This window comes from Cryptomeria japonica, unplaced genomic scaffold (genome assembly GCF_030272615.1).
Source record: "Cryptomeria japonica unplaced genomic scaffold, Sugi_1.0 HiC_scaffold_193, whole genome shotgun sequence".
NCBI classification, from domain to species: Eukaryota; Viridiplantae; Streptophyta; class Pinopsida; order Cupressales; family Cupressaceae; genus Cryptomeria; species Cryptomeria japonica.
This window is the reverse complement of record NW_026729015.1, coordinates 32,148-170,890: the sequence shown is the minus strand read 5'-3', so window position 1 is coordinate 170,890 and position 138,743 is coordinate 32,148. Positions and strand designations below refer to the sequence as shown.

At 36.9% G+C, this 138,743-nt stretch overlaps 12 protein-coding genes across 12 annotated transcripts; all 12 read left to right on the top strand.

Moving 5' to 3' along the window:
* The first annotated feature begins 8,823 nt into the window (after positions 1-8,823).
* LOC131868026 (aspartic proteinase nepenthesin-1-like) lies at positions 8,824-10,149 on the top strand. The gene has a single exon (XM_059215576.1). The coding sequence runs from the start codon at positions 8,824-8,826 to the stop codon at positions 10,147-10,149; it is 1,326 nt and encodes a 441-aa protein (XP_059071559.1).
* Positions 10,150-20,213: 10,064 nt separating this feature from the next.
* LOC131868025 (aspartic proteinase nepenthesin-1-like) lies at positions 20,214-21,539 on the top strand. Its single transcript, XM_059215575.1, has one exon. It carries the CDS (start codon positions 20,214-20,216, stop codon positions 21,537-21,539), a length of 1,326 nt encoding a protein of 441 aa, XP_059071558.1.
* Positions 21,540-31,602: 10,063 nt separating this feature from the next.
* On the top strand, positions 31,603-32,928 carry LOC131868024 (aspartic proteinase nepenthesin-1-like). Its single transcript, XM_059215574.1, has one exon. The coding sequence runs from the start codon at positions 31,603-31,605 to the stop codon at positions 32,926-32,928; it is 1,326 nt and encodes a 441-aa protein (XP_059071557.1).
* Positions 32,929-43,038: 10,110 nt separating this feature from the next.
* Positions 43,039-44,364, top strand: LOC131868023 (aspartic proteinase nepenthesin-1-like). The gene has a single exon (XM_059215573.1). It carries the CDS (start codon positions 43,039-43,041, stop codon positions 44,362-44,364), a length of 1,326 nt encoding a protein of 441 aa, XP_059071556.1.
* Positions 44,365-54,463: 10,099 nt separating this feature from the next.
* Positions 54,464-55,789, top strand: LOC131868022 (aspartic proteinase nepenthesin-1-like). The gene has a single exon (XM_059215572.1). The coding sequence runs from the start codon at positions 54,464-54,466 to the stop codon at positions 55,787-55,789; it is 1,326 nt and encodes a 441-aa protein (XP_059071555.1).
* Positions 55,790-65,888: 10,099 nt separating this feature from the next.
* On the top strand, positions 65,889-67,214 carry LOC131868021 (aspartic proteinase nepenthesin-1-like). The gene has a single exon (XM_059215571.1). It carries the CDS (start codon positions 65,889-65,891, stop codon positions 67,212-67,214), a length of 1,326 nt encoding a protein of 441 aa, XP_059071554.1.
* A 10,103-nt stretch (positions 67,215-77,317) lies between these two features.
* Positions 77,318-78,643, top strand: LOC131868020 (aspartic proteinase nepenthesin-1-like). Its single transcript, XM_059215570.1, has one exon. The coding sequence runs from the start codon at positions 77,318-77,320 to the stop codon at positions 78,641-78,643; it is 1,326 nt and encodes a 441-aa protein (XP_059071553.1).
* Positions 78,644-88,759: 10,116 nt separating this feature from the next.
* On the top strand, positions 88,760-90,085 carry LOC131868019 (aspartic proteinase nepenthesin-1-like). Its single transcript, XM_059215569.1, has one exon. It carries the CDS (start codon positions 88,760-88,762, stop codon positions 90,083-90,085), a length of 1,326 nt encoding a protein of 441 aa, XP_059071552.1.
* Positions 90,086-90,878: 793 nt separating this feature from the next.
* LOC131868018 (aspartic proteinase nepenthesin-1-like) lies at positions 90,879-92,204 on the top strand. The gene has a single exon (XM_059215568.1). The coding sequence runs from the start codon at positions 90,879-90,881 to the stop codon at positions 92,202-92,204; it is 1,326 nt and encodes a 441-aa protein (XP_059071551.1).
* Positions 92,205-102,817: 10,613 nt separating this feature from the next.
* On the top strand, positions 102,818-103,631 carry LOC131868017 (aspartic proteinase nepenthesin-1-like). Its single transcript, XM_059215567.1, has 2 exons — positions 102,818-103,091; positions 103,177-103,631. The coding sequence occupies exons 1-2, from the start codon at positions 102,818-102,820 to the stop codon at positions 103,629-103,631; spliced, it is 729 nt and encodes a 242-aa protein (XP_059071550.1).
* Positions 103,632-119,687: 16,056 nt separating this feature from the next.
* Positions 119,688-121,014, top strand: LOC131868016 (aspartic proteinase nepenthesin-1-like). Its single transcript, XM_059215566.1, has 2 exons — positions 119,688-120,474; positions 120,560-121,014. The coding sequence occupies exons 1-2, from the start codon at positions 119,688-119,690 to the stop codon at positions 121,012-121,014; spliced, it is 1,242 nt and encodes a 413-aa protein (XP_059071549.1).
* Positions 121,015-130,949: 9,935 nt separating this feature from the next.
* Positions 130,950-132,275, top strand: LOC131868015 (aspartic proteinase nepenthesin-1-like). Its single transcript, XM_059215565.1, has 2 exons — positions 130,950-131,544; positions 131,821-132,275. Exons 1-2 carry the CDS (start codon positions 130,950-130,952, stop codon positions 132,273-132,275), a joined length of 1,050 nt encoding a protein of 349 aa, XP_059071548.1.
* Positions 132,276-138,743: the final 6,468 nt, after the last annotated feature.

The following is a 138,743-nucleotide window of genomic DNA, read 5'->3' as shown; positions in this document are numbered from 1 at the left end:
TACCTATCAGCGCTTTATAGTGCATTCGATGACATCTTACACAAATCTTATATAGAAAACTTATTGATGGTGAATCGGGGCCTCTCATTTGAAAGGTTGCTACTACACTACAACGCACCTTAGATAATAAAATTAAATTATGTAATGTATTTGTGCTTCAGAGTATGGATGTTAGACCACACATCAATTTTCAGCCATTGATAATGTGACATGATTACTTGTTTTCAACATTTTAATAGGATTGCATTAGGTTTTGGAACTTTTTTTCTTGACCTAAAAAATTAAAATATTAGTGGACTACAACATAATAACACAATTATTGAGAAAAGTTTTGATTGCCTACAAAAAATCATAGTATCTTCACTCTTTCACCTTGTAAATCCTAACATGTTAATTTCAATTTCACATGATCTATGTTGCAGTGTCTACTTACGTATTATTATAGTCCAATGAACACAAAGGATACTAAAATCAATTATTTGAGAGAGTTGACACTTATTAGATTTTTAGATAGCCAAAAAACTTCTCAGATGAATAAAATATTGGTTGAGATAATTCTTAAATAGATATTATTATATTTATTTAAATAAACAATAATTTCTTAAAAAATATCCTTAATATAGAGGGAGAGAGAACTAATTATATATTCCAAGGAAAAAGTATTCGTAGTATTACATAGTTTACAATTGATAAAGCATTAACAAGTAAGAAACACACAATGAATAATAAATAAAACATATAAATTTAAAATAATTATTAAATCAACCTCATACTTATTTCACCTTGACAATGCAAGGAGGGTAAGAGGAGGGATGGCGGCCCAATATGCTATTCATATAGTTTCTAAGGGCATTGGACAACATCTAAACTAACATCTTAGCTTATATTTTCTTAGTTTATCCAATTGGGCGATGAAGGTGAAGAGTGGAGTGCATTTACATTTGATTAAATTCTTGTTCTAATTTCATTCTTATTATTTATTTATTATCTTGTAAAACTATTGTGCTAACTAGATAATGTGCAACCTTTGTTAAGGATTTTTCCATCTCCCTCGACCCTATCAACCACCTAAAGTGAGATGCATTTAGAGCTACAAGCGATATAAAAAATTCTATGTTTCTCAATGCTCGACAATGTATGTCACACGAGGATAATATTAGGAAGTTTTAGATTGAACCAGTTTAAACAGAGCCTCCTCTTTTCTTTTTTTATTTTATTTTGGTAATTACTCCTTCAGCAAGGCATTTAACTAGCTACAATTGCTTTGTATCCATTAATTTACTATTTTGGGTCATGAAAATAATGTATTCTAGTATAATGCCATTTCATTTTTCTTTACTTATTATTATTATTATTATTTTTCTATCGAAGATTCTTGTTGCAACGGATATAGATGCTGGAAAATATTTATTTATTATTCAATGTATAGCTAGAAAGGAAGAAGGATCATTCAATTGGGAAAGGGATAATTTTACACTCTTAACTTAAATACAATAGAGCACTACAATTATTCGGTTGGTTTACTTTTTTATGGAAGCACTCCTTATAAATCATGTATCATAGTAGAGATGTCGACATTTGAATAATTGGCCGGCACAGGCCAAACCTAATCCCAACTAACTCTTCCATCATATTGCACACGTAGACTACTTTCATATACCGTCCTAAAGAATCCCATCTCAAAGCACATAGAGGTACCATGTTTCGAGAAGTCCAATGGGAAAGTTGATCTTAGCACTCACTTGACAACATTTACTACTTTATCTATTGGCTTGATTCTTGAGGATTCTCTTCCTGCAAAAATCTTTTTCATTTCATTGAAACAAATGACATTGGATTGATTTTTCCCTTTATCTATTAATTCAATAAACTCTTTCTCATATCTTGTTAATCAATTTTTATAACGTTTAAAAAAAAATATTGGACCTAAAGTAACATTAATTGATGGTGCAGCGAAGGGGAATCCCGGACCTGCTGGATATGGGGGAGTGGTGCGTGATAATAATGGCAGGATGGTCTCGATGGTGGCCCTCTCTTTGGGTACCTAGACAAACCACTTTAGTGAGGCCTTCACAACGTATACCAATATCAAATTGGCCAAAGAGAAAGGTTTGAGAAGGGTCTTCTTGGAGTGTGACTCCCTAAACATCATTAATTGTTTAACAACTTCCTCCTCCCCTAGTTGGTCGATTAAACATATTATTGAAGATAGCCTAATGCTTCTCAGGGGATTCTACGAATTTACCATTTCACATGTCTATCGTGAAGGTAATAAGGTTGCCGATATTTAGGCCAACATTGGGGCCGACTTGCCAAGTAGGAAAGTTTGGAACATTTATGATCGGATCCCAGAGGATCTTCTTAACCTACTCCGTAATGATCATGATGCGTGCGAAGCTCAAGGGGCTTTCGGAAATGATGGAGAATGACGTCTTCCAAAGTGTCCTGGGCAAGACTTCTTCTATGAGGGGAAAGTCAAACTTTCTGGTGGCGTTTTTGATTGTTTTTGTTTAGCTCAACTCTGTTTGTGTTGCAGGTTGTTGAGAATCGGTATTTTCCAAGATTGGGGGAGATAGGAACCGTTTGGTGAAAAATGATGAAATAAGGAAGCAGTATGCAAAGAACTTTCGATAAGTGTTTTTACTAGTTATATCGAGACGCTTCATGGTGCGGATGCCCTTGTTACCGAGGCCTTTGTTCATGGGTGGAAGTATGGTGTGCTCTGTGTCTATGGTATGGAGCTGGAGGTTGATGAGGAGATGGTGGATAAGGTGTCCAACATGCTATTCATATAGTTTCTAAGGGCATTGGACAACATCTAAACTAGTAGCTTAGCTTATATTTTCTTAGTTTATTCAATTGGGCGACAAAGGTGATGAGTGGAGTGCATTTACATTTGATTAAATTCTTGTTCTAATTTCATTCTTATTATTTATTTATTATCTTTTAAAACTATTGTGCTTACTAGAGAATGTGCAGCCTTTGTAAAGGATTTTTCCATCTCCATTGACCCGATTAACCACCTAAGGTGAGATGCATTTAGATCTACAATGATATAAAAAATTCTTTCTTAGTGCTTGGCAATGTATGCCACATGAGGATACTATTAGGAAGTTTTAAATTGAACCAGTTTAAACATAGTCTCCTCTTTTCTCTTTTTTCTTTTATTTTGGTAATTACTCCTTCAGCAAGGCATTTAACTAGCTCCAATCGCTTAGTATCCATTAATTTACTATTTTGGGTCATGAAAATAATGTATTCTAGTATAATGCCATTTCATTTTTCTTTACTTATTATTATTATTTTTCTATCGAAGATTCTTGTCGCAATGGATATAGATGCTGGAAAATATTTATTTATTATTCAATGTATAGCTAGAAAGGAAGAAGGATCATTCAATTGGGAAAGGGATAATTTTACACTCTTAACTTAAATACAATAGAGCACTACAATTATTCAGTTGGTTTATTTTTTTATGGAAATAATCCTCATAAATTATGTATCGTAGTAGAGATTTGGACATCTAAATAATTGGCTAGCACAAGCCAAACCTAATCCCAACTAACTCTTCCACCATATTGCGCACGTGGACTACTTTCATATACCGTCCTAAAGAATCCCATCTCAAAGAAAATAGAGGTACCATGTTTTGAGAAGTCCAATGGGAAAGTTGATCTTAGCACTCACTTGACAACATTTACTACTTTATCTATTGTCTGGATTCTTGATGATGCTCTTCCTGCAAAAATATTTTCCATTTCATTGAAAGAAATGACATTGGATTGATTTTTCTCTCTATCTATTAATTCAATAAACTCTTTCTCATATCTTGTTAATCAATTTTTATAACATTTAGAAAAAATATTGGACCTAAAGTAACATTAATTGATGGTGTGGCAAATGGGAATCCCAGACCTCCTAGATGTGGGGAAGTGGTGCGTGATAACAATGGCAGGATGGTCTCGACAATGGCCCTCTCTTTGGGTACCCAGACAAATCACTTTAATGAGGCCTTCACAATTTATACCAATATCAAATTGGCCAAAGAGAAAGGTTTGAGAAGGGTCTGGTTGGAGTGTGACTCCCTAAACATCATTCTTTAATGACTTCCTCCTCTCCTATTTGGTCGATTAAACATATTATTCAAGATAGCCTAATTCCTCTCAGGGGCTTCTATGAATTTAACATTTCACATGTCTACCATGAAGGTAATAAGGTTGCGGATATTTAGGCCAACATTGGGGCCGACTTGCCAAGTAGGAAACTTTGGAACATTTATGATAAGTTCCCAGTGGATCTTCTTAACCTACTCCGTAATGATTATGATGCGTGCGAAGCTCAAGGGGTTTTTGGAAATGATGGAGAATGACATCTTCCAAAGTGTCCTAGGCAAGACTTCTTTTATGAGGGGAAAGATGAACTTTCTGGTGGCTTTTTTAATTGTTTTTATATGGTTTAGGTCAACTCTGTTTGTGTTGTAGGTTGTTGAGAATTAGTATTTTTTAATATTAGGGGAGATAGGAACCGTTTGGATCCCATAGTCTGCGAAAAATGACGAAATAAGGAAGCAGTATGGAAAGAACTTTCGGTAGGAGTTTTGACTAGTTATATCGAGATGCTTCATGGTGTGGATGCCCTTGTTACTGAGGCCTTTCTTAATGGGTGGAAGGATGGTTTTATCTGTGTCTATGGTATGGAGCTGGAGGTTAATGAGGAGATGGTGGCTAAGGTGTCCAAAATTCTGAACAAGGGCACCAAATTCTACAAGCATAAGAAATGTGCGATGGTGGCGATGAAAACCTTTTTCCTGCCGAAGGAAAGGGAGAAGGTGAGAAAGAATAATAATGTTGGGTGGGAGAAAAAATCACTTTCAAAGCCATGGTAGGAGGTCTCAGAGGTTATCGTGCGCCGCCTCACCGTTGATGGTAAATTCTGTAGCTTACTTAGCTATCACTTTGTCATTATTAATCATTTTCGGCATCACAAGTGCATTTCCTTGGCCTTTTATTTGGTCTCATCATTGAATAATAGAATTAGGGCTCACGAGAAATGTGCATCCTCCCTTGTTCTCCATGAGGGCTTATTCCCGTTGATTATGAAGTATGCCAAGACTATCCATGTCGAGAGGAATACGAGTGCTAAAACTGGTATAGAATACAAGAAGAATGTCCATATTCATTATGGGGAAATCTCTTCTGATGAAGAGGTGGACTTCGATGGGAATGAAGTCTTTCACATTTATAACAAACAAGGACCCTCATCGTCTAAAATCCCTAACCGTACTAGCAGAAAATAAATTATTTTATCTAACGAGGAGGATGACCCTGAACATGTCCCTAATTCGGTGGACGGTAGTTCTGATGTGAAGGTTAAAAGAGTGGCCAGCGTTTCTATGTCAAGAGCTATTGAAAAAACCAAAGTATTTAACAATGTCAACGAGAATTATTCTAAGCGACCGAATGCCTCTCAGATTGATTTGGACGGGCCTGCGGAGGATTAGGGTGTCAATGTTTCTATACCTACTCTTGGTGGTGGGTTTACTCCTAAGGAGATGGTTTGTCGGTCCCTGAGAATACGATTACGAATATTAACTTGAGGAATTTAAAGGATAACCAAAATGCCCAATTCACCTAGATTTTTCAAGAGATTAATAATCTCAAAGAGAAGGCCAATCCACTAATGGGGACCTCGACAGTACTAGGTCTCGAATACGCATACCCTGGCTAATGGTATTAAAGACCTTAAGGAGGAACATGAAGAGCACATTAAGGCTTTGGAAAATGACTTATAAACATCAGCATAGTTTGAGTGTGGTGGTGGAGGTGAGTATGTCTGCCATGAACAATACTAGCATTGGTCTACGTAGACTCAATGAATAGGCTGAAGTTCTTCATTATATTTCTCAGGGCAAGTGCCCCACTGGTAGCATTGAGATGGTGAAGAAAGCTAAGGTTGTGAATGCTGGTACCTGTAAGAAACTTAGGGCTCCCTCAGAGGATGTGGATGCGGATCTGGATACGAAAGAGAAGCCCCTACTTGGTCCAGCGACGAGGCTCCATAGAAAAGATAAGGGTGTGACCCGTGTTGACAACATCATTAAGAAAGTTCAGAAAATCAATGAGGATGTCATTTAGAAGAATGACAAATTGGTCAAAGTGTTGTAGTTTTGTTATGTAGAAATTCTGTATTGTTCTTGTCTGTTGTTCTATGGGGCTGCTTTTCCCTGGTTTTTATGGGTTGGTTCGCATCTGTTTTTTTGTTGGGTCCTTGAAGGTTGAGTTTTTATGATAATATTACAATAATACTAATACAATTTACATGATTTGTATAGTTTATTTCTATTTGAAAATAAAAAATTATTCTATTCTATTTACATTTTCACCATAAATTACTTGAACTATTTAAACAAATATGTTTCTATTCAATAATATTATTATTATATATAATACATTAACAGAATAATAAGTAAATAACTTAAAACCCACTAACATAGTCATTTTAACACATACAAACATAGCAAATTTTGAATTGTCTATAAAACCCATACAACTTTTTTAGGGTTTCGGAATTACTAGATGGTTTGATTTAGACAAATGGAAACATAAAGGTTGAGTGTACTTAGTAATTAAAAAAGGTCCCACCATTCACTTATCATGGAAAACCGTGCAACAACTAAATTGTATAGAAATAAAAAATAAGAAAATAATGACATTTATGAATTATTAAAGAGGCACACGGAACAAGTGGTAGGAACCCTAAAATTTAGATTGTGAGAGCTCAAATATTTGAGAGTACTATGTTTGCATTAATGGAGGAGTAGAATTTTCGAAAAAATCTCATCTGATCGTGACTGCAAGAGGAGAGATAGTGGTAAAATGAGAAGATCGAGAGATGATGGGCAGTGCACACATTCTGACAAAAAATGAAGAATAAAACTAATGGACAGCGGACAGCTCCAATATTCCCAATCGTCTTGCAATGCTGTCTCCTTTACTCACAATCGTTGATGCCCAAAAACAACTCATCCAATTCATATAAGAGACGCCTTCGGCATAATAAATTCATGTACTATTTTCCCTCTTCTATAATTTCTCTCATATGAAGCATGCAATCACCATTTCTAAATAAAGCTTTTATATGATAGGATGTGGTAGTATCAATATACCATAGGGCACTACGTCACAGAACCTTTTGCACATGTAGATACCCCTAAACTTACTACTCATTTTCATATTTCTTAATCTTCTAGATTGTTAAATAGGTTCACGTATTTTATTGATGTCTATTTAATTCTTGAGATATAAGCTACTCACTATACATAATTTCTCTATTTTTTAGGCTCTCATGAAGGATTCAAATGTAAAGAATGAGTATCACATGCTAGTATGTGCCAAGGTCCATTACTCTATCTATATTAACTATTATTTGACGTCCAAGCATCTAATTTAAACGATATATTCCACATTCCATATGCTTTGAGATGTATTACTATTTTAGGATTCACATGCACGTCAATGTATGGTCAAAACATAATGGTAAAATATTTTAATCTAGTCAAACTATGCTTAGTTTTGGGTATATTATTAGAGGATGGATTAATTCAAACATATATCAAGAAATGATGCAATCTTGTCGAAATCTTGGCCCATTCTCTAATTAGCCACCCTTATTAATTTACATACACCCCCTTATATTCTATCTTATCCCGTGGATTCATGCACACATTCGTATGTATCACATTTATTATTAGATTATTCTCCATCCACACCTCAATGTCTAGGCATTTATTCTCTACATAAGTATTAGCCTTTTTTCTGTTACTGGTCAATAATGGGGTGTCCAATCAATATTGCACCATACAATACTGACCCTTGAGATTTAGCATTTTAAATTCGAATTTTTTAACTCCAAACCTTTTATTCTATCATAATTACATTTAGTACCTGTTTTATGTGATTTATTGAACATTTTGGTTTTTGAAAGAATTCAATGTGCATTTATTTAACATGCAGTCGCTTTGAGAATTCATTGAATACGAATTTGCATAAATGAAACATTTATCATAGAAACGCTTTTGGTTGGAGCACCAAGATGAATCTATCTCCATCAAAGTTTTCATCTTGGGAAATTTGCATGCTTCTTTTCCATTTACCTAAATTGGCCAGGCTCGTGAAGCCGACCATTCCGAAGGATAACCTAGGAGAACTTGACCCTAGTGATCTACCAAGCTCCCTAATGTGATTTTAACTATTGCGAATACTTGACAATCAGTGAAGAGTTAACTTCAAGGTAAATTGACGAAAAGTGAGATTTATTAGATCAAATGTTAGGGAAGAATTTATATTCACACATATAGAACTTACGCATATCTATGGATTTGACATAAAACAATCGTGGACATGGGGAGTGATCCCTAGTTGACATGACTTTCATGCTTAGAAAACTAACCCTCCGGTTACAACACGTTTTGGAATTTCGATTTGAATGGGTCCACAAAATTCAATGGGAAGAAGGAATTGGATTACGAGTTAAGTGTACGGAAATACTTAGTGAAGGTATGGACAGAAAAAAATACGATTCACTTCGAATTGCAGCAGTCTATTCTACTTCTAGAACAATTCCAGACGGGCAGAGATAGAGAAGGGGAAATTAAATAAATTCGTCTATCCTTCTAAGAGGATCGATATTGTTATGTGGACACGTCGGGGAATCTGTTGATTTTGATTTAAGGCTCCTTCTCACTCTCTCTGTGTATATATATTGCATGGAGTGGAGTAGATGAGAGCAGAAAAAGGTTTCGAGGTTTAGAAAAGAAAAAGAGAAATGGGGCGTTCAAAGCTGTTGGGTTTTGTGGTCTTGATGTGCTTTACTATTCCAACGATATCATGTTCTTCGGACAGACTGTTTAGTGGTTGGCCGAAGTCTAGCAGCGATGAAAATGTAAAAATAAGGGTGAATATGACGCGCAGATCAGAGAGAGAGTTGGGTTTTTCTGAGAGATTGGGTTTGGCTGTGGATCGAAGTAAGAAGCGAATGAAGAAGATAGAGGCATTGATAAGAGGGCAATTAGACGCTGAAACGCCCGTTGAAGTAGGGGATGGAGAATTTGTGATGAGCGTTGCACTGGGAACGCCCTCTGTGAGCTTCGAAGCGATTGTGGACACGGGGAGCGATCTGATTTGGACTCAGTGCAAGCCTTGCAAGGACTGCTTCTCTCAGCCTACGCCAATCTTCGACCCCTCCAAGTCCCCCACATTTTCCACAATTCCCTGCGGTGATTCTCTTTGTGACGCCTTGGGGAGTACACAAACCGGATGCAATCCAGATTGTACCTTTATGTATCAGTATGGCGATGGTTCCTTCACCAGCGGCGACCTGGCTTACGAGACATTGTCAATTGGGAGCAGCAAGGTTAAAGGCATTGCATTTGGATGCGGGTATGACAACGAAGGACAAGGATTCTCTCAGGGTGGTGGCCTTGTGGGACTGGGAAGAGGTGGTCTCTCCCTTATCTCACAGCTGGGTTCCAAAGCAGAGAACATGTTCTCTTACTGTCTTTTGCCCATCACCGACTCTTCTTCACAAACCAGCCCCCTCTTTTTCGGCGAGGGTGCTTCCTTGAGCGGAGGAGCCAAGACTCTCCCACTCATCAAGAGCAGTATCATTCCCACTTTCTGGTACATTCCTATTACAGGAATCACCCTCAATGGTAAGGCACTAGATATTCCTCCTGGAACTTTCGATCTGCAATCCGACGGCAGCGGAGGTATGATCATCGACTCCGGAACCACTGTTACCATTCTGGACCAGGCTGCCTACTCTGCTCTTAAGGAAGCAATTCAGTCCGCCATTGATCTCACTCCTGTAGACGGGTCTTCTACAGGTTTGGATCTTTGTTACCACACATCATCCGCTCACCTCACCTTGCCAACCCTCGTCTTCAACTTCAAAGGCGGCGTGGATTACGAGCTTCCGGCAGACAACTTTTTCATTCAGGCATCTGAAAATCTCTTGTGCCTGGCAATTTTGGGTGAACCATCGGGGAATCCTTCCATCTTCGGAAACATACAGCAGCAAAACTTCCATATCCTTTACAACAATGCTCAGAACACGCTCTCTTTCAAGCCCACTAAGTGTGATTCTCTTTAAATCATCATCTCCCTCTTCTAATTCTTCTTCTTCTCTTTTTCTGTCTCTCTCATTTCCTCTTCCTCTGTCCTTCGAATGCAATATGTGATCTCGTCTCCTGCGTCTGCCTATTGCACTGTCCGATATGCGAATCATGTAAATTTTCATCTTCGTAGCTGCTTATTTTCAGTAAAATTGTTTGGCCCCTGTTGTTCTCGGGGACCTTCATTTATGGTTCCTTATGATATGCTACACTATGTGTGTTATTTTGGCATGGAAATGAAGGTGCGATAATTGATTATCAAAATATAAATTGCGTGTTAAAACAACGACAAGAGAATTTATATAATTATAAAGCATTTGTAATGGTCTTATCTTTTCTTCAAGTCTTAAGTGTAAAATAAATTATTGTATGCCTATGAATATTTTTAATGGTATTTAACTTTAAGATCCGTGTCTGTGATTTATACATTCAAATAATACTTATTTTCAATCATGTCCGCATTTCACATTACTAAGATCAAACACAATTTAATGTAGCCTATATATAAGGTAAGGTTGTTGCTAAGAAGGTCTCTCTAATTTTCTCACAATTACTATTGTATAATTTTCTACTAGAGAAGACGAGTTCTTGAGAATTAAGAATATCATTTTGGAGCCTTTGCAATTTATTTAAAAGTGCTAATATTTAAGGCTATGCCTATATCACGATTCACGATTACCTATCAATGCTTTATAGTGCATTCGATGACATCTTACACAAATCTTATATAGAAAACTTATTGATGGTGAATCGGGGCCTCTCATTTGAAAGGTTGCTACTACACTACAACGCACCTTAGATAATAAAATTAAATTATGTAATGTATTTGTGCTTCAGAGTATGGATGTTAGACCACACATCAATTTTCAGCCATTGATAATGTGACATGATTACTTGTTTTCAACATTTTAATAGGATTGCATTAGGTTTTGGAACTTTTTTTCGTGACCTAAAAAATTAAAATATTAGTGGACTACAACATAATAACACAATTATTGAGAAAAGTTTTGATTGCCTACAAAAAATCATAGTATCTTCACTCTTTCACTTTGTAAATCCTAACATGTTAATTTCAATTTCACATGATCTATGTTGCAGTGTCTACTTACGTATTATTATAGTCCAATGAACACAAAGGATACTAAAATCAATTATTTGAGAGAGTTGACACTTATTAGATTTTTAGATAGCCAAAAAACTTCTCAGATGAATAAAATATTGGTTGAGATAATTCTTAAATAGATATTATTATATTTATTTAAATAAACAATAATTTCTTAAAAAATATCCTTAATATAGAGGGAGAGAGAACTAATTATATATTCCAAGGAAAAAGTATTCGTAGTATTACATAGTTTACAATTGATAAAGCATTAACAAGTAAGAAACACACAATGAATAATAAATAAAACATATAAATTTAAAATAATTATTAAATCAACCTCATACTTATTTCACCTTGACAATGCAAGGAGGGTAAGAGGAGGGATGGCGGCCCAATATGCTATTCATATAGTTTCTAAGGGCATTGGACAACATCTAAACTAACATCTTAGCTTATATTTTCTTAGTTTATTCAATTGGGCGATGAAGGTGAAGAGTGGAGTGCATTTACATTTGATTAAATTCTTGTTCTAATTTCATTCTTATTATTTATTTATTATCTTGTAAAACTATTGTGCTAACTAGATAATGTGCATCCTTTGTTAAGGATTTTTCCATCTCCCTCGACCCGATCAACCACCTAAGGTGAGATGCATTTAGAGCTACAAGCGATATAAAAAATTCTATGTTTCTCAATGCTCGACAATGTATGTCACACGAGTATAATATTAGGAAGTTTTAGATTGAACCAGTTTAAACAGAGCCTCCTCTTTTCTTTTTTTATTTTATTTTGGTAATTACTCCTTCAGCAAGGCATTTAACTAGCTACAATTGCTTTGTATCCATTAATTTACTATTTTGGGTCATGAAAATAATGTATTCTAGTATAATGCCATTTCATTTTTCTTTACTTATTATTATTATTATTTTTCTATCGAAGATTCTTGTTGCAACGGATATAGATGCTGGAAAATATTTATTTATTATTCAATGTATAGCTAGAAAGGAAGAAGGATCATTCAATTGGGAAAGGGATAATTTTACACTCTTAACTTAAATACAATAGAGCACTACAATTATTCGGTTGGTTTACTTTTTTATGGAAGCACTCCTTATAAATCATGTATCATAGTAGAGATGTCGACATTTGAATAATTGGCCGGCACAGGCCAAACCTAATCCCAACTAACTCTTCCATCATATTGCACACGTAGACTACTTTCATATACCGTTCTAAAGAATCCCATCTCAAAGCACATAGAGGTACCATGTTTCGAGAAGTCCAATGGGAAAGTTGATCTTAGCACTCACTTGACAACATTTACTACTTTATCTATTGGCTTGATTCTTGAGGATTCTCTTCCTGCAAAAATCTTTTTCATTTCATTGAAACAAATGACATTGGATTGATTTTTCCCTTTATCTATTAATTCAATAAACTCTTTCTCATATCTTGTTAATCAATTTTTATAACGTTTAAAAAAAAATATTGGACCTAAAGTAACATTAATTGATGGTGCAGCGAAGGGGAATCCCGGACCTGCTGGATATGGGGGAGTGGTGCGTGATAATAATGGCAGGATGGTCTCGATGGTGGCCCTCTCTTTGGGTACCTAGACAAACCACTTTAGTGAGGCCTTCACAACGTATACCAATATCAAATTGGCCAAAGAGAAAGGTTTGAGAAGGGTCTTCTTGGAGTGTGACTCCCTAAACATCATTAATTGTTTAACAACTTCCTCCTCCCCTAGTTGGTCGATTAAACATATTATTGAAGATAGCCTAATGCTTCTCAGGGGATTCTACGAATTTAATATTTCACATGTCTATCGTGAAGGTAATAAGGTTGCCGATATTTAGGCCAACATTGGGGCCGACTTGCCAAGTAGGAAAGTTTGGAACATTTATGATCGGATCCCAGAGGATCTTCTTAACCTACTCCGTAATGATCATGATGCCTGTGAAGCTCAAGGGGCTTTCGAAAATGATGGAGAATGACGTCTTCCAAAGTGTCCTGGGCAAGACTTCTTCTATGAGGGGAAAGTCAAACTTTCTGGTGGCGTTTTTTATTGTTTTTGTTTAGCTCAACTCTGTTTGTGTTGCAGGTTGTTGAGAATCGGTATTTTCCAAGATTGGGGGAGATAGGAACCGTTTGGAGCCCATAGTCTATGAAAAATGATGAAATAAGGAAGCAGTATGCAAAGAACTTTCGATAAGTGTTTTTACTAGTTATATCGAGACGCTTCATGGTGCGGATGCCCTTGTTACCGAGGCCTTTGTTCATGGGTGGAAGTATGGTGTGCTCTGTGTCTATGGTATGGAGCTGGAGGTTGATGAGGAGATGGTGGATAAGGTGTCCAACATGCTATTCATATAGTTTCTAAGGGCATTGGACAACATCTAAACTAGTAGCTTAGCTTATATTTTCTTAGTTTATTCAATTGGGCGACGAAGGTGATGAGTGGAGTGCATTTACACTTGATTAAATTCTTGTTCTAATTTCATTCTTATTATTTATTTATTATCTTTTAAAACTATTGTGCTTACTAGATAATGTGCAGCCTTTGTAAAGGATTTTTCCATCTCCATTGACCCGATTAACCACCTAAGGTGAGATGCATTTAGATCTACAATGATATAAAAAATTCTTTCTTAGTGCTTGGCAATGTATGCCACATGAGGATACTATTAGGAAGTTTTAAATTGAACCAGTTTAAACATAGTCTCCTCTTTTCTCTTTTTTCTTTTATTTTGGTAGTTACTCCTTCAGCAAGGCATTTAACTAGCTCCAATCGCTTAGTATCCATTAATTTACTATTTTGGGTCATGAAAATAATGTTTTCTAGTATAATGCCATTTCATTTTTCTTTACTTATTATTATTATTTTTCTATCGAAGATTCTTGTCGCAACGGATATAGATGCTGGAAAATATTTATTTATTATTCAATGTATAGCTAGAAAGGAAGAAGGATCATTCAATTGGGAAAGGGATAATTTTACACTCTTAACTTAAATACAATAGAGCACTACAATTATTCAGTTGGTTTATTTTTTTATGGAAATAATCCTTATAAATTATGTATCGTAGCAGAGATTTGGACATCTGAATAATTGCCCAGCACAAGCCAAACCTAATCCCAACTAACTCTTCCACCATATTGCACACGTGGACTACTTTCATATACCGTCCTAAAGAATCCCATCTCAAAGAAAACAGAGGTACCATGTTTTGAGAAGTCCAATAAGAAAGTTGATCTTAGCACTCACTTGACAACATTTACTACTTTATCTATTGTCTTGATTCTTGATGATGCTCTTCCTGCAAAAATATTTTCCATTTCATTGAAAGAAATGACATTGGATTGATTTCTCTCTCTATCTATTAATTCAATAAACTCTTTCTCATATCTTGTTAATCAAATTTTATAACATTTAAAAAAAATATTGGACCTAAAGTAACATTAATTGATGGTGTGGCGAATGGGAATCCCAGACCTGCTGGATGTGGGGAAGTGGTGCGTGATAACAATGGCAGGATGGTCTCGACAATGGCCCTCTCTTTGGGTACCCAGACAAATCACTTTAATGAGGCCTTCACAATTTATACCAATATCAAATTGGCCAAAGAGAAAGGTTTGAGAAGGGTCTGGTTGGAGTGTGACTCCCTAAACATCATTGTTTAACGACTTCCTCCTCTCCTATTTGGTTGATTAAACATATTATTCAAGATAGCCTAATTCCTCTCAGGGGCTTCTGTGAATTTAACATTTCACATGTCTACCATGAAGGTAATAAGGTTGCGGATATTTAGGCCAACATTGGGGCCAACTTGGCAAGTAGGAAACTTTGGAACATTTATGATAAGATCCCAGTGGATCTTCTTAACCTACTCCGTAATGATTATGATGCTTGCGAAGCTCAAGGGGTTTTTGGAAATGATGGAGAATGACATCTTCCAAAGTGTCGTGGGCAAGACTTCTTTTATGAGGTGAAAGATGAACTTTCTGGTGGCTTTTTTAATTGTTTTTATATGGTTTATGTCAACTCTGTTTGTGTTGCAGGTTGTTGAGAATTAGTATTTTCTAATATTAGGGGAGATAGGAACCGTTTGGATCCCATAGTCTGCGAAAAATGACGAAATAAGGAAGCAGTATGGAAAGAACTTTCGGTAGGAGTTTTGACTAGTTATATCGAGATGCTTCATGGTGTGGATGCCCTTGTTACTGAGGCCTTTCTTAATGGGTGGAAGGATGGTTTTATCTGTGTCTATGGTATGGAGCTGGAGGTTAATGAGGAGATGGTGGCTAAGGTGTCCAAAATTCTGAACAAGGGCACCAAATTCTACAAGCATAAGGAATGTGCGATGGTGGCGATGAAAACCTTTTTCCCGCCGAAGGAAAGGGAGAAGGTGAGAAAGAATAATAATGTTGGGTGGGAGAAAAAATCACTTTCAAAGCCATGGTACGAGGTCTCAGAGGTTATCGTGCGCCGCCTCACCGTTGATGGTAAATCCTGTAGCTTACTTAGCTATCACTTTGTCATTATTAATCATTTTCGGCATCACAAGTGCATTTCCTTGGCCTTTTATTTGGTCTCATCATTGAATAATAGCATTAGGGCTCACGAGAAATGTGCATCCTCCCTTGTTCTCCATGAGGGCTTATTCCCGTTGATTATGAAGTATGCCAAGACTATCCATGTCGAGAGGAATACGAGTGCTAAAACTGGTATAGAATACAAGAAGAATGTCCATATTCATTATGGGGAAATCTCTTCTGATGAAGAGGTGGACTTCGATGGGAACGAAGTCTTTCACATTTATAACAAACAAGGACCCTCATCGTCTAAAATCCCTAACCGTACTAGCAGAAAATAAATTATTTTATCTAACGAGGAGGATGACCCTGAACATGTCCCTAATTCGGTGGACGGTAGTTCTGATGTGAAGGTTAAAAGAGTGGCCAACGTTTCTATGTCAAGAGCTATTGAAAAAACCAAAGTATTTAACAATGTCAACGAGAATTATTCTATGCGAGCGAATGCCTCTTAGATTGATTTGGACGGGCCTGCGGAGGATTAGGGTGTCAATGTTTCTATACCTACTCTTGGTGGTGGGTTTACTCCTAAGGAGATGGTTTGTCGGTCCCTGAGAATACGATTACGAATATTAACTTGAGGAATTTAAAGGATAACCAAAATGCCCAATTCACCTAGATTTTTCAAGAGATTAATAATCTCAAAGAGAAGGCCAATCCACCTAATGGGGACCTCGACAGTACTAGGTCTCGAATACGCATACCCTGGCTAATGGTATTAAAGACCTTAAGGAGGAACATGAAGAGCACATTAAGGCTTTGGAAAATGACTTATAAACATCAGCATAGTTTGAGTGTGGTGGTGGAGGTGAGTATGTCTGCCATGAACAATACTAGCATTGGTCTACGTAGACTCAATGAATAGGCTGAAGTTCTTCATTATATTTCTCAGGGCAAGTGCCCCACTGGTAGCATTGAGATGGTGAAGAAAGCTAAGGTTGTGAATGCTGGTACCTGTAAGAAACTTAGGGCTCCCTCAGAGGATGTGGATGCGGATCTGGATACGAAAGAGAAGCCCCTACTTGGTCCAGCGACGAGGCTCCATAGGATAGATAAGGGTGTGACCCATGTTGACAACATCATTAAGAAAGTTCAGAAAATCAATGAGGATGTCATTCAGAAGAATGACAAATTGGTCAAAGTGTTGTAGTTTTGTTATGTAGAAATTCTGTATTGTTCTTGTCTGTTGTTCTATGGGGCTGCTTTTCTCTGGTTTTTATGGGTTGGTTCGCATCTATTTTTTTGTTGGGTCCTTGAAGGTTGAGTTTTTATGATAATATTACAATAATACTAATACAATTTACATGATTTGTATAGTTTATTTCTATTTGAAAATAAAAAATTATTCTATTCTATTTACATTTTCACCATAAATTACTTGAACTATTTAAACAAATATGTTTCTATTCAATAATATTATTATTATATATAATACATTAACAGAATAATAAGTAAATAACTTAAAACCCACTAACATAGTCATTTTAACACATACAAACATAGTAAATTTTGAAGTGTCTATAAAACCCATACAACTTTTTTAGGGTTTCGGAATTACTAGATGGTTTGATTTAGACAAATGGAAACATAAAGGTTGAGTGTACTTAGTAATTAAAAAAGGTCCCACCATTCACTTATCATGGGAAACCGTGCAACAACTAAATTGTATAGAAATAAAAAATAAGAAAATAATGACATTTATGAATTATTAAAGAGGCACAAAGAACAAGTGGCAGGAACGCTCAAATATTTGAGAGTACTATGTTTGCATTAATGGAGGAGTAGAATTTTCGAAAAAATCTCATCTGATCGTGACTGCAAGAGGAGAGATAGTGGTAAAATGAGAAGATCGAGAGATGATGGGCAGTGCACACATTCTGACAAAAAATGAAGAATAAAACTAATGGACAGCGGACAGCTCCAATATTCCCAATCGTCTTGCAATGCTGTCTCCTTTACTCACAATCGTTGATGCCCAAAAACAGCTCATCCAATTCATATAAGAGACGCCTTCGGCATAATAAATTCATGTACTATTTTCCCTCTTCTATAATTTCTCTCATATGAAGCATGCAATCACCATTTCTAAATAAAGCTTTTATATGATAGGATGTGGTAGTATCAATATACCATAGGGCACTACGCCACAGAACCTTTTGCACATGAAGATACCCCTAAACTTACTACTCATTTTCATATTTCTTAATCTTCTAGATTGTTAAATAGGTTCACGTATTTTATTGATGTCTATTTAATTCTTGAGATATAAGCTACTCACTATACATAATTTCTCTATTTTTTAGGCTCTCATGAAGGATTCAAATGTAAAGAATGAGTATCACATGCTAGTATGTGCCAAGGTCCATTACTCTATCTATATTAACTATTATTTGACGTCCAAGCATCTAATTTAAACGATATATTCCACATTCCATATGCTTTGAGATGTATTACTATTTTAGGATTCACATGCACGTCAATGTATGGTCAAAACATAATGGTAAAATATTTTAATCTAGTCAAACTATCCTTAGTTTTGGGTATATTATTAGAGGATGGATTAATTCAACCATATATCAAGAAATGATGCAATCTTGTCGAAATCTTGGCCCATTCTCTAATTAGCCACCCTTATTAATTTACATACACCCCCTTATATTCTATCTTATCCCGTGGATTCATGCACACATTCGTATGTATCACATTTATTATTAGATTATTCTCCATCCACACCTCAATGTCTAGGCATTTATTCTCTACATAAGTATTAGCCTTTTTTCTGTTATTGGTCAATAATGGGGCGTCCAATCAATATTGCACCATACAATACTGACCCTTGAGATTTAGCAATTTAAATTCGAATTTTTTAACTCCAAACCTTTTATTCTATCATAATTACATTTAGTACCTGTTTTATGTGATTTATTGAACATTTTGGTTTTTGAAAGAATTCAATGTGCATTTATTTAACATGCAGTCGCTTTGAGAATTCATTGAATACGAATTTGCATAAATGAAACATTTATCATAGAAACGCTTGTGGTTGGAGCACCAAGATGAATCTATCTCCATCAAAGTTTTCATCTTGGGAAATTTGCATGCTTCTTTTCCATTTACCTAAATTGGCCAGGCTCGTGAAGCCGACCATTCCGAAGGATAACCTAGGAGAACTTGACCCTAGTGATCTACCAGGCTCCCTAATGTGATTTTAACTATTGCGAATGCTTGACAATTAGTGAAGAGTTAACTTCAAGGTAAATTGACGAAAAGTGAGATTTATTAGATCAAATGTTAGGGAAGAATTTATATTCACACATATAGAACTTACGCATATCTATGGATTTGACATAAAACAATCGTGGACATGGGGAGTGATCCCTAGTTGACATGACTTTCATGCTTATCACTGATACAACTACATACCCAATTCTTAAAAGATGGATTCTTAAATTCAATTTAGATGATTTATATACTTGCATGTTCAACCACATAGATTACGCTAACTTTTATCTACTTTTTCCTTCTGGTATAAATCCTTGAGCAAAACGTTATGATAGGATATGGCAATGTGAATATATAATAGAACATTGCATATAACACTTCTGCACAAGTAAAATTGAGAAATAAGATAAATAAGAACCAGAATAAAAATAAAATTCAATTTAGATGATTTATATATGTGGATGTTCAACCACATAGATTACATTAACTTTCATGTACTTTTTCTTTCTGGTATAAATCCTTGAATAGAACTTTATGATAGGATGCGGTAATGTGAATACATAATAGAGCATTGAATATAACACTTTTGTACAAGTAAAATCTCTAAATCTTAAAAATGAATAAACTAATTAGAGCAAAATTTAAGAATGAGATAAACAAGAATGAGAATAAGTTGGAAAGCCGGATAAACCGACTAAGAATAATTATGTGTAAACTAATTTTAAATATTTTTAGAAAACTAACCCTCCGGTTACAACACGTTTTGGAATTTCGATCTGAATGGGTCCACAAAATTCAATGGGAAGAAGGAATTGGATTACGAGTTAAGTGTACGGAAATACTTAGTGAAGGTATGGACAGAAAAAAATACGATTCACTTCGAATTGCAGCAGTCTATTCTACTTCTAGAACAATTCCAGACGGGCAGAGATAGAGAAGGGGAAATTAAATAAATTCGTCTATCCTTCTAAGAGGATCGATATTGTTATGTGGACACGTCGGGGAATCTGTTGATTTTGATTTAAGGCTCCTTCTCACTCTCTCTGTGTATATATATTGCATGGAGTGGAGTAGATGAGAGCAGAAAAAGGTTTCGAGGTTTAGAAAAGAAAAAGAGAAATGGAGCGTTCAAAGCTGTTGGGTTTTGTGGTCTTGATATGCTTTACTATTCCAACGATATCATGTTCTTCGGACAGACTGTTTAGTGGTTGGCCGAAGTCTAGCAGCGATGAAAATGTAAAAATAAGGGTGAATATGACGCGCAGATCAGAGAGAGAGTTGGGTTTTTCTGAGAGATTGGGTTTGGCTGTGGATCGAAGTAAGAAGCGAATGAAGAAGATAGAGGCATTGATAAGAGGGCAATTAGACGCTGAAACGCCCGTTGAAGTAGGGGATGGAGAATTTGTGATGAGCGTTGCACTGGGAACGCCCTCTGTGAGCTTCGAAGCGATTGTGGACACGGGGAGCGATCTGATTTGGACTCAGTGCAAGCCTTGCAAGGACTGCTTCTCTCAGCCTACGCCAATCTTCGACCCCTCCAAGTCCCCCACATTTTCCACAATTCCCTGCGGTGATTCTCTTTGTGACGCCTTGGGGAGTACACAAACCGGATGCAATCCAGATTGTACCTTTATGTATCAGTATGGCGATGGTTCCTTCACCAGCGGCGACCTGGCTTACGAGACATTGTCAATTGGGAGCAGCAAGGTTAAAGGCATTGCATTTGGATGCGGGCATGACAACGAAGGACAAGGATTCTCTCAGGGTGGTGGCCTTGTGGGACTGGGAAGAGGTGGTCTCTCCCTTATCTCACAGCTGGGTTCCAAAGCAGAGAACATGTTCTCTTACTGTCTTTTGCCCATCACCGACTCTTCTTCACAAACCAGCCCCCTCTTTTTCGGCGAGGGTGCTTCCTTGAGCGGAGGAGCCAAGACTCTCCCACTCATCAAGAGCCGTATCATTCCCACTTTCTGGTACATTCCTATTACAGGAATCACCCTCAATGGTAAGGCACTAGATATTCCTCCTGGAACTTTCGATCTGCAATCGGACGGCAGCGGAGGTATGATCATCGACTCCGGAACCACTGTTACCATCCTGGACCAGGCTGCCTACTCTCCTCTTAAGGAAGCAATTCAGTCCGCCATTGATCTCACTCCTGTAGACGGGTCTTCTACAGGTTTGGATCTTTGTTACCACACATCATCCGCTCACCTCACCTTGCCAACCCTCGTCTTCAACTTCAAAGGCGGCGTGGATTACGAGCTTCCGGCAGACAACTTTTTCATTCAGGCATCTGAAAATCTCTTGTGCCTGGCAATGTTGGGTGAACCATCGGGGAATCCTTCGATCTTCGGAAACATACAGCAGCAAAACTTCCATATCCTTTACAACAATGCTCAGAACACGCTCTCTTTCAAGCCCACTAAGTGTGATTCTCTTTAAATCATCATCTCCCTCTTCTAATTCTTCTTCTTCTCTTTTTCTGTCTCTCTCATTTCCTCTTCCTCTATCCTTCGAATGCAATATGTGATCTCGTCTCCTGCGTCTGCCTATTGCACTGTCCGATATGCGAATCATGTAAATTTTCATCTTCGTAGCTGCTTATTTTCAGTAAAATTGTTTGGCCCCTGTTGTTCTCGGGGACCTTCATTTATGGTTCCTTATGATATGCTACACTATGTGTGTTATTTTGGCATGGAAATGAAGGTGCGATAATTGATTATCAAAATATAAATTGCGTGTTAAAACAACGACAAGAGAATTTATATAATTATAAAGCATTTGTAATGGTCTTATCTTTTCTTCAAGTCTTAAGTGTAAAATAAATTATTGTATGCCTATGAATATTTTTAATGGTATTTAACTTTAAGATCCGTGTCTGTGATTTATACATTCAAATAATACTTATTTTCAATCATGTCCGCATTTCACATTACTAAGATCAAACACAATTTAATGTAGCCTATATATAAGGTAAGGTTGTTGCTAAGAAGGTCTCTCTAATTTTCTCACAATTACTATTGTATAATTTTCTACTAGAGAAGACGAGTTCTCGAGAATTAAGAATATCATTTTGGAGCCTTTGCAATTTATTTAAAAGTGCTAATATTTAAGGCTATGCCTATATCACGATTCACGATTACCTATCAACGCTTTATAGTGCATTCGATGACATCTTACACAAATCTTATATAGAAAACTTATTGATGGTGAATCGGGGCCTCTCATTTGAAAGGTTGCTACTACACTACAACGCACCTTAGATAATAAAATTAAATTATGTAATGTATTTGTGCTTCAGAGTATGGATGTTAGACCACACATCAATTTTCAGCCACTGATAATGTGACATGATTACTTGTTTTCAACATTTTAATAGGATTGCATTAGGTTTTGGAACTTTTTTTCGTGACCTAAAAAATTAAAATATTAGTGGACTACAACATAATAACACAATTATTGAGAAAAGTTTTGATTGCCTACAAAAAATCATAGTATCTTCACTCTTTCACCTTGTAAATCCTAACATGTTAATTTCAATTTCACATGATCTATGTTGCAGTGTCTACTTACGTATTATTATAGTCCAATGAACACAAAGGATACTAAAATCAATTATTTGAGAGAGTTGACACTTATTAGATTTTTAGATAGCCAAAAAACTTCTCAGATGAATAAAATATTGGTTGAGATAATTCTTAAATAGATATTATTATATTTATTTAAATAAACAATAATTTCTTAAAAAATATCCTTAATATAGAGGGAGAGAGAACTAATTATATATTCCAAGGAAAAAGTATTCGTAGTATTACATAGTTTACAATTGATAAAGCATTAACAAGTAAGAAACACACAATGAATAATAAATAAAACATATAAATTTAAAATAATTATTAAATCAACCTCATACTTATTTCACCTTGACAATGCAAGGAGGGTAAGAGGAGGGATGGCGGCCCAATATGCTATTCATATAGTTTCTAAGGGCATTGGACAACATCTAAACTAACATCTTAGCTTATATTTTCTTAGTTTATTCAATTGGGCGATGAAGGTGAAGAGTGGAGTGCATTTACATTTGATTAAATTCTTGTTCTAATTTCATTCTTATTACTTATTTATTATCTTGTAAAACTATTGTGCTAACTAGATAATGTGCAACCTTTGTTAAGGATTTTTCCATCTCCCTCGACCCGATCAACCACCTAAGGTGAGATGCATTTAGAGCTACAAGCGATATAAAAAATTCTATGTTTCTCAATGCTCGACAATGTATGTCACACGAGGATAATATTAGGAAGTTTTAGATTGAACCAGTTTAAACAGAGCCTCCTCTTTTCTTTTTTTATTTTATTTTTGTAATTACTCCTTCAGCAAGGCATTTAACTAGCTACAATTGCTTTGTATCCATTAATTTACTATTTTGGGTCATCAAAATAATGTATTCTAGTATAATGCCATTTCATTTTTCTTTACTTATTATTATTATTATTATTATTATTATTTTTCTATCGAAGATTCTTGTTGCAACGGATATAGATGCTGGAAAATATTTATTTACTATTAAATGTATAGCTAGAAAGGAAGAAGGATCATTCAATTGGGAAAGGGATAATTTTACACTCTTAACTTAAATACAATAGAGCACTACAATTATTCGGTTGGTTTACTTTTTTATGGAAGAACTCCTTATAAATCATGTATCATAGTAGAGATGTCGACATTTGAATAATTGGCCGGCACAGGCCAAACCTAATCCCAACTAACTCTTCCATCATATTGCACACGTAGACTACTTTCATATACCGTCCTAAAGAATCCCATCTCAAAGCACATAGAGGTACCATGTTTCGAGAAGTCCAATGGGAAAGTTGATCTTAGCACTCACTTGACAACATTTACTACTTTATCTATTGGCTTGATTCTTGAGGATTCTCTTCTTGCAAAAATCTTTTTCATTTCATTGAAACAAATGACATTGGATTGATTTTTCCCTTTATCTATTAATTCAATAAACTCTTTCTCATATCTTGTTAATCAATTTTTATAACGTTTAAAAAAAAAAATATTGGACCTAAAGTAACATTAATTGATGGTGCAGCGAAGGGGAATCCCGGACCTGCTGGATATGGGGAAGTGGTGCGTGATAATAATGGCAGGATGGTCTCGATGGTGGCCCTCTCTTTGGGTACCTAGACAAACCACTTTAGTGAGGCCTTCACAACGTATACCAATATCAAATTGGCCAAAGAGAAAGGTTTGAGAAGGGTCTTCTTGGAGTGTGACTCCCTAAACATCATTAATTGTTTAACAACTTCCTCCTCCCCTAGTTGGTCGATTAAACATATTATTGAAGATAGCCTAATGCTTCTCAGGGGATTCTACGAATTTAACATTTCACATGTCTATCGTGAAGGTAATAAGGTTGCCGATATTTAGGCCAACATTGGGGCCGACTTGCCAAGTAGGAAAGTTTGGAACATTTATGATCGGATCCCAGAGGATCTTCTTAACCTACTCCGTAATGATCATGATGCGTGCGAAGCTCAAGGGGCTTTCGGAAATGATGGAGAATGACGTCTTCCAAAGTGTCCTGGGCAAGACTTCTTCTATGAGGGGAAAGTCAAACTTTCTGGTGGCGTTTTTTATTGTTTTTGTTTAGCTCAACTCTGTTTGTGTTGCAGGTTGTTGAGAATCGGTATTTTCCAAGATTGGGGGAGATAGGAACCGTTTGGAGCCCATAGTCTATGAAAAATGATGAAATAAGGAAGCAGTATGCAAAGAACTTTCGATAAGTGTTTTTACTAGTTATATCGAGACGCTTCATGGTGCGGATGCCCTTGTTACCGAGGCCTTTGTTCATGGGTGGAAGTATGGTGTGCTCTGTGTCTATGGTATGGAGCTGGAGGTTGATGAGGAGATGGTGGATAAGGTGTCCAACATGCTATTCATATAGTTTCTAAGGGCATTGGACAACATCTAAACTAGTAGCTTAGCTTATATTTTCTTAGTTTATTCAATTGGGCGACGAAGGTGATGAGTGGAGTGCATTTACACTTGATTAAATTCTTGCTCTAATTTCATTCTTATTATTTATTTATTATCTTTTAAAACTATTGTGCTTACTAGATAATGTGCAGCCTTTGTAAAGGATTTTTCCATCTCCATTGACCCAATTAACCACCTAAGGTGAGATGCATTTAGATCTACAATGATATAAAAAATTCTTTCTTAGTGCTTGGCAATGTATGCCAGATGAGGATACTATTAGGAAGTTTTAAATTGAACCAGTTTAAACATAGTCTCCTCTTTTCTCTTTTTTCTTTTATTTTGGTAATTACTCCTTCAGCAAGGCATTTAACTAGCTCCAATCGCTTAGTATCCATTAATTTACTATTTTGGGTCATGAAAATAATGTATTCTAGTATAATGCCATTTCATTTTTCTTTACTTATTATTATTATTTTTCTATCGAAGATTCTTGTCGCAACGGATATAGATGCTGGAAAATATTTATTTATTATTCAATGTATAGCTAGAAAGGAAGAAGGATCATTCAATTGGGAAAGGGATAATTTTACACTCTTAACTTAAATACAATAGAGCACTACAATTATTCAGTTGGTTTATTTTTTTATGGAAATAATCCTTATAAATTATGTATCGTAGTAGAGATTTGGACATCTGAATAATTGCCCAGCACAAGCCAAACCTAATCCCAACTAACTCTTCCACCATATTGCACACGTGGACTACTTTCATATACCGTCCTAAAGAATCCCATCTCAAAGAAAACAGAGGTACCATGTTTTGAGAAGTCCAATGGGAAAGTTGATCTTAGCACTCACTTGACAACATTTACTACTTTATCTATTGTCTTGATTCTTGATGATGCTCTTCCTGCAAAAATATTTTCCATTTCATTGAAAGAAATGACATTGGATTGATTTCTCTCTCTATCTATTAATTCAATAAACTCTTTCTCATATCTTGTTAATCAATTTTTATAACATTTAAAAAAAATATTGGACCTAAAGTAATATTAATTGATGGTGTGGCGAATGGGAATCCCAGACCTGCTGGATGTGGGGAAGTGGTGCGTGATAACAATGGCAGGATGGTCTCGACAATGGCCCTCTCTTTGGGTACCCAGACAAATCACTTTAATGAGGCCTTCACAATTTATACCAATATCAAATTGGCCAAAGAGAAAGGTTTGAGAAGGGTCTGGTTGGAGTGTGATTCCCTAAACATCATTGTTTAACGACTTCCTCCTCTCCTATTTGGTTGATTAAACATATTATTCAAGATAGCCTAATTCCTCTCAGGGGCTTCTGTGAATTTAACATTTCACATGTCTACCATGAAGGTAATAAGGTTGCGGATATTTAGGCCAACATTGGGGCCGACTTGGCAAGTAGGAAACTTTGGAACATTTATGATAAGATCCCAGTGGATCTTCTTAACCTACTCCGTAATGATTATGATGCTTGCGAAGCTCAAGGGGTTTTTGGAAATGATGGAGAATGACATCTTCCAAAGTGTCGTGGGCAAGACTTCTTTTATGAGGGGAAAGAGGAACTTTCTGGTTGCTTTTTTAATTGTTTTTATATGGGTTTGTGTTGCAGGTTGTTGAGAATTAGTATTTTTTAATATTAGGGGAGATAGGAACCGTTTGGATCCCATAGTCTGCGAAAAATGACGAAATAAGGAAGCAGTATGGAAAGAACTTTCGGTAGGAGTTTTGACTAGTTATATCGAGATGCTTCATGGTGTGGATGCCCTTGTTACTGAGGCCTTTCTTAATGGGTGGAAGGATGGTTTTATCTGTGTCTATGGTATGGAGCTGGAGGTTAATGAGGAGATGGTGGCTAAGGTGTCCAAAATTCTGAACAAGGGCACCAAATTCTACAAGCATAAGAAATGTGCGATGGTGGCGATGAAAACCTTTTTCCCGCCGAAGGAAAGGGAGAAGGTGAGAAAGAATAATAATGTTGGGTGGGAGAAAAAATCACTTTCAAAGCCATGGTACGAGGTCTCAGAGGTTATCGTGCGCCGCCTCACCGTTGATGGTAAATTCTGTAGCTTACTTAGCTATCACTTTGTCATTATTAATCATTTTCGGCATCACAAGTGCATTTCCTTGGCCTTTTATTTGGTCTCATCATTGAATAATAGCTTTAGGGCTCACGAGAAATGTGCATCCTCCCTTGTTCTCCATGAGGGCTTATGACCGTTGATTATGAAGTATGCCAAGACTATCCATGTCGAGAGGAATACGAGTGCTAAAACTGGTATAGAATACAAGAAGAATGTCCATATTCATTATGGGGAAATCTCTTCTGATGAAGAGGTGGACTTCGATGGGAACGAAGTCTTTCACATTTATAATAAACAAGGACCCTCATCGTCTAAAATCCCTAACCGTACTAGCAGAAAATAAATTATTTTATCTAACGAGGAGGATGACCCTGAACATGTCCCTAATTCGGTGGACGGTAGTTCTGATGTGAAGGTTAAAAGAGTGGCCAGCGTTTCTATGTCAAGAGCTATTGACAAAACCAAAGTATTTAACAATGTCAACGAGAATTATTCTAAGCGACCGAATGCCTCTCAGATTGATTTGGACGGGCCTGCGGAGGATTAGGGTGTCAATGTTTCTATACCTACTCTTGGTGGTGGGTTTACTCCTAAGGAGATGGTTTGTCAGTCCCTGAGAATACGATTACGAATATTAACTTGAGGAATTTAAAGGATAACCAAAATGCCCAATTCACCTAAATTTTTCAAGAGATTAATAATCTCAAAGAGAAGGCCAATCCACCTAATGGGGACCTCGACAGTACTAGGTCTCGAATACGCATACCCTGGCTAATGGTATTAAAGACCTTAAGGAGGAACATGAAGAGCACATTAAGGCTTTGGAAAATGACTTATAAACATCAGCATAGTTTGAGTGTGGTGGTGGAGGTGAGTATGTCTGCCATGAACAATACTAGCATTGGTCTACGTAGACTCAATGAATAGGCTGAAGTTCTTCATTATATTTCTCAGGGAAAGTGCCCCACTGGTAGCATTGAGATGGTGAAGAAAGCTAAGGTTGTGAATGCTGGTACCTGTAAGAAACTTAGGGCTCCCTCAGAGGATGTGGATGCGGATCTGGATACGAAAGAGAAGCCCCTACTTGGTCCAGCGACGAGGCTCCATGGAAAAGATAAGGGTGTGACCCGTGTTGACAACATCATTAAGAAAGTTCAGAAAATCAATGAGGATGTCATTCAGAAGAATGACAAATTGGTCAAAGTGTTGTAGTTTTGTTATGTAGAAATTCTGTATTGTTCTTGTCTGTTGTTCTATGGGGCTGCTTTTCCCTGGTTTTTATGGGTTGGTTCGCATCTGTTTTTTTGTTGGGTCCTTGAAGGTTGAGTTTTTATGATAATATTACAATAATACTAATACAATTTACATGATTTGTATAGTTTATTTCTATTTGAAAATAAAAAATTATTCTACTCTATTTACATTTTCACCATAAATTACTTGAACTATTTAAAAAAATATGTTTCTATTCAATAATATTATTAATATATATAATACATTAACAGAATAATAAGTAAATAACTTAAAACCCACTAACATAGTCATTTTAACACATACAAACATAGTAAATTTTGAAGTGTCTATAAAACCCATACAACTTTTTTAGGGTTTCGGAATTACTAGATGGTTTGATTTAGACAAATGGAAACATAAAGGTTGAGTGTACTTAGTAATTAAAAAAGGTCCCACCATTCACTTATCATGGGAAACCGTGCAACAACTAAATTGTATAGAAATAAAAAATAAGAAAATAATGACATTTATGAATTATTAAAGAGGCACACGGAACAAGTGGCAGGAACGCTCAAATATTTCAGAGTACTATGTTTGCATTAATGGAGGAGTAGAATTTTCGAAAAAATCTCATCTGATCGTGACTGCAAGAGGAGAGATAGTGGTAAAATGAGAAGATCGAGAGATGATGGGCAGTGCACACATTCTGACAAAAAATGAAGAATAAAACTAATGGACAGCGGACAGCTCCAATATTCCCAATCGTCTTGCAATGCTGTCTCCTTTACTCACAATCGTTGATGCCCAAAAACAGCTCATCCAATTCATATAAGAGACGCCTTCGGCATAATAAATTCATGTACTATTTTCCCTCTTCTATAATTTCTCTCATATGAAGCATGCAATCACCATTTCTAAATAAAGCTTTTATATGATAGGATGTGGTAGTATCAATATACCATAGGGCACTACGTCACAGAACCTTTTGCACATGAAGATACCCCTAAACTTACTACTCATTTTCATATTTCTTAATCTTCTAGATTGTTAAATAGGTTCACGTATTTTATTGATGTCTATTTAATTCTTGAGATATAAGCTACTCACTATACATAATTTCTCTATTTTTTAGGCTCTCATGAAGGATTCAAATGTAAAGAATGAGTATCACATGCTAGTATGTGCCAAGGTCCATTACTCTATCTATATTAACTATTATTTGACGTCCAAGCATCTAATTTAAACGATATATTCCACATTCCATATGCTTTGAGATGTATTACTATTTTAGGATTCACATGCACGTCAATGTATGGTCAAAACATAATGGTAAAATATTTTAATCTAGTCAAACTATGCTTAGTTTTGGGTATATTATTAGAGGATGGATTAATTCAAACATATATCAAGAAATGATGCAATCTTGTCGAAATCTTGGCCCATTCTCTAATTAGCCACCCTTATTAATTTACATACACCCCCTTATATTCTATCTTATCCCGTGGATTCATGCACACATTCGTATGTATCACATTTATTATTAGATTATTCCCATCCACACCTCAATGTCTAGGCATTTATTCTCTACATAAGTATTAGCCTTTTTTCTGTTATTGGTCAATAATGGGGCGTCCAATCAATATTGCACCATACAATACTGACCCTTGAGATTTAGCAATTTAAATTCAAATTTTTTAACTCCAAACCTTTTATTCTATCATAATTACATTTAGTACCTGTTTTATGTGATTTATTGAACATTTTGGTTTTTGAAAGAATTCAATGTGCATTTATTTAACATGCAGTCGCTTTGAGAATTCATTGAATACGAATTTGCATAAATGAAACATTTATCATAGAAACACTTTTGGTTGGAGCACCAAGATGAATCTATCTCCATCAAAGTTTTCATCTTGGGAAATTTGCATGCTTCTTTTCCATTTACCTAAATTGGCCAGGCTCGTGAAGCCGACCATTCCGAAGGATAACCTAGGAGAACTTGACCCTAGTGATCTACCAAGCTCCCTAATGTGATTTTAACTATTGCGAATACTTGACAATCAGTGAAGAGTTAACTTCAAGGTAAATTGACGAAAAGTGAGATTTATTAGATCAAATGTTAGGGAAGAATTTATATTCACACATATAGAACTTACGCATATCTATGGATTTGACATAAAACAATCGTGGACATGGGGAGTGATCCCTAGTTGACATGACTTTCATGCTTATCACTGATACAACTACATACCCAATTCTTAAAAGATGGATTCTTAAATTCAATTTAGATGATTTATATACTTGCATGTTCAACCACATAGATTACGCTAACTTTTATCTACTTTTTCCTTCTGGTATAAATCCTTGAGCAAAACCTTATGATAGGATATGGCAATGTGAATATATAATAGAACATTGCATATAACACTTCTGCACAAGTAAAATTGAGAAATAAGATAAATAAGAACGAGAATAAAAATAAAATTCAATTTAGATGATTTATATATGTGGATGTTCAACCACATAGATTACATTAACTTTCATGTACTTTTTCTTTCTGGTATAAATCCTTGAATAGAACTTTATGACAGGTTACGGTAATGTGAATACATAATAGAGCATTGAATATAACACTTTTGTACAAGTAAAATCTCTAAATCTTAAAAATGAATAAACTAATTAGAGCAAAATTTAAGAATGAGATAAACAAGAATGAGAATAAGTTGGAAAGCCGGATAAACCGACTAAGAATAATTATGTGTAAACTAATTTTAAATATTTTTAGAAAACTAACCCTCCGGTTACAACACGTGTTGGAATTTCGATCTGAATGGGTCCACAAAATTCAATGGGAAGAAGGAATTGGATTACGAGTTAAGTGTACGGAAATACTTAGTGAAGGTATGGACAGAAAAAAATACGATTCACTTCGAATTGCAGCAGTCTATTCTACTTCTAGAACAATTCCAGACGGGCAGAGATAGAGAAGGGGAAATTAAATAAATTCGTCTATCCTTCTAAGAGGATCGATATTGTTATGTGGACACGTCGGGGAATCTGTTGATTTTGATTTAAGGCTCCTTCTCACTCTCTCTGTGTATATATATTGCATGGAGTGGAGTAGATGAGAGCAGAAAAAGGTTTCGAGGTTTAGAAAAGAAAAAGAGAAATGGGGCGTTCAAAGCTGTTGGGTTTTGTGGTCTTGATGTGCTTTACTATTCCAACGATATCATGTTCTTCGGACAGACTGTTTAGTGGTTGGCCGAAGTCTAGCAGCGATGAAAATGTAAAAATAAGGGTGAATATGACGCGCAGATCAGAGAGAGAGTTGGGTTTTTCTGAGAGATTGGGTTTGGCTGTGGATCGAAGTAAGAAGCGAATGAAGAAGATAGAGGCATTGATAAGAGGGCAATTAGACGCTGAAACGCCCGTTGAAGTAGGGGATGGAGAATTTCTGATGAGCGTTGCACTGGGAACGCCCTCTGTGAGCTTCGAAGCGATTGTGGACACGGGGAGCGATCTGATTTGGACTCAGTGCAAGCCTTGCAAGGACTGCTTCTCTCAGCCTACGCCAATCTTCGACCCCTCCAAGTCCAGCACATTTTCCACAATTCCCTGCGGTGATTCTCTTTGTGACGCCTTGGGGAGTACACAAACCGGATGCAATCCAGATTGTACCTTTATGTATCAGTATGGCGATGGTTCCTTCACCAGCGGCGACCTGGCTTACGAGACATTGTCAATTGGGAGCAGCAAGGTTAAAGGCATTGCATTTGGATGCGGGCATGACAACGAAGGACAAGGATTCTCTCAGGGTGGTGGCCTTGTGGGACTGGGAAGAGGTGGTCTCTCCCTTATCTCACAGCTGGGTTCCAAAGCAGAGAACATGTTCTCTTACTGTCTTTTGCCCATCACCGACTCTTCTTCACAAACCAGCCCCCTCTTTTTCGGCGAGGGTGCTTCCTTGAGCGGAGGAGCCAAGACTCTCCCACTCATCAAGAGCAGTATCATTCCCACTTTCTGGTACATTCCTATTACAGGAATCACCCTCAATGGTAAGGCACTAGATATTCCTCCTGGAACTTTCGATCTGCAATCCGACGGCAGCGGAGGTATGATCATCGACTCCGGAACCACTGTTACCATTCTGGACCAGGCTGCCTACTCTCCTCTTAAGGAAGCAATTCAGTCCGCCATTGATCTCACTCCTGTAGACGGGTCTTCTACAGGTTTGGATCTTTGTTACCACACATCATCCGCTCACCTCACCTTGCCAACCCTCGTCTTCAACTTCAAAGGCGGCGTGGATTACGAGCTTCCGGCAGACAACTTTTTCATTCAGGCATCTGAAAATCTCTTGTGCCTGGCAATGTTGGGTGAACCATCGGGGAATCCTTCCATCTTCGGAAACATACAGCAGCAAAACTTCCATATCCTTTACAACAATGCTCAGAACACGCTCTCTTTCAAGCCCACTAAGTGTGATTCTCTTTAAATCATCATCTCCCTCTTCTAATTCTTCTTCTTCTCTTTTTCTGTCTCTCTCATTTCCTCTTCCTCTGTCCTTCGAATGCAATATGTGATCTCGTCTCCTGCGTCTGCCTATTGCACTGTCCGATATGCGAATCATGTAAATTTTCATCTTCGTAGCTGCTTATTTTCAGTAAAATTGTTTGGCCCCTGTTGTTCTCGGGGACCTTCATTTATGGTTCCTTATGATATGCTACACTATGTGTGTTATTTTGGCATGGAAATGAAGGTGCGATAATTGATTATCAAAATATAAATTGCGTGTTAAAACAACGACAAGAGAATTTATATAATTATAAAGCATTTGTAATGGTCTTATCTTTTCTTCAAGTCTTAAGTGTAAAATAAATTATTGTATGCCTATGAATATTTTTAATGGTATTTAACTTTAAGATCCGTGTCTGTGATTTATACATTCAAATAATACTTATTTTCAATCATGTCCGCATTTCACATTACTAAGATCAAACACAATTTAATGTAGCCTATATATAGGGTAAGGTTGTTGCTAAGAAGGTCTCTCTAATTTTCTCACAATTACTATTGTATAATTTTCTACTAGAGAAGACGAGTTCTCGAGAATTAAGAATATCATTTTGGAGCCTTTGCAATTTATTTAAAAGTGCTAATATTGAAGGCTATGCCTATATCACGATTCACGATTACCTATCAACGCTTTATAGTGCATTCGATGACATCTTACACAAATCTTATATAGAAAACTTATTGATGGTGAATCGGGGCCTCTCATTTGAAAGGTTGCTACTACACTATCACGCACCTTAGATAATAAAATTAAATTATGTAATGTATTTGTGCTTCAGAGTATGGATGTTAGACCACACATCAATTTTCAGCCATTGATAATGTGACATGATTACTTGTTTTCAACATTTTAATACGATTGCATTAGGTTTTGGAACTTTTTTTCGTGACCTAAAAAATTAAAATATTAGTGGACTACAACATAATAAAACAATTATTGAGAAAAGTTTTGATTGCCTATAAAAAATCATAGTATCTTCACTCTTTCACCTTGTAAATCCTAACATGTTAATTTCAATTTCACATGATCTATGTTGCAGTGTCTACTTACGTATTATTATAGTCCAATGAACACAAAGGATGCTAAAATCAATTATTTGAGAGAGTTGACACTTATTAGATTTTTAGATAGCCAAAAAACTTCTCAGATGAATAAAATATTGGTTGAGATAATTCTTAAATAGATATTATTATATTTATTTAAATAAACAATAATTTTTTTAAAAATATCTTTAATATAGAGGGAGAGAGAACTAATTATATATTCCAAGGAAAAAGTATTCGTAGTATTACATAGTTTACAATTGATAAAGCATTAACAAGTAAGAAACACACAATGAATTATAAATAAAACATATAAATTTAAAATAATTATTAAATCAACCTCATACTTATTTCACCTTGACAATGCAAGGAGGGTATGAGGAGGGATAGCGGCCCAATATGCTATTCATATAGTTTCTAAGGGCATTGGACAACATCTAAACTAACATCTTAGCTTATATTTTCTTAGTTTATTCAATTGGGCGATGAAGGTGAAGAGTGGAGTGCATTTACATTTGATTAAATTCTTGTTCTAATTTCATTCTTATTATTTATTTATTATCTTGTAAAACTATTGTGCTAACTAGATAATGTGCAACCTTTGTTAAGGATTTTTCCATCTCCCTCGACCCGATCAACCACCTAATGTGAGATGCATTTAGAGCTACAAGCGATATAAAAAATTCTATGTTTCTCAATGCTCGACAATGTATGTCACACGAGGATAATATTAGGAAGTTTTAGATTGAACCAGTTTAAACAGAGCCTCCTCTTTTCTTTTTTTATTTTATTTTGGTAATTACTCCTTCAGCAAGGCATTTAACTAGCTACAATTGCTTTGTATCCATTAATTTACTATTTTGGGTCATGAAAATAATGTATTCTAGTATAATGCCATTTCATTTTTCTTTACTTATTATTATTATTATTATTATTATTATTATTATCATTATTTTTCTATCGAAGATTCTTGTTGCAATGGATATAGATGCTAGAAAATATTTATTTATTATTCAATGTATAGCTAGAAAGGAAGAAGGATCATTCAATTGGGAAAGGGATAATTTTATACTCTTAACTTAAATACAATAGAGCACTACAATTATTCGGTTGGTTTACTTTTTTATGGAAGCACTCCTTATAAATCATGTATCATAGTAGAGATGTGGACATCTCAATAATTGGCCGGCACAGGCCAAACCTAATCCCAACTAACTCTTCCATCATATTGCACACGTAGACTACTTTCATATACCGTCCTAAAGAATCCCATCTCAAAGCACATAGAGGTACCATGTTTCGAGAAGTCCAATGGGAAAGTTGATCTTAGCACTCACTTGACAACATTTACTACTTTATCTATTGGCTTGATTCTTGAGGATTCTCTTCCTGCAAAAATCTTTTTCATTTCATTGAAACAAATGACATTGGATTGATTTTTCCCTTTATCTATTAATTCAATAAACTCTTTCTCATATCTTGTTAATCAATTTTTATAACGTTTAAAAAAAATTATTGGAGCTAAAGTAACATTAATTGATGGTGCAGCGAAGGGGAATCCCGGACCTGCTGGATATGGGGGAGTGGTGCGTGATAATAATGGCAGGATGGTCTCGATGGTGGCCCTCTCTTTGGGTACCTAGACAAACCACTTTAGTGAGGCCTTCACAACGTATACCAATATCAAATTGGCCAAAGAGAAAGGTTTGAGAAGGGTCTTCTTGGAGTGTGACTCCCTAAACATCATTAATTGTTTAACAACTTCCTCCTCCCCTAGTTGGTCGATTAAACATATTATTGAAGATAGCCTAATGCTTCTCAGGGGATTCTACGAATTTAACATTTCACATGTCTATCGTGAAGGTAATAAGGTTGCCGATATTTAGGCCAACATTGGGGCCGACTTGCCAAGTAGGAAAGTTTGGAACATTTATGATCGGATCCCAGAGGATCTTCTTAACCTACTCCGTAATGATCATGATGCGTGAGAAGCTTAAGGGGCTTTCAGAAATGATGGAGAATGACGTCTTCCAAAGTGTCCTGGGCAAGACTTCTTCTATGAGGGGAAAGTCAAACTTTCTGGTGGCGTTTTTGATTGTTTTTGTTTAGCTCAACTCTGTTTGTGTTGCAGGTTGTTGAGAATCGGTATTTTCCAAGATTGGGGGAGATAGGAACCGTTTGGAGCCCATAGTCTATGAAAAATGATGAAATAAGGATGTAGTATGTAAAGAACTTTCGATAAGTGTTTTTACTAGTTATATCGAGACGCTTCATGGTGCGGATGCCCTTGTTACCGAGGCCTTTGTTCATGGGTGGAAGTATGGTGTGCTCTGTGTCTATGGTATGGAGCTGGAGGTTGATGAGGAGATGGTGGATAAGGTGTCCAACAGGCTATTCATATAGTTTCTAAGGGCATTGGACAACATCTAAACTAGTAGCTTAGCTTATATTTTCTTAGTTTATTCAATTGGGCGAGGAAGGTGATGAGTGGAGTGCATTTACATTTGATTAAATTCTTGTTCTAATTTCATTCTTATTATTTATTTATTATCTTTTAAAACTATTGTGCTTACTAGATAATGTGCAGCCTTTGTAAAGGATTTTTCCATCTCCATTGACCCGATTAACCACCTAAGGTGAGATGCATTTAGATCTACAATGATATAAAAAATTCTTTCTTAGTGCTTGTCAATGTATGCCACATGAGGATACTATTAGGAAGTTTTAAATTGAACCAGTTTAAACATAGTCTCCTCTTTTCTCTTTTTTCTTTTATTTTGGTAATTACTCCTTCAGCAAGGCATTTAACTAGCTCCAATCGCTTAGTATCCATTAATTTACTATTTTGGGTCATGAAAATAATGTATTCTAGTATAATGCCATTTCATTTTTCTTTACTTATTATTATTATTTTTCTATCGAAGATTCTTGTCGCAACGGATATAGATGCTGGAAAATATTTATTTATTATTCAGTGTATAGCTAGAAAGGAAGAAGGATCATTCAATTGGGAAAGGGATAATTTTACACTCTTAACTTAAATACAATAGAGCACTACAATTATTCAGTTGCTTTATTTTTTTATGGAAATAATCCTTATAAATTATGTATCATAGTAGAGATTTTGACATCTGAATAATTGGCCAGCACAAGCCAAACCTAATCCCAACTAACTCTTCCACCATATTGCACACGTGGACTACTTTCATATACCGTCCTAAAGAATCCCATCTCAAAGCAAACAGAGGTACCATGTTTTGAGAAGTCCAATGGGAAAGTTGATCTTAGCACTCACTTGACAACATTTACTACTTTATCTATTGTCTTGATTCTTGACGATGCTCTTCCTGCAAAAATATTTTCCATTTCATTGAAAGAAATGACATTGGATTGATTTCTCTCTCTATCTATTAATTCAATAAACTCTTTCCCATATCTTGTTAATCAATTTTTATAACATTTAAAAAAAATATTGGACCTAAAGTAACATTAATTGATGGTGTGGCGAATGGGAATCCCAGACCTGCTGGATGTGGGGAAGTGGTGCGTGATAACAATGGCAGGATGGTCTCGACAATGGCCCTCTCTTTGGGTACCCAGACAAAATCACTTTAATGAGGCCTTCACAATTTATACCAATATCAAATTGGCCAAAGAGAAAGGTTTGAGAAGGGTCTGGTTGGAGTGTGACTCCCTAAACATCATTGTTTAACGACTTCCTCCTCTCCTATTTGGTCGATTAAACATATTATTCAAGATAGCCTAATTCCTCTCAGGGGCTTCTATGAATTTAACATTTCACATGTCTACCATGAAGGTAATAAGGTTGCGGATATTAAGGCCAACATTGAGGCCGACTTGGCAAGTAGGAAACTTTGGAACATTTATGATAAGATCCCAGTGGATCTTCTTAACCTACTCCGTAATGATTATGATGCATGCGAAGCTCAAGGGGTTTTTGGAAATGATGGAGAATGACATCTTCTAAAGTGTCCTGGGCAAGACTTCTTTTATGAGGGGAAAGACGAACTTTCTGGTGGCTTTTTTAATTGTTTTTATATGGTTTAGGTCAACTATGTTTGTGTTGGAGGTTGTTGAGAATTAGTATTTTTTAATATTAGGGGAGATAGGAACCGTTTGGATCCCATAGTCTACGAAAAATGACAAAATAAGGAAGCAGTATGGAAAGAACTTTTGGTAGGAGTTTTGACTAGTTATATCGAGATGCTTCATGGTGTGGATGCCCTTGTTACTGAGGCCTTTCTTAATGGGTGGAAGGATGGTTTTATCTGTGTCTATGGTATGGAGCTGGAGGTTAATGAGGAGATGGTGGCTAAGGTGTCCAAAATTCTGAACAAGGGCACCAAATTCTACAAGCATAAGAAATGTGCGATGGTGGCGATGAAAACCTTTTTCCCGCCGAAGGAAAGGGAGAAGGTGAGAAAGAATAATAATGTTGGGTGGGAGAAAAAATCACTTTCAAAGCCATGGTAGGAGGTCTCAGAGGTTATCGTGCACCGCCTCACCATTGATGGTAAATTCTGTAGCTTACTAAGCTATCACTTTGTCATTATTAATCATTTTCGGCATCACAAGTGGATTTCCTTGGCCTTTTATTTGGTCTCATCATTGAATAATAGCATTAGGGCTCATGAGAAATGTGCATCCTCCCTTGTTCTCCATGAGGGCTTATTCCCGTTGATTATGAAGTATGCCAAGACTATCCATGTCGAGAGGAATACGAGTGCTAAAACTGGTATAGAATACAAGAAGAATGTCCATATTCATTATCGGGAAATCTCTTCTGATGAAGAGGTGGACTTCGATGGGAATGAAGTCTTTCACATTTATAACAAACAAGGACCCTCATCGTCTAAAATCCCTAACCGTACTAGCAGAAAATAAATTATTTTATCTAACGAGGAGGATGACCCTGAACAGGTCCCTAATTCGGTGGACGGCAGTTCTGATGTGAAGGTTAAAAGAATGGCCAGCGTTTCTATGTCAAGAGCTATTGACAAAACCAAAGTATTTAACAATGTCAACGAGAATTATTCTAAGTGACCGAATGCCTCTCAGATTGATTTGGATGGGCCTGGGGAGGATTAGGGTGTCAGTGTTTCTATACCTACTCTTGGTGGTGGGTTTACTCCTAAGGAGATGGTTTGTCAGTCCCTGAGAATACGATTAGGAATATTAACTTGAGGAATTTAAAGGATAACCAAAATGCCCAATTCACCTAGATTTTTCAAGAGATTAATAATCTCAAAGAGAAGGCCAATCCACCTAATGGGGACCTCGACAGTACTAGGTCTCGAATACGCATACCCAGGCTAATGGTATTAAAGACCTTAAGGAGGAACATGAAGAGCACATTAAGGCTTTGGAAAATGACTTATAAACATCAGCATAGTTTGAGTGTGGTGGTGGAGGTGAGTATGTCTGCCATGAACAATACTAGCATTGGTCTACGTAGACTCAATGAATAGGCTGAAGTTCTTCATTATATTTCTCAGGGCAAGTGCCCCACTGGTAGCATTGAGATGGTGAAGAAAGCTACGGTTGTGAATGCTGGTACCTGTAAGAAACTTAAGGCTCCCTCAGAGGATGTGGATGCGGATCTGGATACGAAAGAGAAGCCCCTACTTGGTCCAGCGACGAGGCTCCATAGAAAAGATAAGGGTGTGACCCATGTTGACAACATCATTAAGAAAGTTCAGAAAATCAATGAGGATGTCATTCAAAAGAATGACAAATTGGTCAATGTGTTGTAGTTTTGTTATGTAGAAATTCTGTATTGTTCTTGTCTGTTGTTCTATGGGGCTGCTTTTCCCTGGTTTTTATGGGTTGGTTCGCATCTGTTTTTTTGTTGGGTCCTTGAAGGTTGAGTTTTTATGATAATATTACAATAATACTAATACAATTTACATGATTTGTATAGTTTATTTCTATTTGAAAATAAAAAATTATTCTATTCTATTTACATTTTCACCATAAATTACTTGAACTATTTAAACAAATATGTTTCTATTCAATAATATTATTATTATATATAATACATTAACAGAATAATAAGTAAATAACTTAAAACCCGCTAACATAGTCATTTTAACACATACAAACATAGTAAATTTTGAAGTGTCTATAAAACCCATACAACTTTTTTAGGGTTTCGGAATTACTAGATTGTTTGATTTAGACAAATGGAAACATAAAGGTTGAGTGTACTTAGTAATTAAAAAAGGTCCCACCATTCACTTATCATGGGAAACCGTGCAACAACTAAATTGTATAGAAATAAAAAATAAGAAAATAATGACATTTATGAATTATTAAAGAGGCACACGAAACAAGGGGCAGGAACCCTAAAATTTAGATTGTGAGAGCTCAAATGTTTGAGAGTACTATGTTTGCATTAATGGAGGAGTAGAATTTTCGAAAAAATCTCATCTGATCGTGACTGGAAGAGGAGAGATAGTGGTAAAATGAGAAGATCGAGAGACGATGAGCAGTGCACACATTCTGACAAAAAATGAAGAATAAAACTAATGGACAGCGAACAGCTCCAATATTCCCAATCGTCTTGCAATGCTGTCTCCTTTACTCACAATCGTTGATGCCCAAAAATAGCTCATCCAATTCATATAAGAGACGCCTTCGACATAATAAATTCATGTACTATTTTCCCTCTTCTATAATTTCTCTCATATGAAGCATGCAATCACCATTTCTAAATAAAGCTCTTATATGATAGGATGTGGTAGTATTAATATACCATAGGGCACTACGTCACAGAACCTTTTGCAAATGAAGATACCCCTAAACTTACTACTCATTTTCATATTTCTTAATCTTCTGGATTGTTAAATAGGTTCACGTATTTTATTGATGTCTATTTAATTCTTGAGATATAAGCTACTCACTATACATAATTTCTCTATTTTTTAGGCTCTCATGAAGGATTCAAATGTAAAGAATGAGTATCACATGCTAGTATGTGCCAAGGTCCATTACTCTATCTATATTAACTATTATTTGACGTCCAAGCATCTAATTTAAACGATATATTCCACATTCCATATGCTTTGAGATGTATTACTATTTTAGGTTTCACATGCACGTCAATGTATGGTCAAAACATAATGGTAAAATATTTTAATCTAGTCAAACTATCCTTAGTTTTGGGTATATTATTAGAGGATGGATTAATTCAACCATATATCAAGAAATGATGCAATCTTGTTGAAATCTTGGCCCATTCTCTAATTAGCCACCCTTATTAATTTACATACACCCCCTTATATTCTATCTTATCCCGTGGATTCATGCACACATTCGTATGTATCACATTTATTATTAGATTATTCTCCATCCACACCTCAATGTCTAGGCATTTATTCTCTACATAAGTATTAGCCTTTTTTCTGTTATTGGTCAATAATGGGGTGTCCAATCAATATTGCACCATACAATACTGACCCTTGAGATTTAGCATTTTAAATTCGAATTTTTTAACTCCAAACCTTTTATTCTATCATAATTACATTTAGTACCTGTTTTATGTGATTTATTGAACATTTTGGTTTTTGAAAGAATTCAATGTGCATTTATTTAACATGCAGTCGCTTTGAGAATTCATTGAATATGAATTTGCATAAATGAAACATTTATCATAGAAACGCTTTTGGTTGGAGCACCAAGATGAATCTATCTCCATCAAAGTTTTCATCTTGGGAAATTTGCATGCTTCTTTTCCATTTACCTAAATTGGCCAGGCTCGTGAAGCCGACCATTCCGAAGGATAACCTAGGAGAACTTGACCCTAGTGATCTACCAGGCTCCCTAATGTGATTTTAACTATTGCGAATACTTGACAATTAGTGAAGAGTTAACTTCAAGGTAAATTTACGAAAAGTGAGATTTATTAGATCAAATGTTAGGGAAGAATTTATATTCACACATATAGAACTTACCAATATCTATGGATTTGACATAAAACAATCGTGGACATGGGGAGTGATCCCTAGTTGACATGACTTTCATGCTTATCACTGATACAACTACATACCCAATTCTTAAAAGATGGATTCTTAAATTCAATTTAGATGATTTATATACTTGCATGTTCAACCACATAGATTACGCTAACTTTTATCTACTTTTTCCTTTTGGTATAAATCCTTGAGCAAAACATTATGATAGGATATGGCAATGTGAATATATAATAGAACATTGCGTATAACACTTCTGCACAAGTAAAATTGAGAAATAAGATAAATAAGAACGAGAATAAAAATAAAATTCAATTTAGATGATTTATATATGTGGATGTTCAACCACATAGATTACATTAACTTTCATGTACTTTTTCTTTCTGGTATAAATCCTTGAATAGAACTTTATGATAGGATACAGTAATGTGAATACATAATAGAGCATTGAATATAACACTTTTGTACAAGTAAAATCTCTAAATCTTAAAAATGAATAAACTAATTAGAGCAAAATTTAAGAATGAGATAAACAAGAATGAGAATAAGTTGGAAAGCCGGATAAACCGACTAAGAATAATTATGTGTAAACTAATTTTAAATATTTTTAGAAAACTAACCCTCCGGTTACAACACGTTTTGGAATTTCGATCTGAATGGGTCCACAAAATTCAATGGGAAGAAGGAATTGGATTACGAGTTAAGTGTACGGAAATACTTAGTGAAGGTATGGACAGAAAAAAATACGATTCACTTCGAATTGCAGCAGTCTATTCTACTTCTAGAACAATTCCAGACGGGCAGAGATAGAGAAGGGGAAATTAAATAAATTCGTCTATCCTTCTAAGAGGATCGATATTGTTATGTGGACACGTCGGGGAATCTGTTGATTTTGATTTAAGGCTCCTTCTCACTCTCTCTGTGTATATATATTGCATGGAGTGGAGTAGATGAGAGCAGAAAAAGGTTTCGAGGTTTAGAAAAGAAAAAGAGAAATGGAGCGTTCAAAGCTGTTGGGTTTTGTGGTCTTGATATGCTTTACTATTCCAACGATATCATGTTCTTCGGACAGACTGTTTAGTGGTTGGCCGAAGTCTAGCAGCGATGAAAATGTAAAAATAAGGGTGAATATGACGCGCAGATCAGAGAGAGAGTTGGGTTTTTCTGAGAGATTGGGTTTGGCTGTGGATCGAAGTAAGAAGCGAATGAAGAAGATAGAGGCATTGATAAGAGGGCAATTAGACGCTGAAACGCCCGTTGAAGTAGGGGATGGAGAATTTCTGATGAGCGTTGCACTGGGAACGCCCTCTGTGAGCTTCGAAGCGATTGTGGACACGGGGAGCGATCTGATTTGGACTCAGTGCAAGCCTTGCAAGGACTGCTTCTCTCAGCCTACGCCAATCTTCGACCCCTCCAAGTCCCCCACATTTTCCACAATTCCCTGCGGTGATTCTCTTTGTGACGCCTTGGGGAGTACACAAACCGGATGCAATCCAGATTGTACCTTTATGTATCAGTATGGCGATGGTTCCTTCACCAGCGGCGACCTGGCTTACGAGACATTGTCAATTGGGAGCAGCAAGGTTAAAGGCATTGCATTTGGATGCGGGTATGACAACGAAGGACAAGGATTCTCTCAGGGTGGTGGCCTTGTGGGACTGGGAAGAGGTGGTCTCTCCCTTATCTCACAGCTGGGTTCCAAAGCAGAGAACATGTTCTCTTACTGTCTTTTGCCCATCACCGACTCTTCTTCACAAACCAGCCCCCTCTTTTTCGGCGAGGGTGCTTCCTTGAGCGGAGGAGCCAAGACTCTCCCACTCATCAAGAGCAGTATCATTCCCACTTTCTGGTACATTCCTATTACAGGAATCACCCTCAATGGTAAGGCACTAGATATTCCTCCTGGAACTTTCGATCTGCAATCCGACGGCAGCGGAGGTATGATCATCGACTCCGGAACCACTGTTACCATTCTGGACCAGGCTGCCTACTCTCCTCTTAAGGAAGCAATTCAGTCCGCCATTGATCTCACTCCTGTAGACGGGTCTTCTACAGGTTTGGATCTTTGTTACCACACATCATCCGCTCACCTCACCTTGCCAACCCTCGTCTTCAACTTCAAAGGCGGCGTGGATTACGAGCTTCCGGCAGACAACTTTTTCATTCAGGCATCTGAAAATCTCTTGTGCCTGGCAATGTTGGGTGAACCATCGGGGAATCCTTCCATCTTCGGAAACATACAGCAGCAAAACTTCCATATCCTTTACAACAATGCTCAGAACACGCTCTCTTTCAAGCCCACTAAGTGTGATTCTCTTTAAATCATCATCTCCCTCTTCTAATTCTTCTTCTTCTCTTTTTCTGTCTCTCTCATTTCCTCTTCCTCTGTCCTTCGAATGCAATATGTGATCTCGTCTCCTGCGTCTGCCTATTGCACTGTCCGATATGCGAATCATGTAAATTTTCATCTTCGTAGCTGCTTATTTTCAGTAAAATTGTTTGGCCCCTGTTGTTCTCGGGGACCTTCATTTATGGTTCCTTATGATATGCTACACTATGTGTGTTATTTTGGCATGGAAATGAAGGTGCGATAATTGATTATCAAAATATAAATTGCGTGTTAAAACAACGACAAGAGAATTTATATAATTATAAAGCATTTGTAATGGTCTTATCTTTTCTTCAAGTCTTAAGTGTAAAATAAATTATTGTATGCCTATGAATATTTTTAATGGTATTTAACTTTAAGATCCGTGTCTGTGATTTATACATTCAAATAATACTTATTTTCAATCATGTCCGCATTTCACATTACTAAGATCAAACACAATTTAATGTAGCCTATATATAAGGTAAGGTTGTTGCTAAGAAGGTCTCTCTAATTTTCTCACAATTACTATTGTATAATTTTCTACTAGAGAAGACGAGTTCTCGAGAATTAAGAATATCATTTTGGAGCCTTTGCAATTTATTTAAAAGTGCTAATATTTAAGGCTATGCCTATATCACGATTCACGATTACCTATCAATGCTTTATAGTGCATTCGATGACATCTTACACAAATCTTATATAGAAAACTTATTGATGGTGAATCGGGGCCTCTCATTTGAAAGGTTGCTACTACACTACAACGCACCTTAGATAATAAAATTAAATTATGTAATGTATTTGTGCTTCAGAGTATGGATGTTAGACCACACATCAATTTTCAGCCATTGATAATGTGACATGATTACTTGTTTTCAACATTTTAATAGGATTGCATTAGGTTTTGGAACTTTTTTTCGTGACCTAAAAAATTAAAATATTAGTGGACTACAACATAATAACACAATTATTGAGAAAAGTTTTGATTGCCTACAAAAAATCATAGTATCTTCACTCTTTCACTTTGTAAATCCTAACATGTTAATTTCAATTTCACATGATCTATGTTGCAGTGTCTACTTACGTATTATTATAGTCCAATGAACACAAAGGATACTAAAATCAATTATTTGAGAGAGTTGACACTTATTAGATTTTTAGATAGCCAAAAAACTTCTCAGATGAATAAAATATTGGTTGAGATAATTCTTAAATAGATATTATTATATTTATTTAAATAAACAATAATTTCTTAAAAAATATCCTTAATATAGAGGGAGAGAGAACTAATTATATATTCCAAGGAAAAAGTATTCGTAGTATTACATAGTTTACAATTGATAAAGCATTAACAAGTAAGAAACACACAATGAATAATAAATAAAACATATAAATTTAAAATAATTATTAAATCAACCTCATACTTATTTCACCTTGACAATGCAAGGAGGGTAAGAGGAGGGATGGCGGCCCAATATGCTATTCATATAGTTTCTAAGGGCATTGGACAACATCTAAACTAACATCTTAGCTTATATTTTCTTAGTTTATTCAATTGGGCGATGAAGGTGAAGAGTGGAGTGCATTTACATTTGATTAAATTCTTGTTCTAATTTCATTCTTATTATTTATTTATTATCTTGTAAAACTATTGTGCTAACTAGATAATGTGCAACCTTTGTTAAGGATTTTTCCATCTCCCTCAACCCGATCAACCACCTAAGGTGAGATGCATTTAGAGCTACAAGCGATATAAAAAATTCTATGTTTCTCAATGCTCGACAATGTATGTCACACGAGGATAATATTAGGAAGTTTTAGATTGAACCAGTTTAAACAGAGCCTCCTCTTTTCTTTTTTTATTTTATTTTGGTAATTACTCCTTCAGCAAGGCATTTAACTAGCTACAATTGCTTTGTATCCATTAATTTACTATTTTGGGTCATGAAAATAATGTATTCTAGTATAATGCCATTTCATTTTTCTTTACTTATTATTATTATTATTATTATCATTATTTTTCTATCGAAGATTCTTGTTGCAACGGATATAGATGCTGGAAAATATTTATTTATTATTCAATGTATAGCTAGAAAGGAAGAAGGATCATTCAATTGGGAAAGGGATAATTTTACACTCTTAACTTAAATACAATAGAGCACTACAATTATTCGGTTGGTTTACTATTTTATGGAAGCACTCCTTATAAATCATGTATCATAGTAGAGATGTGGACATCTCAATAATTGGCCGGCACAGGCCAAACCTAATCCCAACTAACTCTTCCATCATATTGCACACGTAGACTACTTTCATATACCGTCCTAAAGAATCCCATCTCAAAGCACATAGAGGTACCATGTTTCGAGAAGTCCAATGGGAAAGTTGATCTTAGCACTCACTTGACAACATTTACTACTTTATCTATTGGCTTGATTCTTGAGGATTCTCTTCCTGAAAAAATCTTTTTCATTTCATTGAAACAAATGACATTGGATTGATTTTTCCCTTTATCTATTAATTCAATAAACTCTTTCTCATATCTTGTTAATCAATTTTTATAACGTTTAAAAAAAATATTGGACCTAAAGTAACATTAATTGATGGTGCAGCGAAGGGGAATCCCGGACCTACTAGATATGGGGGAGTGGTGCGTGATAATAATGGCAGGATGGGCTCGATGGTGGCCCTCTCTTTGGGTACCTAGACAAACCACTTTAGTGAGGCCTTCACAACGTATACCAATATCAAATTGGCCAAAGAGAAAGGTTTGAGAAGGGTCTTCTTGGAGTGTGACTCCCTAAACATCATTAATTGTTTAACAACTTCCTCCTCCCCTAGTTGGTCGATTAAACATATTATTGAAGATAGCCTAATGCTTCTCAGGGGATTCTACGAATTTAACATTTCACATGTCTATCATGAAGGTAATAAGGTTGCCGATATTTAGGCCAACATTGGGGCCGTCGACTTGCCAAGTATGAAAGTTTTGAACATTTATGATCGGATCCCAGAGAATCTTCTTAACCTACTCCGTAATGATCATGATGCGTGCGAAGCTCAAGGGGCTTTCGGAAATGATGGAGAATGACGTCTTCCAAAGTGTCCTCGGCAAGACTTCTTCTATGAGGGGAAAGTCAAACTTTCTGGTGGCGTTTTTGATTGTTTTTGTTTAGCTCAACTCTGTTTGTGTTGAAGGTTGTTGAGAATCGATATTTTCCAAGATTGGGCGAGATAGGAACCGTTTGGAGCCCATAGTCTATGAAAAATGATGAAACAAGGAAGCAGTATGCAAAGAACTTTCGATAAGTGTTTTTACTAGTTATATCGAGACGCTTCATGGTGCGGATGCCCTTGTTACCGAGGCCTTTGTTCATGGGTGGAAGTATGGTGTGCTTTGTGTCTATGGTATGGAGCTGGAGGTTGATGAGGAGATGGTGGATAAGGTGTCCAACATGCTATTCATATAGTTTCTAAGGGCATTGGACAACATCTAAACTAGTAGCTTAGCTTATATTTTCTTAGTTTATTCAATTGGGCGACAAAGGTGATGAGTGGAGTGCATTTACATTCGATTAAATTCTTGTTCTAATTTCATTCTTATTATTTATTTATTATCTTTTAAAACTATTGTGCTTACTAGATAATGTGTAGCCTTTGTAAAGGATTTTTCCATCTCCATTGACCCGATTAACCACCTAAGGTGAGATGCATTTAGATCTACAATGATATAAAAAATTCTTTCTTAGTGCTTGGCAATGTATGCCACATGAGGATACTATTAGGAAGTTTTAAATTGAACCAGTTTAAACATAGTCTCCTCTTTTCTCTTTTTTCTTTTATTTTGGTAATTACTCCTTCAGCAAGGCATTTAACTAGCTCCAATCGCTTAGTATCCATTAATTTACTATTTTGGGTCATGAAAATAATGTATTCTAGTATAATGCCATTTCATTTTTCTTTACTTATTATTATTATTTTTCTATCGAAGATTCTTGTCGCAATGGATATAGATGCTGGAAAATATTTATTTATTATTCAATGTATAGCTAGAAAGGAAGAAGGATCATTCAATTGGGAAAGGGATAATTTTACACTCTTAACTTAAATACAATAGAGCACTACAATTATTCAGTTGCTTTATTTTTTTATGGAAATAATCCTTATAAATTATGTATCGTAGTAGAGATTTGGACATCTGAATAATTGGCTAGCACAAGCCAAACCTAATCCCAACTAACTCTTCCACCATATTGCACACGTGGACTACTTTCATATACCGTCCTAAAGAATCCCATCTCAAAGCAAACAGAGGTACCATGTTTTGAGAAGTCCAATGGGAAAGTTGATCTTAGCACTCACTTGACAACATTTACTACTTTATCTATTGTCTTGATTCTTGATGATGCTCTTCCTGCAAAAATATTTTCCATTTCATTGAAAGAAATGACATTGGATTGATTTTTCTCTCTATCTATTAATTCAATAAACTCTTTCTCATATCTTGTTAATCAATTTTTATAACATTTAAAAAAAATATTGGACCTAAAGTAACATTAATTGATGGTGTGGCGAATGGGAATCCCAGACCTGCTGGATGTGGGGAAGTGGTGCGTGATAACAATGGCAGGATGGTCTCGACAATGGCCCTCTCTTTGGGTACCCAGACAAATCACTTTAATGAGGCCTTCACAATTTATACCAATATCAAATTGGCCAAAGAGAAAGGTTTGAGAAGGGTCTGGTTGGAGTGTGACTCCCTAAACATCATTGTTTAACGACTTCCTCCTCTCCTATTTGGTCGATTAAACATATTATTCAAGATAGCCTAATTCCTCTCAGGGGCTTCTATGAATTTAACATTTCACATGTCTACCATGAAGGTAATAAGGTTGCGGATATTTAGGTCAACATTGGGGCCGACTTGGCAAGTAGGAAACTTTGGAACATTTATGATAAGATCCCAGTGGATCTTCTTAACATACTCCGTAATGATTATGATGCGTGCGAAGCTCAAGGGGTTTTTGGAAATGATGGAGAATGACATCTTCCAAAGTGTCCTGGGCAAGACTTCTTTTATGAGGGGAAAGATGAACTTTCTGGTGGCTTTTTTAATTGTTTTTATATGGTTTAGGTCAACTCTGTTTGTGTTGCAGGTTGTTGAGAATTAGTATTTTTTAATATTAGGGGAGATAGGAACCGTTTGGATCCCATAGTCTGCGAAAAATGACGAAATAAGGAAGCAGTATGGAAAGAACTTTCGGTAGGAGTTTTGACTAGTTATATCGAGATGCTTCATGGTGTGGATGCCCTTGTTACTAAGGCCTTTCTTAATGGGTGGAAGGATGGTTTTATCTGTGTCTATGGTATGGAGTTGGAGGTTAATGAGGAGATGGTGGCTAAGGTGTCCAAAATTCTGAACAAGGGCACCAAATTCTACAAGCATAAGAAATGTGCGATGGTGGCGATGAAAACCTTTTTCCCGCCGAAGGAAAGGGAGAAGGTGAGAAAGAATAATAATGTTGGGTGGGAGAAAAAATCACTTTCAAAGCCATGGTAGGAGGTCTCAGAGGTTATCGTGCGCCGCCTCACCGTTGATGGTGAATTCTGTAGCTTACTTAGCTATCACTTTGTCATTATTAATCATTTTCGGCATCACAAGTGCATTTCCTTGGCCTTTTATTTGGTCTCATCATTGAATAATAGCATTAGGGCTCACGAGAAATGTGCATCCTCCCTTGTTCTCCATGAGGGCTTATTCCCGTTGATTATGAAGTATGCCAAGACTATCCATGTCGAGAGGAATACGAGTGCTAAAACTAGTATAGAATACAAGAAGAATGTCCATATTCATTATGGGGAAATCTCTTCTGATGAAGAGGTGGACTTCGATGGGAACGAAGTCTTTCACATTTATAACAAACAAGGACCCTCATCGTCTAAAATCCCTAACCGTACTAGCAGAAAATAAATTATTTTATCTAACGAGGAGGATGACCCTGAACATGTCCCTAATTTGGTGGACGGTAGTTCTGATGTGAAGGTTAAAAGAGTGGCCAGCGTTTCTATGTCAAGAGCTATTGACAAAACCAAAGTATTTAACAATGTCAATGAGAATTATTCTAAGCGACCGAATGCCTCTCAGATTGATTTGGACGGGCCTGCAGAGGATTAGGGTGTCAATGTTTCTATACCTACTCTTGGTGGTGGGTTTACTCCTAAGGAGATGGTTTGTCGGTCCCCGAGAATACGATTACGAATATTAACTTGAGGAATTTAAAGGATAACCAAAATGCCCAATTCACCTAGATTTTTCAAGAGATTAATAATCTCAAAGAGAAGGCCAATCCACCTAATCGGGACCTCGACAGTACTAGGTCTCGAATACGCATACCCTGGCTAATTGTATTAAAGACCTTAAGGAGGAACATGAAGAGTACATTAAGGCTTTGGAAAATGACTTATAAACATCAGCATAGTTTGAGTGTGGTGGTGGAGGTGAGTATGCCTGCCATGAACAATACTAGCATTGGTCTACGTAGACTCAATGAATAGGCTGAAGTTCTTCATTATATTTCTTAGGGCAAGTGCCCCACTGGTAGCATTGAGATGGTGAAGAAAGATAAGGTTGTGAATGCTGGTACCTGTAAGAAACTTAGGGCTCCCTCAGAGGATGTGGATGCGGATCTGGATACGAAAGAGAAGCCCCTACTTGGTCCAGCGACGAGGCTCCATAGAAAAGATAAGGGTGTGACCCGTGTTGACAACATCATTAAGAAAGTTCTGAAAATCAATGAGGATGTCATTCAGAAGAATGACAAATTGGTCAAAGTGTTGTAGTTTTGTTATGTAGAAATTCTGTATTGTTCTTGTCTGTTGTTCTATGGGGCTGCTTTTCCTTGGTTTTTATGGGTTGGTTCGCATCTGTTTTTTTGTTGGGTCCTTGAAGGTTGAGTTTTTATGATAATATTACAATAATACTAATACAATTTACATGATTTGTATAGTTTATTTCTATTTGAAAATAAAAAATTATTCTATTCTATTTACATTTTCACCATAAATTACTTGAACTATTTAAACAAATATGTTTCTATTCAATAATATTATTATTATATATAATACAATAACAGAATAATAAGTAAATAACTTAAAACCCACTAACATAGTCATTTTAACACATACAAACATAGTAAATTTTGAAGTGTCTATAAAACCCATACAACTTTTTTAGGGTTTCAGAATTACTAGATGGTTTGATTTAGACAAATGGAAACATAAAGGTTGAGTGTACTTAGTAATTAAAAAAGGTCCCACCATTCACTTATCATGGGAAACTGTGCAACAACTAAATTGTATAGAAATAAAAAATAAGAAAATAATGATATTTATGAATTATTAAAGAGGCACACGGAACAAGTGGCAGGAACCCTAAAATTTAGATTGTGAGAGCTCAAATATTTGAGAGTACTATGTTTGCATTAATGGAGGAGTAGAATTTTCGAAAAAATCTCATCTGATCGTGACTGCAAGAGGAGAGATAGTGGTAAAATGAGAAGATCGAGAGATGATGGGCAGTGCACACATTCTGACAAAAAATGAAGAATAAAACTAATGGACAACGGACAACTCCAATATTCCCAATTGTCTTGCAATGTTGTTTCCTTTACTCACAATCGTTGATGCCCAAAAATAGCTCATCCAATTCATATAAGAGACGCCTTCGGCATAATAAATTCATGTACTATTTTCCCTCTTCTATAATTTCTCTCATATGAAGCATGCAATCACCATTTCTAAATAAAGCTTTTATATGATAGGATGTGGTAGTATCAATATACCATAGGGCACTACGTCACAGAAACTTTTGCACATGAAGATACCCCTAAACTTACTACTCATTTTCATATTTCTTAATCTTCTAGATTGTTAAATAGGTTCACGTATTTTATTGATGTCTATTTAATTCTTGAGATATAAGCTACTCACTATACATAATTTCTCTATTTTTTAGGCTCTCATGAAGGATTCAAATGTAAAGAATGAGTATCACATGCTAGTATGTGCCAAGGTCCATTACTCTATCTATATTAACTATTATTTGACGTCCAAGCATCTAATTTAAACGATATATTCCGCATTCCATATGCTTTGAGATGTATTACTATTTTAGGATTCACATGCACGTCAATGTATGGTCAAAACATAATGGTAAAATATTTTAATCTAGTCAAACTATCCTTAGTTTTGGGTATATTATTAGAGGATGGATTAATTCAGCCATATATCAAGAAATGATGCAATCTTGTCGAAATATTGGCCCATTCTCTAATTAGCCACCCTTATTAATTTACATACACCCCCTTATATTCTATCTTATCCCGTGGATTCATGCACACATTCGTATGTATCACATTTATTATTAGATTATTCTCCATCCACACCTCAATGTCTAGGCATTTATTCTCTACATAAGTATTAGCCTTTTTTCTGTTATTGGTCAATAATGGGGCGTCCAATCAATATTGCACCATACAATACTGACCCTTGAGATTTAGCAATTTAAATTCGAATTTTTTAACTCCAAACCTTTTATTCTATCATAATTACATTTAGTACCTGTTTTATGTGATTTATTGAACATTTTGGTTTTTGAAAGAATTCAATGTGCATTTATTTAACATGCAGTCGCTTTGAGAATTCATTGAATACGAATTTGCATAAATGAAACATTTATCATAGAAACGCTTTTGGTTGGAGCACCAAGATGAATCTATCTCCATCAAAGTTTTCATCTTGGGAAATTTGCATGCTTCTTTTCCATTTACCTAAATTGGCCATGCTCGTGAAACCGACCGTTCCGAAGGATAACCTAGGAGAACTTGACCCTAGTGATCTACCAGGCTCCCTAATGTGATTTTAACTATTGCGAATACTTGACAATTAGTGAAGAGTTAACTTCAAGGTAAATTGATGAAAAGTGAGATTTATTAGATCAAATGTTAGGGAAGAATTTATATTCACACATATAGAACTTACACATATCTATGGATTTGACATAAAAAAATCGTGGACATGGGGAGTGATCCCTAGTTGACATGACTTTCATGCTTATCACTGATACAACTACATACCCAATTCTTAAAAGATGGATTCTTAAATTCAATTTAGATGATTTATATACTTGCATGTTCAACCACATAGATTACGCTAACTTTTATCTACTTTTTCCTTCTGGTATAAATCCTTGAGCAAAACGTTATGATAGGATATGGCAATGTGAATATATAATAGAACATTGCGTATAACACTTCTGCACAAGTAAAATTGAGAAATAAGATAAATAAGAACGAGAATAAAAATAAAATTCAATTTAGATGATTTATATATGTGGATGTTCAACCACATAGATTACATTAACTTTCATGTACTTTTTCTTTCTGGTATAAATCCTTGAATAGAACTTTATGATAGGATACGGTAATGTGAATACATAATAGAGCATTGAATATAACACTTTTGTACAAGTAAAATCTCTAAATCTTAAAAATGAATAAACTAATTAGAGCAAAATTTAAGAATGAGATAAACAAGAATGAGAATAAGTTGGAAAGCCGGATAAACCGACTAAGAATAATTATGTGTAAACTAATTTTAAATATTTTTAGAAAACTAACCCTCCGGTTACAACACGTTTTGGAATTTCGATCTGAATGGGTCCACAAAATTCAATGGGAAGAAGGAATTGGATTACGAGTTAAGTGTACGGAAATACTTAGTGAAGGTATGGACAGAAAAAAATACGATTCACTTCGAATTGCAGCAGTCTATTCTACTTCTAGAACAATTCCAGACGGGCAGAGATAGAGAAGGGGAAATTAAATAAATTCGTCTATCCTTCTAAGAGGATCGATATTGTTATGTGGACACGTCGGGGAATCTGTTGATTTTGATTTAAGGCTCCTTCTCACTCTCTCTGTGTATATATATTGCATGGAGTGGAGTAGATGAGAGCAGAAAAAGGTTTCGAGGTTTAGAAAAGAAAAAGAGAAATGGAGCGTTCAAAGCTGTTGGGTTTTGTGGTCTTGATATGCTTTACTATTCCAACGATATCATGTTCTTCGGACAGACTGTTTAGTGGTTGGCCGAAGTCTAGCAGCGATGAAAATGTAAAAATAAGGGTGAATATGACGCGCAGATCAGAGAGAGAGTTGGGTTTTTCTGAGAGATTGGGTTTGGCTGTGGATCGAAGTAAGAAGCGAATGAAGAAGATAGAGGCATTGATAAGAGGGCAATTAGACGCTGAAACGCCCGTTGAAGTAGGGGATGGAGAATTTCTGGTGAGCGTTGCACTGGGAACGCCCTCTGTGAGCTTCGAAGCGATTGTGGACACGGGGAGCGATCTGATTTGGACTCAGTGCAAGCCTTGCAAGGACTGCTTCTCTCAGCCTACGCCAATCTTCGACCCCTCCAAGTCCCCCACATTTTCCACAATTCCCTGCGGTGATTCTCTTTGTGACGCCTTGGGGAGTACACAAACCGGATGCAATCCAGATTGTACCTTTATGTATCAGTATGGCGATGGTTCCTTCACCAGCGGCGACCTGGCTTACGAGACATTGTCAATTGGGAGCAGCAAGGTTAAAGGCATTGCATTTGGATGCGGGCATGACAACGAAGGACAAGGATTCTCTCAGGGTGGTGGCCTTGTGGGACTGGGAAGAGGTGGTCTCTCCCTTATCTCACAGCTGGGTTCCAAAGCAGAGAACATGTTCTCTTACTGTCTTTTGCCCATCACCGACTCTTCTTCACAAACCAGCCCCCTCTTTTTCGGCGAGGGTGCTTCCTTGAGCGGAGGAGCCAAGACTCTCCCACTCATCAAGAGCAGTATCATTCCCACTTTCTGGTACATTCCTATTACAGGAATCACCCTCAATGGTAAGGCACTAGATATTCCTCCTGGAACTTTCGATCTGCAATCGGACGGCAGCGGAGGTATGATCATCGACTCCGGAACCACTGTTACCATTCTGGACCAGGCTGCCTACTCTCCTCTTAAGGAAGCAATTCAGTCCGCCATTGATCTCACTCCTGTAGACGGGTCTTCTACAGGTTTGGATCTTTGTTACCACACATCATCCGCTCACCTCACCTTGCCAACCCTCGTCTTCAACTTCAAAGGCGGCGTGGATTACGAGCTTCCGGCAGACAACTTTTTCATTCAGGCATCTGAAAATCTCTTGTGCCTGGCAATGTTGGGTGAACCATCGGGGAATCCTTCCATCTTCGGAAACATACAGCAGCAAAACTTCCATATCCTTTACAACAATGCTCAGAACACGCTCTCTTTCAAGCCCACTAAGTGTGATTCTCTTTAAATCATCATCTCCCTCTTCTAATTCTTCTTCTTCTCTTTTTCTGTCTCTCTCATTTCCTCTTCCTCTGTCCTTCGAATGCAATATGTGATCTCGTCTCCTGCGTCTGCCTATTGCACTGTCCGATATGCGAATCATGTAAATTTTCATCTTCGTAGCTGCTTATTTTCAGTAAAATTGTTTGGCCCCTGTTGTTCTCGGGGACCTTCATTTATGGTTCCTTATGATATGCTACACTATGTGTGTTATTTTGGCATGGAAATGAAGGTGCGATAATTGATTATCAAAATATAAATTGCGTGTTAAAACAACGACAAGAGAATTTATATAATTATAAAGCATCTGTAATGGTCTTATCTTTTCTTCAAGTCTTAAGTGTAAAATAAATTATTGTATGCCTATGAATATTTTTAATGGTATTTAACTTTAAGATCCGTGTCTGTGATTTATACATTCAAATAATACTTATTTTCAATCATGTCCGCATTTCACATTACTAAGATCAAACACAATTTAATGTAGCCTATATATAAGGTAAGGTTGTTGCTAAGAAGGTCTCTCTAATTTTCTCACAATTACTATTGTATAATTTTCTACTAGAGAAGACGAGTTCTCGAGAATTAAGAATATCATTTTGGAGCCTTTGCAATTTATTTAAAAGTGCTAATATTTAAGGCTATGCCTATATCACGATTCACGATTACCTATCAACGCTTTATAGTGCATTCGATGACATCTTACACAAATCTTATATAGAAAACTTATTGATGGTGAATCGGGGCCTCTCATTTGAAAGATTGCTACTACACTACAATGCACCTTAGATAATAAAATTAAATTATGTAATGTATTTGTGCTTCAGAGTATGGATGTTAGACCACACATCAATTTTCAGCCATTGATAATGTGACATGATTACTTGTTTTCAACATTTTAATAGGATTGCATTAGGTTTTGGAACTTTTTTTCGTGACCTAAAAAATTAAAATATTAGTGGACTACAACATAATAACACAATTATTGAGAAAAGTTTTGATTGCCTACAAAAAATCATAGTATCTTCACTCTTTCACCTTGTAAATCCTAACATGTTAATTTCAATTTCACATGATCTATGTTGCAGTGTCTACTTACGTATTATTATAGTCCAATGAACACAAAGGATACTAAAATCAATTATTTGAGAGAGTTGACACTTATTAGATTTTTAGATAGCCAAAAAACTTCTCAGATGAATAAAATATTGGTTGAGATAATTCTTAAATAGATATTATTATATTTATTTAAATAAACAATAATTTCTTAAAAAATATCCTTAATATAGAGGGAGAGAGAACTAATTATATATTCCAAGGAAAAAGTATTCGCAGTATTACATAGTTTACAATTGATAAAGCATTAACAAGTAAGAAACACACAATGAATAATAAATAAAACATATAAATTTAAAATAATTATTAAATCAACCTCATACTTATTTCACCTTGACAATGCAAGGAGGGTAAGAGGAGGGATGGCGGCCCAATATGCTATTCATATAGTTTCTAAGGCATTGGACAACATCTAAACTAACATCTTAGCTTATATTTTCTTAGTTTATTCAATTGGGCGATGAAGGTGAAGAGTGGAGTGCATTTACATTTGATTAAATTCTTGTTCTAATTTCATTCTTATTATTTATTTATTATCTTGTAAAACTATTGTGCTAACTAGATAATGTGCAACCTTTGTTAAGGATTTTTCCATCTCCCTCGACCCGATCAACCACCTAAGGTGAGATGCATTTAGAGCTACAAGCGATATAAAAAATTCTATGTTTCTCAATGCTCGACAATGTATGTCACACGAGGATAGTATTAGGAAGTTTTAGATTGAACCAGTTTAAACAGAGCCTCCTCTTTTCTTTTTTTATTTTATTTTGGTAATTACTCCTTCAGCAAGGCATTTAACTAGCTACAATTGCTTTGTATCCATTAATTTACTATTTTGGTTCATGAAAATAATGTATTCTAGTATAATGCCATTTCATTTTTCTTTACTTATTATTATTATTATTATTATCATTATTTTTCTATCGAAGATTCTTGTTGCAACGGATATAGATGGTGGAAAATATTTATTTATTATTCAATGTATAGCTAGAAAGGAAGAATGATCATTCAATTGGGAAAGGGATAATTTTACACTCTTAACTTAAATACAATAGAGCACTACAATTATTCGGTTGGTTTACTTTTTTATGGAAGCACTCCTTAAAAATCATGTATCATAGTAGAGATGTGGACATCTGAATAATTGGCCGGCATAGGCCAAACCTAATCCCAACTAACTCTTCCATCATATTGCACACGTAGACTACTTTCATATACCATCCTAAAGAATCCAATCTCAAAGCACATAGAGGTACCATGTTTCGAGAAGTCCAATGGGAAAGTTGATCTTAGCACTCACTTGACAACATTTACTACTTTATCTATTGGCTTGATTCTTGAGGATTCTCTTCCTGCAAAAATCTTTTTCATTTCATTGAAACAAATGACATTGGATTGATTTTTCCCTTTATCTATTAATTCAATAAACTCTTTCTCATATCTTGTTAATCAATTTTTATAACGTTTAAAAAAAAATATTGGACCTAAAGTAACATTAATTGATGGTGCAGCGAAGGGGAATCCCGGACCTGCTGGATATGGGGGAGTGGTGCATGATAATAATGGCAGGATGGGCTCGATGGTGGCCCTCTCTTTGGGTACCTAGACAAACCACTTTAGTGAGGCCTTCACAACGTATACCAATATCAAATTGGCCAAAGAGAAAGGTTTGAGAAGGGTCTTCTTGGAGTGTGACTCCCTAAACATCATTAATTGTTTAACAACTTCCTCCTCCCCTAGTTGGTCGATTAAACATATTATTGAAGATAGCCTAATGCTTCTCAGGGGATTCTACAAATTTAACATTTCACATGTCTATCGTGAAGGTAATAAGGTTGCCGATATTTAGGCCAACATTGGGGCCGTCGACTTGCCAAGTATGAAAGTTTGGAACATTTATGATCGGATCCCAGAGAATCTTCTTAACCTACTCCGTAATGATCATGATGCGTGCGAAGCTCAAGGGGCTTTCGGAAATGATGGAGAATGACGTCTTCCAAAGTGTCCTCGGCAAGACTTCTTCTATGAGGGGAAAGTCAAACTTTCTGGTGGCGTTTTTGATTGTTTTTGTTTAGCTCAACTCTGTTTGTGTTGCAGGTTGTTGAGAATCGATATTTTCCAAGATTGGGCGAGATAGGAACCGTTTGGAGCCCATAGTCTATGAAAAATGATGAAACAAGGAAGCAGTATGCAAAGAACTTTCGATAAGTGTTTTTACTAGTTATATCGAGACGCTTCATGGTGCGGATGCCCTTGTTACCGAGGCCTTTGTTCATGGGTGGAAGTATGGTGTGCTTTGTGTCTATGGTATGGAGCTGGAGGTTGATGAGGAGATGGTGGATAAGGTGTCCAACATGCTATTCATATAGTTTCTAAGGGCATTGGACAACATCTAAACTAGTAGCTTAGCTTATATTTTCTTAGTTTATTCAATTGGGCGACAAAGGTGATGAGTGGAGTGCATTTACATTCGATTAAATTCTTGTTCTAATTTCATTCTTATTATTTATTTATTATCTTTTAAAACTATTGTGCTTACTAGATAATGTGTAGCCTTTGTAAAGGATTTTTCCATCTCCATTGACCCGATTAACCACCTAAGGTGAGATGCATTTAGATCTACAATGATATAAAAAATTCTTTCTTAGTGCTTGGCAATGTATGCCACATGAGGATACTATTAGGAAGTTTTAAATTGAACCAGTTTAAACATAGTCTCCTCTTTTCTCTTTTTTCTTTTATTTTGGTAATTACTCCTTCAGCAAGGCATTTAACTAGCTCCAATCGCTTAGTATCCATTAATTTACTATTTTGGGTCATGAAAATAATGTATTCTAGTATAATGCCATTTCATTTTTCTTTACTTATTATTATTATTTTTCTATCGAAGATTCTTGTCGCAACGGATATAGATGCTGGAAAATATTTATTTATTATTCAATGTATAGCTAGAAAGGAAGAAGGATCATTCAATTGGGAAAGGGATAATTTTACACTCTTAACTTAAATACAATAGAGCACTACAATTATTCAGTTGCTTTATTTTTTTATGGAAATAATCCTTATAAATTATGTATCGTAGTAGAGATTTGGACATCTGAATAATTGGCCAGCACAAGCCAAACCTAATCCCAACTAACTCTTCCACCATATTGCACACGTGGACTACTTTCATATACCGTCCTAAAGAATCCCATCTCAAAGCAAACAGAGGTACCATGTTTTGAGAAGTCCAATGGGAAAGTTGATCTTAGCACTCACTTGACAACATTTACTACTTTATCTATTGTCTTGATTCTTGATGATGCTCTTCCTGCAAAAATATTTTCCATTTCATTGAAAGAAATGACATTGGATTGATTTTTCTCTCTATCTATTAATTCAATAAACTCTTTCTCATATCTTGTTAATCAATTTTTATAACATTTAAAAAAAATATTGGACCTAAAGTAACATTAATTGATGGTGTGGCGAATGGGAATCCCAGACCTGCTGGATGTGGGGAAGTGGTGCGTGATAACAATGGCAGGATGGTCTCGACAATGGCCCTCTCTTTGGGTACCCAGACAAATCACTTTAATGAGGCCTTCACAATTTATACCAATATCAAATTGGCCAAAGAGAAAGGTTTGAGAAGGGTCTGGTTGGAGTGTGACTCCCTAAACATCATTGTTTAACGACTTCCTCCTCTCCTATTTGGTCGATTAAACATATTATTCAAGATAGCCTAATTCCTCTCAGGGGCTTCTATGAATTTAACATTTCACATGTCTACCATGAAGGTAATAAGGTTGCGGATATTTAGGCCAACATTGGGGCCGACTTGGCAAGTAGGAAACTTTGGAACATTTATGATAAGATCCCAGTGGATCTTCTTAACATACTCCGTAATGATTATGATGCGTGCGAAGCTCAAGGGGTTTTTGGAAATGATGGAGAATGACATCTTCCAAAGTGTCCTGGGCAAGACTTCTTTTATGAGGGGAAAGACGAACTTTCTGGTGGCTTTTTTAATTGTTTTTATATGGTTTAGGTCAACTCTGTTTGTGTTGCAGGTTGTTGAGAATTAGTATTTTTTAATATTAGGGGAGATAGGAACCGTTTGGATCCCATAGTCTGCGAAAAATGACGAAATAAGGAAGCAGTATGGAAAGAACTTTCGGTAGGAGTTTTGACTAGTTATATCGAGATGCTTCATGGTGTGGATGCCCTTGTTACTGAGGCCTTTCTTAATGGGTGGAAGGATGGTTTTATCTGTGTCTATGGTATGGAGTTGGAGGTTAATGAGGAGATGGTGGCTAAGGTGTCCAAAATTCTGAACAAGGGCACCAAATTCTACAAGCATAAGAAATGTGCGATGGTGGCGATGAAAACCTTTTTCCCGCCGAAGGAAAGGGAGAAGGTGAGAAAGAATAATAATGTTGGGTGGGAGAAAAAATCACTTTCAAAGCCATGGTAGGAGGTCTCAGAGGTTATCGTGCGCCGCCTCACCGTTGATGGTGAATTCTGTAGCTTACTTAGCTATCACTTTGTCATTATTAATCATTTTCGGCATCACAAGTGCATTTCCTTGGCCTTTTATTTGGTCTCATCATTGAATAATAGCATTAGGGCTCACGAGAAATGTGCATCCTCCCTTGTTCTCCATGAGGGCTTATTCCCGTTGATTATGAAGTATGCCAAGACTATCCATGTCGAGAGGAATACGAGTGCTAAAACTAGTATAGAATACAAGAAGAATGTCCATATTCATTATGGGGAAATCTCTTCTGATGAAGAGGTGGACTTCGATGGGAACGAAGTCTTTCACATTTATAACAAACAAGGACCCTCATCGTCTAAAATCCCTAACCGTACTAGCAGAAAATAAATTATTTTATCTAACGAGGAGGATGACCCTGAACATGTCCCTAATTTGGTGGACGGTAGTTCTGATGTGAAGGTTAAAAGAGTGGCCAGCGTTTCTATGTCAAGAGCTATTGACAAAACCAAAGTATTTAACAATGTCAATGAGAATTATTCTAAGCGACCGAATGCCTCTCAGATTGATTTGGACGGGCCTGCAGAGGATTAGGGTGTCAATGTTTCTATACCTACTCTTGGTGGTGGGTTTACTCCTAAGGAGATGGTTTGTCGGTCCCCGAGAATACGATTACGAATATTAACTTGAGGAATTTAAAGGATAACCAAAATGCCCAATTCACCTAGATTTTTCAAGAGATTAATAATCTCAAAGAGAAGGCCAATCCACCTAATCGGGACCTCGACAGTACTAGGTCTCGAATACGCATACCCTGGCTAATTGTATTAAAGACCTTAAGGAGGAACATGAAGAGTACATTAAGGCTTTGGAAAATGACTTATAAACATCAGCATAGTTTGAGTGTGGTGGTGGAGGTGAGTATGTCTGCCATGAACAATACTAGCATTGGTCTACGTAGACTCAATGAATAGGCTGAAGTTCTTCATTATATTTCTTAGGGCAAGTGCCCCACTGGTAGCATTGAGATGGTGAAGAAAGATAAGGTTGTGAATGCTGGTACCTGTAAGAAACTTAGGGCTCCCTCAGAGGATGTGGATGCGGATCTGGATACGAAAGAGAAGCCCCTACTTGGTCCAGCGACGAGGCTCCATAGAAAAGATAAGGGTGTGACCCGTGTTGACAACATCATTAAGAAAGTTCTGAAAATCAATGAGGATGTCATTCAGAAGAATGACAAATTGGTCAAAGTGTTGTAGTTTTGTTATGTAGAAATTCTGTATCGTTCTTGTCTGTTGTTCTATGGGGCTGCTTTTCCTTGGTTTTTATGGGTTGGTTCGCATCTGTTTTTTTGTTGGGTCCTTGAAGGTTGAGTTTTTATGATAATATTACAATAATACTAATACAATTTACATGATTTGTATAGTTTATTTCTATTTGAAAATAAAAAATTATTCTATTCTATTTACATTTTCACCATAAATTACTTGAACTATTTAAACAAATATGTTTCTATTCAATAATATTATTATTATATATAATACAATAACAGAATAATAAGTAAATAACTTAAAACCCACTAACATAGTCATTTTAACACATACAAACATAGTAAATTTTGAAGTGTCTATAAAACCCATACAACTTTTTTAGGGTTTCGGAATTACTAGATGGTTTGATTTAGACAAATGGAAACATAAAGGTTGAGTGTACTTAGTAATTAAAAAAGGTCCCACCATTCACTTATCATGGAAAACTGTGCAACAACTAAATTTTATAGAAATAAAAAATAAGAAAATAATGACATTTATGAATTATTAAAGAGGCACACGGAACAAGTGGCAGGAACCCTAAAATTTAGATTGTGAGAGCTCAAATATTTGAGAGTACTATGTTTGCATTAATGGAGGAGTAGAATTTTCGAAAAAATCTCATCTGATCGTGACTGCAAGAGGAGAGATAGTGGTAAAATGAGAAGATCGAGAGATGATGGGCAGTGCACACATTCTGACAAAAAATGAAGAATAAAACTAATGGACAACGGACAACTCCAATATTCCCAATTGTCTTGCAATGTTGTTTCCTTTACTCACAATCGTTGATGCCCAAAAATAGCTCATCCAATTCATATAAGAGACGCCTTCGGCATAATAAATTCATGTACTATTTTCCCTCTTCTATAATTTCTCTCATATGAAGCATGCAATCACCATTTCTAAATAAAGCTTTTATATGATAGGATGTGGTAGTATCAATATACCATAGGGCACTACGTCACAGAAACTTTTGCACATGAAGATACCCCTAAACTTACTACTCATTTTCATATTTCTTAATCTTCTAGATTGTTAAATAGGTTCACGTATTTTATTGATGTCTATTTAATTCTTGAGATATAAGCTACTCACTATACATAATTTCTCTATTTTTTAGGCTCTCATGAAGGATTCAAATGTAAAGAATGAGTATCACATGCTAGTATGTGCCAAGGTCCATTACTCTATCTATATTAACTATTATTTGACGTCCAAGCATCTAATTTAAACGATATATTCCGCATTCCATATGCTTTGAGATGTATTACTATTTTAGGATTCACATGCACGTCAATGTATGGTCCAAACATTATGGTAAAATATTTTAATCTAGTCAAACTATCCTTAGTTTTGGGTATATTATTAGAGGATGGATTAATTCAGCCATATATCAAGAAATGATGCAATCTTGTCGAAATCTTGGCCCATTCTCTAATTAGCCACCCTTATTAATTTACATACACCCCCTTATATTCTATCTTATCCCGTGGATTCATGCACACATTCGTATGTATCACATTTATTATTAGATTATTCTCCATCCACACCTCAATGTCTAGGCATTTATTCTCTACATAAGTATTAGCCTTTTTTCTGTTATTGGTCAATAATGGGGCGTCCAATCAATATTGCACCATACAATACTGACCCTTGAGATTTAGCAATTTAAATTCGAATTTTTTAACTCCAAACCTTTTATTCTATCATAATTACATTTAGTACCTGTTTTATGTGATTTATTGAACATTTTGGTTTTTGAAAGAATTCAATGTGCATTTATTTAACATGCAGTCGCTTTGAGAATTCATTGAATACGAATTTGCATAAATGAAACATTTATCATAGAAACGCTTTTGGTTGGAGCACCAAGATGAATCTATCTCCATCAAAGTTTTCATCTTGGGAAATTTGCATGCTTCTTTTCCATTTACCTAAATTGGCCATGCTCGTGAAACCGACCGTTCCGAAGGATAACCTAGGAGAACTTGACCCTAGTGATCTACCAGGCTCCCTAATGTGATTTTAACTATTGCGAATACTTGACAATTAGTGAAGAGTTAACTTCAAGGTAAATTGATGAAAAGTGAGATTTATTAGATCAAATGTTAGGGAAGAATTTATATTCACACATATAGAACTTACACATATCTATGGATTTGACATAAAAAAATCGTGGACATGGGGAGTGATCCCTAGTTGACATGACTTTCATGCTTATCACTGATACAACTACATACCCAATTCTTAAAAGATGGATTCTTAAATTCAATTTAGATGATTTATATACTTGCATGTTCAACCACATAGATTACGCTAACTTTTATCTACTTTTTCCTTCTGGTATAAATCCTTGAGCAAAACGTTATGATAGGATATGGCAATGTGAATATATAATAGAACATTGCGTATAACACTTCTGCACAAGTAAAATTGAGAAATAAGATAAATAAGAACGAGAATAAAAATAAAATTCAATTTAGATGATTTATATATGTGGATGTTCAACCACATAGATTACATTAACTTTCATGTACTTTTTCTTTCTGGTATAAATCCTTGAATAGAACTTTATGATAGGATACGGTAATGTGAATACATAATAGAGCATTGAATATAACACTTTTGTACAAGTAAAATCTCTAAATCTTAAAAATGAATAAACTAATTAGAGCAAAATTTAAGAATGAGATAAACAAGAATGAGAATAAGTTGGAAAGCCGGATAAACCGACTAAGAATAATTATGTGTAAACTAATTTTAAATATTTTTAGAAAACTAACCCTCCGGTTACAACACGTTTTGGAATTTCGATCTGAATGGGTCCACAAAATTCAATGGGAAGAAGGAATTGGATTACGAGTTAAGTGTACGGAAATACTTAGTGAAGGTATGGACAGAAAAAAATACGATTCACTTCGAATTGCAGCAGTCTATTCTACTTCTAGAACAATTCCAGACGGGCAGAGATAGAGAAGGGGAAATTAAATAAATTCGTCTATCCTTCTAAGAGGATCGATATTGTTATGTGGACACGTCGGGGAATCTGTTGATTTTGATTTAAGGCTCCTTCTCACTCTCTCTGTGTATATATATTGCATGGAGTGGAGTAGATGAGAGCAGAAAAAGGTTTCGAGGTTTAGAAAAGAAAAAGAGAAATGGAGCGTTCAAAGCTGTTGGGTTTTGTGGTCTTGATATGCTTTACTATTCCAACGATATCATGTTCTTCGGACAGACTGTTTAGTGGTTGGCCGAAGTCTAGCAGCGATGAAAATGTAAAAATAAGGGTGAATATGACGCGCAGATCAGAGAGAGAGTTGGGTTTTTCTGAGAGATTGGGTTTGGCTGTGGATCGAAGTAAGAAGCGAATGAAGAAGATAGAGGCATTGATAAGAGGGCAATTAGACGCTGAAACGCCCGTTGAAGTAGGGGATGGAGAATTTCTGGTGAGCGTTGCACTGGGAACGCCCTCTGTGAGCTTCGAAGCGATTGTGGACACGGGGAGCGATCTGATTTGGACTCAGTGCAAGCCTTGCAAGGACTGCTTCTCTCAGCCTACGCCAATCTTCGACCCCTCCAAGTCCCCCACATTTTCCACAATTCCCTGCGGTGATTCTCTTTGTGACGCCTTGGGGAGTACACAAACCGGATGCAATCCAGATTGTACCTTTATGTATCAGTATGGCGATGGTTCCTTCACCAGCGGCGACCTGGCTTACGAGACATTGTCAATTGGGAGCAGCAAGGTTAAAGGCATTGCATTTGGATGCGGGCATGACAACGAAGGACAAGGATTCTCTCAGGGTGGTGGCCTTGTGGGACTGGGAAGAGGTGGTCTCTCCCTTATCTCACAGCTGGGTTCCAAAGCAGAGAACATGTTCTCTTACTGTCTTTTGCCCATCACCGACTCTTCTTCACAAACCAGCCCCCTCTTTTTCGGCGAGGGTGCTTCCTTGAGCGGAGGAGCCAAGACTCTCCCACTCATCAAGAGCAGTATCATTCCCACTTTCTGGTACATTCCTATTACAGGAATCACCCTCAATGGTAAGGCACTAGATATTCCTCCTGGAACTTTCGATCTGCAATCGGACGGCAGCGGAGGTATGATCATCGACTCCGGAACCACTGTTACCATTCTGGACCAGGCTGCCTACTCTCCTCTTAAGGAAGCAATTCAGTCCGCCATTGATCTCACTCCTGTAGACGGGTCTTCTACAGGTTTGGATCTTTGTTACCACACATCATCCGCTCACCTCACCTTGCCAACCCTCGTCTTCAACTTCAAAGGCGGCGTGGATTACGAGCTTCCGGCAGACAACTTTTTCATTCAGGCATCTGAAAATCTCTTGTGCCTGGCAATGTTGGGTGAACCATCGGGGAATCCTTCCATCTTCGGAAACATACAGCAGCAAAACTTCCATATCCTTTACAACAATGCTCAGAACACGCTCTCTTTCAAGCCCACTAAGTGTGATTCTCTTTAAATCATCATCTCCCTCTTCTAATTCTTCTTCTTCTCTTTTTCTGTCTCTCTCATTTCCTCTTCCTCTGTCCTTCGAATGCAATATGTGATCTCGTCTCCTGCGTCTGCCTATTGCACTGTCCGATATGCGAATCATGTAAATTTTCATCTTCGTAGCTGCTTATTTTCAGTAAAATTGTTTGGCCCCTGTTGTTCTCGGGGACCTTCATTTATGGTTCCTTATGATATGCTACACTATGTGTGTTATTTTGGCATGGAAATGAAGGTGCGATAATTGATTATCAAAATATAAATTGCGTGTTAAAACAACGACAAGAGAATTTATATAATTATAAAGCATCTGTAATGGTCTTATCTTTTCTTCAAGTCTTAAGTGTAAAATAAATTATTGTATGCCTATGAATATTTTTAATGGTATTTAACTTTAAGATCCGTGTCTGTGATTTATACATTCAAATAATACTTATTTTCAATCATGTCCGCATTTCACATTACTAAGATCAAACACAATTTAATGTAGCCTATATATAAGGTAAGGTTGTTGCTAAGAAGGTCTCTCTAATTTTCTCACAATTACTATTGTATAATTTTCTACTAGAGAAGACGAGTTCTCGAGAATTAAGAATATCATTTTGGAGCCTTTGCAATTTATTTAAAAGTGCTAATATTTAAGGCTATGCCTATATCACGATTCACGATTACCTATCAACGCTTTATAGTGCATTCGATGACATCTTACACAAATCTTATATAGAAAACTTATTGATGGTGAATCGGGGCCTCTCATTTGAAAGATTGCTACTACACTACAATGCACCTTAGATAATAAAATTAAATTATGTAATGTATTTGTGCTTCAGAGTATGGATGTTAGACCACACATCAATTTTCAGCCATTGATAATGTGACATGATTACTTGTTTTCAACATTTTAATAGGATTGCATTAGGTTTTGGAACTTTTTTTCGTGACCTAAAAAATTAAAATATTAGTGGACTACAACATAATAACACAATTATTGAGAAAAGTTTTGATTGCCTACAAAAAATCATAGTATCTTCACTCTTTCACCTTGTAAATCCTAACATGTTAATTTCAATTTCACATGATCTATGTTGCAGTGTCTACTTACGTATTATTATAGTCCAATGAACACAAAGGATACTAAAATCAATTATTTGAGAGAGTTGACACTTATTAGATTTTTAGATAGCCAAAAAACTTCTCAGATGAATAAAATATTGGTTGAGATAATTCTTAAATAGATATTATTATATTTATTTAAATAAACAATAATTTCTTAAAAAATATCCTTAATATAGAGGGAGAGAGAACTAATTATATATTCCAAGGAAAAAGTATTCGCAGTATTACATAGTTTACAATTGATAAAGCATTAACAAGTAAGAAACACACAATGAATAATAAATAAAACATATAAATTTAAAATAATTATTAAATCAACCTCATACTTATTTCACCTTGACAATGCAAGGAGGGTAAGAGGAGGGATGGCGGCCCAATATGCTATTCATATAGTTTCTAAGGGCATTGGACAACATCTAAACTAACATCTTAGCTTATATTTTCTTAGTTTATTCAATTGGGCGATGAAGGTGAAGAGTGGAGTGCATTTACATTTGATTAAATTCTTGTTCTAATTTCATTCTTATTATTTATTTATTATCTTGTAAAACTATTGTGCTAACTAGATAATGTGCAACCTTTGTTAAGGATTTTTCCATCTCCCTCGACCCGATCAACCACCTAAGGTGAGATGCATTTAGAGCTACAAGCGATATAAAAAATTCTATGTTTCTCAATGCTCGACAATGTATGTCACACGAGGATAGTATTAGGAAGTTTTAGATTGAACCAGTTTAAACAGAGCCTCCTCTTTTCTTTTTTTATTTTATTTTGGTAATTACTCCTTCAGCAAGGCATTTAACTAGCTACAATTGCTTTGTATCCATTAATTTACTATTTTGGTTCATGAAAATAATGTATTCTAGTATAATGCCATTTCATTTTTCTTTACTTATTATTATTATTATTATTATCATTATTTTTCTATCGAAGATTCTTGTTGCAACGGATATAGATGGTGGAAAATATTTATTTATTATTCAATGTATAGCTAGAAAGGAAGAATGATCATTCAATTGGGAAAGGGATAATTTTACACTCTTAACTTAAATACAATAGAGCACTACAATTATTCGGTTGGTTTACTTTTTTATGGAAGCACTCCTTAAAAATCATGTATCATAGTAGAGATGTGGACATCTGAATAATTGGCCGGCACAGGCCAAACCTAATCCCAACTAACTCTTCCATCATATTGCACACGTAGACTACTTTCATATACCATCCTAAAGAATCCAATCTCAAAGCACATAGAGGTACCATGTTTCGAGAAGTCCAATGGGAAAGTTGATCTTAGCACTCACTTGACAACATTTACTACTTTATCTATTGGCTTGATTCTTGAGGATTCTCTTCCTGCAAAAATCTTGTTCATTTCATTGAAACAAATGACATTGGATTGATTTTTCCCTTTATCTATTAATTCAATAAACTCTTTCTCATATCTTGTTAATCAATTTTTATAACGTTTAAAAAAAAATATTGGACCTAAAGTAACATTAATTGATGGTGCAGCGAAGGGGAATCCCGGACCTGCTGGATATGGGGGAGTGGTGCATGATAATAATGGCAGGATGGGCTCGATGGTGGCCCTCTCTTTGGGTACCTAGACAAACCACTTTAGTGAGGCCTTCACAACGTATACCAATATCAAATTGGCCAAAGAGAAAGGTTTGAGAAGGGTCTTCTTGGAGTGTGACTCCCTAAACATCATTAATTGTTTAACAACTTCCTCCTCCCCTAGTTGGTCGATTAAACATATTATTGAAGATAGCCTAATGCTTCTCAGGGGATTCTACAAATTTAACATTTCACATGTCTATCGTGAAGGTAATAAGGTTGCCGATATTTAGGCCAACATTGGGGCCGCCGACTTGCCAAGTAGGAAAGTTTGGAACATTTATGATCGGATCCCAGAGGATCTTCTTAACCTACTCCGTAATGATCATGATGCGTGCGAAGCTCAAGGGGCTTTCGGAAATGATGGAGAATGACGTCTTCCAAAGTGTCCTAGGCAAGACTTCTTCTATGAGGGGAAAGTCAAACTTTCTGGTGGCGTTTTTGATTGTTTTTGTTTAGCTCAACTCTGTTTGTGTTGCAGGTTGTTGAGAATCGGTATTTTCCAAGATTGGGGGAGATAGGAACCATTTGAAGCCCATAGTCTATGAAAAATGATGAAACAAGGAAGCAGTATGCAAAGAACTTTCGATAAGTGTTTTTACTAGTTATATCGAGACGCTTCATGGTGCGGATGCCCTTGTTACCGAGGCCTTTGTTCATGGGTGGAAGTATGGTGTGCTCTGTGTCTATGGTATGGAGCTGGAGGTTGATGAGGAGATGGTGGATAAGGTGTCCAACATGCTATTCATATAGTTTCTAAGGGCATTGGACAACATCTAAACTAGTAGCTTTTCTTATATTTTCTTAGTTTATTCAATTGGGCGACGAAGGTGATGAGTGGAGTGCATTTACATTTGATTAAATTCTTGTTCTAATTTCATTCTTATTATTTATTTATTATCTTTTAAAACTATTGTGCTTACTAGATAATGTGCAGCCTTTGTAAAGGATTTTTCCATCTCAATTGACCCGATTAACCACCTAAGGTGAGATGCATTTAGATCTACAATGATATAAAAAATTCTTTCTTAGTGCTTGGCAATGTATGCCACATGAGGATACTATTAGGAAGTTTTAAATTGAACCAGTTTAAACATAGTCTCCTCTTTTCTCTTTTTTCTTTTATTTTGGTAATTACTCCTTCAGCAAGGCATTTAACTAGCTCCAATCGCTTAGTATCCATTAATTTAATATTTTGGGTCATGAAAATAATGTATTCTAGTATAATGCCATTTCATTTTTCTTTACTTATTATTATTATTATTTTTCTATCGAAGATTCTTGTCGCAACGGATATAGATGCTGGAAAATATTTATTTATTATTCAATGTATAGCTAGAAAGGAAGAAGGATCATTCAATTGGGAAATGGATAATTTTACACTCTTAACTTAAATACAATAGAGCACTACAATTATTCAGTTGCTTTATTTTTTTATGGAAATAATCCTTCTAAATTATGTATCGTAGTAGAGATTTGGACATCTGAATAATTGGCCAGCACAAGCCAAACCTAATCCCAACTAACTCTTCCACCATATTGCACACGTGGACTACTTTCATATACCGTCCTAAAGAATCCCATCTCAAAGCAAACAGAGGTACCATGTTTTGAGAAGTCCAATGGGAAAGTTGATCTTAGCACTCACTTGACAACCTTTACTACTTTATCTATTGTCTTGATTCTTGATGATGCTCTTCCTGCAAAAATATTTTCCATTTCATTGAAAGAAATGACATTGGATTGATTTTTCTCTCTATCTATTAATTCAATAAATTCTTTCTCATATCTTGTTAATCAATTTTTATAACATTTAAAAAAAATATTGGACCTAAAGTAACATTAATTGATGGTGTGGCGAATGGGAATCCCAGACCTGCTGGATGTGGGAAAGTGGTGCGTGATAACAATGGCAGGATGGTCTCGACAATGGCCCTCTCTTTGGGTACCCAGACAAATCACTTTAATGAGGCCTTCACAATTTATACCAATATCAAATTGGCCAAAGAGAAAGGTTTGAGAAGGGTCTGGTTGGAGTGTGACTCCCTAAACATCATTGTTTAACGACTTCCTCCTCTCCTATTTGGTCGATTAAACATATTATTCAAGATAGCCTAATTACTCTCAGGGGCTTCTATGAATTTAACATTTCACATGTCTACCATGAATGTAATAAGGTTGCGGATATTTAGGCCAACATTGGGGCCGACTTGGCAAGTAGGAAACTTTGGAACATTTATGATAAGATCCCAGTGGATCTTCTTAACCTACTCCGTAATGATTATGATGCGTGCGAAGCTCAAGGGGTTTTTGGAAATGATGGAGAATGACATCTTCCAATGTGTCCTGGGCAAGACTTCTTTTATGAGGGGAAAGACGAACTTTCTGGTGGCTTTTTTAATTGTTTTTATATGGTTTAGGTCAACTCTGTTTGTGTTGCAGGTTGTTGAGAATTAGTATTTTTTAATATTAGGGGAGATAGGAACCGTTTGGATCCCATAGTCTGCGAAAAATGACGAAATAAGGAAGCAGTATGGAAAGAACTTTCCTTAGGAGTTTTGACTAGTTATATCGAGATGCTTCATGGTGTGGATGCCCTTGTTACTGAGGCCTTTCTTAATGGGTGGAAGGATGGTTTTATCTGTGTCTATGGTATGGAGCTGGAGGTTAATGAGGAGATGGTGGCTAAGGTGTCCAAAATTCTGAACAAGGGCACCAAATTCTACAAGCATAAGAAATGTGCGATGGTGGCGATGAAAACCTTTTTCCCGCCGAAGGAAAGGGAGAAGGTGAGAAAGAATAATAATGTTGGGTGGGAGAAAAAATCACTTTCAAAGCCATGGTAGGAGGTCTCAGAGGTTATCGTGCGCCGCCCCACCGTTGATGGTGAATTCTGTAGCTTACTTAGCTATCACTTTGTCATTATTAATCATTTTCGGCATCACAAGTGCATTTCCTTGGCCTTTTATTTGGTCTCATCATTGAATAATAGCATTAGGGCTCACGAGAAATGTGCATCCTCCCTTGTTCTCCATGAGGGCTTATTCCCGTTGATTATGAAGTATGCCAAGACTATCCATGTCGAGAGGAATACGAGTGCTAAAACTGGTATAGAATACAAGAAGAATGTCCATATTCATTATGGGGAAATCTCTTCTGATGAAGAGGTGGACTTCGATGGGAACGAAGTCTTTCACATTTATAACAAACAAGGACCCTCATCGTCTAAAATCCCTAACCGTACTAGCAGAAAATAAATTATTTTATCTAACGAGGAGGATGACCCTGAACATGTCCCTAATTCGGTGGACGGTAGTTCTGATGTGAAGGTTAAAAGAGTGGCCAGCGTTTCTATGTCAAGAGCTATTGACAAAACCAAAGTATTTAACAATGTCAATGAGAATTATTCTAAGCGACCGAATGCCTCTCAGATTGATTTGGATGGGCCTGCAGAGGATTAGGGTGTCAATGTTTCTATACCTACTCTTGGTGGTGGGTTTACTCCTAAGGAGATGGTTTGTCGGTCCCTGAGAATACGATTACGAATATTAACTTGAGGAATTTAAAGGATAACCAAAATGCCCAATTCACCTAGATTTTTCAAGAGATTAATAATCTCAAAGAGAAGGCCAATCCACCTAATCGGGACCTCGACAGTACTAGGTCTCGAATACGCATACCCTGGCTAATGGTATTAAAGACCTTAAGGAGGAACATGAAGAGTACATTAAGGCTTTGGAAAATGACTTATAAACATCAGCATAGTTTGAGTGTGGTGGTGGAGGTGAGTATGTCTGCCATGAACAATACTAGCATTGGTCTACGTAGACTCAATGAATAGGCTGAAGTTCTTCATTATATTTCTTAGGGCAAGTGCCCCACTGGTAGCATTGAGATGGTGAAGAAAGATAAGGTTGTGAATGCTGGTACCTGTAAGAAACTTAGGGCTCCCTCAGAGGATGTGGATGCGGATCTGGATACGAAAGAGAAGCCCCTACTTGGTCCAGCGACGAGGCTCCATAGAAAAGATAAGGGTGTGACCCGTGTTGACAACATCATTAAGAAAGTTCTGAAAATCAATGAGGATGTCATTCAGAAGAATGACAAATTGGTCAAAGTGTTGTAGTTTTGTTATGTAGAAATTCTGTATTGTTCTTGTCTGTTGTTCTATGGGGCTGCTTTTCCTTGGTTTTTATGGGTTGGTTCGCATCTGTTTTTTTGTTGGGTCCTTGAAGGTTGAGTTTTTATGATAATATTACAATAATACTAATACAATTTACATGATTTGTATAGTTTATTTCTATTTGAAAATAAAAAATTATTCTATTCTATTTACATTTTCACCATAAATTACTTGAACTATTTAAACAAATATGTTTCTATTCAATAATATTATTATTATATATAATACATTAACAGAATAATAAGTAAATAACTTAAAACCCACTAACATAGTCATTTTAACACATACAAACATAGTAAATTTTGAAGTGTCTATAAAACCCATACAACTTTTTTAGGGTTTCGGAATTACTAGATGGTTTGATTTAGACAAATGGAAACATAAAGGTTGAGTGTACTTAGTAATTAAAAAAGGTCCCACCATTCACTTATCATGGGAAACTGTGCAACAACTAAATTGTATAGAAATAAAAAATAAGAAAATAATGACATTTATGAATTATTAAAGAGGCACACGGAACAAGTGGCAGGAACCCTAAAATTTAGATTGTGAGAGCTCAAATATTTGAGAGTACTATGTTTGCATTAATGGAGGAGTAGAATTTTCGAAAAAATCTCATCTGATCGTGACTGCAAGAGGAGAGATAGTGGTAAAATGAGAAGATCGAGAGATGATGGGCAGTGCACACATTCTGACAAAAAATGAAGAATAAAACTAATGGACAACGGACAGCTCCAATATTCCCAATTGTCTTGCAATGTTGTTTCCTTTACTCACAATCGTTGATGCCCAAAAATAGCTCATCCAATTCATATAAGAGACGCCTTCGGCATAATAAATTCATGTACTATTTTCCCTCTTCTATAATTTGTCTCATATGAAGCATGCAATCACCATTTCTAAATAAAGCTTTTATATGATAGGATGTGGTAGTATCAATATACCATAGGGCACTACGTCACAGAAACTTTTGCACATGAAGATACCCCTAAACTTACTACTCATTTTCATATTTCTTAATCTTCTAGATTGTTAAATAGGTTCACGTATTTTATTGATGTCTATTTAATTCTTGAGATATAAGCTACTCACTATACATAATTTCTCTATTTTTTAGGCTCTCATGAAGGATTCAAATGTAAAGAATGAGTATCACATGCTAGTATGTGCCAAGGTCCATTACTCTATCTATATTAACTATTATTTGACATCCAAGCATCTAATTTAAACGATATATTCCACATTCCATATGCTTTGAGATGTATTACTATTTTAGGATTCACATGCACGTCAATGTATGGTCAAAACATAATGGTAAAATATTTTAATCTAGTCAAACTATCCTTAGTTTTGGGTATATTATTAGAGGATGGATTAATTCAGCCATATATCAAGAAATGATGCAATCTTGTCGAAATCTTGGCCCATTCTCTAATTAGCCACCCTTATTAATTTACATACACCCCCTTATATTCTATCTTATCCCGTGGATTCATGCACACATTCGTATGTATCACATTTATTATTAGATTATTCTCCATCCACACCTCAATTTCTAGGCATTTATTCTCTACATAAGTATTAGCCTTTTTTCTATTATTGGTCAATAATGGGGCATCCAATCAATATTGCACCATACAATACTGACCCTTGAGATTTAGCAATTTAAATTCGAATTTTTTAACTCCAAACCTTTTATTCTATCATAATTACATTTAGTACCTGTTTTATGTGATTTATTGAACATTTTGGTTTTTGAAAGAATTCAATGTGCATTTATTTAACATGCAGTCGCTTTGAGAATTCATTGAATACGAATGTGCATAAATGAAACATTTATCATAGAAACGCTTTTGGTTGGAGCACCAAGATGAATCTATCTCCATCAAAGTTTTCATCTTGGGAAATTTGCATGCTTCTTTTCCATTTACCTAAATTGGCCATGCTCGTGAAACCGACCATTCCGAAGGATAACCTAGGAGAACTTGACCCTAGTGATCTACCAGGCTCCCTAATGTGATTTTAACTATTGCGAATACTTGACAATTAGTGAAGAGTTAACTTCAAGGTAAATTGACGAAAAGTGAGATTTATTAGATCAAATGTTAGGGAAGAATTTATATTCACACATATAGAACTTACACATATCTATGGATTTGACATAAAAAAATTGTGGACATGGGGAGTGATCCCTAGTTGACATGACTTTCATGCTTATCACTGATACAACTACATACCCAATTCTTAAAAGATGGATTCTTAAATTCAATTTAGATGATTTATATACTTGCATGTTCAACCACATAGATTACGCTAACTTTTATCTACTTTTTCCTTCTGGTATAAATCCTTGAGCAAAACGTTATGATAGGATATGGCAATGTGAATATATAATAGAACATTGCGTATAACACTTCTGCACAAGTAAAATTGAGAAATAAGATAAATAAGAACGAGAATAAAAATAAAATTCAATTTAGATGATTTATATATGTGGATGTTCAACCACATAGATTACATTAACTTTCATGTACTTTTTCTTTCTGGTATAAATCCTTGAATAGAACTTTATGATAGGATACGGTAATGTGAATACATAATAGAGCATTGAATATAACACTTTTGTACAAGTAAAATCTCTAAATCTTAAAAATGAATAAACTAATTAGAGCAAAATTTAAGAATGAGATAAACAAGAATGAGAATAAGTTGGAAAGCCGGATAAACCGACTAAGAATAATTATGTGTAAACTAATTTTAAATATTTTTAGAAAACCAACCCTCCGGTTACAACACGTTTTGGAATTTCGATCTGAATGGGTCCACAAAATTCAATGGGAAGAAGGAATTGGATTACGAGTTAAGTGTACGGAAATACTTAGTGAAGGTATGGACAGAAAAAAATACGATTCACTTCGAATTGCAGCAGTCTATTCTACTTCTAGAACAATTCCAGACGGGCAGAGATAGAGAAGGGGAAATTAAATAAATTCGTCTATCCTTCTAAGAGGATCGATATTGTTATGTGGACACGTCGGGGAATCTGTTGATTTTGATTTAAGGCTCCTTCTCACTCTCTCTGTGTATATATATTGCATGGAGTGGAGTAGATGAGAGCAGAAAAAGGTTTCGAGGTTTAGAAAAGAAAAAGAGAAATGGAGCGTTCAAAGCTGTTGGGTTTTGTGGTCTTGATATGCTTTACTATTCCAACGATATCATGTTCTTCGGACAGACTGTTTAGTGGTTGGCCGAAGTCTAGCAGCGATGAAAATGTAAAAATAAGGGTGAATATGACGCGCAGATCAGAGAGAGAGTTGGGTTTTTCTGAGAGATTGGGTTTGGATTTGGATCGAAGTAAGAAGCGAATGAAGAAGATAGAGGCATTGATAAGAGGGCAATTAGACGCTGAAACGCCCGTTGAAGTAGGGGATGGAGAATTTCTGATGAGCGTTGCACTGGGAACGCCCTCTGTGAGCTTCGAAGCGATTGTGGACACGGGGAGCGATCTGATTTGGACTCAGTGCAAGCCTTGCAAGGACTGCTTCTCTCAGCCTACGCCAATCTTCGACCCCTCCAAGTCCCCCACATTTTCCACAATTCCCTGCGGTGATTCTCTTTGTGACGCCTTGGGGAGTACACAAACCGGATGCAATCCAGATTGTACCTTTATGTATCAGTATGGCGATGGTTCCTTCACCAGCGGCGACCTGGCTTACGAGACATTGTCAATTGGGAGCAGCAAGGTTAAAGGCATTGCATTTGGATGCGGGCATGACAACGAAGGACAAGGATTCTCTCAGGGTGGTGGCCTTGTGGGACTGGGAAGAGGTGGTCTCTCCCTTATCTCACAGCTGGGTTCCAAAGCAGAGAACATGTTCTCTTACTGTCTTTTGCCCATCACCGACTCTTCTTCACAAACCAGCCCCCTCTTTTTCGGCGAGGGTGCTTCCTTGAGCGGAGGAGCCAAGACTCTCCCACTCATCAAGAGCAGTATCATTCCCACTTTCTGGTACATTCCTATTACAGGAATCACCCTCAATGGTAAGGCACTAGATATTCCTCCTGGAACTTTCGATCTGCAATCGGACGGCAGCGGAGGTATGATCATCGACTCCGGAACCACTGTTACCATTCTGGACCAGGCTGCCTACTCTCCTCTTAAGGAAGCAATTCAGTCCGCCATTGATCTCACTCCTGTAGACGGGTCTTCTACAGGTTTGGATCTTTGTTACCACACATCATCCGCTCACCTCACCTTGCCAACCCTCGTCTTCAACTTCAAAGGCGGCGTGGATTACGAGCTTCCGGCAGACAACTTTTTCATTCAGGCATCTGAAAATCTCTTGTGCCTGGCAATGTTGGGTGAACCATCGGGGAATCCTTCCATCTTCGGAAACATACAGCAGCAAAACTTCCATATCCTTTACAACAATGCTCAGAACACGCTCTCTTTCAAGCCCACTAAGTGTGATTCTCTTTAAATCATCATCTCCCTCTTCTAATTCTTCTTTTTCTCTTTTTCTGTCTCTCTCATTTCCTCTTCCTCTGTCCTTAGAATGCAATATGTGATCTCGTCTCCTGCGTCTGCCTTTTGCACTGTCCGATATGCGAATCATGTAAATTTTCATCTTCGTAGCTGCTTATTTTCAGTAAAATTGTTTTGCCCCTGTTGTTCTCGGGGACCTTCATTTATGGTTCCTTATGATATGCTACACTATGTGTGTTATTTTGGCATGGAAATGAAGGTGCGATAATTGATTATCAATATAAATTGCGTGTTAAAAAAACGACAAGAGAATTTATATAATTATGAAGCATTTGTAATGGTCTTATCTTTTCTTCAAGTCTTAAGTGTAAAATAAATTATTGTATGTCTATGAATATTTTTAATGGTATTTAACTTTAACATTCGTGTCTGTGATTTATACATTCAAATAATACTTATTTTCAATCATGTCCGCATTTCACATTACTAAGATCAAACACAATTTAATGTAGCCTATATATAAGGTAAGGTTGTTGCTAAGAAGGTCTCTCTAATTTTCTTACAATTACTATTGTATAATTTTCTACTAGAGAAGACGAGTTCTCGAGAATTAAGAATATCATTTTGGAGCCTTTGCAATTTATTTAAAAGTGCTAATATTTAAGGCTATTCCTATATCACGATTCACGATTATCTATCAACGCTTTATAGTGCATTTGATGACATCTTACACAAATATTATATAGAAAACTTATTGATGGTGAATCGGGGCCTCTCATTTGAAAGGTTGCTACTACACTACAACGCACCTTAGATAATAAAATTAAATTATGTAATGTATTTGTGCTTCAGAGTATGGATGTTAGACCACACATCAATTTTCAGCCATTGATAATGTGACACGATTACTTGTTTTCAACATTTTAATAGGATTGCATTAAGTTTTGGAGAATTTTTTTCGTGACCTAAAAAATTAAAATATTAGTGGACTACAACATAATAACACAATTATTGAGAAAAGTTTTGATTGCCTACAAAAAATCATAGTATCTTCACTCTTTCACCTTGTAAATCCTAACATGTTAATTTCAATTTCACATGATCTATGTTGCAGTGTCTACTTACGTATTATTATAGTCCAATGAACACAAAGGATACTAAAATCAATTATTTGAGAGAGTTGACACTTATTAGATTTTTAGATAGCCAAAAAACTTCTCAGATGAATAGAATATTGGTTGAGATACTTCTTAAATAGATATTATTATAAATATTTAAATAAACAATAATTTCTTAAAAAATATCCTTAATATAGAGGGAGAGAGAACTAATTATATATTCCAAGGAAAAAGTATTCGTAGTATTACATAGTTTACAATTGATAAAGCATTAACAAGTAAGAAACACACAATGAATAATAAATAAAATATATAAATTTAAAATAATTATTAAATCAACCTCATACTTATTTCACCTTGACAATGCAAGGAGGGTAAGAGGAGGGATGGCGGCCCAATATGCTATTCATATAGTTTCTAAGGGCATTGGACAACATCTAAACTAACATCTTAGCTTATATTTTCTTAGTTTATTCAATTGGGCGATGAAGGTGAAGAGTGGAGTGCATTTACATTTGATTAAATTCTTGTTCTAATTTCATTCTTATTATTTATTTATTATCTTGTAAAACTATTGTGCTAACTAGATAATGTGCAACCTTTGATAAGGATTTTTCCATCTCCCTTGACCCGATCAACCACCTAAGGTGAGATGCATTTAGAGCTACAAGCGATATAAAAAATTCTATGTTTCTCAATGCTCGACAATGTATGTCACACGAGGATAATATTAGGAAGTTTTAGATTGAACCAGTTTAAACAGAGCCTCCTCTTTTCTTTTTTTATTTTATTTTGGTAATTACTCCTTCAGCAAGGCATTTAACTAGCTACAATTGCTTTGTATCCATTAATTTACTATTTTGGGTCATGAAAATAATGTATTCTAGTATAATGCCATTTCATTTTTCTTTACTTATTATTATTATTATTATTATTATTATTATTATTATTATTATTATTATTTTTCTATCGAAGATTCTTGTTGCAACAGATATAGATGCTGGAAAATATTTATTTATTATTCAATGTATAGCTAGAAAGGAAGAAGGATCATTCAATTGGGAAAGGGATAATTTTACACTCTTAACTTAAATACAATAGAGCACTGCAATTATTCGGTTGGTTTACTTTTTGATGGAAGCACTCCTTATAAATCATGTATCATACTAGAGATGTGGACATCTGTATAATTGGCCAGCACAGGCCAAACCTAATCCCAACTAACTCTTCCATCATATTGCACACGTAGACTACATTGATATACCGTCCTAAAGAATCCCATCTCAAAGCACATAGAGGTACCATGTTTCGAGAAGTCCAATGGGAAAGTTGATCTTAGCATTCACTTGACAACATTTACTACTTTATCTATTGGCTTGATTCTTGAGGATTCTCTTCCTGCAAAAATCTTTTTCATTTCATTGAAAGAAATGACATTGGATTGATTTTTCCCTTTATCTATTAATTCAATAAACTCTTTCTCATATCTTGTTAATCAATTTTCATAACGTTTAAAAAAAAATATTGGACCTAAAGTAACATTAATTGATGGTGCAGCGAAGGGGAATCCCGGACCTGCTGGATATGGGGGAGTGGTGCGTGATAATAATGGCAGGATGGTCTCGATCGTGGCCCTCTCTTTGGGTACCTAGACAAACCACTTTAGTGAGACCTTCACAACGTATACCAATATCAAATTGGCCAAAGAGAAAGGTTTGAGAAGGGTTTGCTTGGAGTGTGACTCCCTAAACATCATTAATTGTTTAACAACTTCCTCCTCCCCTAGTTGGTCGATTAAACATATTATTGAAGATAGCGTAATGCTTCTCAGGGGATTCTACGAATTTAACATTTCACATGTCTATCGTGAGGGTAATAAGGTTGCCGATATTTAGGCCAACATTGGGGCCGACTTGCCAAGTAGGAAAGTTTGGAACATTTATGATCGGATCCCAGTGGATCATCTTAACCTACTCCGTAATGATCATGATGCATGCAAAGCTCAAGAGGCTTTCGGAAATGATGGAGAATGACGTCTTCCAAAGTGTCCTGGGCAAGACTTCTTCTATGAGGGCAAAGTCAAACTTTTTGGTGGCGTTTTTGATTGTTTTTGTTTAGCTCAACTCTGTTTGTGTTGCAGGTTGTTGAGAATCGGTATTTTTCAAGATTGGGGGAGATAGGAACCGTTTGGAGCCCATAGTCTATGAAAAATGATGAAATAAGGAAGCAGTATGCAAAGAACTTTCGATAAGTGTTTTTACTAGTTATATCGAGATGCTTCATGGTGCGGATGCCCTTGTTACCGAGGCCTTTGCTCATGGGTGGAAGTATGGTGTGCTCTGTGTCTATGGTATGGAGCTGGAGGTTGATGAGGAGATGGTGGATAAGGTGTCCAACATGCTATTCATATAGTTTCTAAGGGCATTGGACAACATCTAAAGTAGTAGCTTTTCTTATATTTTCTTAGTTTATTCAATTGGGCGACGAAGGTGATGAGTGGAGTGCATTTACATTTGATTAAATTCTTGTTCTAATTTCATTCTTATTATTTATTTATTATCTTTTAAAACTATTGTGCTTACTAGATAATGTGCAGCCTTTGTAAAGGATTTTTCCATCTCCATTGACCCGATTAACCACCTAAGGTGAGATGCATTTAGATCTACAATGATATAAAAAATTCTTTCTTAGTGCTTGGCAATGTATGGCACATGAAGATACTATTAGGAAGTTTTAAATTGAACCAGTTTAAACATAGTCTGCTCTTTTCTCTTTTTTCTTTTATTTTGGTAATTACTCCTTCAGCAAGGCATTTAACTAGCTCCAATCGCTTAGTATCCATTAATTTACTATTTTGGGTCATGAAAATAATGTATTCTAGTATAACGCCATTTCATTTTTCTTTACTTATTATTATTATTTTTCTATCGAAGATTCTTGTCGCAACGGATATAGATGCTAGAAAATATTTATTTATTATTCAATGTATAGCTAGAAAGGAAGAAGGATCATTCAATTGGGAAAGGGATAATTTTACACTCTTAACTTAAGTACAATAGAGCACTTCAATTATTTAGTTGGTTTATTTTTTTATGGAAATAATCCTTATAAATTATGTATCGTAGTAGAGATTTGGATATCTGAATAATTGGCCAGCACAGGCCAAACCTAATCCCAACTAACTCTTCCACCATATTGCACACGTGGACTACTTTCATATACCGTCCTAAAGAATCCCATCTCAAAGCAAACAGAGGTACCATGTTTTGAGAAGTCCAATGGGAAAGTTGATCTTAGCACTCACTTGACAACATTTACTACTTTATCTATTGTCTTGATTCTTGATGATGCTCTTCCTGCAAAAATATTTTCCATTTCATTGAAAGAAATGACATTGGATTGATTTTTCTCTCTATCTATTAATTCAATAAACTCTTTCTCATATCTTGTTAATCAATTTTTATAACATTTAAAAAAAATATTGGACCTAAAGTAACATTAATTGATGGTGTGGCGAATGGGAATCCCAGACCTGCTGGATGTGGGGAAGTGGTGCGTGATAACAATGGCAGGATGGTCTCGACAATGGCCCTCTCTTTGGGTACCCAGACAAATCACTTTAATGAGGCCTTCACAATTTACACCAATATCAAATTGGCCAAAGAAAAAGGTTTGAGAAGGGTCTGGTTGGAGTGTGTCTCCCTAAACATCATTGTTTAACGACTTCCTCCTCTCCTATTTGGTCGATTAAACATATTATTCAAGATAGCCTAATTCCTCTCAGGGGCTTCTATGAATTTAACATTTCACATGTCTACCATGAAGGTAATAAGGTTGCCGATATTTAGGCCAACATTGGGGCCGACTTGCCAAGTATTAAACTTTGGAAGATTTATTATCAGATCCCGGTGGATCTTCTTAACCTACTCCGTAATGATTATGATGCGTGTGAAGCTCAAGGGGTTTTTGGAAATGATGGAGAATGACATCTTCCAAAGTGTCCTGGGCAAGACTTCTTTTATGAGGGGAAAGACGAACTTTCTGGTGGCTTTTTTAATTGTTTTTATATGGTTTAGGTCAACTCTGTTTGTGTTGCAGGTTGTTGAGAATTAGTATTTTTTAATATTAGGGGAGATAGGAACCGTTTGGATCCCATAGTCTGCGAAAAATGATGAAATAAGGAAGCAGTATGGAAAGAATATTCGGTAGGAGTTTTGACTAGTTATATTGAGATGCTTCATGGTGTGGATGCCCTTGTTACTGAGGCCTTTCTTAATGGGTGGAAGGATGGTTTTATCTATGTCTATGGTATGGAGCTAGAGGTTAATGAGGAGATGGTGGCTAATGTGTCCAAAATTCTTCACAAGGGCACCAAATTCTACAAGCATAAGAAATGTGCGATGGTGGCGATGAAAACCTTTTTCCCGCCGAAGGAAGGGGAGAAGGTGAGAAAGAATAATAATGTTGGGTGGGAGAAAAAATCACTTTCAAAGCCATGGTAGGAGGTCTCAGAGGTTATCGTGCACCGCCTCACCCTTGATGGTAAATTTTGTAGCTTACTTAACTATCACTTTGTCATTATTAATCATTTTCGGCATAACAAGTGCATTTCCTTGGCCTTTTATTTGGTCTCATCATTGAATAATAGGATTAGGGCTCACGAGAAATGTGCATCCTCCCTTGTTCTCCATGAGGGCTTATTCCCGTTGATTATGAAGTATGCCAAGACTATCCATGTCGAGAGGAATATGAGTGCTAAAACTGGTATAGAATACAAGAAGAATGTCCATATTCATTATGGGGAAATCTCTTCTGATGAAGAGGTGGACTTCGATGGGAACGAAGTCCTTCACATTTATAACAAACAAGGACCCTCATCGTCTAAAATCCCTAACCATACTAGCAGAAAATAAATTATTTTATCTAACGAGGAGGATGACCCTGAACATGTCCCTAATTCGGTGGACGGTAGTTCTGATGTGAAGGTTAAAAGAGTGGCCAGCGTTTCTATGTCAAGATCTATTGACAAAACCAAAGTATTTAACAATGTCAACGAGAATTATTCTAAGCGGTCGAATGCCTCTCAGATTGATTTGGACGTGCCTGTGGAGGATTAGGGTGTCAATGTTTCTATACCTACTCTTGGTGGTGGGTTTACTCCTAAGGAGATGGTCTGTCGGTCCGTGAGAATACGATTACGAATATTAACTTGAGGAATTTAAAGGATAACCTAAATGCCCAATTCACCTAGATTTTTCAAGAGATTAATAATCTTGAAGAGAAGGCCAATCCACCTAATGGGGACCTCGATAGTATTAGGTTTCGAATATGCATACCCTAGCTAATGGTATTAAAAACCTTAAGGAGGAACATGAAGAGCACATTAAGGCTTTGGAAAATGACTTATAAACATCAGCATAGTTTGAGTGTGGTGGTGGAGGTTAGTATTTTTGCCATGAACAATACTAGCTTTGGTCTACGTAGACTCAATGAATAGGATGAAGTTTTTCATTATTTTTCTCAGGGCAAGTGCCCCACTGGTAGCATTGAGATGGTGAAGAAATCTAAGGTTGTGAATGCTGGTACCTGTAAGAAACTTAGGGCTCCCTCAGAGGATGTGGATGCGGATCTGGATACGAAAGAGAAGCCCCTACTTGGTCCAGCGACGAGGCTCCATAGAAAAGATAAGGGTGTGACCCGTGTTGACAACATCATTAAGAAAGTTCAAAAAATCAATGAGGATGTCATTCAGAAGAATGACAAATTGGTCAAAGTGTTGTAGTTTTGTTATGTAGAAATTCTGTATTGTTTTTGTCTGTTGTTCTATGGGGCTGCTTTGCCCTAGTTTTTATGGGTTGGTTCACATCTGGTTTTTTGTTGGGTCCTTGAAGGTTGAGTTTTTATGATAATATTACAATAATACTAATACAATTTACATGATTTGTATAGTTTATTTCTATTTGAAACTAAAAAATTATTCTATTCTATTTACATTTTCACCATTAATTACTTGAACTATTTAAACAAATATGTTTCTATTCAATAATATTATTATTATATATAATACATTAACAGAATAATAAGTAAATAACTTAAAACCCACTAATATAGTCATTTTAACACATATAAACATATTAAATTTTGAAGTGTCTATAAAACCCATACAACTTTTTTAGGGTTTCGGAATTACTAGATGGTTTGATTTAGACAAATGGAAACATAAAGGTTGAGTGTACTTAGTAATTAAAAAAGGTCCCACCATTCACTTATCATGGGAAACCGTGCAACACCTAAATTGTATAGAAATAAAAAATAAGAAAATAATGACATTTATGAATTATTAAAGAGGCACACGGAACAAGTGGCAGGAACCCTAAAATTTAGATTGTGAGAGCTCAAATATTTGAGAGTACTATGTTTGCATTAATGGAGGAGTAGAATTTTCGAAAAAATCTCATCTGATCGTGACTGCAAGAGGAGAGATAGTGGTAAAATGAGAAGATCGAGAGACGATGAGCAGTGCACACATTCTGACATAAAATGAAGAATAAAACTAATGGACAGTGGACAGCTCCAATATTCCCAATCATCTTGCAATGCTGTCTCCTTTACTCACAATCATTGATGCCCAAAAATAGCTCATCCAATTCATATAAGAGACGCCTTCGGCATAATAAATTCATGTACTATTTTCCCTCTTCTATAATTTCTCTCATATGAAGCATGCAATCACCATTTCTAAATAAAGCTTTTATATGACAGGATGTGGTAGTATCAATATACCATAGGGCACTACATCACAGAACCTTTTGCACATGAAGATACCCCTAAACTTACTACTCATTTTCATATTTCTTAATCTTCTAGATTGTTAAATAGGTTCACGTATTTTATTGATGTCTATTTAATTCTTGAGATATAAGCTACTCATTATACATAATTTCTCTATTTTTTAGGCTCTCATGAAGGATTCAAATGTAAAGAATGAGTATCACATGCTAGTATGTGCCAAGGTCCATTACTCTATCTATATTAACTATTATTTGACGTCCAAGCATCTAATTTAAACGATATATTCCACATTCCATATGCTTTGAGATGTATTACTATTTTAGGATTCACATGCACGTCAATGTATGGTCAAAACATAATGGTAAAATATTTTAATCTAGTCAAACTATCCTTAGTTTTGGGTATATTATTAGAGGATGGATTAATTCAAGCATATATCAAGAAATGATGCAATCTTGTCGAAATCTTGGCCCATTTTCTAATTAGCCACCCTTATTAATTTACATACACCCGCTTATATTCTATCTTAGCTCGTGGATTCATGCACACATTCGTATGTATCACATTTATTATTAGATTATTCTCCATCCACCCTCAATGTCTAGGCATTTATTCTCTACTTAAGTATTAGCCTTTTTTCTGTTATTGGTCAATAATGGGGCGTCCAATCAATATTGCACCATACAATACTGACCCTTGAGATTTAGCAATTTAAATTCGAATTTTTTAACTCCAAACCTTTTATTCTATCATAATTACATTTAGTACCTGTTTTATGTGATTTATTGAACATTTTGGTTTTTGAAAGAATTCAATGTGCATTTATTTAACATGCAGTCGCTTTGAGAATTCATTGAATACGAATCTGCATAAATGAAACATTTATCATAGAAACGCTTTTGGTTGGAGCACCAAGATGAATCTATCTCCATCAAAGTTTTCATCTTGGGAAATTTGCATGCTTCTTTTCCATTTACCTAAATTGGCCAGGCTCGTGAAGCCGACCATTCCGAAGAATAACCTAGGAGAACTTGACCCTAGTGATCTACCAGGCTCCCTAATGTGATTTTAACTATTGCGAATACTTGACAATTAGTGAAGAGTTAACTTCAAGGTAAATTGACGAAAAGTGAGATTTATTAGATCAAATGTTAGGGAAGAATTTATATTCACACATATAGAACTTACACATATCTATGGATTTGACATAAAACAATCGTGGACATGGGGAGTGATCCCTAGTTGACATGACTTTCATGCTTATCACTGATACAACTACATACCCAATTCTTAAAAGATGGATTCTTAAATTCAATTTAGATGATTTATATACTTGCATGTTCAACCACATAGATTACGTTAACTTTTATCTACTTTTTGCTTCTGGTATAAATCCTTGAGCAAAACGTTATGATAGGATATGGCAATGTGAATATATAATAGAACATTGCGTATAACACTTCTGCACAAGTAAAATTGAGAAATAAGATAAATAAGAACGAGAATAAAAATAAAATTCAATTTAGATGATTTATATATGTGGATGTTCAACCACATAGATTGCATTAACTTTCATGTACTTTTTCTTTCTGGTATAAATCCTTGAATAGAACTTTATGATAGGATACGGTAATGTGAATACATAATAGAGCATTGAATATAACACTTTTGTACAAGTAAAATTTCTAAATCTTAAAAATGAATAAACTAATTAGAGCAAAATTTAAGAATGAGATAAACAAGAATGAAAATAAGTTGGAAAGCCGGATAAACCGACTAAGAATAATTATGTGTAAACTAATTTTAAATATTTTTAGAAAACCAACCCTCCGGTTACAACACGTTTTGGAATTTCGATCTGAATGGGTCCAAAAAATTCAATGGGAAGAAGGAATTGGATTACGAGTTAAGTGTACGGAAATACTTAGTGAAGGTATGGACAGAAAAAAATACGATTCACTTCGAATTGCAGCAGTCTATTCTACTTCTAGAACAATTCCAGACGGGCGGGGATAGAGAAGGGGAAATTAAATAAATTCGTCTATCCTTCTAAGAGGATCGATATTGTTATGTGGACACGTCGGGGAATCTGTTGATTTTGATTTAAGGCTCCTTCTCACTCTCTCTGTGTATATATATTGCATGGAGTGGAGTAGATGAGAGCAGAAAAAGGTTTCGAGGTTTAGAAAAGAAAAAGAGAAATGGAGCGTTCAAAGCTGTTGGGTTTTGTGGTCTTGATATGCTTTACTATTCCAACGATATCATGTTCTTCGGACAGACTGTTTAGTGGTTGGCCGAAGTCTAGCAGCGATGAAAATGTAAAAATAAGGGTGAATATGACGCGCAGATCAGAGAGAGAGTTGGGTTTTTCTGAGAGATTGGGTTTGGCTGTGGATCGAAGTAAGAAGCGAATGAAGAAGATAGAGGCATTGATAAGAGGGCAATTAGACGCTGAAACGCCCGTTGAAGTAGGGGATGGAGAATTTCTGATGAGCGTTGCACTGGGAACGCCCTCTGTGAGCTTCGAAGCGATTGTGGACACGGGGAGCGATCTGATTTGGACTCAGTGCAAGCCTTGCAAGGACTGCTTCTCTCAGCCTAGGCCAATCTTCGACCCCTCCAAGTCCCCCACATTTTCCACAATTCCCTGCGGTGATTCTCTTTGTGACGCCTTGGGGAGTACACAAACCGGATGCAATCCAGATTGTACCTTTATGTATCAGTATGGCGATGGTTCCTTCACCAGCGACGACCTGGCTTACGAGACATTGTCAATTGGGAGCAGCAAGGTTAAAGGCATTGCATTTGGATGCGGGCATGACAACGAAGGACAAGGATTCTCTCAGGGTGGTGGCCTTGTGGGACTGGGAAGAGGTGGTCTCTCCCTTATCTCACAGCTGGGTTCCAAAGCAGAGAACATGTTCTCTTACTGTCTTTTGCCCATCACCGACTCTTCTTCACAAACCAGCCCCCTCTTTTTCGGCGAGGGTGCTTCCTTGAGCGGAGGAGCCAAGACTCTCCCACTCATCAAGAGGAGTATCATTCCCACTTTCTGGTACATTCCTATTACAGGAATCACCCTCAATGGTAAGGCACTAGATATTCCTCCTGGAACTTTCGATCTGCAATCGGACGGCAGCGGAGGTATGATTATCGACTCCGGAACCACTGTTACCATTCAGGACAAGGTTGCCTACTCTCCTCTTAAGGAAGCAATTCAGTCCGCCATTGATCTCACTCCTGTAGACGGGTCTTCTACAGGTTTGGATCTTTGTTACCACACATCATCCGCTCACCTCACCTTGTCAACCCTCCTCTTCAACTTCAAAGGCGGCGTGGATTACGAGCTTCCGGCAGACAACTTTTTCATTCAGGCATCTGAAAATCTCTTGTGCCTGGCAATGTTGGGTGAACCATCGGGGAATCCTTCCATCTTCGGAAACATACAGCAGCAAAACTTCCATATCCTTTACAACAATGCCCAGAACACGCTCTCTTTCCAGCCCACTAAGTGTGATTCTCTTTAAATCATCATCTCCCTCTTCTAATTCTTCTTCTTCTCTTTTTCTGTCTCTCTCATTTCCTCTTCCTCTGTCCTTCGAATGCAATATGTGATCTCGTCTCCTGCGTCTGCCTTTTGCACTGTCCGATATGCGAATCATGTAAATTTTCATCTTCGTAGCTGCTTATTTTCAGTAAAATTGTTTGGCCCCTGTTGTTCTCGGGGACCTTCATTTATGGTTCCTTATGATATGCTACACTATGTGTGTTATTTTGGCATGGAAATGAAGGTGCGATAATTGATTATCAATATAAATTGCGTGTTAAAACAACGACAAGAGAATTTATATAATTATGAAGCATTTGTAATGGTCTTATGTTTTCTTCAAGTCTCAAGTGTAAAATAAATTATTGTATGTCTATGAATATTTTTAGAAAACCAACCCTCCGGTTACAACACGTTTTGGATTTTCGATCTGAATGGGTCCACAAAATTCAATGGGAAGAAGGAATTGGATTACGGGTTAAGTGTACGGAAATACTTAGTGAAGGTATGGACAGAAAAAAATACGATTCACTTCGAATTGCAGCAGTCTATTCTACTTCTAGAACAACTCCAGACGGGCAGAGATAGAGAAGGGGAAATTAAATAAATTCGTCTATCCTTCTAAGAGGATCGATATTGTTATGTGGACACGTCGGGGAATCTGTTGATTTTGATTTAAGGCTCCTTCTCACTCTCTCTGTGTATATATATTGCATGGAGTGGAGTAGATGAGAGCAGAAAAAGGTTTCGAGGTTTAGAAAAGAAAAAGAAATATGGAGCGTTCAAAGCTGTTGGGTTTTGTGGTCTTGATATGCTTTACTATTCCAATGATATCATGTTCTTCGGACAGACTGTTGAGTGGTTGGCCGAAGTCTGGCAGCGATGAAAATGTAAAAATAAGGGTGAATATGACGCGCAGATCAGAGAGAGAGTTGGGTTTTTCTGAGAGATTGCGTTTGGCTGTGGATCGAAGTAAGAAGCGAATGAAGAAGATAGAGGCATTGATAAGAGGGCAATTAGACGCTGAAACGCCCGTTGAAGTAGGGGATGGAGAATTTCTGATGAGCGTTGCACTGGGAACGCCCTCTGTGAGCTTCGAAGCGATTGTGGACACGGGTAGCGATCTGATTTGGACTCAGTGCAAGCCTTGCAAGAACTGCTTCTCTCAGCCTACGCCAATCTTCGACCCCTCCAAGTCCCCCACATTTTCCACAATTCCCTGCGGTGATTCTCTTTGTGACGCCTTGGGGAGTACACAAATCGGATGCAATCCAGATTGTACCTTTATGTATCAGTATGGCGATGGTTCCTTCACCAGCGGCGACCTGGCTTACGAGACATTGTCAATTGGGAGCAGCAAGTTTAAAGGCATTGCATTTGGATGCGGGCATGACAACGAAGGACAAGGATTCTCTCAGGGTGGTGGCCTTGTGGGACTGGGAAGAGGTGGTCTCTCCCTTATCTCACAGCTGGGTTCCAAAGCAGAGAACATGTTCTCTTACTGTCTTTTGCCCATCACCGACTCTTCTTCACAAACCAGCCCCCTCTTTTTCGGCGAGGGTGCTTCCTTGAGCGGAGGAGCCAAGACTCTCCCACTCATCAAGAGCAGTATCATTCCCACTTTCTGGTACATTCCTATTACAGGAATCACCCTCAATGGTAAGGCACTAGATATTCCTCCTGGAACTTTCGATCTGCAATCGGACGGCAGCGGAGGTATGATCATCGACTCCGGAACCACTGTTACCATTCTGGACCAGGCTGCCTACTCTCCTCTTAAGGAAGCAATTCAGTCCGCCATTGATCTCACTCCTGTAGACGGGTCTTCTACAGGTTTGGATCTTTGTTACCACACATCATCCGCTCACCTCACCTTGCCAACCCTCGTCTTCAACTTCAAAGGCGGCGTGGATTACGAGCTTCCGGCAGACAACTTTTTCATTCAGGCATCTGAAAATCTCTTGTGCCTGGCAATGTTGGGTGAACCATCGGGGAATCCTTCCATCTTCGGAAACATACAGCAGCAAAACTTCCATATCCTTTACAACAATGCTCAGAACACGCTCTCTTTCAAGCCCACTAAGTGTGATTCTCTTTAAATCATCATCTCCCTCTTCTAATTCTTCTTCTTCTCTTTTTCTGTCTCTCTCATTTCCTCTTCCTCTGTCCTTCGAATGCAATATGTGATCTCGTCTCCTGCGTCTGCCTATTGCACTGTCCGATATGCGAATCATGTAAATTTTCATCTTCGTAGCTGCTTATTTTCAGTAAAATTGTTTGGCCCCTGTTGTTCTCGGGGACCTTCATTTATGGTTCCTTATGATATGCTACACTATGTGTGTTATTTTGGCATGGAAATGAAGGTGCGATAATTGATTATCAATATAAATTGCGTGTTAAAACAACGACAAGAGAATTTATATAATTATGAAGCATTTGTAATGGTCTTATCTTTTCTTCAAGTCTTAAGTGTAAAATAAATTATTGTATGTCTATGAATATTTTTAATGGTATTTAACTTTAAGATCCGTGTCTGTGATTTATACATTCAAATAATACTTATTTTCAATCATGTCCGCATTTCACATTACTAAGATCAAACACAATTTAATGTAGTCTATATATAAGGTAAGGTTGTTGCTAAGAAGGTCTCTCTAATTTTCTTACAATTACTATTGTATAATTTTCTACTAGAGAAGACGAGTTCTCGAGAATTAAGAATATCATTTTGGAGCCTTTGCAATTTATTTAAAAGTGCTAATATTTAAGGCTATGCCTATATCACGATTCACGATTACCTATCAACGCTTTATAGTGCATTTGATGACATCTTACACAAATCTTATATAGAAAACTTATTGATGGTGAATCGGGGCCTCTCATTTGAAAGGTTGCTACTACACTACAACGCACCTTACATAATAAAATAAAATTATGTAATGTATTTGTGCTTCAGAGTATGGATGTTAGACCACACATCAATTTTCAGCCATTGATAATGTGACACGATTACTTGTTTTCAACATTTTAATAGGATTGCATTAGGTTTTGGAACTTTTTTTCGTGACCTAAAAAATTAAAATATTAGTGGACTACAACATAATAACACAATTATTGAGAAAAGTTTTGATTGGCTAAAAAAAATCATAGTATCTTCACTCTTTCACCTTGTAAATCCTAACATGTTAATTTCAATTTCACATGATCTATGTTGCAGTGTCTACTTACGTATTATTATTGTCCAATGAACACAAAGGATACTAAAATCAATTATTTGAGAGAGTTGACACTTATTAGATTTTTAGATAGCCAAAAAACTTCTCAGATGAATAGAATATTGGTTGAGATAATTCTTAAATAGATATTATTATGTTTATTTAAATAAACAATAATTTCTTAAAAAATATCCTTAATATAGAGGGAGAGAGAACTAATTATATATTCCAAGGAAAAAGTATTCGTAGTATTACATAGTTTACAATTGATAAAGCATTAACAAGTAAGAAACACACAATGAATAATAAATAAAATATATAAATTTAAAATAATTATTAAATCAACCTCATACTTATTTCACCTTGACAATGCAAGGAGGGTAAGAGGAGGGATGGCAGCCCAATATGCTATTCATATAGTTTCTAAGGGCATTGGACAACATCTAAACTAACATCTTAGCTTATATTTTCTTAGTTTATTCAATTGGGCGATGAAGGTGAAGAGTGGAGTGCATTTACATTTGATTAAATTCTTGTTCTAATTTCATTCTTATTATTTATTTATTATCTTGTAAAACTATTGTGCTAACTAGATAATGTGCAACCTTTGATAAGGATTTTTCCATCTCCCTCGACCCGATCAACCACCTAAGGTGAGATGCATTTAGAGCTACAAGCGATATAAAAAATTCTATGTTTCTCAATGCTCGACAATGTATGTCACACGAGGATAATATTAGGAAGTTTTAGATTGAACCAGTTTAAACAGAGCCTCCTCTTTTCTTTTTTTATTTTATTTTGGTAATTACTCCTTCAGCAAGGCATTTAACTACCTACAATTGCTTTGTATCCATTAATTTACTCTTTTGGGTCATGAAAATAATTTATTCTAGTATAATGCCATTTCATTTTTCTTTACTTATTATTATTATTATTATTATTATTATTATTATTATTCTATCGAAGATTCTTGTTGCAACGGATATAGATGCTGGAAAATATTTATTTATTATTCAATGTATAGCTAGAAAGGAAGAAGGATCATTCAATTGGGAAAGGGATAATTTTACACTCTTAACTTAAATACAATAGAGAACTACAATTATTCGGTTGGTTTACTTTTTTATGGAAGCACTCCTTATAAATCATGTATCATACTAGAGATGTGGACATCTGTATAATTGGCCGGCACAGGCCAAACCTAATCCCAACTAACTCTTCCATCATATTGCACACGTAGACTACTTTCATATACCGTCCTAAAGAATCCCATCTCAAAGCACATAGAGGTACCATGTTTCGAGAAGTCCAATGGGAAAGTTGATCTTAGCACTCACTTGACAACATTTACTACTTTATCTATTGGCTTGATTCTTGAGGATTCTCTTCCTGCAAAAATCTTTTTCATTTCATTGAAAGAAATGACATTGGATTGATTTTTCCCTTTATCTATTAATTCAATAAACTCTTTCTCATATCTTGTTAATCAATTTTCATAACGTTTAAAAAAAAATATTGGACCTAAAGTAACATTAATTGATGGTGTAGCGAAGGGGAATCCCGGACCTGCTGGATATGGGGGAGTGGTGCGTGATAATAATGGCAGGATGGTCTCAATGGTGGCCCTCTCTTTGGGTACCTAGACAAACCACTTTAGTGAGGCCTTCACAACGGATACCAATATCAAATTGGCCAAAGAGAAACGTTTGAGAAGGGTCTGCTTGGAGTGTGACTCCCTAAACATCATTAATTGTTTAACAACTTCCTCCTCCCCTAGTTGGTCGATTGAACATATTATTGAAGATAGCCTAATGCTTCTCAGGGGATTCTACGAATTTAACATTTCACATGTCTATCGTGAGGGTAATAAGGTTGCCGATATTTAGGCCAACATTGGGGCCGACTTGCCAAGTAGGAAAGTTTGGAACATTTATGATCGGATCCCAGTGGATCTTCTTAACCTACTCCGTAATGATCATGATGCGTGCGAAGCTCAAGGGGCTTTTGGAAATGATGGAGAATGACGTCTTCCAAAGTGTCCTAGGCAAGACTTCTTCTATGAGGGGAAAGTCAAACTTTCTGGTGGCATTTTTGATTGTTTTTGTTTAGCTCAACTCTGTTTGTGTTGCAGGTTGTTGAGAATCGGTATTTTTCAAGATTGGGGGAGATAGGAACCGTTTGGAGCCCATAGTCTATGAAAAATGATGAAATAAGGAAGCAGTATGCAAAGAACTTTTGATAAGTGTTTTTACTAGTTATATCGAGACGCTTCATGGTGCGGATGCCCTTGATACCAAGGCCTTTGTTCATGGGTGGAAGTATGGTGTGCTCTGTGTCTATGGTATGGAGCTGGAGGTTGATGAGGAGATGGTGGATAAGGTGTCCAACATGCTATTCATATAGTTTCTAAATGCATTGGACAACATCTAAACTAGTAGCTTAGCTTATATTTTCTTAGTCTATTCAATTAGGCGACGAAGGTGATGAGTGGAGTGCATTTACATTTGATTAAATTCTTGTTCTAATTTCATTCTTATTATTTATTTATTATCTTTTAAAACTATTGTGCTTACTAGATAATGTGCAGCCTTTGTAAAGGATTTTTCCATCTCCATTGACCCGATTAACCACCTAAGGTGAGATGCATTTAGATCTACAATGATATAAAAAATTCTTTCTCAGTGCTTGGCAATGTATGCCACATGAGGATACTATTAGGAAGTTTTAAATTGAACCAGTTTAAACATAGTCTGCTCTTTCCTCTTTTTTCTTTTATTTTGGTAATTACTCCTTCAGCAAGGCATTTAACTAGCTCCAATCGCTTAGTATCCATTAATTTACTATTTTGGGTCATGAAAATAATGTATTCTAGTATAATGCCATTTCATTTTTCTTTACTTATTATTATTATTTTTCTATCGAAGATTCTTGTTGCAAAGGATATAGATGCTGGAAAATATTTATTTATTATTCAATGTATAGCTAGAAAGGAAGAAGGATCATTCAATTGGGAAAGGGATAATTTTACACTCTTAACTTAAATACAATAGAGCACTACAATTATTCAGTTGGTTTATTTTTTTATGGAAATAATCCTTATAAATTATGTATCGTAGTAGAGATTTGGACATCTGAATAATTGGCCAGCACAGGCCAAACCTAATCCCAACTAACTCTTCCACCATATTGCACACGTGGACTACTTTCATATACCGTCCTAAAGAATCCCATCTCAAAGCGAACAGAGGTACCATGTTTTGAGAAGTCCAATGGGAAAGTTGATCTTAGCACTCACTTGACAACATTTACTACTTTATCTATTATCTTGATTCTTGATGATGCTCTTGTTGCAAAAATATTTTCCATTTCATTGAAAGAAATGACGTTGGATTGATTTTTCTCTCTATCTATTAATTCAATAAACTCTTTCTCATATCTTGTTAATCAATTTTTATAACATTTAAAAAAAATATTGGACATAAAGTAACATTAATTGATGGTGTGGCGAATGGGAATCCCAGACCTGCTGGATGTGGGGAAGTGGTGCGTGATAACAATGGCAGGATGGTCTCGACAATGGCCCTCTCTTTGGGTACCCATACAAATCATTTTAATGAGGCATTCACAATTTATACCAATATCAAATTGGCCAAAGAGAAAGGTTTGAGAAGTGTCTGGGTTGAGTGTGACTCCCTAAACATCATTGTTTAACGACTTCCTCCTCTCCTATTTCGTCGATTAAACATATTATTCAAGATAGCCTAATTCCTCTTAGGGGCTTCTATGAATTTAACATTTCACATGTGTACCATGAAGGTAATAAGGTTGTGGATATTTAGGCCAACATTGGGGCCGACTTGGCAAGTAGGAAACTTTGGAACATTTATGATCAGATCCCAGTGGATCTTCTTAACCTACTCTGTAATGATTATGATGCGTGCGAAGCTCAAGGGGTTTTTGGAAATGATGGAGAATGACATCTTCCAAAGTGTCCTGGGCAAGACTTCTTTTATGAGGGGAAAGACGAACTTTCTGGTGGCTTTTTTAATTGTTTTTATATGGTTTAGGTCAACTCTGTTTGTGTTGCAGGTTGTTGAGAATTAGTATTTTTTAATATTAGGGGAGATAGGAACCGTTTGGATCCCATAGTCTGCGAAAAATGACGAAATAAGGAAGCAGTATGGAAAGAACTTTCGGTAGGAGTTTTTACTAGTTATATCGAGATGCTTCATGGTGTGGATGCCCTTGTTACTGAGGCCTTTCTTAATGGGTGGAAGGATGGTTTTATCTATGTCTATGGTATGGAGCTGGAGGTTAATGAGGAGATGGTGGCTAAGGTGTCCAAAATTCTGAACAAGGACACCAAATTCTACAAGCATAAGAAATGTGCGATGGTGGCGATGAAAATTTTTTTCCCGCCGAAGGAAAGGGAGAAGGTGAGAAAGAATAATAATGTTGGGTGGGAGAAAAAATCACTTTCAAAGCCATGGTAGGAGGTCTCAGAGGTTATCGTGCGCTGCCTCACCCTTGATGGTAAATTCTGTAGCTTACTTAGCTGTCACTTTGTCATTATTAATCATTTTCGGCATCACAAGTGCATTTCCTTGGCCTTTTATTTGGTCTCATCATTGAATAATAGCATTAGGGCTCATGAGAAATGTGCATCCTCCCTTGTTCTCCATGAGGGCTTATTCCTGTTGATTATGAAGTATGCCAAGACTATCCATGTCGAGAGGAATACGAGTGCTAAAACTGGTATAGAATACAAGAAGAATGTCCATATTCATTATGGGGAAATCTCTTCTGATGAAGAGGTGGACTTCGATGGGAACGAAGTCTTTCACATTTATAACAAACAAGGACCCTCATCATCTAAAATCCCTAACCGTACTAGCAGAAAATAAATTATTTTATCTAACGAGGAGGATGACCCTAAACATGTCCCTAATTTGGTGGATGGTAGTTCTGATGTTAAGGTTAAAAGAGTGGCCAGCGTTTCTATGTCAAGAGCTATTGACAAAACCAAAGTATTTAACAATGTCAACGAGAATTATTCTAAGCGACTGAATGCCTCTCAGATTGATTTGGACGGGCCTGTGGAGGATTAGGGTGTCAATGTTTCTATACCTACTCTTGGTGGTGGGTTTACTCCTAAGGAGATGGTTTGTCGGTCCCTGAGAATACGATTACGAATATTAACTTGAGGAATTTAAAGGATACTCAAAATGCCCAATTCACCTAGATTTTTCAAGAGATTAATAATCTCAAAGAGAAGGCCAATCCACCTAATGGGGACCTCGACAGTACTAGGTTTCGAATACGCATACCCTGGCTAATGGTATTAAAGACCTTAAGGAGGAACATGAAGAGCACATTAAGGCTTTGGAAAATGACTTATAAACATCAACATAGTTTGAGTGTGGTGGTGGAGGTGAGTATGTCTGCCATGAACAATACTAGCTTTGGTCTACATAGACTCAATGAATAGGTTGAAGTGCTTCATTATATTTCTCAGGGCAAGTGCCCCACTGGTAGCATTGAGATGGTGAAGAAAGCTAAGGTTGTGAATGCTGGTACCTGTAAGAAACTTAGGGCTCCCTCAGAGGATGTGGATGCGGATCTGCATACGAAAGAGAAGCCCCTACTTGGTCCAGCGACGAGGCTCCATAGAAAAGATAAGGGTGTGACCCCTGTTGACGACATCATTAAGAAAGTTCAGAAAATCAATGAGGATGTCATTCAGAAGAATGACAAATAGGTCAAAGTGTTGTAGTTTTGTTATGTAGAAATTTTGTATTGTTCTTGTCTGTTGTTCTATGGGGCTGCTTTGCCCTGGTTTTTATGGGTTGGTTCCCATCTATTTTTTTGTTGGGTCCTTGAAGGTTGAGTTTTTATGATAATATTACAATAATACTAATAGAATTTACATGATTTGTATAGTTTATTTCTATTTGAAAATAAAAAATTATTCTATTCTATTTACATTTTCACCATAAATTACTTGAACTATTTAAACAAATATGTTTCTATTCAATAATATTATTATTATATATAATACATTAACAGAATAATAAGTAAATAACTTAAAACCCACTAACATAGTCATTTTAACACATACAAACATAGTAAATTTTGAAGTGTCTATAAAACCCATACAACATTTTTAGGGTTTCGGAATTACTAGATGGTTTGATTTAGACAAATGGAAACATAAAGGTTGAGTGTACTTAGTAATTAAAAAAGGTCCCACCATTCACTTATCATGGGAAACCATGCAACAACTAAATTGTATAGAAATAAAAAATAAGAAAATAATGAGATTTATGAATTATTAAAGACGCACACGGAACAAGTGGCAGGAACCCTAAAATTTAGATTGTGAGAGCTCAAATATTTGAGAGTACTATGTTTGCATTAATGGAGGAGTAGAATTTTCGAAAAAATCTCATCTGATCGTGACTGGAAGAGGAGAGATAGTGGTAAAATGAGAAGATCGAGAGACGATGAGCAGTGCACACATTCTGACAAAAAATGAAGAATTAAACTAATGGACAGCGGACAGCTCCAATATTCCCAATCGTGTTGTAATGTTGTCTCCTTTACTCACAATCGTTAATGCCCAAAAATAGCTCATCCAATTCATATAAGAGATGCCTTCGGCATAATAAATTCATGTACTATTTTCCCTTTTCTATAATTTCTCTCATATGAAGCATGCAATCACCATTTCTAAATAAAGCTTTTATATGACAGGATGTGGTAGTATCAATATACCATAGGGCACTACGTCACAAAACCTTTTGCACATGAAGATACCCCTGAACTTACTACTCATTTTCATATTTCTTAATCTTCTAGATTGTTAAATAGGTTCACGTATTTTATTGATGTCTATTTAATTCTTGAGATATAAGCTACTCATTATACACAATTTCTCTATTTTTTAGGCTCTCATAAAGGATTCAAATGTAAAGAATGAGTATCACATGCTAGTATGTGCCAAGGTCCATTACTCTATCTATATTAACTATTATTTGACGTCCAAGCATCTAATTTAAACGATATATTCCACATTCCATATGCTTTGAGATGTATTACTATTTTAGGATTCACATGCACGTCAATGCATGGTCAAAACATAATGGTAAAATATTTTAATCTAGTCAAACTATCCTTAGTTTTGGGTATATTATTAGAGGATGGATTAATTCAACCATATATCAAGAAATGATGCAATCTTGTCGAAATCTTGGCCCATTCTCTAATTAGCCACCCTTATTAATTTACATACACCCCCTTATATTCTATCTTATCCCGTGGATTCATGCACACATTCGTATGTATCACATTTATTATTAGATTATTCTCCATCCACCCTCAATGTCTAGGCATTTATTCTCTACTTAAGTATTAGCCTCTTTTCTGTTATTGGTCAATAATGGGGCGTCCAATCAATATTGCACCATACAATACTGACCCTTGAGATTTAGCAATTTAAATTCGAATTTTTTAACTCCAAACCTTTTATTCTATCATAATTACATTTAGTACCTGTTTTATGTGATTTATTGAACATTTTGGTTTTTGAAAGAATTCAATGTGCATTTATTTAACATGCAGTCGCTTTGAGAATTCATTGAATACGAATCTGCATAAATGAAACATTTATCATAGAAACGCTTTTGGTTGGAGCACCAAGATGAATCTATCTCCATCAAAGTTTTCATCTTGGGAAATTTGCATGCTTCTTTTCCATTTACCTAAATTGGCCAGGCTCGTGAAGCCGACCATTCCGAAGGATAACCTAGGAGAACTTGACCCTAGTGATCTACCAGGCTCCCTAATGTGATTTTAACTATTGCGAATACTTGACAATTAGTGAAGAGTTAACTTCAAGGTAAATTGACGAAAAGTGAGATTTATTAGATCAAATGTTAGGGAAGAATTTATATTCACACATATAGAGCTTACACATATCTATGGATTTGACATAAAACAATCGTGGACATGGGGAGTGATCCCTAGTTGACATGACTTTCATGCTTATCACTGATACAACTACATACCCAATTCTTAAAAGATGGATTCTTAAATTCAATTTAGATGATTTATATACTTGCATGTTCAACCACATAGATTACATTAACTTTTATCTACTTTTTCCTTCTGGTATAAATCCTTGAGCAAAACGTTATGATAGGATATGGGAATGTGAATATATAATAGAACATTGCATATAAAACTTCTGCACAAGTAAAATTTAGAAATAAGATAAATAAGAACGAGAATAAAAATAAAATTCAATTTAGGTGATTTATATATGTGGATGTTCAACCACATAGATTACATTAACTTTCATGTACTTTTTCTTTCTGGTATAAATCCTTGAATAGAACTTTATGATAGGATACGGTAATGTGAATACATAATAGAGCATTGAATATAACACTTTTGTACAAGTAAAATTTCTAAATCTTAAAAATGAATAAACTAATTAGAGCAAAATTTAAGAATGAGATAAACAAGAATGAGAATAAGTTGGAAAGCCGGATAAACCGACTAAGAATAATTATGTGTAAACTAATTTTAAATATTTTTAGAAAACCAACCCTGCGGTTACAACACGTTTTGGAATTTCGATCTGAATGGGTCCACAAAATTCAATGGGAAGAAGGAATTGGATTACGGGTTAAGTGTAAGGAAATACTTAGTGAAGGTATGGACAGAAAAAAATACGATTCACTTCGAATTGCAGCAGTCTATTCTACTTCTAGAACAATTCCAGACGGGCAGAGATAGAGAAGGGGAAATTAAATAAATTCGTCTATCCTTCTAAGAGGATCGATATTGTTATGTGGACACGTCGGGGAATCTGTTGATTTTGATTTAAGGCTCCTTCTCACTCTCTGTGTGTATATATATTGCATGGAGTGGAGTAGATGAGAGCAGAAAAAGGTTTCGAGGTTTAGAAAAGAAAAAGAGAAATGGAGCGTTCAAAGCTGTTGGGTTTTGTGGTCTTGATATGCTTTACTATTCCAACGATATCATGTTCTTCGGACAGACTGTTTAGTGGTTGGCCGAAGTCTAGCAGCGATGAAAATGTAAAAATAAGGGTGAATATGACGCGCAGATCAGAGAGAGAGTTGGGTTTTTCTGAGAGATTGGGTTTGGCTGTGGATCGAAGTAAGAAGCGAATGAAGAAGATAGAGGCATTGATAAGAGGGCAATTAGACGCTGAAACGCCCGTTGAAGTAGGGGATGGAGAATTTCTGATGAGCGTTGCACTGGGAACGCCCTCTGTGAGCTTCTAAGCGATTGTGGACACGGGGAGCGATCTGATTTGGACTCAGTGCAAGCCTTGCAAGGACTGCTTCTCTCAGCCTACGCCAATCTTCGACCCCTCCAAGTCCCCCACATTTTCCACAATTCCCTGCGGTGATTCTCTTTGTGCCGCCTTGGGGAGTACACAAACCGGATGCAATCCAGATTGTACCTTTATGTATCAGTATGGCGATGGTTCCTTCACCAGCGGCGACCTGGCTTACGAGACATTGTCAATTGGGAGCAGCAAGGTTAAAGGCATTGCATTTGGATGCGGGCATGACAACGAAGGACAAGGATTCTCTCAGGGTGGTGGCCTTGTGGGACTGGGAAGAGGTGGTCTCTCCCTTATCTCACAGCTGGGTTCCAAAGCAGAGAACATGTTCTCTTACTGTCTTTTGCCCATCACCGACTCTTCTTCACAAACCAGCCCCCTCTTTTTCGGCGAGGGTGCCTTCCTTGAGCGGAGGAGCCAAGACTCTCCCACTCATCAAGAGCAGTATCATTCCCACTTTCTGGTACATTCCTATTACAGGAATCACCCTCAATGGTAAGGCACTAGATATTCCTCCTGGAACTTTCGATCTGCAATCGGACGGCAGCGGAGGTATGATCATCGACTCCGGAACCACTGTTACCATTCTGGACCAGGTTGCCTACTCTCCTCTTAAGGAAGCAATTCAGTCCGCCATTGATCTCACTCCTGTAGACGGGTCTTCTACAGGTTTGGATCTTTGTTACCACACATCATCCGCTCACCTCACCTTGCCAACCCTCGTCTTCAACTTCAAAGGCGGCGTGTATTACGAGCTTCCGGCAGACAACTTTTTCATTCAGGCATCTGAAAATCTCTTGTGCCTGGCAATGTTGGGTGAACCATCGGGGAATCCTTCCATCTTCGGAAACATACAGCAGCAAAACTTCCATATCCTTTACAACAATGCTCAGAACACGCTCTCTTTCAAGCCCACTAAGTGTGATTCTCTTTAAATCATCATCTCCCTCTTCTAATTCTTCTTCTTCTCTTTTTCTGTCTCTCTCATTTCCTCTTCCTCTGTCCTTCGAATGCAATATGTGATCTCGTCTCCTGCGTCTGCCTTTTGCACTGTCCGATATGCGAATCATGTAAATTTTCATCTTCGTAGCTGCTTATTTTCAGTAAAATTGTTTGGCCCCTGTTGTTCTCGGGGACCTTCATTTATGGTTCCTTATGATATGCTATGTCACGGGGCTAGACCGGCCTGCTGCCCAAACAAGCTTTTTCCTTCCAAAGGAGGTCAAACCTCATGCGGCACTGGCAAACCTTACTCACGACTTCCATTGCGGACAAGTCCTTTCTTGCTTCCAGACTACGCCATACCCTTTTCAAGTGTCCACCACCTGACCACATTAACACACACCCATGCGGAATAGAAGTGCATGCCAACCCTCTCACGGGTTTCTTTCATCCTGATGCTCCTAGCACTCCCTTCAAGTCCCTGACTCTACTCTAGCACTGTCTTGTCGCACCATCCTTGCACCCCTGGTACAAGCTCATAGGTCTCCTCGATGCCTTCGTCTTCTTGAGTCCCCCATAAGACCCTGACTACTAACACTGACCCATCCGGAACTCCTAAAGTCCTCCGGCTCCAACTTTGCACACTCCCTGAGCATGCCCAGTACTCCCACGGCACTGGCGCCCCATGTTGGCCTCCCTCAGCTCCTCTGAACCCTCAAGCACCAAACATATCTCATGGGACGACTAGACTCCCTGAGCTAGCTTCCTGTTTGTCCATCTCCACACAATGAACACAACACTGGGGCAATAGATAGCTTTATTGTTATGAAGAGACGGCCCCTGGCTCGATCTACAAACAATTCTAACTTTGTCGCTGGTCACTATCCTGAATACTTCCCAAGCATCCGATTACAAGTTCCTGCCCCTAGATCACGTCCACTCTTGAAACACTAGTACAGATACCACTGCACCTCGCCCCTGGCGATAGCTTCACATATAGACTCCTGATCCATGAAGACCCTGTCTCCTTCGGAACTCAACCTGGCACACCACTGACTCTCTCTCGAGCCCGCGACGGCTTACCCAGTACACAACTCAGAACTCCTTCCTGAACAAGGACTCCAAGTCGCACTGCTTTGGGCCCCCGGCCTACGCCTACATGGCTTCACTGGTGAACCCGGTTCCCTGTACATCCTATGCACAATAACCAGCTCCATGCAAACACTCAGTCTAAGCCTCTCAGACTGACAAAACACCTTGCACTCCTACTTGGGCACCAAGCTCTTCGCTTCATGATCCAAACCAATATCCTTGGTCGCTGAACTCTCCTTCAACTCGGCTATGCTCCCAGAACAACTCACCTACGGACCATGTCCCCTTTTCGGTCATGCAACTCATCCATCTTTGTCACCCTCTTGGACTCGCCTCATGGCTCGGCTCAACATGAGCACACTTTCGGAACCCAGTCCCTACTGCCACATTTGACCCCCACTCTAGGGCCTTGAGATCCCAGACCTCAATGCAAATCCCACTTTAGGTAACCTAGGTGCGTGCCCGGCACATCACCCCACTTGTTCCACAAGACACATGGACTTCCAGCTCTGCAACTCAACCCACATAGCTTGCCCAACTCTCAAGCTCCAACATTCCGATATAGATAGCCCATTGCACGGCCATCCCCCTTACAAGATCTTGTGTACTCCATTTCCCCAACCGGGACAATCCATTGCACGATCATCCTTCTCGCAAGAGCCTAGGTACTCCACTTCCCTAGTCCTCGGGTCATAGACAACTCCCCGGGAGTCATCCCCAACATTGGCTCAGTTACTCCGCTTCACTGAGATAGGGACCATGAGAATGCATCCACCAGTAAACCTCACCATCCAATGATAAGGCGGGGTTACTCTACTTCACCCCTAATGTCCACGTAGGACCTCTATCTCCCTGAGACTAGAGGGCAGGGTTACTCTTCTTCACCCCTAGGAGGAGGTGTCTACCGCAGACCACCTTGGTGCACTCCTGGCACTCGGCTATTCTTTCAACCGACCTCCATATATAAGTTTTTCGTCCAATTCTCACACAACTGTAGCTTGGCATTAACCCTTTGTCAATCACCACAACTTCCACCTGCTGAGAATAACAAGGGACTTACAACCCCAGAAGCCTACTGATCTCCCTGAGACAGCAACCCCTTACATCCTGCCCCACTTAAAATAGGCGACGTCCTTGGCGCCGGACCATTCGACCCGAGTCTCATCCTTCGCAACATTAGGACCTGTTAAAAGTGAACTTCGGATTCACTGTGCCCTGCACTTGTATCATTTCTGTCCCTGACATACTTGATACTTGCCAGCATACCCCATACTGGACTTTCACTTGCATGAATCCCATCCATGGCTAACTCGCTTCGGCAACCCCCTGAGTCCAACTCACTGCCTCCGCACTGATCTTGTGAAGACGCTCCCTTGCCTCCAACTGATCTTTACTGCTAGTCCCTGACTCAACAACATATTGCAAGAACCCAGTCCTTGACTTCCACTGAGCTGACTGTCCTTGTTTGAACATCTGTGAAACAACTTTGTGATATTCGACTGCACCATGCCCCATACCGGCTTCTACATCTCCAAGACTCCACCGTTTGCACCGCAACCCGACAGAACACCACAAACCATGCTCACCTCTCAACTCAGCCACTAGTGCCATCCTCGACGACACCCTTGTCTTCCAACTTCCACTGCTCCCGGATCCAATCCTAGCATCCACTGAAAGACACGCCTGCTACCAACCCTGTTGTGCAAGCCCCTGGTATCTGGCCCCCTTGAAGACACATACTCCACTGACCAAAACACCCAACTGACTTCTCAAGTCGCACATTCAACCTTCAGCTCTCAACTACCTTTCTATAGTGCCATCCTGATTGCCTGTTGACTGACCCCGGTGTGCCCCGCGTCTTATCCTATCCCCAACAACTCAACTCAAGAACAACAACCAACATACTCCCATTGATCCACCTCTAGCTGCACATGATCCTCCTGGTACTTGTCAACCACTTCCACCTCCATGGTGTACTCTCGCAAACCCACACCTCATGAGTCTGCCTAGGTGCACTTCCCTGAAGACACCCATCTTGCATTGCATCCCACACATTCGATCTTGTCTACTTCAATCTGCTGTACTACTTTGTCTGACTAATGCACTGTCCACGGAACGCCCTGCGCCCTCGGTGCTGCAACCCAAAGAAACTACCAACATCATTCAGCCGACCAACCTCTCGTGCATAATGCCTCTGCAATCCACATCCAATGTGGGCAAGGTACTCTCTCCTTCCCTTGACTTTCTCTGTGACGGTCCCATCTTTGGTTCCCAACCTTCAGACCTAACCCGCCACAAATTCATACCTCAGATCATGTCCCAGACACAATCCTACATCTTAGGTGCACTTCCCTGAAGACACCCAACTCTTGCATTACATCCTACACATTCAGTGAACTCACTTCCATCCATTGTGCCACTTTGTCTGACTGACGCACTGTCCATGGAACGCCCTGCACCCTCGGTGCTGCAACCCAAAGAAGCCACCAACATTTGTAAGCTAGCCAACCTCTTGTGCCCGATGCCTTTGCAAACCACATCCAATGTGGGCAAGGTACTACCTCTTTCCCTTGACTTCCTTTGTGACTTGGCCCCTCACTGGCTTTCCACCATTGGACCTACTTCGCCACCCAATTTACACCTCGGATCATGTCCTGGACATAACCCTACACCACACTGGGAATGACCTTATGCCATCCCACAGCCCCAAATTGTTACACCTCGGACCCGTCCTTGACAAGATCCTACACCACACTGTACCTTACAGCTCCATCGATTTCACCTCGGATCCGTCCTTGACAAGACCCTACACCACACTGCTCCTCGCAGCTCCTAACTCCTTTGACTGGTCTTATATGCCACTGCCCTTGGACACTGCCATATCAAATCTTGCGGCCCTGCCGACTACTTCCAGCACTGAACCCAGTTCAATACCGACTCACACCTTGCCTACTTCGCTCCACTCGAACTACTAAGGCACTTCCCATGCAAGATTTTCCCCACCAAGAGATCCACTCCTGATCCCTTGTCGCTCCACTAGCATAGTCCCTTCGCGATGGAACTCGACCCCAGGCACAAACTCCAACCAGCTGACTACCACTCATGGAACTAGGCCATGGACTTCACCATCCTTATCCCTACCTGGATTGCCCTCACATTTTTAGTGACCACGCCCTGCTAGCCACCCTGGTCTACCTGTCCTCGACACTGCAAACCACAATCCGCCTTCGCAGTCTTCCTCTGACCACTTGATAGCCCAGCTACCTCAGCTCATCTAACTGGCCCTGCCAATTCTTATGCTCTGATACCAACTGTCACGGGGCTAGACCGGCCTGCTGCCCAAACAAGCTTTTTCCTTCCAAAGGAGGTCAAACCTCATGCGGCACTGGCAAACCTTACTCACGACTTCCATTGCGGACAAGTCCTTTCTTGCTTCCAAACTATGCCATACCCTTTTGAAGTGTCCACCACTTGACCACATTAACACACACCCATGCGGAATAGAAGTGCATGCCAACCCTCTCACGGGTTTCTTTCATCCTGATGCTCCTAGCACTCCCTTCAAGTCCCTGACTCTACTCTAGCACTGTCTTGTCGCACCATCCTTGCACCCCTGGTACAAGCTCATAGGTCTCCTCGATGCCTTCGTCTTCTTGAGTCCCCCATAAGACCCTGACTACTAACACTGACCCATCCAGAACTCCTAAAGTCCTCCGGCTCCAACTTTGCACACTCCCTGAGCATGCCCAGTACTCCCACGGCACTGGCGCCCCATGTTGGCCTCCCTTAGCTCCTCTGAACCCTCAAGCACCAAACATATCTCATGGGACGACTAGACTCCCTGAGCTAGCTTCCTGTTTGTCCATCTCCACACAATGAACACAACACTGGGGCAATAGATAGCTTTATTGTTATGAAGAGACGGCCCCTGGCTCGATCTACAAACAATTCCAACTTTGTCGCTGGTCACTATCCTGAATACTTCCCAAGCATCCGATTACAAGTTCCTGCCCCTAGATCACGTCCACTCTTGAAACACTAGTACAGATACCACTGCACCTCGCCCCTGGCGATAGCTTCACATATAGACTCCTGATCCATGAAGACCCTATCTCCTTCGGAACTCAACCTGGCACAGCACTGACTCTCTCTCGAGCCCGCGACGGCTTACCCAGTACACAACTCAGAACTCCTTCCTGAACAAGGACTCCAAGTCACACTGCTTTGGGCCCCTGGCCTACGCCTACATGGCTTCACTGGTGAACCCGGTTCCCTGTACATCCTATGCACAATAACCAGCTCCATGCAAACACTCAGTCTAAGCCTCTCAGACTGACAAAACACCTTGCACTCCTACTTGGGCACCAAGCTCTTCGCTTCATGATCCAAACCAATATCCTTAGTCGCTGAACTCTCCTTCAACTCGGCTATGCTCCCAGAACAACTCACCTACGGACCATGTCCCCTTTTCGGTCATGCAACTCATCCATCTTTGTCACCCTCTTGGACTCGCCTCATGGCTCGGCTCAACATGAGCACACTTTCGGAACCCAGTCCCTACTGCCACATTTGACCCCCACTCTAGGGCCTTGAGATCCCAGACCTCAATGCAAATCCCACTTTAGGTAACCTAGGTGCGTGCCCGGCACATCACCCCACTTGTTCCACAAGACACATGGACTTCCAGCTCTGCAACTCAACCCACATAGCTTGCCCAACTCTCAAGCTCCAACATTCCGATATAGATAGCCCATTGCACGGCCATCCCCCTTACAAGATCTTGTGTACTCCATTTCCCCAACCGGGACAATCCATTGCATGATCATCCTTCTCGCAAGAGCCTAGGTACTCCACTTCCCTAGTCCTCGGGTCATAGACAACTCCCCGGGAGTCATCCCCAACATTGGCTCAGTTACTCCGCTTCACTGAGATAGGGACCATGAGAATGCATCCACCAGTAAACCTCACCATCCAATGATAAGGCGGGGTTACTCTACTTCACCCCTAATGTCCACGTAGGACCTCTATCTCCCTGAGACTAGAGGGCAGGGTTACTCTTCTTCACCCCTAGGAGGAGGTGTCTACCGCAGACCACCTTGGTGCACTCCTGGCACTCGGCTATTCTTTCAACCGACCCCCATATATAAGTTTTTCGTCCAATTCTCACACAACTGTAGCTTGGCATTAACCCTTTGTCAATCACCACAACTTCCACCTGCTGAGAATAACAAGGGACATACAACCCCAGAAGCCTACTGATCTCCCTGAGACAGCAGCCCCTTACATGCTACACTATGTGTGTTATTTTGGCATGGAAATGAAGGTGCGATAATTGATTATCAATATAAATTGCGTGTTAAAACAACGACAAGAGAATTTATATAATTATGAAGCATTTGTAATGGTCTTATCTTTTCTTCAAGACTTAAGTGTCAAATAAATTATTGTATGTCTATGAATATTTTTAATGGTATTTAACTTTAAGATCCATGTCTGTGATTTATACATTCAAATAATACTTATTTTCAATCATGTCCGCATTTCACATTACTAAGATCAAACACAATTTAATGTAACCTATATATAAGGTAAGGTTGTTGCTAAGAAGGTCTCTCTAATTTTCTTACAATTACTATTGTATAATTTTCTACTAGAGAAGACGAGTTCTCGAGAATTAAGAATATCATTTTGGAGCCTTTGCAATTTATTTAAAAGTGCTAATATTTAAGGCTATGCCTATATCACGATTCACGATTACCTATCAACGCTTTATAGTGCATTTGATGACATCTTACACAAATCTTATATAGAAAACTTATTGATGGTGAATCGGGGCCTCTCATTTGAAAGGTTGCTACTACACTACAATGCACCTTAGATAATAAAATTAAATTATGTAATGTATTTGTGCTTTAGAGTATGGATGTTAGACCACACATCAATTTTCAGCCATTGATAATGTGACAGGATTACTTGTTTTCAACATTTTAATAGGATTGCATTAGGTTTTGGAACTTTTTTTCGTGACCTAAAAAATTAAAATATTAGTGGACTACAACATAATAACACAATTATTGAGAAAAGTTTTGATTGCCTACAAAAAATCATAGTATCTTCACTCTTTCACCTTGTAAATCCTAACATGTTAATTTCAATTTCACATGATCTATGTTGCAGTGTCTACTTACGTATTATTATAGTCCAATGAACACAAAGGATACTAAAATCAATTATTTGAGAGAGTTGACACTTATTAGATTTTTAGATAGCCAAAAAACTTCTCAGATGAATAAAATATTGGTTGAGATAATTCTTAAATAGATATTATTATATTTATTTAAATAAACAATAATTTCTTAAAAAATATCCTTAATATAGAGGGAGAGAGAACTAATTATATATTCCAAGGAAAAAGTATTCGTAGTATTACATAATTTACAATTGATAAAACATTAACAAGTAAGAAACACACAATGAATAATAAATAAAACATATAAATTTAAAATAATTATTAAATCAACCTCATACTTATTTCACCTTGACAATGCAAGGAGGGTAAGAGGAGGGATGGCAGCCCAATATGCTATTCATATAGTTTCTAAGGGCATTGGACAACATCTAAACTAACATCTTAGCTTATATTTTCTTAGTTTATTCGATTGGGAGATGAAGGTGAAGAGTGGAGTGCATTTACATTTGATTAAATTCGTGTTCTAATTTCATTCTTATTATTTATTTATTATCTTGTAAAACTATTGTGCTAACTAGATAATCTGCAACCTTTGTTAAGGATTTTTCCATCTCCCTCAACCCGATCAACCACCTAAGGTGAGATGCATTTAGAGCTACAAGCGATATAAAAAATTCTATGTTTCTCAATGCTCGACAATGTATGTCACACGAGGATAATATTAGGATTATTATTATTTTTCTATCGAAGATTCTTGTTGCAACGGATATAGATGCTGGAAAATATTTATTTATTATTCAATGTATAGCTAGAAAGGAAGAAGGATCATTCAATTGGGAAAGGGATAATTTTACACTCTAAACTTAAATACAATAGAGCACTACAATTATTCGGTTGGTTTACTTTTTTATGGAAGCACTCCTTATAAATCATGTATCATAGTAGAGATGTGGACATCTGAGTAATTGGCTGGCACAGGCCAAACCTAATCCCAACTAACTCTTCCATCATATTGCACACGTAGACTACTTTCATATACCGTCCTAAAGAATCCCATCTCAAAGCACATAGAGGTACCATGTTTCGAGAAGTCCAATGGGAAAGTTGATCTTAGCACTCACTTGACAACATTTACTACTTTATCTATTGGCTTGATTCTTGAGGATTCTCTTCCTGCAAAAATCTTTTTCATTTCATTGAAAGAAATGACATTGGATTGATTTTTCCCTTTATCTATTAATTCAATAAACTCTTTCTCATATCTTGTTCATCAATTTTTATAACGTTTTAAAAGAAATATTGGACCTAAAGTAACATTAATTGATGGTGCAGCGAAGGGGAATCCCGGACCTGCTGGATATGGGGGAGTGGTGCGTGATAATAATGGCAGGATGGTCTCGATGGTGGCCTTCTCTTTGGGTACCTAGACAAACCACTTTAGTGAGGCCTTCACAACGTATACCAATATCAAATTGGCCAAAGAGAAAGGTTTGAGAGGGGTCTGCTTGGAGTGTGACTCCCTAAACATCATTAATTGTTTAATAACTTCCTCCTCCCCTAGTTGGTCAATTAAACATATTATTGAAGATAGCCTAATGCTTCTCAGGGGATTCTACGAATTTAACATTTCACATGTCTATCGTGAGCGTAATAAGGTTGTCAATATTTAGGCCAACATTGGGGCCGACTTGCCAAGTAGGAAAGTTTGGAACATTTATGATCGGATCCCAGTGGATCTTCTTAACCTACTCCGTAATGATCATGATGCATGCGAAGCTCAAGGGGCTTTCGGAAATGATGGAGAATGACGTCTTCCAAAGTGGCCTGGGCAAGAATTCTTCTATGAGGGGAAAGTCAAACTTTCTGGTGGCGTTTTTGATTGTTTTTGTTTAGCTCAACTCTGTTTGTGTTGTAGGTTGTTGAGAATCGGTATTTTTCAAGATTGGGGGAGATATGAACCGTTTGGAGCCCATTGTCTATGAAAAATGATGAAATAAGGAAGCAATATGTAAAGAACTTTCGATAAGTGTTTTTACTAGTTATATCGAGACGCTTCATGGTGCGGATGCCCTTGTTACCAAGGCCTTTGTTCATGGGTGGAAGTATGGTGTGCTCTGTGTCTATGGTATGGAGCTGGATTTTGATGAGGAGATGGTGGATAAGGTGTCCAACATGCTATTCATATAGTTTCTAAGGCATTGGACAACATCTAAACTAGTAGCTTAGCTTATATTTTCTTAGTTTATTCAATTGGGTGACGAAGGTGATGAGTGGAGTGCATTTACATTTGATTAAATTCTTATTCTAATTTCATTATTATTATTTATTTATTATCTTTTAAAACTATTGTTCTTACTAGATAATGTGCAGCATTTGTAAAGGATTTTTCCATCTCCATTGACCCGATTAACCACCTAAGGTGAGATGCATTTAGATCTACAATGATATAAAAAATTCTTTCTCAGTTCTTGGCAATGTATGCCACATGAGGATACTATTAGGAAGTTTTAAATTGAACCAGTTTAAACATAGTCTCCACTTTTCTCTTTTTTCTTTTATTTTGGTAATTACTCCTTCAGCAAGGCATTTAACTAGCTCCAATCGCTTAGTATCCATTAATTTAATATTTTGGGTCATGAAAATAATGTATTCTAGTATAATGCCATTTCATTTTTCTTTACTTATTATTATTATTTTTCTATCGAATATTCTTGTCGCAACGAATATAGATGCTGGAAAATATTTATTTATTATTCAATGTATAGCTAGAAAGGAAGAAGGATCATTCAATTGGGAAAGGGATAATTTTACACTCTTAACTTAAATACAATAGAGCACTACAATTATTCAGTTGCTTTATTTTTTTATGGAAATAATCCTTATAAATTATGTATCGTAGTAGAGATTTGGACATCTGAATAATTGGCCAGCACAGGCCAAACCTAATCCCAACTAACTCTTCCACCATATTGCACACGTGGACTACTTTCATATACCGTCCTAAAGAATCCCATCTCAAAGAAAACAGAGGTACCATGTTTTGAGAAGTCCAATGGGAAAGTTGATCTTAGCAGTCACTTGACAACATTTACTACTTTATCTATTGTCTTGATTCTTGATGATGCTCTTCCTGCAAAAATATTTTCCATTTCATTGAAAGAAATGACATTGGATTGATTTTTCTCTCTATCTATTAATTCAATAAACTCTTTCTCATATCTTGTTAATCAATTTTTATAACATTTAAAAAAAATATTGGACCTAAAGTAACATTAATTGATGGTGTGGTGAATGGGAATCCCAGACCTGCTGGATGTGAGGAAGTGGTGCATGATAACAATGGCAGGATGGTCTCGGCAATGGCCCTCTCTTTGGGTACCCAGACAAATCACTTTAATGAGGCCTTCACAATTTATACCAATATCAAATTGGCCAAAGAGAAAGGTTTGAGAAAGGTCTGGCTGGAGTGTGACTCCCTAAACATCATTGTTTAACGACTTCCTCCTCTCCTATTTGGTTGATTAAACATATTAATCAAGATAGCCTAATTCCTCTCAGGGGCTTCTATGAATTTAACATTTCACATGTCTACCATGAAGGTAATAAGGTTGCGGATATTTAGGCCAACATTGGGGCCGACTTGCCAAGTAGGAAACTTTGGAACATTTATGATCAAATCCCAGTGGATCTTCTTAACCTACTCCATAATGATTATGATGAGTGCGAAGCTCAAGGGGTTTTTGGAAATGATGGAGAATGACATCTTCCAAAGTGTCGTGGGCAAGACTTCTTTTATGAGGGGAAAGATGAACTTTCTGGTGGCTTTTTTAATTGTTTTTATATGGTTTAGGTCAACTCTGTTTGTGTTGCAGGTTGTTGAGAATTAGTATTTTTTAATATTAGGGGAGATAGGAACCGTTTGGATCCCATAGTCTGCGAAAAATGATGAAATAAGGAAGCAGTATGGAAAGAACTTTCGGTAGGAGTTTTGACTAGTTATATCGAGATGCTTCATGGTGTGGATGCCCTTGTTACTGAGGCCTTTCTTAATGGGTGGAAGGATGGTTTTATCTGTGTCTATGGTATGGAGCTGGAGGTTAATGAGGAGATGGTGGCTAAGGTGTCCAAAATTCTGAACAAGGGCACCAAATTCTACAAGCATAAGAAATGTGCGATGGTGGCGATGAAAACCTTTTTCTTGCCGAAGGAAAGGGAGAAGGTGAGAAAGAATAATAATGTTGGGTGGGAGAAAAAATCACTTTCAAAGCCATGGTAGGAGGTCTCAGAGGTTATCGTGCACCGCCTCACCCTTGATGGTAAATTCTGTACCTTACTTAGCTGTCACTTTGTCATTATTAATCATTTTCGGCATCACAAGTGCATTTCCTCGGCCTTTTATTTGGTCTCATCATTGAATAATAGCATTAGGGCTCACGAGAAATGTGCATCCTCCCTTGTTCTCCATGAGGGATTATTCCCGTTGATTATAAAGTATGCCAAGACTATCCATGTCGAGAGGAATACGAGTGCTAAAACTGGTATAGAGTACAAGAAGAATGTCCATATTCATTATGGGGAAATCTCTTCTGATGAAGAGGTGGACTTCGATGGGAACGAAGTCTTTCACATTTATAACAAACAAGGACCCTCATCGTCTAAAATCCCTAACCGTACTAGCAGAAAATAAATTATTTTATCTAACGAGGAGGATGACCCTGAACATGTCCCTAATTCGGTGGATGGTAGTTCTGATGTGAAGGTTAAAAGAGTGGCCAGCGTTTCTATGTCAAGAGCTATTGACAAAACCAAAGTATTTAACAATGTCAACGAGAATTATTCTAAGCGACCGAATGCCTCTCAGATTGATTTGGACGAGCCTGTGGAGGATTAGGGTGTCAATGTTTCTATACCTACTCTTGGTGGGTGGTTTACTCCTAAGGAGATGGTCTGTCGGTCCGTGAGAATACGATTACGAATATTAACTTGAGGAATTTAAAGGATAACCAAAATGCCCAATTCACCTAGATTTTTCAAGAGATTAATAATCTCAAAGAGAAGGCCAATCCACCTAATGGGGACCTTGACAGTACTAGGTTTCGAATACGCATACCCTAGCTAATGGTATTAAAGACCTTAAGGAGGAACATGAAGAGCACATTAAGGCTTTGGAAAATGACTTATAAACATCAGCATAGTTTGAGTGTGGTGGTGGAGGTGAGTATGTCTGCCATGAACAATACTAGCTTTCGTCTACATAGACTCAATGAATAGGCTGAAGTTCTTCATTATATTTCTCAGGGCAAGTGCCCCACTGGTAGCATTGAGATGGTGAAGAAAGCTAAGGTTGTGAATGCTGGTACCTGTAAGAAACTTAGGGCTCCCTCAGAGGATGTGGATGCGGATCTGGATACGGAAGAGAAGCCCCTACTTGGTCCAGCGACGAGGCTCCATAGAAAAGATAAGGGTGTGACCCGTGTTGACAACATCATTAAGAAAGTTCAGAAAATCAATGAGGATGTCATTCAGAAGAATGACAAATTGGTCAAAGTGTTCTAGTTTTGTTATGTAGAAATTCTGTATTGTTCTTGTCTGTTGTTCTATGGGGCTGCTTTGCCCTGGTTTTTATGGGTTGGTTCGCATCTGTTTTTTTGTTGGGTCTTTGAAGGTTGAGTTTTTATGATAATATTACAATAATACTAATACAATTTACATGATTTGTATAGTTTATTTCTATTTGAAAATAAAAAATTATTCTATTCTATTTACATTTTCACCATAAATTACTTGAACTATTTAAACAAATATGTTTCTATTCAATAATATTATTATTATATATAATACATTAACAGAATAATAAGTAAATAACTTAAAACCCACTAACATAGTCATTTTAACACATACAAACATAGTAAATTTTGAAGTGTCTATAAAACCCATACAACTTTTTTAGGGTTTCGGAATTACTAGATGGTTTGATTTAGACAAATGGAAACATAAAGGTTGAGTGTACTTAGTAATTAAAAAAGTTCCCACCATTCACTTATCATGGGAAACTGTGCAACAACTAAATTGTATAGAAATAAAAAATAAGAAAATAATGACATTTATGAATTATTAAAGAGGCACACGGAACAAGTGGCAGGAACCCTAAAATTTAGATTGTGAGAGCTCAAATATTTGAGAGTACTATGTTTGCATTAATGGAGGAGTAGAATTTTCGAAAAAATCTCATCTGATCGTGACTGCAAGAGGAGAGATAGTGGTAAAATGAGAAGATCGAGAGACGATGAGCAGTGCACACATTCTGACAAAAAATGAAGAATAAAACTAATGGACAGCGGACAGCTCCAATATTCCCAATCGTCTTGCAATGCTGTCTCCTTTACTCACAATCGTTGATGCCCAAAAATAGCTCATCCAATTCATATAAGAGACGCCTTCGGCATAATAAATTCATGTACTATTTTCCCTCTTCTATAATTTCTCTCATATGAAGCATGTAATCACCATTTCTAAATAAAGCTTTTCTATGACAGGATGTGGTAGTATCAATATACCATAGGGCACTATGTCACAGAACCTTTTGCACATGAAGATACCCCTAAACTTACTACTCATTTTCATATTTCTTAATCTTCTAGATTGTTAAATAGGTTCACGTATTTTATTGATGTCTATTTAATTCTTGAGATATAAGCTACTCATTATACATAATTTCTCTATTTTTTAGTCTCTCATGAAGGATTCAAATGTAAAGAATGAGTATCACATGCTAGTATGTGCCAAGGTCCATTACTCTATCTATATTAACTATTATTTGACGTCCAAGCATCTAATTTAAATGATATATTCCACATTCCATATGCTTTGAGATGTATTACTATTTTAGGATTCACTTGCACGTCAATGTATGGTCAAAACATAATGGTAAAATATTTTAATCTAGTCAAACTATCCTTAGTTTTGGGTATATTATTAGAGGATGGATTAATTCAACCATATATCAAGAAATGATGCAATCTTGTCGAAATCTTGGCCCATTGTCTAATTAGCCACCCTTATTAATTTACATACACCCCCTTATATTCTATCTTATCCCGTGGATTCATGCACACATTTGTATGTATCACATTTATTATTAGATTATTCTCCATCCACCCTCAATGTCTAGGCATTTATTCTCTACTTAAGTATTAGCCTTTTTTCTGCTATTGGTCAATAATGGGGCGTCCAATCAATATTGCACCATACAATACTGACCCTTGAGATTTAGCAATTTAAATTCGAATTTTTTAACTCCAAACCTTTTATTCTATCATAATTACATTTAGTACCTGTTTTATGTGATTTATTGAACATTTTGGTTTTTGAAAGAATTCAATGTGCATTTATTTAACATCCAGTTGCTTTGAGAATTCATTGAATACGAATTTGCATAAATGAAACATTTATCATAGAAATGCTTTTGGTTGGAGCACCAAGATGAATCTATATCCATTAAAGTTTTCATCTTGGGAAATTTGCATGCTTCTTTTCCATTTACCTAAATTGGCCAGGCTCGTGAAGCTGACCATTCCGAAGGATAACCTAGGAGAACTTGACCCTAGTGATCTACCAGGCTCCCTAATGTGATTTTAACTATTGCGAATACTTGACAATTAGTGAAGAGTTAACTTCAAGGTAAATTGACGAAAAGTGAGATTTATTAGATCAAATGTTAGGGAAGAATTTATATTCACACATATAGAACTTACACATATCTATGGATTTGACATAAAACAATCGTGGACATGGGGAGTGATCCCTAGTTGACATGACTTTCATGCTTATCACTGATACAACTACATACCCAATTCTTAAAAGATGGATTCTTAAATTCAATTTAGATGATTTATATACTTGCATGTTCAACCACATAGATTACGTTAACTTTTATCTACTTTTTCCTTCTTGTATAAATCCTTGAGCAAAACGTTATGATAGGATATGGCAATGCGAATATATAATAGAACATTGCATATAACACTTCTGCACAATTAAAATTGAGAAATAAGATAAATAAGAACGAGAATAAAAATAAAATTCAATTTAGATGATTTATATATGTGGATGTTCAACCACATAGATTACATTAACTTTCATGTACTTTTTCTTTTTGCTATAAATCCTTGAATAGAACTTTATGATAGGATGCGGTAATGTGAATACATAATAGAGCATTGAATATAACACTTTTGTACAAGTAAAATTTCTAAATCTTAAAAATGAATAAACTAATTAGAGCAAAATTTAAGAATGAGATAAACAAGAATGAGAATAAGTTGGAAAGCCGGATAAACCGACTAAGAATAATTATGTGTAAACTAATTTTAAATATTTTTAGAAAACTAACCCTCCGGTTACAACACGTTTTGGAATTTCGATCTGAATGGGTCCACAAAATTCATTGGGAAGAAGGAATTGGATTACGAGTTAAGTGTACGGAAATACTTAGTGAAGGTATGGACAGAAAAAAATACGATTCACTTCGAATTGCAGCAGTCTATTCTACTTCTAGAACAATTCCAGACGGGCAGAGATAGAGAAGGGGAAATTAAATAAATTCGTCTATCCTTCTAAGATGATCGATATTGTTATGTGGACACGTCGGGGAATCTGCTGATTTTTATTTAAGGCTCCTTCTCACTCTCTCTGTGTATATATATTGCATGGAGTGGAATAGATGAGAGCAGAAAAAGGTTTCGAGGTTTAGAAAAGAAAAAGAGAAATGGAGCGTTCAAAGCTGTTGGGTTTTGTGGTCTTGATATGCTTTACTATTCCAACGATATCATGTTCTTCGGACAGACTGTTTAGTGGTTGGCCGAAGTCTAGCAGCGATGAAAATGTAAAAATAAGGGTGAATATGACGCGCACATCAGAGAGAGAGTTGGGTTTTTCTGAGAGATTGGGTTTGGCTGTGGATCGAAGTAAGAAGCGAATGAAGAAGATAGAGGCATTGATAAGAGGGCAATTAGACGCTGAAACGCCCGTTGAAGTAGGGGATGGAGAATTTCTGATGAGCGTTGTACTGGGAACGCCCTCTGTGAGCTTCGAAGCGATTGTGGACACGGGGAGCGATCTGATTTGGACTCAGTGCAAGCCTTGCAAGGACTGCTTCTCTCAGCCTACGCCAATCTTCGACCCCTCCAAGTCCCCCACATTTTCCACAATTCCCTGCGGTGATTCTCTTTGTGCCGCCTTGGGGAGTACACAAACCGGATGCAATCCAGATTGTACCTTTATGTATCAGTATGGCGATGGTTCCTTCACCAGCGGCGACCTGGCTTACGAGACATTGTCAATTGGGAGCAGCAAGGTTAAAGGCATTGCATTTGGATGCGGGCATGACAACGAAGGACAAGGATTCTCTCAGGGTGGTGGCCTTGTGGGACTGGGAAGAGGTGGTCTCTCCCTTATCTCACAGCTGGGTTCCAAAGCAGAGAACATGTTCTCTTACTGTCTTTTGCCCATCACCGACTCTTCTTCACAAACCAGCCCCCTCTTTTTCGGCGAGGGTGCCTTCCTTGAGCGGAGGAGCCAAGACTCTCCCACTCATCAAGAGCAGTATCATTCCCACTTTCTGGTACATTCCTATTACAGGAATCACCCTCAATGGTAAGGCACTAGATATTCATCCTGGAACTTTCGATCTGCAATCGGACGGCAGCGGAGGTATGATCATCGACTCCGGAACCACTGTTACCATTCTGGACCAGGCTGCCTACTCTCCTCTTAAGGAAGCAATTCAGTCCGCCATTGATCTCACTCCTGTAGACGGGTCTTCTACAGGTTTGGATCTTTGTTACCACACATCATCCGCTCACCTCACCTTGCCAACCCTCGTCTTCAACTTCAAAGGCGGCGTGGATTACGAGCTTCCGGCAGACAACTTTTTCATTCAGGCATCTGAAAATCTCTTGTGCCTGGCAATGTTGGGTGAACCATCGGGGAATCCTTCCATCTTCGGAAACATACAGCAGCAAAACTTCCATATCCTTTACAACAATGCTCAGAACACGCTCTCTTTCAAGCCCACTAAGTGTGATTCTCTTTAAATCATCATCTCCCTCTTCTAATTCTTCTTCTTCTCTTTTTCTGTCTCTCTCATTTCCTCTTCCTCTGTCCTTCGAATGCAATATGTGATCTCGTCTCCTGCGTCTGCCTTTTGCACTGTCCGATATGCGAATCATGTAAATTTTCATCTTCGTAGCTGCTTATTTTCAGTAAAATTGTTTGGCCCCTGTTGTTCTCGGGGACCTTCATTTATGGTTCCTTATGATATGCTACACTATGTGTGTTATTTTGGCATGGAAATGAAGGTGCGATAATTGATTATCAATATAAATTGCGTCTTAAAACAACGACAAGAGAATTTATATAATTATGAAGCATTTGTAATGGTCTTATCTTTTCTTCAAGTCTGAAGTGTCAAATAAATTATTGTATGTCTATGAATATTTTTAATGGTATTTAACTTTAAGATCCGTGTCTGTGATTTATACATTCAAATAATACTTATTTTCAATCATGTCCGCATTTCACATTACTAAGATCAAACACAATTTAATGTAACCTATATATAAGGTAAGTTTGTTGCTAAGAAGGTCTCTCTAATTTTCTTACAATTACTATTGTATAATTTTCTACTAGAGAAGACGAGTTCTCGAGAATTAAGAATATCATTTTGGAGCCTTTGCAATTTATTTAAAAGTGCTAATATTTAAGGCTATGCCTATATCACGATTCACGATTACCTATCAACGCTTTATAGTGCATTTGATGACATCTTACACAAATCTTATATAGAAAACTTATTGATGGTGAATCGGGGCCTCTCATTTGAAAGGTTGCTACTACACTACAATGCACCTTAGATAATAAAATTAAATTATGTAATGTATTTGTGCTTCAGAGTATGGATGTTAGACCACACATCAATTTTCAGCCATTGATAATGTGACATGATTACTTGTTTTCAACATTTTAATAGGATTGCATTAGGTTTTGGAACTTTTTTTCGTGACCTAAAAAATTAAAATATTAGTGGACTACAACATAATAACACAATTATTGAGAAAAGTTTTGATTGCCTACAAAAAATCATAGTATCTTCACTCTTTCACCTTGTAAATCCTAACATGTTAATTTCAATTTCACATGATCTATGTTGCAGTGTCTACTTACGTATTATTATAGTCCAATGAACACAAAGGATACTAAAATCAATTATTTGAGAGAGTTGACACTTATTAGATTTTTAGATAGCCAAAAAAATCTCAGATGAATAAAATATTGGTTGAGATAATTCTTAAATAGATATTATTATATTTATTTAAATAAACAATAATTTCTTAAAAAATATCCTTAATATAGAGGGAGAGAGAACTAATTATATATTCCAAGGAAAAAGTATTCGTAGTATTACATAGTTTACAATTGATAAAGCATTAACAAGTAAGAAACACACAATGAATAATAAATAAAACATATAAATTTAAAATAATTATTAAATCAACCTCATACTTATTTCACCTTGACAATGCAAGGAGGGTAAGAGGAGGGATGGCGGCCCAATATGCTATTCATATAGTTTCTAAGGGCATTGGACAACATCTAAACTAACATCTTAGCTTATATTTTCTTAGTTTATTCAATTGGGCGATGAAGGTGAAGAGTGGAGTGCATTTACATTTGATTAAATTCTTGTTCTAATTTCATTCTTATTATTTATTTATTATCTTGTAAAACTATTGTGCTAACTAGATAATGTGCAACCTTTGTTAAGGATTTTTCCATCTTCCTCGACCCGATCAACCACCTAAGGTGAGATGCATTTAGAGCTACAAGCGATATAAAAAATTATATGTTTCTCAATGCTCGACAATGTATGTCACACGAGGATAATATTAGGAAGTTTAAGATTGAACCAGTTTAAACAGAGCCTCCTGTTTTCTTTTTTTATTTTATTTTGGTAATTACTCCTTCAGCAAGGCATTTAACTAGCTACAATTGCTTTTTATCCATTAATTTACTATTTTGGGACATGAAAATAATGTATTCTAGTATAATGCCATTTCATTTTTCTTTACTTATTATTATTATTATTTTTCTATCGAAGATTCTTGTTGCAACGGATATAGATGCTGGAAAATATTTATTTATTATTCAATGTATAGCTAGAAAGGAAGAAGGATCATTCAATTGGGAAAGGGATAATTTTACACTCTTAACTTAAATACAATAGAGCACTACAATTATTCGGTTAGTTTACTTTTTTATGGAAGCACTCCTTATAAATCATGTATCATAGTAGAGATGTGGACATCTGAATAATTGGTCGGCACAGGCCAAACCTAATCCCAACTAACTCTTCCATCATATTGCACACGTAGACTACTTTCATATACCGTCCTAAAGAATCCCATCTCAAAGCACATAGAGGTACCATGTTTCGAGAAGTCCAATGGGAAAGTTGATCTTAGCACTCACTTGACAACATTTACTACTTTATCTATTGGCTTGATTCTTGAGGATTCTCTTCTTGCAAAAATATTTTTCATTTCATTGAAAGAAATGACATTGGATTGATTTTTCCCTTTATCTATTTATTCAATAAACTCTTTCTCATATCTTGTTAATCAATTTTTATAACATTTAAAAAAAAATATTGGACCTAAAAAAACATTAATTGATGGTGCAACGAAGGGGAATCCCGGACCTGCTGGATATGGGGGAGTGGTGCGTGATAATAATGGCAGGATGGTCTCGATGGTGGCCCTCTCTTTGGGTACCTAGACAAACCACTTTAGTAAGGCCTTCACAACGTATACCAATATCAAATTGCCCAAAGAGAAAGGTTTGAGAAGGGTCTGCTTGGAGTGTGACTCCCTAAACATCATTAATTGTTTAACAACTTCCTCCTCCCCTAGTTGGTCGATTAAACATATTATTGAAGATAGCCTAATGCTTCTCAGGGGATTCTACAAATTTAACATTTCACATGTCTATCGTGAGGGTAATAAGGTTGCCGATATTTAGGCCAACATTGGGGCCGACTTGCCAAGTAGGAAAGTTTGGAACATTTATGATTGGATCCCAGAGGATCTTCTTAATCTACTCCGTAATGATCATGATGCGTGCGAAGCTCAAGGGGCTTTCAGAAATGATGGAGAATGACGTCTTCCAAAGTGTCCTGGGCAAGACTTCTTCTATGAGGGGAAAGTCAAACTTTCTGGTGGTGTTTTTGATTGTTTTTGTTTAGCTCAACTCTGTTTGTGTTGCAAGTTGTTGAGAATCGGTATTTTTCAAGATTGGGGGAGATAGGAACCGTTTGGAGCCCATAGTCTATGAAAAATGATGAAATAAGGAAGCAGTATGCAAAGAACATTCGATAAGTGTTTTTACTAGTTATATCGAGACGCTTCATGGTGCGGATGCCCTTGTTACCGAGGCCTTTGTTCATGGGTGGAAGTATGGTGTGCTCTGTGTCTATGGTATGGAGCTGGAGGTTGATGAGGAGATGGTGGATAAGGTGTCCAACATGCTATTCATATAGTTTCTAAGGGCATTGGACAACATGTAAACTAGTATCTTAGCTTATATTTTCTTAGTTTATTCAATTGGGCGACGAAGATGATGAGTGGAGAGCATTTACATTTGATTAAATTCTTGTTCTAATTTCATTCTTATTATTTATTTATTATCTTTTAAAACTATTGTGCTTACTAGATAATGTGCAGCCTTTGTAAAGGATTTTTCCATCTCCATTGACCCGATTAACCACCTAAGGTGTGATGCATTTAGATGTACAATGATATAAAAAATTCTTTCTCAGTGCTTGGCAATGTATGCCACATGAGGATACTATTAGGAAGTTTTAAACTGAACCAGTTTAAACATAGTCTCCTCTTTTCTCTTTTTTCTTTTATTTTGGTAATTACTCCTTCAGCAAGGCATTTAACTAGCTCCAATCGCTTAGTATCCATTAATTTACTATTTTGGGTCATGAAAATAATGTATTCTAGTATAATGCCATTTCATTTTTCTTTACTTATTATTATTATTTTTCTATCGAAGATTCTTGTCGCAACGGATATAGATGCTGGAAAATATCTATTTATTATTCAATGTATAGCTAGAAAGGAAGAAGGATCATTCAATTGGGAAAGGGATAATTTTACACTCTTAACTTAAATACAATAGAGCACTACAATTATTCAGTTGGTTTATTTTTTTATGGAAATAATCCTTATAAATTATGTATCATAGTAGAGATTTGGACATCTGAATAATTGGCCAGCACAAGCCAAACCTAATCCCAACTAACTCTTGCACCATATTGCACACGTGGACTACTTTCATATACCGTCCTAAAGAATCCCATCTCAAAGAAAACAGAGGTACCATGTTTTGAGAAGTCCAATGGGAAAGTTGATCTTAGCACTCACTTGACAACATTTACTACTTTATCTATTGTCTTGATTCTTGATGATGCTCTTCCTGCAAAAATATTTTCCATTTCATTGAAAGAAATGACATTGGATTGATTTTTCTCTCTATCTATTAATTCGATAAACTCTTTCTCATATCTTGTTAATCAATTTTTATAACATTTAAAAAAAATATTGGACCTAAAGTAACATTAATTGATGGTGTGGCGAATGGGAATCCCAGACGTGCTGGATGTGGGGAAGTGGTGCGTGATAACAATGGCAGGATGGTCTCGGCAATGGCCCTCTCTTTGGGTACCCAGACAAATCACTTTAATGAGGCCTTCACAATTTATACCAATATCAAATTGGCCAAAGAGAAAGGTTTGAGAAGGGTCTGGCTGGAGTGTGACTCCCTAAACATCATTGTTTAACGACTTCCTCCTCTCCTATTTGGTCGATTAAACATATTATTCAAGATAGCCTAATTCCTCTTAGGGGCTTCTATGTATTTAACATTTCACATGTCTACCATGAAGGTAGTAAGGTTGCGGATATTTAGGCCAACATTGGGGCCGACTTGCCAAGTAGGAAACTTTGGAACATTTATGATCAAATCCCAGTGGATCTTCTTAACCTACTCCGTAATGATTATGATGAGTGCGAAGCTCAAGGGGTTTTTGGAAATGATGGAGAATGACATCTTCCAAAGTGTCGTGGGCAAGACTTCTTTTATGAGGGGAAAGATGAACTTTCTGGTGGCTTTTTTAATTGTTTTTATATGGTTTAGGTCAACTCTGTTTGTGTTGCAGGTTGTTGAGAATTAGTATTTTTTAATATTAGGGGAGATAGGAACCGTTTGGATCCCATAGTCTTCGAAAAATGATGAAATAAGGAAGCAGTATGGAAAGAACTTTCAGTAGGTTTTTGACTAGTTATATCGAGATGCTTCATGGTGTGGATGCCCTTGTTACTGAGGCCTTTCTTAATGGGTGGAAGGATGGTTTTATCTGTGTCTATGGTATGGAGCTGGAGGTTAATGAGGAGATGGTGGCTAAGGTGTCCAAAATTCTGAACAAGGGCACAAATTTCTACAAGCATAAGAAATATACGATGGTGGCGATGAAAACCTTTTTCCCGCCGAAGGAAAGGGAGAAGGTGAGAAAGAATAATAATGTTGGGTGGGAGAAAAAATCACTTTCAAAGCCATCGTAGGAGGTCTCAGAGGTTATCGTGCGCTGCCTCACCCTTGATGGTAAATTCTGTAGCTTACTTAGCTATCACTTTGTCATTATTAATCATTTTCGGCATCACAAGTGCATTTCCTTGGCCTTTTATTTGGTCTCATCATTGAATAATAGCATTAGGGCTCACGAGAAATGTGCATCCTCCCTTGTTCTCCATGAGGGCTTATTCCCATTGATTATGAAGTATGCCAAGACTATCCATGTCGAGAGGAATACGAGTGCTAAAACTGGTATAGAATACAAGAAGAATGTCCATATTCATTATGGAGAAATCTCTTCTGATGAAGAGGTGGACTTCGATGGGAACGAAGTCTTTCAAATTTATAACAAACAAGGACCCTCATCGTCTAAAATCCCTAACCGTACTAGCAGAAAATAAATTATTTTATCTAACGAGGAGGATGACCCTGAACATGTGCCTAATTCGGTGGATGGTAGTTCTGATGTGAAGGTTAAAAGAGTGGCCAGCGTTTCTATGTCAAGAGTTATTGACAAAACCAAAGTATTTAACAATGTCAACGAGAATTATTCTAAGCCGCCGAATGCCTCTCAGATTGATTTGGACGGGCCTGTGGAGGATTAGGGTGTCAATGTTTCTATACCTACTCTTGGTGGTGGGTTTACTCCTAAGGAGATGGTCTGTCGGTCCATGAGAATACGATTACGAATATTAACTTGAGGAATTTAAAGGATAACCAAAATGCCCAATTCACCTAGATTTTTCAAGAGATTAATAATCTCAAAGAGAAGGCCAATCCACCTAATGGGGACCTTGACAGTACTAGGTTTCGAATACGCATACCCTGGCTAATGGTATTAAAGACCTTAAGGAGGAACATGAAGAGCACATTAACGCTTTGGAAAATGACTTATAAACATCAGCATAGTTTGAGTGTGCTGGTGGAGGTGAGTATGTCTGCCATGAACAATACTAGCTTTGGTCTACTTAGACTCAATGAATAGGCTGAAGTTCTTCATTATATTTCTTAGGGCAAGTGCCCCACTGGTAGCATTAAGATGGTGAAGAAAGCTAAGGTTGTGAATGCTGGTACCTGTAAGAAACTTAGGGCTCCCTCAGAGGATGTGGATGCGGATCTGGATACGAAAGAGAAGCCCCTACTTGGTCCAGCGATGAGGCTCCATAGAAAAGATAAGGGTGTGACCCGTGTTGACAACATCATTAAGAGGGTTCAAAAAATCAATGAGGATGTCATTCAGAAGAATGACAAATTGGTGAAAGTGTTGTAGTTTTGTTATGTAGAAATTCTGTATTATTCTTGTCTGTTGTTCTATGGGGCCGCTTTGCCCTGGTTTTTATGGGTTGGTTCACATCTGTTTTTTTGTTGGGTCCTTGAAGGTTGAGTTTTTATGATAATATTACAATAATACTAATACAATTTACATGATTTGTATAGTTTATTTCTATTTGAAAATAAAAAATTATTCTATTCTATTTACATTTTCACCATAAATTACTTGAACTATTTAAACAAATATGTTTCTATTCAATAATATTATTATTATATATAATACATTAACAGAATAATAAGTAAATAACTTAAAACCCACTAACATAGTCATTTTAACACATACAAACATAGTAAATTTTGAAGTGTCTATAAAACCCATACAACTTTTTTAGGGTTTCAGAATTACTAGATGGTTTGATTTAGACAAATGGAAACATAAAGGTTGAGTATACTTAGTAATTAAAAAAGGTCCCACCATTCACTTATCATGGGAAACCGTGCAACAACTAAATTGTATAGAAATAAAAAATAAGAAAATAATGACATTTATGAATTATTAAAGAGGCACACGGAACAAGTGGCAGGAACCCTAAAATTTAGATTGTGAGAGCTCAAATATTTGAGAGTACTATGTTTGCATTAATGCAGGAGTAGAATTTTTGAAAAAATCTCATCTGATCGTGACTGCAAGAGGAGAGATAGTGGTAAAATGAGAAGATCGAGAGACGATGAGCAGTGCACACATTCTGACAAAAAATGAAGAATAAAACTAATGGACAGTGGACAGCTCCAATATTCCCAATCGTCTTGCAATGCTGTCTCCTTTACTCACAATCGTTGATGCCCAAAAATAGCTCATCCAATTCATATAAGAGATGCCTTCAGCATAATAAATTCATGTACTATTTTCATGTACTACTCATTTTCATATATCTTAATCTTCTAGATTGTTAAATAGGTTCACGTATTTTATTGATGTCTATTTAATTCTTGAGATATAAGCTACTCATTATACATAATTTCTCTATTTTTTAGCCTCTCATGAAGGATTCAAATGTAAAGAATGAGTATCACATGCTAGTATGTGCCAAGGTCCATTACTCTATCTATATTAACTATTATTTGACGTCCAAGCATCTAATTTAAATGATATATTCCACATTCCATATGCTTTGAGATGTATTACTATTTTAGGATTCACATGCACGTCAATGTATGGTCAAAACATAATGGTAAAATATTTTAATCTAGTCAAGCTATCCTTAGTTTTGGGTATATTATAAGAGGATGGATTAATTCAACCATATATAAAGAAATGATGCAATCTTGTCGAAATCTTGGCCCATTCTCTAATTAGCCACCCTTATTAATTTACATACACCCCCTTATATTCTATCTTATCCCGTGGATTCATGCACACATTCGTATGTATCACATTTATTATTCTCCATCCACACTCAATGTCTAGGCATTTATTGTCTACTTAAGTATTAGCCTTTTTTCTGTTATTGGTCAATAATGGGGTGTCCAATCAATATTGCACCATACAATACTGACCCTTGAGATTTAGCAATTTAAATTCGAATTTTTTAACATTAAACCTTTTATTCTATCATAATTACATTTAGTACCTGTTTTATGTGATTTATTGAACATTTTGGTTTTTGAAAGAATTCAATGTGCATTTATTTAACATGCAGACGCTTTGAGAATTCATTGAATACGAATTTGCATAAATGAAACATTTATCATAGAAACGCTTTTGGTTGGAGCACCATGATGAGTCTATCTCCATCAAAGTTTTCTTCTTGGCAAATTTGCATGCTTCTTTTCCATTTACCTAAATTGGCCAGGCTCGTGAAGCCGACCATTCCGAAGGATAACCTAGGAGAACTTGACCCTAGTGATCTACCAGGCTCCCTAATGTGATTTTAACTATTGCGAATACTTGACAATTAGCGAAGAGTTAACTTCAAGGTAAATTTACGAAAAGTGAGATTTATTAGATCAAATGTTAGGGAAGAATTTATATTCACACATATAGAACTTACACATATCTATGGATTTGACATAAAACAATCGTGGACATGGGGAGTGATCCCTAGTTGACATGACTTTCATGCTTATCACTGATACAACTACATACCCAATTCTTAAAAGATGGATTCTTAAATTCCATTTAGATGATTTATATACTTGCATGTTCAACCACATAGATTACGTTAATTTTATTCTACTTTTTCCTTCTGGTATAAATCCTTGAGCAAAACGTTATGATAGGATATGGCAATGTGAATATATAATAGAACATTGCATATAACACTTCTGCACAAGTAAAATTGAGAAATAAGATAAATAAGAACGAGAATAAAAATAAAATTCAATTTAGATGATTTATATATGTGGATGTTCAACCACATAGATTACATTAACTTTCATGTACTTTTTCTTTCTGGTATAAATCCTTGAATAGAACTTTATGATAGGATACGGTCATGTGAATACATAATAGAGCATTGAATATAACACTTTTGTACAAGTAAAATTTCTAAATCTTAAAAATGAATAAACTAATTAGAGCAAAATTTAAGAATGAGATAAACAAGAATGAGAATAAGTTGGAAAGCCGGATAAACCGACTAAGAATAATTATGTGTAAACTAATTTTAAATATTTTTAGAAAACTAACCCTCCGGTTACAACACGTTTTGGAATTTCGATCTGAATGGGTCCACAAAATTCAATGGGAAGAAGGAATTGGATTACGAGTTAAGTGTACGGAAATACTTAGTGAAGGTATGGACAGAAAAAAATTCGATTCACTTCGAATTGCAGCAGTCTATTCTACTTCTAGAACAGTTCGAGACGGGCAGAGATAGAGAAGGGGAAATTAAATAAATTCGTCTATCCTTCTAAGAGGATCGATATTGTTATGTGGACACGTCGGGGAATCTGTTGATTTTGATTTAAGGCTCGTTCTCACTCTCTCTGTGTATATATATTGCATGGAGTGGAGTAGATGAGAGCAGAAAAAGGTTTCGAGGTTTAGAAAAGAAAAAGAGAAATGGAGCGTTCAAAGCTGTTGGGTTTTGTGGTCTTGATATGCTCTACTATTCCAACGATATCATGGTCTTCGGACAGACTGTTTAGTGGTTGGCCGAAGTCTAGCAGCGATGAAAATGTAAAAATAAGGGTGAATATGACGCGCAGATCAGAGAGAGAGTTGGGTTTTTCTGAGAGATTGGGTTTGGCTGTGGATCGAAGTAAGAAGCGAATGAAGAAGATAGAGGCATTGATAAGAGGGCAATTAGACGCTGAAACGCCCGTTGAAGTAGGGGATGGAGAATTTCTGATGAGCGTTGCACTGGGAACGCCCTCTGTGAGCTCCGAAGCGATTGTGGACACGGGGAGCGATCTGATTTGGACTCAGTGCAAGCCTTGCAAGGACTGCTTCTCTCAGCCTACGCCAATCTTCGACCCCTCCAAGTCCCCCACATTTTCCACAATTCCCTGCGGTGATTCTCTTTGTGCCGCCTTGGGGAGTACACAAACCGGATGCAATCCAGATTGTACCTTTATGTATCAGTATGGCGATGGTTCCTTCACCAGCGGCGACCTGGCTTACGAGACATTGTCAATTGGGAGCAGCAAGGTTAAAGGTATTGCATTTGGATGCGGGTATGACAACGAAGGACAATGATTCTCTCAGGGTGGTGGCCTTGTGGGACTGGGAAGAGGTGGTCTCTCCCTTATCTCACAGCTGGGTTCCAAAGCAGAGAACATGTTCTCTTACTGTCTTTTGCCCATCACCGACTCTTCTTCACAAACCAGCCCCCTCTTTTTCGGCGAGGGTGCTTCCTTGAGCGGAGGAGCCAAGACTCTCCCACTCATCAAGAGCAGTATCATTCCCACTTTCTGGTACATTCCTATTACAGGAATCACCCTCAATGGTAAGGCACTAGATATTCCTCCTGGAACTTTCGATCTGCAATCGGACGGCAGCGGAGGTATGATCATCGACTACGGAACCACTGTTACCATTCTGGACCAGGCTGCCTACTCTCCTCTTAAGGAAGAAATTCAGTCCGCCATTGATCTCACTCCTGTAGACGGGTCTTGTGCAGGTTTGGATCTTTGTTACCACACATCATCCGCTCACATTGCCTTGCCAACCCTCGTCTTCAACTTCAAAGGCGGCGTGGATTACGAGCTTCCGGCAGACAACTTTTTCATTCAGGCATCTGAAAATCTCTTGTGCCTGGCAATGTTGGGTGAACCATCGGAGAATCCTTCCATCTTCGGAAACATACAGCAGCAAAACTTCCATATCCTTTACAACAATGCTCAGAACACGCTCTCTTTCAAGCCCACTAAGTGTGATTCTCTTTAAATCATCATCTCCCTCTTCTAATTCTTCTTCTTCTGTTTTTCTGTCTCTCTCATTTCCTCTTCCTCTGTCCTTCGAATGCAATATGTGATCTCGTCTCCTGCGTCTGCCTTTTGCACTGTCCGATATGCGAATCATGTAAATTTTCATCTTCGTAGCTGCTTATTTTCAGTAAAATTGTTTGGCCCCTGTTGTTCTCGGGGACCTTCATTTATGGTTCCTTATGATATGCTACACTATGTGTGTTATTTTGGCATGGAAATGAAGGTGCGATAATTGATTATCAATATAAATTGCGTGTTAAAACAACGACAAGAGAATTTATATAATTATGAAGCATTTGTAATGGTCTTATCTTTTCTTCAAGTCTGAAGTGTCAAATAAATTATTGTATGTCTATGAATATTTTTAATGGTATTTAACTTTAAGATCCGTGTCTGTGATTTATACATTCAAATAATACTTATTTTCAATCATGTCTGCATTTCACATTACTAAGATCAAACACAATTTAATGTAACCTATATATAAGGTAAGGTTGTTGCTAAGAAGGTCTCTCTAATTTTCTTACAATTACTATTGTATAATTTTCTACTAGAGAAGACGAGTTCTCGAGAATTAAGAATATCATTTTGGAGCCTTTGCAATTTATTTAAAAGTGCTAATATTTAAGGCTATGCCTATATCACGATTCACAATTACCTATCAACGCTTTATAGTGCATTTGATGACATCTTACACAAATCTTATATAGAAAACTTATTGATGGTGAATCGGGGCCTCTCATTTGAAAGGTTGCTACTACACTACAACGCACCTTAGATAATAAAATTAAATTATGTAATGTATTTGTGCTTCAGAGTATGGATGTTAGACCACACATCAATTTTCAGCCATTGATAATGTGACATGATTACTTGTTTTCAACATTTTAATAGGATTGCATTAGGTTTTGGAACTTTTTTTCGTGACCTAAAAAATTAAAATATTAGTGGACTACAACATAATAACACAATTATTGAGAAAAGTTTTGATTGCCTACAAAAAATCATAGTATCTTCACTCTTCAACCTTGTAAATCCTAACATGTTAATTTCAATTTCACATGATCTATGTTGCAGTGTCTACTTACGTATTATTATAGTCCAATGAACACAAAGTATACTAAAATCAATTATTTGAGAGAGTTGACACTTATTAGATTTTTAGATAGCCCAAAAACTTCTCAGATGAATAAAATATTGGTTGAGATAATTCTTAAATAGATATTATTATATTTATTTAAATAAACAATAATTTCTTAAAAAATATCCTTAATATAGAGGGAGAGAGAACTAATTATATATTCCAAGGAAAAAGTATTCGTAGTATTACATAGTTTACAATTGATAAAGCATTAACAAGTAAGAAACACACAATGAATAATAAATAAAACATATAAATTTAAAATAATTATTAAATCAACCTCATACTTATTTCACCTTGACAATGCAAGGAGGGTAAGAGGAGGGATGGCGGCCCAATATGCTATTCATATAGTTTCTAAGGGCATTGGACAACATCTAAACTAACATCTTAGCTTATATTTTCTTAGTTTATTCAATTGGGCGATGAAGGTGAAGAGTGGAGTGCATTCACATTTGATTAAATTCTTGTTCTAATTTCATTCTTATTTTTTATTTATTATTTTGTAAAACTATTGTGCTAACTAGATAATGTGCAACCTTTGTTAAGGACTTTTCCATCTCCCTCAACCCGATCAACCACCTAAGGTGAGATGCATTTAGAGCTACAAGCGATATAAAAAATTCTATGTTTCTCAATGCTCGACAATGTATGTCACACGAGGATAATATTAGGAAGTTTTAGATTGAACCAGTTTAAACAGAGCCTCCTCTTTTCTTTTTTTATTTTATTTTGGTAATTACTCCTTCAGCAAGGCATTTAACTAGTTACAATTGCTTTGTATCCATTAATTTACTATTTTCGGTCATGAAAATAATGTATTCTAGTATAATGCCATTTCATTTTTCTTTACTTATTATTATTATTATTATTATTGTTTTTCTATCGAAGATTCTTGTTGCAACGGATATAGATGCTGGAAAATATTTATTTATTATTCAATGTATAGCTAGAAAGGAAGAAGGATCATTTGAATTGGGAAAGGGATAATTTTACACTCTTAACTTAAATACAATAGAGCACTACAATTATTCGGTTGGTTTACTTTTTTATGGAAGCACTCCTTATAAATCATGTATCATAGTAGAGATGTGGACATCTGAATAATTGGCCGGCACAGGCCAAACCTAATCCCAACTAACTCTTCCATCATATTGCACACGTAGACTACTTTCATATACCATCCTAAAGAATCCCATCTCAAAGCACATAGAGGTACCATGTTTCGAGAAGTCCAATGGGAAAGTTGATCTTAGCACTCACTTGACAACATTTACTACTTTGTCTATTGGCTTGATTCTTGAGGATTCTCTTCCTGCAAAAATCTTTTTCATTTCATTGAAAGAAATGACATTGGATTGATTTTTCCCTTTATCTATTAATTCAATAAACTCTTTCTCATATCTTGTTAATCAGTTTTTATAATGTTTAAAAAAAAATATTGGAAATAAAGTAACATTAATTGATGGTGCAGCGAAGGGGAATCCCAGACCTGCTGCATATGGGGGAGTGGTGCGTGATAATAATGGCAGGATGGTCTCGATGGTGGCCCTCTCTTTGGGTACCTAGACAAACCACTTTAGTGAGGCCTTCACAACGTATACCAATATCAAATTGCCCAAAGAGAAAGGTTTGAGAAGGGTCTGCTTGGAGTGTGACTCCCTAAACATCATTAATTGTTTAACAACTTCCTCCTCCCCTAGTTGGTTGATTAAACATATTATTGAAGATAGCCTAATGCTTCTCAAGGGATTCTATGAATTTAACATTTCACATGTCTATCGTGAAGGTAATAAGGTTGCCGATATTTAGGCCAACATTGGGGCCGACTTGCCAAGTAGGAAAGTTTGGAACATTTATGATCGGATCCCAGTGGATCTTCTTAACCTACTCCGTAATGATCATGATGCGTGTGAAGCTCAAGGGGCTTTTGGAAATGATGGAGAATGACGTCTTCCAAAGTGTCTTGGGCAAGACTTCTTCTATGAGGGGAAATTCAATCTTTCTGGTGGCATTTTTGATTGTTTTTGTTTAGCTCAACTCTGTTTGTGTTGCAGGTTGTTGAGAATCGGTATTTTTCAAGATTGGGGGAGATAGAAACCGTTTGGAGCCCATAGTCTATGAAAAATGATGAAATAAGGAAGTAGTATGCAAAGAACTTTCGATAAGTGTTTTTACTAGTTATATCGAGACGCTTCATGGTGCGGATGCCGTTGTTATCGAGGCCTTTGTTCATGGGTGGAAGTATGGTGTGCTCTGTGTCTATGGTATGGAGCTGGAGGTTGATGAGGAGATGGTGGATAAGGTGTCCAACATGCTATTCATATAGTTTCTAAGGGCATTGGACAACATCTAAACTAGTAGCTTAGCTTATATTTTCTTAGTTTATTCAATTGGGGGACGAAGGTGATGAGTGGAGTGCATTTACATTTGATTAAATTCTTGTTCTAATTTCATTCTTATTATTTATTTATTATCTTTTAAAACTATTGTGCTTACTAGATAATGTGTAGCCTTTGTAAAGGATTTTTCCATCTCCATTGACCCGATTAACCACCTAAGGTGTGATGCATTTAGATGTACAATGATATAAAAAATTCTTTCTCAGTGCTTGGCAATGTATGCCACATGAGGATACTATTAGGAAGTTTTAAATTGAACCAATTTAAACATAGTCTCCTCTTTTCTCTTTTTTCTTTTATTTTGGTAATTACTCCTTCAGCAAGGCATTTAACTAGCTCCAATCGCTTAGTATCCATTAATTTACTATTTTGGGTCATGAAAATAATGTATTCTAGTATAATGCCATTTCATTTTTCTTTACTTATTATTATTATTTTTCTATCGAAGATTCTTGTCGCAACGGATATAGATGCTGGAAAATATTTATTTATTATTCAATGTATAGCTAGAAAGGAAGAAGGATCATTCAATTGGGAAAGGGATAATTTTACACTCTTAACTTAAATACAATAGAGCAAGTTACAATTATTCAGTTGGTTTATTTTTTTATGGAAATAATCGTTATAAATTATGTATCGTAGTAGAGATTTGGACATCTGAATAATTGGCCAGCACAAGCCAAACCTAATCCCAACTAACTCTTCCACCATATTGCACACGTGGACTACTTTCATATACCGTCCTAAACAATCCCATCTCAAAGCAATCAGAGGTACCATGTTTTGAGAAGTCCAATGGGAAAGTTGATCTTAGCAATCACTTGACAACATTTACTACTTTATCTATTGTCTTGATTCTTGATGATGCTCTTCCTGGAAAAATATTTTCCATTTCATTGAAAGAAATGACATTGGCTTGATTTTTCTCTCTATCTATTAATTCAATAAACTCTTTCTCATATCTTGTTAATCAATTTTTATAACATTTAAAAAAAATATTGGACCTAAAGTAACATTAGTTGATGGTGTGGCGAATGGGAATCCCAGACCTGCTGGATGTGGGGAAGTGGTGCGTGATAACAATGGCAGGATGGTCTCGACAATGGCCCTCTCTTTGGGTACCCACACAAATCACTTTAATGAGGCCTTCACAATTTATACCAATATCAAATTGGCCAAAGAGAAAGGTTTGAGAAGGGTCTGGTTGGAGTGTGACTCCCTAAACATCATTGTTTAACGACTTCCTCCTCTCCTATTTGGTCGATTAAACATATTATTCAAGATAGCCTAATTCCTCTCAGAGGCTTCTGTGAATTTAACATTTCACATGTCTACCATGAAGGTAATAAGGTTGCGGATATTTAGGCCAACATTGGGGCCGACTTGGCAAGTAGGAAACTTTCAAACATTTATGATAAGATCCCAGTGGATCTTCTTAACCTACTCCGTAATGATTATGATGCGTGCGAAGCTCAAGGGGTTTTTGGAAATGATGGAGAATGACATCTTCCAAAGTGTCCTGGGCAAGACTTCTTTTATGAGGGGAAAGACGAACTTTCTGGTGGCTTTTTTAATTGTTTTTATATGGTTTAGGTCAACTCTGTTTGTGTTGCAGGTTGTTTAGAATTAGTATTTTTTAATATTAGGGGAGATAGGAACCGTTTGGATCCCATAGTCTGCGAAAAATGACGAAATAAGGAAGCAGTATGGAAAGAACTTTCGGTAGGAGTTTTGACTAGTTATATCGAGATGCTTCATGGTGTGGATGCCCTTGTTACTGAGGCCTTTCTTAATGGGTGGAAGGATGGTTTTATCTATGTCTATGGTATGGAGCTAGAGGTTAATAAGGAGATGGTGGATAAGGTGTCCAAAATTCTGAACAAGGGCACCAAATTCTACAAGCATAAGAAATGTGTGATGGTGGCGATGAAAAACTTTTTCCCGCCGAAGGAAAGGGAGAAGGTGAGAAAGAATAATAATGTTGGGTTGGAAAAAAACTCACTTTAAAAGCCATGGTAGGAGGTATCAGAGGTTATCATGCGCTGCCTCACCCTTGATGGTAAATTCTGTAGCTTACTTAGCTATCACTTTGTCATTATTAATCATTTTCGGCATCACAAGTGCATTTCCTTGGCCTTTTATTTGGTCTCATCATTGAATAATAGAATTAGGGCTCACGAGAAATGTGCATCCTCCCTTGTTCTCCATGAGGGTTTATTCTCGTTGATTATGAAGTATGCCAAGACTATCCATGTCGAGAGGAATACGAGTGCTAAAGATAGTATAGAATACAAGAAGAATGTCCATATTCATTATGGGGAAATCTCTTCTGATGAAGAGGTGGACTTCAATGGGAATGAAGACTTTCACATTTATAACAGACAAGGACCCTCATCGTCTAAAATCCCTAACCGTACTAGCAGAAAATAAATTATTTTATCTAACGAGGAGGATGACCCTGAACATGTCCCTAATTCGGTGGACGGTAGTTCTGATGTGAAGGTTAAAAGAGTGGCTAGCGTTTCTATGTCAAGAGCTATTGACAAAACCAAAGTATTTAACAATGTCAATGAGAATTATTCTAAGCGGCCGAATGCCTCTCAGATTGATTTGGATGGGCCTATGGAGGATTAGGGTGTCAATGTTTCTATACCTACTCTTGGTGGTGGGTTTACTCCTAAGGAGATGGTTTGTCGGTCCGTGAGAACACGATTACGAATATTAACTTGAGGAATTTAAAGGATAACCAAAATGCCCAATTCACCTAGATTTTTCAAGAGATTAATAATCTCAAAGAGAGGGCCAATCCACCTAATGGGGACCTCGACAGTATTAGGTTTCGAGTACGCATACCTTGGCTAATGGTATTAAAGACCTTAAGGAG

What these genes read in the sequence shown, in the direction of transcription:
- LOC131868026 (XM_059215576.1), top strand. Translation starts at nt 8,824, where the DNA reads ATGGGGCGTTCAAAGCTGTTGGGTTTTGTGGTCTTGATGTGCTTTACT.
- LOC131868025 (XM_059215575.1), top strand. Translation starts at nt 20,214, where the DNA reads ATGGAGCGTTCAAAGCTGTTGGGTTTTGTGGTCTTGATATGCTTTACT.
- LOC131868024 (XM_059215574.1), top strand. Translation starts at nt 31,603, where the DNA reads ATGGGGCGTTCAAAGCTGTTGGGTTTTGTGGTCTTGATGTGCTTTACT.
- LOC131868023 (XM_059215573.1), top strand. Translation starts at nt 43,039, where the DNA reads ATGGAGCGTTCAAAGCTGTTGGGTTTTGTGGTCTTGATATGCTTTACT.
- LOC131868022 (XM_059215572.1), top strand. Translation starts at nt 54,464, where the DNA reads ATGGAGCGTTCAAAGCTGTTGGGTTTTGTGGTCTTGATATGCTTTACT.
- LOC131868021 (XM_059215571.1), top strand. Translation starts at nt 65,889, where the DNA reads ATGGAGCGTTCAAAGCTGTTGGGTTTTGTGGTCTTGATATGCTTTACT.
- LOC131868020 (XM_059215570.1), top strand. Translation starts at nt 77,318, where the DNA reads ATGGAGCGTTCAAAGCTGTTGGGTTTTGTGGTCTTGATATGCTTTACT.
- LOC131868019 (XM_059215569.1), top strand. Translation starts at nt 88,760, where the DNA reads ATGGAGCGTTCAAAGCTGTTGGGTTTTGTGGTCTTGATATGCTTTACT.
- LOC131868018 (XM_059215568.1), top strand. Translation starts at nt 90,879, where the DNA reads ATGGAGCGTTCAAAGCTGTTGGGTTTTGTGGTCTTGATATGCTTTACT.
- LOC131868017 (XM_059215567.1), top strand. Translation starts at nt 102,818, where the DNA reads ATGTATCAGTATGGCGATGGTTCCTTCACCAGCGGCGACCTGGCTTAC. An exon ending in CCCCCTCTTTTTCGGCGAGG is followed by an intron (nt 103,092 to 103,176) that starts GTGCCTTCCTTG and finishes TTCCTATTACAG; the next exon opens with GAATCACCCTCAATGGTAAG.
- LOC131868016 (XM_059215566.1), top strand. Translation starts at nt 119,688, where the DNA reads ATGGAGCGTTCAAAGCTGTTGGGTTTTGTGGTCTTGATATGCTTTACT. An exon ending in CCCCCTCTTTTTCGGCGAGG is followed by an intron (nt 120,475 to 120,559) that starts GTGCCTTCCTTG and finishes TTCCTATTACAG; the next exon opens with GAATCACCCTCAATGGTAAG.
- LOC131868015 (XM_059215565.1), top strand. Translation starts at nt 130,950, where the DNA reads ATGGAGCGTTCAAAGCTGTTGGGTTTTGTGGTCTTGATATGCTCTACT. An exon ending in TGGGAGCAGCAAGGTTAAAG is followed by an intron (nt 131,545 to 131,820) that starts GTATTGCATTTG and finishes TTCCTATTACAG; the next exon opens with GAATCACCCTCAATGGTAAG.